The 144,179-nt window shown below is 36.9% G+C and overlaps 5 protein-coding genes and 2 pseudogenes across 16 annotated transcripts in view; 2 read left to right on the top strand and 5 right to left on the bottom strand.

Moving 5' to 3' along the window:
- Positions 1-28,910: 28,910 nt before the first annotated feature.
- Positions 28,911-35,105, bottom strand: LOC127971290 (cytochrome P450 4V2-like; annotated as a pseudogene).
- Positions 35,106-38,620: 3,515 nt separating this feature from the next.
- LOC127971289 (uncharacterized) lies at positions 38,621-55,256 on the bottom strand (annotated as a pseudogene).
- On the top strand, positions 52,769-98,698 carry sorbs2b (sorbin and SH3 domain containing 2b). Of its 2 annotated transcripts, XM_052574823.1 has the most exons (31): positions 52,769-53,128; positions 55,438-55,566; positions 67,449-67,502; positions 70,168-70,263; positions 71,358-71,384; positions 71,529-71,656; positions 72,111-72,386; positions 73,234-73,560; positions 74,577-74,718; positions 76,439-76,587; positions 77,548-77,614; positions 78,272-78,343; positions 79,441-79,633; positions 79,765-79,879; positions 80,673-80,756; positions 81,292-81,348; positions 83,085-83,134; positions 83,643-83,803; positions 84,165-85,703; positions 89,271-89,356; positions 89,507-89,553; positions 89,707-89,821; positions 89,919-90,047; positions 90,388-90,579; positions 92,345-93,187; positions 94,207-94,407; positions 95,346-95,459; positions 96,060-96,125; positions 96,460-96,509; positions 96,670-96,776; positions 97,062-98,698. In XM_052574823.1, the coding sequence occupies exons 2-31, from the start codon at positions 55,560-55,562 to the stop codon at positions 97,121-97,123; spliced, it is 5,556 nt and encodes a 1,851-aa protein (XP_052430783.1). In that variant the 5' UTR covers positions 52,769-53,128; positions 55,438-55,559; the 3' UTR covers positions 97,124-98,698. The 2 variants fall into 2 exon arrangements, with proteins under 2 accessions (XP_052430783.1, XP_052430784.1); XM_052574824.1 differs by lacking the exons at positions 52,769-53,128; positions 84,165-85,703 and having other exon boundaries at positions 55,330-55,566.
- Positions 98,699-100,949: 2,251 nt separating this feature from the next.
- On the top strand, positions 100,950-112,580 carry pdlim3b (PDZ and LIM domain 3b). 3 transcript variants are annotated; one of them, XM_052575145.1, is made up of 9 exons: positions 101,393-101,541; positions 101,759-101,922; positions 106,693-106,844; positions 107,264-107,348; positions 109,115-109,182; positions 109,439-109,621; positions 110,528-110,655; positions 110,955-111,066; positions 111,217-112,580. In XM_052575145.1, exons 2-9 carry the CDS (start codon positions 101,830-101,832, stop codon positions 111,404-111,406), a joined length of 1,011 nt encoding a protein of 336 aa, XP_052431105.1. In that variant the 5' UTR covers positions 101,393-101,541; positions 101,759-101,829; the 3' UTR covers positions 111,407-112,580. The 3 variants fall into 3 exon arrangements, with proteins under 3 accessions (XP_052431107.1, XP_052431105.1, XP_052431106.1); XM_052575146.1 differs by lacking the exon at positions 101,393-101,541 and adding an exon at positions 101,575-101,597; XM_052575147.1 differs by lacking the exons at positions 101,393-101,541; positions 109,115-109,182; positions 109,439-109,621 and adding exons at positions 100,950-100,971; positions 108,576-108,763.
- cb14h4orf47 (chromosome B14 C4orf47 homolog) lies at positions 112,404-116,274 on the bottom strand. 2 transcript variants are annotated; one of them, XM_052575148.1, is made up of 8 exons: positions 116,146-116,274; positions 115,873-115,972; positions 115,064-115,283; positions 113,499-113,636; positions 113,339-113,414; positions 113,003-113,182; positions 112,714-112,886; positions 112,404-112,555 (listed from the first exon to the last, which is right to left on the bottom strand). In XM_052575148.1, the coding sequence occupies exons 2-8, from the start codon at positions 115,967-115,969 to the stop codon at positions 112,504-112,506; spliced, it is 936 nt and encodes a 311-aa protein (XP_052431108.1). In that variant the 5' UTR covers positions 115,970-115,972; positions 116,146-116,274; the 3' UTR covers positions 112,404-112,503. The 2 variants fall into 2 exon arrangements, with proteins under 2 accessions (XP_052431108.1, XP_052431110.1); XM_052575150.1 differs by lacking the exon at positions 116,146-116,274 and having other exon boundaries at positions 115,873-116,008.
- A 2,384-nt stretch (positions 116,275-118,658) lies between these two features.
- On the bottom strand, positions 118,659-120,257 carry tstd1 (thiosulfate sulfurtransferase like domain containing 1). Its single transcript, XM_052575144.1, has 4 exons — positions 120,151-120,257; positions 119,314-119,436; positions 118,925-119,087; positions 118,659-118,845 (listed from the first exon to the last, which is right to left on the bottom strand). Exons 1-4 carry the CDS (start codon positions 120,161-120,163, stop codon positions 118,791-118,793), a joined length of 354 nt encoding a protein of 117 aa, XP_052431104.1. The 5' UTR covers positions 120,164-120,257; the 3' UTR covers positions 118,659-118,790.
- A 10,533-nt stretch (positions 120,258-130,790) lies between these two features.
- tenm2a (teneurin transmembrane protein 2a) overlaps positions 130,791-144,179 on the bottom strand; it is a 404,535-nt gene continuing 391,146 nt past the window's right edge. For all 8 annotated transcript variants that reach the window (XM_052574348.1, XM_052574345.1, XM_052574349.1 and 5 more), the window contains 12 exons: positions 143,591-143,734; positions 142,934-143,183; positions 142,436-142,456; positions 142,116-142,345; positions 140,154-140,308; positions 139,013-139,902; positions 137,796-137,971; positions 136,623-136,858; positions 136,229-136,525; positions 133,875-135,492; positions 133,155-133,285; positions 130,791-133,022 (listed from right to left, as the gene is read on the bottom strand). In XM_052574348.1, the coding sequence (XP_052430308.1) occupies positions 132,285-133,022; positions 133,155-133,285; positions 133,875-135,492; positions 136,229-136,525; positions 136,623-136,858; positions 137,796-137,971; positions 139,013-139,902; positions 140,154-140,308; positions 142,116-142,345; positions 142,436-142,456; positions 142,934-143,183; positions 143,591-143,734 (4,886 nt within the window). In that variant the 3' untranslated portion in view covers positions 130,791-132,284. The remainder of the gene's footprint in view (positions 133,023-133,154; positions 133,286-133,874; positions 135,493-136,228; positions 136,526-136,622; positions 136,859-137,795; positions 137,972-139,012; positions 139,903-140,153; positions 140,309-142,115; positions 142,346-142,435; positions 142,457-142,933; positions 143,184-143,590; positions 143,735-144,179) is intronic.

Genomic DNA, 144,179 nt, shown 5'->3' with positions numbered 1-144,179 from the left:
AATTGACAGTCAAAGATTAACTGTGAACAATTAAGTGTGAACAATTCTTTCCTCAACGTGGACACTACACCATACTACTTTTGTGAATTAAGTTTGACACATTAAGTTGAACATGAATTAACATGCCAGTAAGTATTTAAATATATGATGATTTTAAAAAAAATCGGTATATGTGGTGGACATTAAATATTGCTAAGTTTTATGACATTTCTAAGTCATTAAATGTCAAATTTTAGTATAATTATTGTAATTCATATAATGTATTATTATTATTATCATTATTGTTATTATGCTTGTTAATGGCTATAATTAAAATTATTATGAAGTGAAAGATCATGACAACATCTAATTGTGCAAAGTTGGTGTTGGAGTTATTAGAAAGTACAGTATAATCTATACATAAAAACACCACTATTCTCTCAAAACGGTTGACGTGAATAAGAAGCTTTTGATATACTGAGAAGCTGAGAACCGAGTTGCACCAGTCAAACCATAAAGCTCTGCATATCACCGGCCAATACATGAGGGTGGCACAAAAGATCCCTTTAATCTAAAAGAACCACATGAAAGCATGTCTGGAGTTTGTCCTTGACGTGCCCCTGAGACCAGCCATGTTTCAAAAAGTGAACACAGAAGAAGTCTTATAAGTACCTGACAGTTCACTGTACAGGATAATGGAAAAACAGGAATAATTCATAAACATTCTGCTCATTCTCTTCATGGATGTACATTTTGCCACTAGCTCCTGCCAGTACTCAAAGACACATTACTAGAGCTGTTTCTGTTAACTGCAATATTTCCTTTCAGTGTGCACGTTTACTTTGCGTACACAGTACTATTCAAAAGTTTAGGGATGGTAAGATTATTTCTTCTTCATTGAAAAAGAAATTAATGCTTTATTCAGCAAGGATGCATTCAATTGATCAAAATGTGAAAATATTTCTATTTCAAATATTCATCAAAGATTCTTAAAAAAAAAGATTTTTTTTTTTTAATCAAATAAATGCAGCCTTGGTAAACATAAAAAAAAGAATACAAAATAAAACAAACGTGAAACTTACTAACCCCACACTTTTCAATTGCAGTGTATAATCTCATGTCTTTAACATTCATGCTGTGTTTCAATTACTGAAATTTTTTACAATTATTTTATTTTATTTTAAAGCAATTCATTAATTTATATCAAAGCAATTAATTAACACACACCAACTTGGGAATGTGCTTCTTTGCGTTACAATAAAGGGAACTTATTTAACCTGAAGAGATGTTTCATTGTGATTTCTCGATCTGAAGTTTGAATTTATTGACCATAACAGGCACATTATTTTTCTAGCATTTAGTCTTCTGTAAATGTCTTGCAGTCTGTAATATAATGCCTATCTCTGTTGAACAGAACTGATGACCGCAATAAGAGATCAAAGTAGGTATTTTGGGCATTGCAAAATTCAAACCAAAAGCAATTATTTCTGTCCACTTTACTTGCTTGGCATAAATGTGTCTAATCAAATGCAGTCACACACTTCACAATTACCAAGGGTCAATGCCTATCGTTAATGTCCCTGGGTGCATTTTTTTTTTTTTTGGTTCTATAACCAGTCAGCGGCATGCACATCAGAAGGGTCTAATAAGCATTTACTTCTCTCATCTTCTCTCAGTTTGGAAAGTACTTCTAGCACTAACAGGATTAGAGGAAAAATTTCATTGCCAAGCGAAAGCCTTGAGGTGCCTAACGCTGTTTGCCTGTGATCGCCAATATGCCCTCAGGGAATTATTAATACTACAGCTGGGTTGACGTCCACTACATCAATAATATTAATAAAGGAATAAATCCTGAATGTATCTAAGATAGAGATCAATCATAGTTTTTGAGGAGGGGAAGTGAGCATGGAAAACATCATGTTCAGGACATGAGGCATTCATATTTTCTCATCGTCTCTGGTTCAGCTGATTTCTCCCAGCTGCAGTTTAAGAGTAATTCTGTAATGCCATGGTATTGATTTGACACAACCGGGTGACTTTTGAATGATCATGGAGTTTTGTAACAAATTTGCAACTTTAAAATAAATTAATAAATAAATAAATAAAAAATAACAATACAGCTTTTCCAAGAAAGCGGTTCTGGCTACAATTCTACATGAAATATGAGGCTTAATGAATTATTAGTAAGTATTAAAAATGCCTATTGGCAACACTTTTAGTAAATTGCTCTATTAAACTTTATTAAGGTAGATAAAATCCAGGCCAGCTGTTATCTTTCTTTCTCTGGAGATTACAGTTTATTGACTTTAATTTGTGTGCAATTGACTGTGACAGAACCAGAAAATGAAAATCTATCAAAAATTCCTAAAAGCTTCAGCAATAAACGTGTAAGGAATATGAAGTACTTGCTCCATACATAAAGAATTTAATTCATAGAGATGTAATATGTTATGTCGGCAAATCTTTACTTCATTTACCATTATTAATATTGAATGAATTGGGACTGAACCAGATTTAACGGTTAATATGTTAATATTGTGCTCATTGAAAACTAATTAGTTTATGGAAAAACACATATTTATTTCAATTAAATACGACATAAAATATAAATACCGCACATTGAGTTGTGAAAATATTTAGCATTTTTTTGTTATAGCAGTTTATTTACTCAGCCAGCCATCCACATTCTCTCTTCTATAATATAAGCTCAAGTTTCTTTTCTTTTCTTTTTTACTATCCTTGTTTGTTTTTCTCGTTTCCGTTTTGCATTGCCGTTGTGGTCTGGAAGATTTCCTGCTTCTCATACTTTCAGTAGATCATCCCCATTCCCTCAGACAGTAGTAAAATGCTCTCAGGATCCAACCTATTATCCCTTAATGCACCTAAAATCATTTCCCTCCCTCAGGCCTCGTCCTCCACCACAGCTCTAATTCCATGCTGACTTTGGCAGATGCAGCACCTCGCAGTAATGAGTGGAGGAAACCAAGCCAAATAAGACACACTCTCAATAAATTTGGCTGAGGATTAAAGGATATTTATGTTCTATGGTTGTTCCACCCACTGTGAGATAAAGAGTGGGCTGAACTGAGGAAACAACAACATAGTAACTGACTTTATGTTAAAGGATAGCTTGTCATGTTATGTTGTAAAATCATTAATTACAACAAATACCAATATAAATCAGATTTATTTTTAAAAAACCTGCATTTAGCTTAATTGTACAGAAAATATACGGCAACCAAGAAATAAGAATTTCAGTAAAATCGATTTTATATGGTTTGCAACTTTTCAGCTTAGGCCTTTTAAAAAACTATTTGAATGACTCTGTCTCCACAATATTTGATTTGATTTTTTATATAAAGTAGATATAACTTTTTAAATGATTCTCACCAGTAAAAGATGATCGTAACTACCATCATGCAATTGTAATTATCCTTTTACAGGTCTCCAGGGTCCATAACCGAATCAGTGGGTTGAACTGGTAAGTTTTTTCCCACTCTGCTCTAGAGACCGAATCTCTATAAAAGTACCACTCTTTTATTCTAAGCTTTGAGACAGAATAAATCAACTAAATTCTACTGCGTACAATCCTGAAGCATATAAATGCAACCTATATTTTCAGTTAAAAGTCATTTTGTCTTTTACTCTAGATTTATACTGTCTGAATGTCGTAAGTACCCTGAATATATTTGCATTATTGAATTGAGAGAGATGTTTAGCTGGATATAAACCAAGTTTTGCATTTCTTATACTGTATATCTACACTAAAGATGCACATGCCTTTAACTAATTTAAATAAATCAATATTGTGTATTTCCATAGTTCATGAATATGTCAATCTAATTTGCCACCTCTAATAGAATGTACTTATTTCAGGATGAAGTGACCTAGTTTCTACCTGTATAATATACTTTGACAATGAACTTCTAAAAATGACTTCACCCTCGCCCGGACAACCTGGCCCTTGATCCTGAGTTACAGTATGTTGAAAAAATCATTTGCTGATAGTGTGTTGGGGTTCACAGTGATAACTCTTCTTCCCTGTGGAATAACTGATTTATTCACTGGATATGAACCAAAAAAGACTTTAAGTTGCTTAACAATCTGTCAACCTCTGCAAAAGCATTTGTCATGAGTTCTGCTGTTAAACCCTCAGATGAGATTAACGGAAAGGGGTGTTGGATATCTGATGCAGTAAGATTTCATTTCACGCTTTGAGGAAATGATTTTCATAGGTTCACTTAATGAAAGGATTTAAGCACAAGATACCTGTTTTTCATTGTTAGGTTGCAACATTTGACTCCAGCTCTGTGGCCAGGATCGAGACGAACCCACATGATCCCAACGTTCCCAATGGCTTTACGAAATATGGACTAATGGGCTGAGGTAATATGTGAGAAAGGTGCAAAGTGATGTGCACTTACTCTAATCTAGCCTGTCCTTCAGGCAACACAAGTAATATAGCTAATATATTACATCTGAGTCAGGGGTTATGTACTGTATCTGTAGATACGAGGTTCTATAACTGATGAATAAATGACTTCATAGACACAACTGTGAGCCAAAGATTTTAAATGCATCAAAAATGGCTATAGACCCAGGGCTCTGTCAGAAGTAGAGCCAATTTTCAGGAAATACATTTATTACAGGTTAGAAAATCCACACAATTTGCACTACATTGTGTCGTATGAGCACTTCAAGTGAACTTAATCTTTCAAAAGTGATTTTTGTTATAGGCTATGTAATGGAAAATGCTATCAAACTAATTATTTCACAATATATTATAAAAAAAGAATGTATTAATTGATGTTTTGTATATATATAACACAGAAATTCAAATTATGTGTTTTATATATTTATATATAAATGATCAATTGTACATCATGTCATTTTGTCATGTCATGTCATATTTTTCTTTTACAGCTGCACACCAAATTGGAACATATAAATATTGATTTGAGTTGAAATACAAGATTAGCTTTTTTTTTTTTTTTTTTTTGAGGTAACTTAAGTTAAACTAAAATAAAAAAAAAAGTAAGGGACCCACTTTATATTAAGTGGCCTAAACTACTATGTACTTACATTTTAATTAATAATTTAGTACAATGTACTTATTGTGTACATACATGTTTTTACATTGTACTTATATTTAAAAAAACTACATGTAATTACATCTGTATTTAATTTCTGTAATTACATTTATAATTACACTGTTGACCAATACTTTACACCTTAACCCACCCTTAAACTTACCCATACCTCCAACCGTCTCCCTAACCTTACCCCTATCCCACCTCAATAGCAGCAAAAGTGTTTTACAATACAATATGAACACAATAAGTACATTGTACTTATTTCTTTATGTAAGTACATAGTAGTTAAGGCCACCTAATATAAAGTGCGACCAAAGTAAATATTCATGCTTGACTTAAAATGTGTAGGTTGAAACAACACATTATTACTTATTCTAATTTAAGTTGTAATAACTAATCGCAACAATTCATTTTTTACAGTGAGGTGGATACAACATTGCCATGGATGACAGTAAAATTAGGAAAAATCAGAAGGCTAGATGGCATGACTGACCACTCAAAATAAAATATTCCAAAGAGCACAATAGTCTCTTTTTTTTCATTTGGTTAGCTAATATGGTGACTGACGTTAACAGAGATGACATGGCAGCTGCATCTCATCCGATAGTATACATGCTGCGTTGAGCTCACTATGCCTCCGGGTAAGGTTATGTACTCTACATGACATTTACTTGGAGAAAAAAAAAAAAAAACATACACATAATCTATCTCAATGACAAAATGAAGAGGGCAGAAGATGAATTTCTGTGTTAACCTATAGGTCACCCTACCTGGGATCAACCATGTAACCTTTATGTCACCACCTAAAGGCTTTGTCTTCCATCTAGGTTGCAATAGATACTATATGAGTTAAATTGCAATAACTAAAAGGGTTAGACCAGCAATAAACAGTTAACTCAAGAGAAAGTAAAAAAAAAAAAAAACTAGGGCCTAAACAGGTAGTACAAATTTGCAAAGTACACAGCTCTCAAGGGTGCATGACTTCTGGTTTAATAGCCTGTTCCAGCCTCGCCTTTTAGCAACTTGCTCTTTTTCATTTGGATTTATGGATCACCAGCAATCTCAGGCTGGACTTTAAGCTCCACATTGGACTCCCGAGAGTGCATATACACTTTTAAGTTCTTAAAATTAAGCAATTTTTCCACAAAATGAAGAGGTGAGCTTGTGTACTTCTTGACAAGGCTGTCTGAATTACTTGCAGCAGGCACTTTTGGGCGATCAAAGGTGTGTTTAGAACTGAGAAAATACTGTCACCATTTAGGAGCTTCAGTAAAGCACAAAAATCCACAATTATAAATTCAAACGGGTGAAAAACATTTCTAATATTTGACATAAGCATCTCTGAATGTTTAGATTCCAGCTCTGAATATGTCACCAGCTCTCTTTGCAAGTGAACTTTTTAAATACGAGGATTAATGATTTGTTTGGCTGATTTATTTTCCAGACTGTTAGAAGCAGTTGCTAGACAGGATTCTAGACAGTGTTCCGGGATTATGCAACACAGCAGCTCAGTCAAGTGCTCATAAGACAAACTCTTTACAGTAGTGTCGTGCAAAGAGGAGGAAAGAGGGAAAAAGAGCAGCTGTACACGTGTATATCACTCAATTAGCATGTGCGCTGTGACCTCCTGTACATTCACCCAGGGGACCAGTCACAGAATTCCACTGTATATATATCTTTCTCTCTTGGTCCCTTTCCCTTCCCCCCTTCTCTCTCTCTCTCCTGAGATTTCAAATTTTATCTCTAGATACATCGTTAGAGAGTGCAAACATCTCTATGTGCATAGCCATCTTTGATACAGTTGGAGGATGAGGATCCAAATTAATTTTGCTGCCATTTTATCAGCTCAGTAGATTTATCTGCTATCTCTCTTTAACAAAGAGGACAAGATTTGAGTTAAAACCTAATTAAAATCTGTAGATATTTGTCATTGTGTATTAACTGAGTGCAGGGGGAACAAATCTCAAGAAGATTGGTATAACAGCCAAATAAATACATACATAAACCAAAGTACTATACTAGAGCAAAATTAAATATACAAAATATCATAAAATAATTTAGCTATTTAAACCACAAATGAGCTGTACACATTATACACAATTTCTTGCTTTGAGATACCAAGGGTAATTTATAGTACGATTCATAATTGTGTTGAATATAATTATTTGGTTACTAAATTAGCACAGAAAGGTTTGTAGGAAAGAACATGGATAACCTAAACAAAAACTTTAAAGGGGACATATGATGTTGCCAAAAAGAACATTATTTTGTGTATTTGGTGTAATGCAATGTGTTTATGTGGTTTAAGGTAAAAAACAAAACAAACAAACATTATTTTCCACATACTGTTCTACTTTCATCCTTTGTATTTCATATTTTGTGCAATATATAAGTACATGTTCTCAGGTATTTGCCACTGATCACAAAGTCATGTTGGGTGTTTTCCTGTTATATGAAGCGTACTGTTTAACTTACTGTGTCCAATTCTTAATCTAGTCAAAAATTTTATGTGTATAGATTCTTCGATTTACCTCAAACTATTGCTATTGGTTGAGCTGAAAAGAGATTGACGGATCTGAGAGGACCGCTCTAAATGTTTTGATGGTGTCTTGGAGGAAAGCTCAATGTTTTCACTTTTGGGGGAGATACATCCATGAATGACATTCTTATAATATTCAGTGAACAATAAACTGTAAAGAGAATTAATTGTTTTTTTCTTTAAAATATTTAAAACTGTTAAATGCAGGTTAAATGCAGATACATTTTTTATCTTTCATATATAATTGTTTATTGCATGTATTTCTTATGTGTATATAGATATATGTTGATGATAAACTGTGAAGCCAGAGAAACACCACCTGGATAATAAAGTAAATTGAAGTAAAAGCACATAGTTACAGTCGGATAGCTAATGTCTCTTGACTCTGTCCATTAATATTTATGCACCATTAGCCTACATAAAAAAGGTTTAGTCCCTCTTCATAGTCAAATCTTTATAATACATAATGCTTTTTACAAGATTGTTTCACAATAAAAGAAAAAGGAAAGAAACAGCTAATTTCAAATTCATCAACTGAAAAAAAAAATTCTGCTATAAAGCAACTCTACAAAAGAAAATGTTATTATTCAGCTCCTTTTCAATGTTTTTTTTTTCAGTTTATTTCATCAGTTAAGTTCATTTCAGCTACAAACAGCTCTACAGAAGACAATCATGTCATTATTCAGCTTACGTTAGTTAAAAAAGTGATTCAATTAATTTCATTAACATCTCATCTGTTGTGTTCTTTCAGTAACAAGTTCTCATCTGATAGTGTCAGTGCAGTTAAATAATTATACTGAATACTGACAGTCTTTTAACCCCAAAACATACAAGTCAAGGAGTGAAAACTCCATCAGGTGACAGAAGTGCTCAAAAAAGCAGTAGGTGCATGAGAAATCCTTAGGCATGCACATCAGAGAACAGACTTCTAAAAATCTCCAGGATTTGCGGGGTGATGTGGAAACAGTCTTCTGGACCTCTGCTGGCTTTCTGCAGGGCTCTGGCTGATTGTGTTTAGAGGAGCTTTGTAATGTTGAGTGACTTTCGGCAGACACGTCTCCCCAGGCCCACTGACTGATTCTAGCTTCGGATATATCCTGGCATCAGCAGTTGGCTCACACTGACAGTAAACCCCATCAGCCCAGTCTTTCCCTCCCATGTGTTGTACATTCCTTTTAAAGTTGTTTGGAACAGCCGGTTCTAAAAGATTATGTCCCTGAACAGATTGGAAGATTTCAGCTTTAATTGTGAATGATACAGAGGGTTGGAAGTTGGGACGTATGGTTCCATTATTCAGATTTGACTGGCTGAACGCCATTTCAAGGGTTGGTATAGTCCAGCAATACTGGTACTTTTTAGTTTGTATCACTCTGCTTCTGTGTTCACTGATTCTAGACAAACTGTCCGTCGACGTGTTAGTCATAGTATAATTCTGCAATACCAGAGACTGCAATTTCAGGACTGTATTTTAAGGACTAATTCAAGCCTGAAACAAACAGGTGCCACCTTTCTTTTAGGCTACGTTTACACAACAACGGTGTAGTCAAAAACGTTTTCCCTTGCATTTTTTAAATGTTTCACGTATATATGACAACATTTTCAATGACGTTCCGATCATTCCTACCTACCCCTGGAGAGAACAGTAGCTGTAAAATGCGGTAACTGGATCAGAAGCATCTCAAAAGTAGATCAGCGCAATCATTGTACATGATTACAGTCTTGAAATCCCAAGGTTAAAGCTAAAATGTCAGCCTGATGCAGTTCTGCAACACAGTGCATTATATAAATCATAGTTTACAAGCATAACCGAACAATTATGAAAATAAACAAGCAAACAGGAAAAAGGAAGTTACAGTAATAAGAAGGATTAAACATCTCTGCTGCTGGTACTGCCAATGAATCGCATCCCTCTTCTACAGAGAAAACTGGAACTCATTAGAGCATTATTAGGATGAATAGCTCTTTATGGTTCTTACCTTCTGTCGGGGAATCGATGGTATAAAAAAAATTGGGTTTCACACAAAATAGGGCTATTTTTGGCTTGGAGAACTCAGTTATGATTCTTGTATTCAGTGCGATGTTTGTGATATGTGACTTGATTGATGCAAAGCACAATATTATTCAAAATGAAGCACATTTTTTATCATCTGAAAGCCTTGCCATGGGGGCTCTCAGAGTGAGTAATTAAAAACTCATATTTAGAGTTTGTTTTCACCCCAGTAGGTTGGATCCACTTAATATGAAGACAGTGTCTTTTATAGCCTTCTCACGAATCTGGATGGATGTCTGTGCTGCAGGCAGAATCTTTGGCTGAAATAAAATATGTCATGCTATGCAAAATGACTAGCATTTCAATTAAACGAGATACACTGTTAAAATCAACACAATCTGTTACCAATTTTACCTGAATATGACAAAAGTAGGAATCACAACAGAAGTGCTTTAATATATGTGTCTAATCTCCCCTGAAATGTGTTAGAATCACCGTGTCTGGCCTTTACAGAAAATGAATTTTAATTGAACTGAATCACACTCTGTAATTGTGCAGGTCTTTATAGAGATGAAAATCATCAGGGTGCTCTGGGCTTGACAATTGCCACTTTATCTGTCTGTAAAGCCATCACATCGATGCTTTAGAAGAGATAATGCTACATTAAGTATTCATTCTCAGTAAGACAAGAGAAAAGCATATCCTACTATAGCTTTAATCGTGACCCGTTTACTATATTGCCTGCAGGGGTAGATGTGTGCATTGTGTGTCATGGTATGCTTTGTGCCAGATATCGGCTTTTTGGCTTGTTATTATGATTAACCATTCCTCAACCCATTTTAGACTTGATCACAGATCAGATTTTCAGCCTGAATCTTACTGACATCCTACAATGAGGTCATTTGAACAATGTAAATAAATAATTACATGCACCTATAAATAAATTAATAAACACAGTTCATGATAGTTCATCGCATAAACAGTAATTTATGCATTTAAGTGTTAAAATATCTTTAAATTTTTTTCACTCGCTTATCATTTAAACACTTTCACACTCAGAAATAGACTCTAGACTTCAGTGTCACATGATCCTTCTGCAATCATTATAATATTTTTGTGGAATCATATATATATATATATATATATTTATACATATATAACCTTTACTATCACTTTTAATCAACTTTAAATATGCATCCGTTATGAATAACTATTAATTTCTTAAATACAAAATAAAAAACACACGCACACACATTATTAAAATATTTTTATATAGATTTTACACTTTTATATACATTTTAAATGACTCAGTTGTGTGATAATTCATCCTACTTCTGGGATTTACTCTGATTAAACAGGTGTCTATGCAAAAAAAAAAAAAAAAAAAAAAAAAGAACAAAATGCTTTGCCTGGCTTAATACATCTGTCTTTTATGCTCCCAGGATATTGTTATAATTATTATAAAATGCCATGTGTGCATCTGCTTCATTTAGATGAACACACCAATTCACTAAAATGACTCAGACTTCCCATTATTCCCAAACACTGCCTATGACAACAACAGATGTTTGAACAAATAAAGCTCATTATTATGAAGAGTATTTTTCTGACCTGGTTCATTCATCAATCAGTGTTAAAGATATTTTTTAAATAACTGAATCTAATCTCCGTATATAATGTTACACATCATTGAGTATATAAGGTTACACACATCAATGAGTCGAATCAATCTCTAATGACCCAGTCTCTAGTTCACATGACAAACACCATAGTTTCCTCCTCAACTCTCCCCACGGTACACCCCTGATCTCCTGTGCTCCATAAACCCTTTGACCCATCCAAAATCCAATTTAAACACATTCCCTTCACTCACAGTTGTGCTGACTCAATTGGTAACCAGTAACCCTGCCCCCACGCAGCTCACTTCTTATTGCTGAGGTCCTCCACGTCTGTAAATCCAGCCTCTGCTCGGCAGGGTATTATCTCTGTGCTTCAGTCTGTCCTCAGCGCCTCAGAGCGGATTCCTTCATGCTAACCTTGCCCTAAGGAAGCCCGTCCACTTTCATTTCTTACAATGTACACAAACTCTAGTTTATTCCTTGCAGTCTTCCTGAAAAGGCAGTTTTAAAAGTTTGCGAAAGTAATCTATGCCATCTGTAAAGTCTGCATTTACTGTAATTTACTGTATATTACTAGCTACTGGGGCCAGTTCTGCGATTATCTGTGTCTGCATTAAACTACTCTCTAGTATTTAAACATGAACTGTATTACTAAACTGTTTACAGTAATGCAGTGCTGCTTATAGGTTCTCAGCATAAGGTCTAGCTAGATATGATCTAGATTTTCATACACCAAATGTGACCCTGGATAGGTTAACCCAGCCAAAGTTTTTTGAGTGTGTTTTCTACATAAAATCATCCTTCATAAGGTAAAGAACATTCTGTGAAAGTGTGACCTTGATGTCTTTAATATTGAAAGAGTAAGGCCATGTCAGAAATTGAAATCATAGTGAAATTTGTGGTTGAAATAAAACTTTGCTGCTTGTTATCTCACTACAAATAAATGAAATATATATTCTATTATTTAAAAGTTTGGGGATTTCTCAAATGTTTTTGAAAGAAGTCTCTAAGTTGGTATTTCTATTAATATTATTATTATTATTATTTGAAAGAAGTTTCAAAGTCATAATCATTACAATTTAAAACAATTTGTTTATCTTCTATTTTAATATTTTACTTTAAATGTAAATCATTTCTTATGGCTAAGCCTTTTTTTTTTTTTTTTTTTTTTTTTTTTTAGCAACATTTACTCCAAGATTCAGTAATCAAATCAGCAAGTTACAATTTCTCAAGAAACTAATTTTTTCATTACCAATGTTGTAAAAAGTTGTGCCACTTAACATTTTTGAGAAAATATCATTCTTTAATGAATAGAAAAAAAAAACGCATTTTGCAACACTATAATCCTATTTAATATCTTCTTTAATCAATTCTCTTAAAAAAATCTTAAAAATTTCATGAATGATGAATGCTGTGTATATATATTGTAAACTGAAAAAAAGAAGTAACAACAACAATAATATTTATCATCAATATGATAACTCAAATATAACTTACAAAATGTGTGACCATTCAATGTCACCAAAAAATTAGAATTCTGTCATTATTTTCCCTTGTTGGGGAACTATTCCTTTAATAATCATCCCTCAAAATGATCTTGATAACTTGATATCCAGACATGAGCAGCAGCTATAGTCTCAGACAGAAATGAATCAATACCTGGTCAAGAGCAAGCCTCAGGGGTTCAACTCTATAATATTGAGTTATGGCAACAGCACAAGTGCTAGTTATCTAGTTGTCAGCTCACAGCCCAGATGAATGTGCATCTTTATGATGCATCTTTCCCCTTCTAAAGAAAACAAAGAGCGCCAAATGACACAGAAATAAATGCTGGCAGATTAAAGCATTCTGTCTGATCCCCTCAAGAAGGAGGTTTCTCATTTCACATCAAAGATGCTTTAGGTCTTGTTTCATTTGTTTTCCCCACAATTCTTTAAGAAAATTTTCAAAGTTAAAGAGCAGGGCTGTGTAGGCTGAGAAGTGGGTGGCTTCTATTCTAAAGAGCAGGTCTCTATTCAGTCTTGCAGTTTCCTCGCTGATGTTGCCTGGCAGTGTGCGACTGCCCCATTTGTCCTGTTCTTGGTTGTTAACAAACACAGACTGAGTCAATCTGATCCAGAAGCTATGAAGAGATATAAAAAAAGCTTCTGGTAACTTTCACCATGAACCGTCTGAGTGGTGCTGTTCACCTCAACAGAGCGACCCTAATGGAAAAAACACACTCTTTCCTGTCATTGCTCTTTCTCTCTTGCTACACATTGTAATTTTTACCTAGCTTGGGGAAAATGTCTCTTCTATTGCATATCATCATAAGCACATATCACACGGCAGTTGCTGTGTCTGTCACCTCAGAGAACGGTTATTTACAGTAAGTGATAATAATAAGGATGAAAATGATCATCATGCATTCAGGAAACACTCAAGTTTGTGCATGACAGATGTAGTGTGTATCTGACAGTAAACATAGTCTTGCTTGTTTACTTGTAACCCTTGAATCCTGTCTTTATTGGGAATGATAATTAGATGCTATTTCAAATTCTTATTCTGTCAATGCATAAAATGTGTTCTATATTGTAATTAGGGCTGGGACTTTAACGCGTTAATTGAGATTAATTAATTACACAAAAAATAACGTGTTAACTAAGATTAATTAATTACAGAAAAATAAATTCCCGCATTTTTAATAACGAATTTTTGCGCCGTGGAACGTTTCTCACTGGATGAGTTTCGGCGGATCGATTATACTGGAGCACCAACTAGCGTTCGCATATCACTGCAGCACACATCGAGCCTCAAGTATCACCTCAACGCAAAACATATAGCAGCTAGTGTGGACTTTACACTTTATGTTGAACTATGTATTATTTTGTTGGTGCAACAGTTTATGTTGAACTCTTTATTGTTTTGGCCAAGGTTATTGAGAGTTGGACTTAGTATGTTATGGCCTCTGAAGCAACAGAGAGATGTTTTCTAATAGTCAGGGTTTCCAATGTTCTGAATGTAATTGACAATATTGTGTTTTACTTAAAAAAACACTTTACAGAAGGTTCCAACACCTATAAGCTTCCTGAATTTCTGAAATGTACTATTTCTAAATTGTTTCTAAATATGCTATTGCTACACTTAATGGCAAAAATTGCACTGGTCTGCTAGACTTGGTTGAACAAAAATAAACAATATTTTGTTGCTTAAGCTTATGTATTCAGTCATTATTCAATGGTATACTATACATCCATGTGAAAAAAAAAATACTGTTCTCAGGTCAAATATTTATATGCGATTAAAATGTGATTAATTTCGATTAATTAATTACAAAGCCTCTAATTAATTAGATTATTTTTTCAATCGAGTCCCGGCCCTAATTGTAATATATTTTTGAGCACAAATAGTAGTAAGCTATTTTTAGGTCTTGGAAGAGTGGTAATCATTTTAGGCAGTGATTTATATCATATGAAACATGATAGTAGAAAAATAAAGAAATTACATGGTGATGTTTTTTGTATTTTTTATGCGTTTTGGCTTAAAATCAATACACCTTTATCACACTGCAAAAATGTTCGGTATTTTAACCGAAAAATAGCTGTAATATACACTGAAAAAAGTTTTTCAAGCAGGTCTTCATCCAATTAAAAAGCCAGTAAGATGAAAATTCTAAGCTTCCTATCACTGTTTATAAGTCCTGTACAATAGGTTTAAATCCATCCAAGGTTAAAAAAACATTGTCATTTTGTCAAAATATCATTTTAAAATTACCTCAATTCTCAGAGATCCCCAAACGGTTCATGCAAAGCTGTTCAAAAGATTCAGTTTCCTTAAACCCCACCTTTCGATAGCATACTGTGTTCTGATTGGTCAACTAACATAGTCAGGTTTGATTGGTTGTTCCGCACACAACTTCATGGTAAACAATGCGTTAGCATCTTTTTGGGGTGAATTATGTCTTATTCCTCTCATCGCGAAGCAAACAGTAAAATAAAAAACTTGAACAGTCTTGCTGCTTTTTCTTCTGTGTGGGTGTATTCAAGCCACACGCTTCAGTTTGAATCTGAATACTGCGTTCAACGCGGGGGCGTGGTCACATTAGATATAATGAAGGGAGACGTGAAAAACGGACATCGCATTGTTTTCATATGGATTACTTTATCACAGAATATCTGTTAGCAGCACTTATTTAGTTTTAAAGAAGACATGTAAAGCTTTCTATAGATATCTCTCTCTTGTCTCTTCGTTGAGTATTCACGGAGTTACACTTCATTTTAATGACGTGTTTGTAAATGAAGATCAGCGCAGAGAAAGCTGCAGCTGCAGACAGCACACATACTGATAAGACGCTCGGGAGAAAACAAACACATAACTTCATAATCATACTTCGCATTGTGATTCGGAGATGCTCGTTGTTCTAAATAAAATTGGTAATGAACCATCTTTTATGGCCAAACACTTTGAAAATCCCGCCTTGTACTCACCGAGATTAGAAAAGCAGTCATCAGTGAAATGTTGTGAACACAACCAACAAAATGGATTTGTTGTACTGTTCTGGTTTTGTGGTAAAAATGAATTTTAGCCATTGGTTCTTCTGATCTTCATTCTTTGGCAGTGATAATAAAACAAACTTGCCTTTACAATAAAAAACACACTGTCTCCTCGACATGATGCTATCACACCAACCAGAGCGTCTGTGTGGGGGGGTGGGGCAGGTCAGAGTTTTGTTTCTCCAAAGACGGTAGGCGGAGATTATTATGCAAAGTGCTCCTAGTGACGTACATAGAGATGGGCAAAAGATTTGAAATCTATAATGACTCTTTCAGCGATTCAGAGTCAACTCCTTACTTTAGAAGCCAATAACTTTATAAATCGTGTACTTTTTGGTTTAATTACTTTGCACATTGTTTACACTGACGGACAGCTACATCATACACTGTAATACAGGTAATTTTTGATTTCCCATCTGTGTGGCTCTTTAATCATTTGTCTTATCATTTGTTTTAAGTTCAAGTAATATTTTTTTTGTTCAAAACATTGATAAATATAAATATATTCATTAAGAGCTCAACTAAGACATATTTGTTTAGATAAAATGTAAAATACCAAGGTTAGATTAACACTTTATTAATTTATATCATGACCACGCCTCCTCACATTTGTGTTACGAGTCAGTTAACGATGCCAGTTAACTCTTTCTTTTCATTGAGAGACTGTTTGTAATCAGCGAAATTTGTTGTTTGTTTAAACGACGGGATATTTCTATTCCGTTAGCCAACGGTAAGGCGGGCATAGACTGTGCAATTTCTGTGCGATTTCAGCAAGGTACCAACTCACATTGTACGAGTAGATCGCATGCGATGTAAATCCAAAGTTCACGATTTTTATGTGCTCACTGTACGGTCCGATTGTTGAGTTGCAATTTGACTGCTCACACTATTTGTGGGGAATCAAGCAAATGAACACGTAGGATCCCACAGAACGTCAGTTCTGTGTGCTGAAACGTCCAAAAAATTTTTACAAAATGCGTAGGCATATCTAGACGCGCAGGTGGCTTGAAAGACATGGCCAATATGGTTTATCCATTTTGTAACGTGAACTGGATGTAAGCAGGCATTATCTTCCCTCTTTTATTTTTATTTTTCTTTGCCATAACTCCATAAGTTCTCTCTCCATCACTTCAGTCCACACTACACACCTTGTCACCATGGTTTCATTTATGGTTTCGTGCACGCACAAGTGAGGCAAACGTGGAAAATCAGTTTGTAGCGCTGATTCCAAAGTGCGATACCTCACGAGAGGTGACCAAAATTTCTGACATGTCAGAAATCCATCCGACCAACCAATTGGCGGTCGGGAGAGGTTAATAGCCTCTCGTTTCCCCTTGTACACTGCACAAACACTGCACTATAAACGACGCACGAAAATGCTGAACATCGGCCCAACCCGAAAAAGAGTCACATGAATCAGAATTCGGCTAAAAATCGGATGAAAATCACACAGTGTATGCCCGGCCTTAGCCTTCTCAAGCACCTGCAGCTAAAGTGCCATTGTCATGTCTCAAGATATACACCAGTAAAGTTCTTAAGTCATTTTTATAGGCATATTTAAGCTAAGCCCTGTCTGTGAAACCCTGTTTCTATGTTCAAACATTATGTCATGTGGTCATTATGTCCGTGCCTCACCAGCGGCAAGTCCTGAACTACGGGAAGCAGATGGCTGCCTTTTTTTTTCCCGGAAGAGAGATGAACGAGAGCGAAGCTTTTTTCCTTGAAAAAACGCTCACAGTGCCTGAAGATTGCCTCCTCAAAGACATCGCGTGGGTGCTCTTCACCCAAACAAATGATTCAAAGATTGCGTGTTTTATCGGGTGTCAAATAATGCTGACGCACACATTGTCTAAAAAAAAATTCTTAATTTTTGTAGTTAAACAAATTTGAAAAATAAAACCACTGATATTAGATTTAACTTCGAAATTACACTGAAAAACGTTTCATTCCACTAATAAAAAAATAAAAAATAAATAGGGTAATGATTCACATCTATATTTTTTACTTGAGCCAGTGAAAAATAAATAACTTGCCCTAAACAATATTCTTAAATGATCATTTTTGTATTGATTAACTCTATATATAATTAACAAACAAACAAACAAAAAACATTATATTTAATGGACGATATGAATAATTGTACAGCAATACACTTTTAAAGTATTTTAAAGTATTTACCTACACTGTAAAAAAAAATTGAATCTGCAAATTGTATCTTAAAGATCTATCTCTACCTGATTTAACCTATAAAATTGTTTTGCTGGTATAAATGAATGTATTTAGTTTGATTCAGTGATGCTAAATAACTTTTACTTTAATGTAAAAAAGTAAATACACATCACCTTATAATTTGCTTGAAATAATGAAATGATTCGAGAAGTGTCTGTATGTTGCCTCACATCTGATGATATATATTTTTAAATGATAATGTTTGTTTATGTTAGCGATTAATGTATGTGCATTATAGGTGTTTTTATGTTGTTAATGTTCCTTACATTATTATTGTCATGTGTGTTAACTTACCATGCTGTAATGTACCATTACTTTTACCATAATTTCTGCTACATTGACTTTTGACCATTACCAGTTAATGAAATGTATGTTATATGTAATATATTCCTGGAATATTGTCACCATATTTTTACTTTTATTTTCTGAATTTCTGGAAACAACTGACCTTTACAGTGCAGATGACGCTGTGCCTATATGTTAACACATATGACCTTCCAAATGTCATGCACAGTCATACACATTCCACATAATACAAATCAGCTTCGACATCAAGAGAATGCACATATTGTATTTTCAAAAAATTAAGAGATCGTACAACACACCTTTATAGATCTGACATTTAAAGGGGTCATATGATGCGATTTCAAGTTTTCCTTTCTCTTTGGAGTGTTACAAGCTGATTGTGCATAGATAAGATCCCTGAAGTTGCAAAGACTAAAGTCTCAAAACCAAAGAAATATTCTTTATCAAAGTTAAGACTCTGCCATGCCCCCTTAAAACACGGCCCCACATGTCTACGTCACGATGTGGAAATATTTGCATAATGCTGCCCAGATGTTCATGCAAAGAAAGGAGGCGTGGTTTCAGTAACCGCAGTTAGTGTTGAGGCAGTCATGTCAGGGAGATGCTGTGTGTATCTAGGCGAAAGCTAAAGCTAAAGTACCAAAAGTAGATGCATTTAGCAATCTTTAAGATTACTTACAACAGAAGAGAAAAGCATTTTATGGACTAACATTTCGTGAACCTAGGAGAGGAGGTCATTCTGACTTTGCGACAACAATCTGGCGCTTCTGAATCAGCTACTGTAAGTATGTTTTGTTATTAGTTTAAGTATTTGCTATTGACTTTTCAAATGTGGAGTTTTGCTTGTTGTGTGTGTGAGAGAAAGAGAGAGAGAGAGAGAGAGAGAGAAAGAGAGAGAGAGGGTCACACAGTGGAGTCTGGTGTCTTAACCGTCCATGGTTTGTGAACTGCAAACACATACGAGCTTCATCACTGTGTCTATCACGTGACTCTATTCCACTTTCGGGCTTGAACTGATAGTAAAACTAAAGACATTATTGTCTTTACTTTTATATCGAAAGATGGAGCTAGCAATTAAGGGGCGTTACATTTCCGACGAGTGCTTGCGTTGTTCAGCCGATCACTGGGTCAGTTGGCCAATCAGAGCAGACTGCGCTTGTCGGAAGGAGGGACTTCGTAAAAAACAACGCGTTTGAGAAAGGCAGGGCATAGAGGACCCAAAGTAATGTACAGTATTTTAAAAATAATGTATTTTTTTAACATTAAAGCATGTCAACAGATTCTATTACACCAAAATACACAAAATAATGATCTTTAAAAAGCATTATATGACCCCTTTAAGATTTATGTTACTAAAAATGATTCAGCATTCAAAGGAGAAATATACTACTTGATTTCTTTCTTGTATATTAAATATCTTTGATCACCATATTTGCCACTAGCAAATGCAGATAGCATGAATTCAACCTAAAGGCATCAGGCTCCCCTCATGGCAAGTCAAAAAATCAATGACGCAAAATTCATATTGCATAAAAATGCATTTGAAGGGCATTTTTCTTCTTCGTGATAACATAATAAGCACAGAATATGACCATGAATTAATTGATGTATGGTGCATCCAGATATTCTGACACAGATTCATCAGTGTTATGTGAGAAAATGACTTTCAATCTATGCCAGATGGCAATTTTACACTCTGTTAGTGCAAAAGGGGATGTCTTTGCCAGATAGATAGATTGATTAGATTAGATACTTTGTCCCAAGTTTTACAGGAATGTTAGGCCTATGTTTTTAAAATATCTTACCAACAATTCATTCAGTCATGTGAAAAATGTAAATCAGGACGCTACTAACAATAACAGAACTTCCTCCACTCTTGTGGCATATTAAGTGTTCCATTTGTTAAGGGAATGAGGTCTGTATTAGCCTCCTGCTCCGTGTTGAAGAGGTGAGGCACTGTTGTTCAATATAGCACATAGTTATCTCACTCCAACTCATTAGAGCTCTTTTTTTTTTTAACTGTGTCAGGATGAGGGCAAAGCCAACTTTAGACTGCAACTTACAGTGTGTATTCAGTTGAATTTTTTTTTTTTAATCTTCTTTGACAGCTCTTCACAACATGCCCTTGATGAAAAACCAATGGGTAAGTTGAAACATCGATAAGGAACTGGGTATCTTCCAAAGCCTGGAGCTGTTGAAGAAATTGGGGGAATTTAAATATTCAGCTCACGGAAACCAGGCTCCAGAAAATCAATTTCCCTTCGCTTTCATGTTGAAGATCTGTGCAGATCCACCACACTGAAGTCCAAATTAAGGTTGAAATGGAGAGCATCCATGTTGCTCCAGGGGAATCTTAGTCCAGGTCGCTCTGAAAGCGCGACCTAAAGTCACACTCTAATTAGCTAGGGTTTGGATTACTGGCTCGATTCAGTGTCTGCGAGGGATATTCCAGCGTTCCATGAAAACTCCAAAAAGCCCATGGTTACAACTATAGAGACCTATTAATTGACTGAAGATATTTATGTGGCATTTATGATTGTGGTTTTTCAGGCTTTACAAAGCAACAAAGCAGCGATCTCACTTCAGTCTCTCTTTGCATTTAGCCCTTATTTATCAAAAGTCTTACTATAAAAATACAACAAAACATTTTCTTACGACCTTACGTGAATTATTGAGACAAAAATGCATTATGAAGAAGAAAAGCACCTGCTATTAGTAGCATTGGTGCTAACGTTAGCATCAAGCTACATCTAACAATATATGAAATTATTAGTACACTTTTACTCAAAACTCACTTTAAACCCCGATCGAGTGTTTATAATAACTTCCTTTAGCGATCAGGGGTGGAATTTGGTCATTTACTGTTGTAAAAATATGTTTTTTGTAGCCTTTTTCATCGCTGCACAAGTTAGCATTTCTGATGTACATTTTCGATTTTTTTTATAAAAACGCCCCAGATCTCAAGAAATTCTCATACCAAGCTTTACTATCGTAATCGCGGGTTTATTATTCGGATATTTTGTGTGTACAGAGGTGTTTCAGTGTTGTTTTGGCCAGATAACTACCAGGAAGTGTGCAGGAAGCATGTGACACGATGGGGCGGTGTCCAGATATGACACTCTCAGATTGACATTTGGGAAGGCCCAATCGGAGTCTGAGACACACAGCACGAGCTGCCGGCACAGCAAACACATACACAGATCGCTGGGAGAGGCTGTTTATCACCAGATCGCGGAAATCCGTGGAAAATGAATAGAAATGACGATTCTGTCTAAAGAAATATGAAGTAAACATCAGTAAATATATCCATATATCTCCGCAGATATGCGTCTTTGGTCTAAAAATCCTTATTGACGCTGTTCAGTGAGTCTATGTGAACACAAATAAACCGCTGCTGACGTGACTGAATACGAGTGAGTTGTGAATTTCTATTCAAAATGTGGCATAATACGGATTTATCATTTTGCACTCCTGACATAAATCACTAAATATCTGTCACTGCAACAATGTTTTATCAAAATATTGGTCAAATATCGAAGCTAGAGTCTTTAAACTTTCAATTGATGCACAGTTTGTCCAGATGAAGTAAGACAGTGATGTTTAATGTGCTGTGAAAGTGAAACAATAATAAACTGGGGCCGTCGGCAATGTTTGCACGTAAAGGGGTTAACAAAGGCATTAAAGTGCACTATCCAAACTTAAATTGCTGTAATTTATGAACACTTTGGAATATAAACCTAAGTTTAGTCTCTTTTAAAAGAAGTACCAGATAAAAAAAGTGGAATTTGTTCAAAACATTGAAGTATCAAAAAGTTAAAGAAGTTTAAATGTACCGTAAATAATATGCGCTATATTAATTTTATTATATTTTATTTCTTATAAATATTTTACATAACAGGTTTTACTCTAAATTTGGTGTAAAATTAAAGTTTTGTGTCTAATTAAGTTATGTTCCAAATTTGAAGTTGATATGAAAAAAAAAATTTAGGTTCCTGTGAGATTTTATTTATGGCATCATACCACACACAGCCACTGGGAGCCATCAAAACTATTTTGAAATTTGTTTAATTAATTTTTCTCTAGATTTCTCAGTCAATTTTACTTCCAAAATAACCACCAAATATGTAATCCTGAGACTCAGACCTTTCCAATGATATGTTTGTTGCCAAGATTATAAAAAGTTTTGGTTCTAGAAGACCGTAATGCATTATGTTTTATGACACTTGACCCTGCCCACTAAGGGGGAGGTGACCGCCATTAGATTTTAAAGTACCATTTCCATGGTAACGCATTGTCCAATTTCAAAAGGTTTTTACAGGATGAATCTTGGGCTTCTAAGCTTTCAAATGATATATTATTTATGATGATTACTAAAAGATTTTATAGAGAAAAAGACAACAACAAAAAAGAGTGCCAACTTGACAGTTATGGGGTTAAAATAATATAAACAGTGCTCCATGCAGTGGTGCCTTTGTCATATACTATTTTTTTTATATTTAAATGATGCATGTGCTTTGTGTTTGAAGTCAACTGTCTGATTTCGCATTGCCTCTCTTTTTTAGACTTGCATTAAAGCAGAGGTAGGCAACACCGGTCCTGGAGTGCCGATGTCCTGCAGAGTTTAGGTCCAACCTGAAAAAAACCCTAACCTGTCTGTAGCCTAGTAATCCTGAAGATTAGCTTGTTCAGGTGTGTTTGATTAAGGTTAGAGCTAAACTCTGCAGGACAACAGCACTAAAAGTATTGATAGGCTATCTTTTTTGAAAGTTTTGAAAAGAAATGGTTTCTGTAGAATTCACTTTATCATTTTACTTGTATATTATCTTAAATCTTCCATCAAGCAAACATATTCCATTACAAAATACAAAACATTCATAACACGATTCACATTGTAATGATAAAATGAGATTGATTGACCAATCAAAATCAAGAGACCTGTGTAATAATAAACTCTCATTAGTTACCATAACCAGTATCCTGTATCCTAGACAATGATGCAATAATTAACATAAAACATATAAAAAAATAAATCACCTGACTCCATATAAAATCTCCCACACTTCTGCCTTTATGTCGTATTACAAATGAAAGAAGGCTGTTTTTTTTTTTAATCCGCAAGAGTTAAACCACTATTTATATTTTAATTGCAGGATACCAATCAAGTTTAGCTAATTATTGACATCAGAACATATTTGTTTTCAAAGTATTTCAGAAAAACAAAGACAGCTTTCATAAGTTCTACAACAATTCAGTGGTTGAAAATAAGTAACCCTTTGCCCTCTGTAAATGGATTCTGAAAGCAATTATGTCCGCTTTTATTCCCGTTTGCCTTATCCAGGCCTAGGGTCAGAAAAAAAGTTCAAAGAAGCAATAACAGGTATGTGTTTATATACTGTGCATCACGTTTAAAATGGAGCTATCACTATAAAACATATAAATTGTCCATTATTGAAAATACTTACGCCATCTCTTCCCCGGTCTTTTACTCCTGTGACTTTAAAGACTTTCTTCATCATTCAGCGCAACTGAAGGTGTTTCCAGAAGAAGGGATTTAACACTCTCCTTTATGTTTTGGATAGCATTGATCTCTGCAAGGCAGATGTAGGTAGAGACATTTGATGAGACGCTTCCTTTGAAGAATGGAACACTTAAGACTGTGTTATCTGCTGTAATCTCCCTGTGCTATAATGACTCTGCCTTCCAGCTGAAGCAAACACAGGCACATGGTCACCTTTCTGCTGCACAGTTAGTACAGGTGGACACTACCATATGTTTAGAAGTAGAATGGGCTCCAAAAGTCTGAGACCTTGCTGAAAAGCTGTGATTTTTTTCATTAAACCTTGAAATGGAAAACAGATTTAGGACTCTGGGAGATTCGAAACAAAGAAATGTTATGACGTAAAATGGGATATTTAAGATTCAGCTCTATTTCTAGATCTCTAATTGCATAATTCCATTTGTGACTATGATAATGTGATTCTTTGTACAGACAGTCAGATGTTCTTGATCCATAAAAGCGCAATATGGTCTTTGGATGATCTGAAATCATGCTGGAGAATATGATCATCAGGTTTAAGTTCATGCAGCGCGACTGCTGCTGTCACTTATGCAATAGAGGGACAAACCAAGGACCTCATTTATAAAACATGCACACAGATTTGATCTTAGAATGGGTGTACATTAAAACCAGGGTTCAATATTTATAAAAGTGGTCTTTGTGGAAAACTGCTTAATGCCATGTCAGGGTCAAAGCAGATATGCACACTTTTTTAAGTGATATAGTGACATGACATGTATGTATGATGACCCATACTCAGAAATCATGCTCTGCATTCAACCCATCCAAAGTGCACACACATAGCAGTGAACACACACACACACCATGAACACACACCTGGAGCAGTGGGCAGCCATTTATGCTGCAGTGCCCGGGGAGCAGTTGGGGGTTCGGTGCCTTGCTCAAGGATACTTCAGTCATGGTATTGCCGGCCTGAGACTCAAACCCACAACCTTTGGGTTAGGAGTCAAACTCTCTAACCACTAGGCCACGACTTCCGGCAGAGAGTTGAAGTTCTACAAGTATTGGGAAATCTAAGCAGTTAAAAGAGTTGGAAGTTAGATGGAGTTTACAAGGCTGCAATCTGAAACTGCTCAGTTGAACAACATTTTGAATTTATCAATTTCAAAACTGAAAGAAAGGCATACATACATCTGAAGAGTTTGGTTCCAATACGCAATAAATCCATTCATCGATCCATCTTCTTAAGCTTATCTGGGGCCGGGTCGCGGGGGCAGCAGTGACGCCCAGACTTCCTTCTCCCTAGACAATTCCTACAGCTCTTCCAGGGGGATACCGAGGCGTTCCCAGGCCAGCCGAGAGAGATAGTCCCTCCAGCATGTACTCTATCTTCCATGGGGCCTCCTCCTGGTGGGACGTGCCCGGAACACCTCCCCAGGAAGATATTCAGGAGGCATCCGGAACAGATGCCCGAGCCACAATAAATCAATTTTTATGAATTTGAGAAAAAAATGAGTTTTCTTTACCAAGAAAGTGGCTAGATGAAAAAAAAAAAAAAAAGTTTCAAACTTACACATACTGTAACATCTTTAGTTTATAATAACAATAACAATTCCAGAAAATCCAGGTTTTGATTTTCAAAGATTTATTATAAAATTGTATTTTCTTTTTCCTAAAATGCAATAAATTCATGATACGTTTTTTTTTTTCTTTCAAAATGCAAGAAATCCATTGAATCAATATGAAAGTTATTTACAACATAGCAAGCTGATCCACATATGACAGCCTCTGAACTTGATTAATACTAATCTTACAGGTACTGGACTAAAAATACATTCGTCATTGCTACCAAAATGAATTCAATGGGTCATCTAAATGCAATTTCATCATAAACAACATCACATTAGACCACAGAAATTCTAAAATGGCATTTCCCTTACATTCAACTTACATTCATTTAGTTGACTAGTGCTATGTGCTGTATTAACAAAAACAGAAATGGCATTAATAAAAACACTAACACTGACAAGCTACACAATATCGCATTTATAATCGAATGCGATTCATCCAATGAATGTGATATAGCGCAGCTTGTCACTGATCTATGGCTCTGTGTATTAAATGCATCTAAAAGAATTCCATCTGAAAGCATGTGATGGAGATTTACTGGTACTATTAATCACAGAACCGGCTTTACTGACGAGATGCGCCCCTGTTTGTTGATCACAAAGTACAAAGTAGACGAGGAAACTAGGACGCCGAGTATATTCACAGCACCGCAATTAAAGTCTGGAGTGTGTGGAATGGTGCGCTGAGATTAGTTGAGTGGATATATCGCAATCTGCAAAAAGGTAGACTGTCATTTGTCACGGTTTGGAAAAAAAGGGAGAAAGCATGACCAAATAACTCGACGAATAATGCATTTTGCATAAAATTATAAATGTACTTTTTAATACTCTCCAGATACAATACTGATTTGGGCAAAAACTCAATTAAAAAAAAAGGTGTTTATCGCATTTTGGAACCAAACTCTTCATTTTTTCTGTGCATAAGATCGTTCTCTGACTCACATGAACGCACATTCGAGAAATGGTCATAAGATCAAATGTAGGATGGTTTCAGATTTCATTTTAGTTAAACTATCTCTCATTATATAATCATTTCTGATTATATAATTGGAAATGAAGAAAAAACTATCTCCTCTCTCGATCTCTATGTATGTTTTTAAAAATGCTTTTTTATTCAGGTACTGTATGGTTAGAGTGGTGGTGGGTTCAAAACGAAGAGCTTTGGATTCTAAACCGCTGTCAACCTGTAAATGATTTCCTGCTTTCTGAGGGAGGTGTGACACAGATCCAATAACGCAGATGGAATGTAAACTTCTTTTAAATCTCTCATCGCTAAAGTGTGCATGCACATTTTCTCCTACAGAATAAGCCTTTAAGCTCCAATCTGTTGCATTTTTTGCCAATAGTTCATTAAGGATTGACACATTACAATACAATTTACCCCTTTGTTATTCATTATTTGTTATCTGCCATCAATGTCTTTACTAGTAGACACAATGTTTATTTAAAAACCGATATAGTATAAAACCGTACAATTGCAATCACTTTGAGCAGCTAGTAAATTTACATAATTATTTCTGCTCATCTCAGTGACAGGGGAAACATGCATTTAACATCAGTTTTTAACTGAGGTTTGTGTTGTAGTCTGCATTAAATGGGAATTTTTTGATTTGGGGATTGGGGAACTGATTTTCCCATCAGTCTGACAGAGCACTGCTCAGAGCAACACTGCCTCTCTGTGGAGGAGCCCTGCTCCTTATTACCCATCAACCCCAAATGACTCCAAATGAGCCGAGAGAACAGGCTCAAAGTGCATCAGTGGCCTCTGCTCAGAACAAGAGCAGAATTCAAGTGATTGGTTTTAGAATCTGAACCGCATCCAAAGAAAAGCTGTTAAGAAATGCTTATGGATACTGTATTTAGTACTGGACATCACAGACTGACGACTTACGATTAATATAATTACTGTAGCAAAATCTCCCTGAGGGCAATTTGAATGATTTGGTTGTTGCTCATGCTCCAGATAAACAAACAAATTATAATCACTGCCCCAATTAATATTAAAGGTATGGTATGTTGTATTTCATGTTACCATTTCTGCACTAAATTGATCTTTTTAATGAAAAACACTTTGAGCTTCTTTTTAAAGTGTTCTGTTGACAAGGACAAAATACACACAGAGACTTTCCCTTTTAATTAAAGAAAACATTTCTGCTAAATGAAAGCCTCCAGACATTCCACTGACATGAATGTCAGTTTGATTAAAAATGTTACTTATATTCAACCGGTGTATTTGAATAAGGTGCTGATGGTATCCGGTATGTCTGGATGTGCAGACATGGTTTAGTCTTTTGCCAAAGATTTGTTTTCATCCAGTGATTCGAGCTGACTAATAATGGTGTCTTGAGAGCTTTAATACCAGTTGCTTTATTTGCTTTTTTATTTGCTTTGCCATTTTTGCAATGAATCTGTGAATTTAAGACTACCAAATATTGCAACTCTGGTTGCAACTAAAAGTACTTGTTTAATCTTTTCTAATCATCTAAAATACAGTATTCTTCAAAAGTTTGTAGTCATAATGCTTTGCAAAGAAGTCCCTTATGCTCACAAAAATTGCATTTATTTGATCAAAATAACACTTTTCTTATTTTCACATATTTCACATTAGTAATTTATTCCTATGGTGCAAAGCTGAATTTTCAGCATCATTACTCCAGTCGTCAGTGTCACATGATCCTTCAGAAATTATTCTAATATCCAGATTTTCTGCTCAAGAAACATTATTCAATATTATCAATATTATGAACAGTTGTGCTTTCTTGTGTTATCTGTATGATAAATCTTTAGTAACTCTCTCTTTTTTTTTCTTTTTTTTTTTGCTGAATAAAAGTATAATTTTATTGTTTTAAAAATCTTACTAACCCAAAACTTTTAAATGTGTTTTCAATACATAGGTAGATAAGTGCAAAAGTAGTTTTGCCTCAATTCAGCTGATTTACAGCCTTATTTCTAATATATTGACAGGTATATAAGTCATTCTGTGGTTAAATATATTTATTTAATGACCACTAGATAGCATGATTTATAGAAGTTGCACATGCTGTGCAAGTTTACTATACTACGCTGTCTTCTCTCATGATGAAATAATTTAAACTAAAAACAAAATATTACAGTATGTACATTAATAAGGCAAGTAGCTAGGTATGGTAGTCAATAAACTGATGACCCTATCTTGGCTTATTTTGTGCTATTGAGCGGCTGGCTGTACGCTATTTCTAACTAATAACTAGCTCCACATGGAATCAGAACTCTGCAGAAAGTTCTGAACACCTGTCATTCACAAACTTCTGCCTCGCCTTGGGTGTTTGTTTAATAATATTTTGACTAATTTAATGACGTCTTTTGCTGCTGATACAAATCTGGTACTCTCAGCTGTCCTTTTTAAATTTTTCTACGAAAAATTCCAATTAAATCAGCACAGAAATGCAAAAAACAGCACAACAACTCTCTAGCACGTCAATGATTTGAGATCTAAAGCTACCTTAAGTTGTAATGGTGGTGAGAGTTATTTTGTAGTTTGATCCAAATGCCCTTCTCGGGACGCAGAATGAGTTCCCCCAGAGTCTGCAGTTCCTCACGGCTCTGACACGCCTCTACGTAGCAAGATCGTAGCAAGAACTACCTTCTCCTCCATCATGGCGAAGCGCTGGCCTGGAGCCACAGATGCACAGACAAAGAGAAAATGTGAAAGACAGAATAAAGTCTCTGAAAGGCAACAAGACTAAGAGATGGGGGAAGTTCATGAAGTATATTTCCACAAATGCTCTTATTTGGAGCTTTTGTTCCTGGAGGGCAGTTAGAGATGAGTCCAGTGCTGAAATAATAAATCTCCAAAGCTATGTGGCTCTCGTTCAGTTTCATTAGAAGCTTCTTCTATTGTGAGGCCAGCGACCTGAACCTCGCTTTAAAACAATCTGTTTTTGTTTTTTTCCAAATGGAGGATAACTACACTGCATCTATCTTTTAACTACCCATGCTAAATAAGCAAATTGACTCTTGGGTAAAGTATAATAGGAAGAGAAACTACACATTAAACGTTCTCTCGTTTTTAAAAGTTTAACTTCTTCTTAACTTGGACATGGAATTTTTTGAATGTGAGCTCAACGTTCAAACACATCCATCTAGTGTGTTTAGATAGAAAACAATGTAGAACAGTAGAATGGAAGAACACATTCTGTGTGTCCAATCCTGCTCCTGAAGCACCAACATCCTACACATTTTAGCTAAACTCTGCATGATGGTGGACCTCCAGAAACAGATTTGAACACCCCTGACAAGTTCAGATGATGTTATTCGACTAGGGTTGGGAATATAATATATATATATATATGTTATCATTCTGTTCTTTTTCTTACCGATGCAGTTTCTTGGCCCTGCAGAGAAAGGGATGTATGCATATGGATGCCTCCCATTGCTGTTCTCTGGCAAATTCCTCAGGTTCTGGAAACTAGCGCGGGTCCCGGTGAAGAGCATATGGTATGATAACAGCATTCACTCCTTTTGGGACCTTGAACCCATCTGCAACCAAGCAACAAAACAAGAGCAGACCTTCAATTATGTTATACATGTCACATTTTTTAACAATTGATCAGGACTGCACCACTACCTTTGGCTTAGCACACACCAAGAGACAGAATAAAGCTTTAATAAATAATTAATAAACGGATACATTTATTGTGTTTTGCAACACTTTCCATTCTAAAAAGTAGCTATTTTCCATCCAGCTGCTTTGCTTTGCATTAAAGAATCTTAGCTCAACACTCCGGTTGCTTCATATTTGACAATGGGAGATGGAAATAGAAGCGTTGACATCTGCTGTTATGCTGAGGTGCAAATAACGAGAGTGGCATAAAAAAAGTGCAGATCTTTGATCTGGCAGTGTTTGGCAAGGTGACAAACTGCTGCCACCTACTGATGTGACAGGTCTCGCAGATGCTGCGTGCAAACAGAGGCACGGAAGGGAAGATCCGCAGACTCTCCTTGACGACACACTCCAGGTAGCGCAGCTTTTTCAGGTCCTCCACCCCCATGTGGCGGTCTGACGAACCTGCCAATCAGAACACAGGAGACGCAGCTGAACTCTACAGTAAATGAAGTTGTTAGAAAACTTTTAAAAGCATCTAGATGTTTTCTCAACCACTCAAAGGATCTAAACAGAGCAACTTGTTTTATTAAGAACACATGGAAGGCATTACGTACAATAACACATGTGAGAAAGAGCTTTTTACCAAACACTTCCTGTAGTTCTGCTTGCACTGCCTTCTTGACCTCAGGATGGGAGCCAATCAGATGTAAAGCCCAGTTCATCGAAGCTGCTGTTGTATCATGACCCTGTCGAAGATGATGTTTTTTCGAACAATGTTCTGTCTTCAGAGACTTTCCTTTTATAGTTTTATTTGTACCTCAAACATGAAGGTGTCCACTTCCTCCTGAATGTCCTCATGACTCAAATTCTGTCGATCCTCATGAGTAGTTTTTAACAGCATATCTAGGAAGACCTGTCTTTTCCGAGGCCCCTGGTCAGAATCACTGTCAGGTTCAGAGTTTGTGAACTTTGCTCTTTCCTTGATGACCTTCATGAAAACACCGACAATTCTGTAATAATAATCTGACACTCATCTGTCTTTTTTATGGGCTATATAAATCACTTAATTTTCCTGAAGCAACCTTATCTTAACACTGCATTGTGTTAGTGTTAAATAATAGTTTCCTTTTTTTTTTTTATTGACATAAAGCTGAAATAAACCTGGCAAATAAAATAAATCTAAGTAAATAAGTAAAAGTAAACTGAAATAAAAACTAAAGCTATATAGCTTATAGCTAAAAAGCAAAACAGTTATTTAAATATAAATATTTAAAACAAATAAAGCACACAATGCAAGTACTTAAACAAATAAAAAATATCAAAATAAAAACTCATTTAAAATATTAATTAGTTATACAATAGTGAAGGGTTAATTCGGGATAATTGGGATATGTCATCTCAATAACACAAAGTTTCCCAATTGACCTGAATTCACCCTATCAATACTGAAGAGGATCACTCACACCTGCAGTGAAGGAATGGAGAATCTTCAGTCTTCTGGAATGTTCTTTGCCTTCCTCTAACTTGTTGTAGATCCAGTCTGGCCACTGTAGGTTCTTAGAGAGAACAACATGTATTCCCTATATTCTAACACTGAATTACACGACTTACTTATAGACACTTTGGACATACTCAGAGTCAGAATTCCTTTGAGCATAGATCTTCTTTTCCCATTGCAGTTTCTGTTGTAGATAAACATATCACATGTGTTATTAATAGTTATTAACTAAATAATAAGCATAAGGCCTTTTACATCAGCATGCATAAACAGTATGCAAACAGCAAAACCTCAAATTGTGCTTTCCCACTCTGAATGGAAAGATTGAATAATGTACCGCATATGATATCCAAAGCACATAATGTTATGTAGCTGAAGCAGTTGAATGGCTCTCCGTCCATGTGCTTCTGCATCTTTTGTATCAAAATATCGGTTTGTTCATTCATCACCTCCAGGAAGTCGGAAAGGTGGAGAAGTGGAAGTCAGCATTGTACGCCGGTTACGCCACTTCTCCCCTGTGCTGTGGGAAGAAAAGTTGGGAAGAGTCAAGTCTGTGACCTCAACATAACTTTAATAGTGTAAAGTGAACATGGAGATCATTTTATATTCAATTTCTGTGATTCTGGACTCTGCTGCGTTTGGACAGATGGCCAGTGACACTGTGTCCAGCGTGGCTGATTATAAACTACTGTGCTTTTGATAGACTTTGTTTGCAATGCTTGATGCAAGCTGCTTTTGAATATGAGATATGAGATCTGCCAGTTTGGCAGGTGGTCCTCTACCGTATGTGAACCAAAGTTTAGTTTGACTTTACATGTTTTGAGCGTTGAAGGACATGACTGCAGCTTTTTAGATTTTAGATATAAGACAGCAGAACTCCTAATACTCTTAAAACATTAATGTAGGATACATTAAAGTAAACAGAAAGGATTACATTTCAGTAACAGGCACCTCAATATTCTCCTGCATGATACAAGATCAGAAAGGGGACTGGACCCACCCACACCTTTGATAGAGGAAGGTGTCTGTTTTCAGTTGTGCCCTCAATAATCTGGTTGAAAAAATCTTCAACAGAAACACACGTTATTATTTTGCAGTGTTAATTGATCAGTGTTAATTAATGCTAGTTAAAAAGAACACAGTCTCCTACCGCCTGCATTGGCTTTAAACTGCACTGCATTGCCAATGATTGGATAAGCGCCTGGCATTCCTGGAATTGGTCTCATTTCGTTCCATTTTCCTATATAATTTTTAAGTGGATGATATGTAGCAGATGCCAACAGAAGTAAATGAACGGCTGTGAATATAATACCCAAGATGAATAATCCAAAAAGGACACCCATTTTGTTTGGATGAAGTTGGCCACAGTTAATGCACTGAAAGAAGAAAAACACCGTAAGCTGATCGAACAGATGGAGTTATGATACATAACTGAGACGCATGCAGGTTATCTGTGGGTAAAGTGCCTCTCGCTAAAACATTAACAGACAGCAGTGGTAATGCATCAAGAGATAATGATCTGGCATATTATGTGTTGTGGTTTACTGGCACAAATTCAGCGGTCTTTCTCCCATGGAAGAGCTCTGCCAAGTATTTGTTAAAGACAGAATAGCCAATGGATTGTATTCTACTCATCTCTTACTACATCAAAGTATGATATTAGTGCAAAAGTATTATTAATATTATTGGTGAAAGTGAGCATAGATGAGAAAAAACCTTGCAAAGACATTCCTGGAACAAACGTCTAATATTCTCCGATGATCACTGATATATCACTGTATCTTTGCCAATTATATTGCTAATGACACCACCAAGTAGATAAAGTCTTAATACAATTTTGCTAAAGCAAACTGTTTGGAAGAATTGATACCACTGAAAAATATAAATAATTAGGCTATGAATCGTCTTTTAATCAACCTGTTGGCCGCAGACCTCTGTTTAAGCAGTTAAAACAAATTAATATTACACTTTACATGAAATATGCATTAACTTACAATAACAAAAGAAGATTGTCATTAATTTTTCATAATTTTAAAAAAGGTCTATTGTATTCATAATCATATGGCTCATTAAGCTCTTTTGTTTAATCACAAAATTAACTCCCATGCTATATGGCATGACAGGTTGAAATATCTTCCTCAACAGGAACTGAAACTTGCCTCAGCTGTTTCCGATGATTCTGGCCACCTGAAAGCAGATGCTATTGATGATTTACTAAGACTTGATGAAATATTTTCATTATGTGCATCTCTTTTTTACCAGGACCATAATTGAACATGTTAATTTATCTCCAGTGTCCCAAAAGCGAAATAAATAAAATCATTCTCACAAAGAACTCAAATATTCCTTTTAATTAAAGCCCCTTTGTCATTGCTTATTTTTCTGGATCATTCATTTGTTGATTCTATGCAGTCTATGGAGTACAGACTGCAAAGTTAATTGGTACAGGCTTTAAGGTTGTACATTAAGTGAACAAACAAAAGGCAATATATTTAAACTAAGTGACCCTAACTAATAAACTTTTAGTTTCTGGATTAAATTAAAGATAAATAGCAGTAGTGCATTGACTACTAGAGCCGATCAGGGGCATGTTCCCTCGATCCCCATCAGCACAGGGTAGACACCTCCTGCTGGGTGTGACACACTCCATGCCGAAGCCTCTCACACCCATCAGTGTGTTCTCACCTAAGAGATATACAGAAAAAAACATTTTCTTTTTTTTAGGAAGTAAAACTGTAGTAGGCAAATCGATGGTACTGTATGTCTGTGTTGTTTCTCCTGTCACTGGCCATATCAGGCACCTACTTAGTAAAAGTATCCCACCTTTGACAAGTCCTCTACTTGTCCTCATGTTACAGGCAAAAAATGAAAGACTTTTTCATTGGGGTGTCAGAACAAAAACTTGGCATTAGTTACATCTAACAATAGACTCCTCTGTATTTACCACCTATTTCAAGCACTGTTACCACAGTAGGAAAGTATCTATATCACTTCTTTGTTAGGGGTGGTGTATTTGGATTTGTTCTTCATTTAACTGCTGGTTACCTATAGCTATAAATGCATAACATCTGATTTCACAATGACCACTCCTGACTGTACATGTACGTTGTCAAGACCTCTATTTAATGTATGTGTTATCATCTGCAATGTATGCTGTTTTCCTCTACAAAACTGTACTGTAATCATACTTACAGGGCAGATGTACTCTGAATGTGGGAGTAGTATTGGGCAGAGACAGATGGCGTTTCTCAATGTCAAGGATACTTCCTTGGCAGGACTGGTCCTTCCAAGTCACTTCCTTCAGAGGCTAGGCAAGGCTCCTAGATAGCATTTGAAGAACACGTAAATGGACCTGGGGTGCGTTTCCCAAAAGCATAGTTGCTAACCTATGGGAAATTGGGAAATTGTAAATTGTATTGCAACCAACAAAGTTGCTAACTTAGTTAGCAACTATGGTTTTGGGAAACGCTCCCCAGTCTAGCAAGTGCATGTCATTGCGACATACGTCAGTGAAAAGGTAAGCTTTTTTTTAAATAATTTGCTTCTCACCGACTACACGATCTACACTAAGACGTATGAACGCCTCCATTTGTTCCTTGGTCTTTGTTAAAAAAGAAGAGAAAGCTATGAATAACACTGTGAATGGTATAATGGTATAATTTTAACGTTAAATTACTTTGGACTGAACTTAACTAGTTGTTTATAAAAGAAATGCCAGTGACGGCAACCAAGCTAACGATTGTTAAATGACAGGTCAAAATTGAATTTGGTTGAATTTTTGGAACAAGATAGCAAAGCTGCGCATATAGGATTGTGGGTGATTTGAGAGCGTGAAGAGCGCGAAGGCTACACATATGCATCCTTTCCTGTATATGGGGTATTTTTCGAATGAAGGACTCAGTCCTTGTTTGAAATTCGGAGAATCCTCGACATTGGAACAATCCTTCGATGGATGTCGATGACGTAGCATCCTCGAAATTCTGGCTTCCGAGGATCTTTCCTTGACATTGAGAAACGCCTACAGACTCCAGCATCAGGCTGGGCTCTCTCAGAGGTGGGAGGTTGTTAACTGCACGTATAACACTGGTAGCGCCGCCTCTTAGGATCCTTCCTCTGAGCTAAGAAATACAGAGTAATATTACAGCTTTGATTGTTAAACTAAACTAAATCAGTACAGACTGAATAGCCAACCATCTTTACACGGACCTTAAAAAAAAATTCCCTTAATATTCAAATGTACATGGGTATTATTTTTCTTTAATTTCTGCATTTTCTGTAAAAGGGCAAAGGGCAACCATGTTTACTGTTTTCAGTGTCAAGTCAACCAGACCATAGAGACAGTATGCCCCTTTCACCCATTTCGAAAAATACTGCTTTCTCTCTTTAGAGATCAAAGTCCGCACAAAGGACATATATTCTGTCTTTAAACTGTCTCAAACTAGATGAAGTCATCTGTGCAGACAGGATGTTACATAAACATTTGATGTCTAATTAACGTCATGTATTGAATGTGAAGGCAACTTGTTTTCAGGTTTTGAAAAGTCATAGGATGTTTGGTCAACTCTAATGTGTTTGCTGTCACTAGAGGTGTGAAGGACAGGGTTGACATAGACTATATCACGTATAGCTAGTATAAGGCAGTGACAAATGTTAAATGCAACAGATTATGTTTGTGAAATATGTATGTTTCATGTGTATACACTACCATTCAAATATCTGGGGTCAATAATATTTAAAAATTACAAATAAAATGTTTCTATTTGAGTATTTTTTTTTTTATTCATTTTCCCCCTGCGATGGTAAGGCTGAATCATACTATTCAGTCTTTAGTGTCACATCCTTCAGAAATCACTGCTGATTCACAACTCAGTAACATTTCTTCTTCTTATCATTATTATCAATTTTTAATACAGTTATGCATTACATGATACATTATTTCAGGATTCTTCAATATTTATTTGAAAAAGACATAAAAGTCTTACATTTTTATAGAAATGCACTGCATCCTTGCAGAATAAGAATCTTACTTTCTTTCAAAAAGAAGAAAAAACACATCTTACCGACCCTAGACTTGGTGAATGGTAATGTACTGCATGTATGTGAGGAAAAAAATAAATCAAGGTGGCGAGGGAGTAGCATGAATCTCTTCAGATAGGCAGATCAATAGTCTGCAGGCCACAGTAACACTGGTGTGGCTTGTTACCTGCACAAGTAGGTGCATAGTATTCTTGCTCTTGAGACTCAAGAGTGTATCTGAGGAAGCCTGTGGCTCTGAACGACACTCACTGGTGGCGAGGGCAGGCTTTCATTCACAGAGGATCTGCACGAAAACAAACCCAAGAGCACATACTTACTCTAATTAGCAGTCTGCATGTTTACCCATGCCTGACACCCCTGCAGGAGCTCAAGGCTACATCTGTGATATTTCCAAGTGATGACAAGTTTAAAAGTGTTACAATTAATAAGGTGCAATGCAGCTTGAGGGACCAATTTAACAAGGGCTTTTAAAAGAAGTCTGCATTTCAAAAGGAGGCCTCGGCCTGTTATAACGGGACCCCAGTAGACCCTGCATTGAATAATCTGCAGCCACATATTCTGAAAGAATTGCATCATGCATAAAGGAGTTGCTGCAACAGAGCTTCTCCGTGTAAAACTTGTGAGGATATAAAATGGTACACACAGAGGTATAGCTCACCCAAAAAACTTCCTCAGAGGAACACATAAAAATTGATTATGCTTCACGCAGTAACAAAGAATGGGGACTGGAGCTTTCAAGCTTAAAAAAGAGTGCTACAAAAGTATTTTAAAAAGTATCATAAAAGTGGCCCATATGTTTTGGCTAATTATACACAACCTCCCATCCATGGAGCTGTTAACCACTGATCAGTCAGTCGGAGAGTTGAAATTAAGAATTGGTATGACTTATCAACAGATCATTCAGACCAGTTGAACTGATTGAAAATATCTGAATCAAAAGAACAATTTGTTCACAATTTGTTAAACTGAAAAAAGCTGCTCTATAGCTGAATCAAATATATTTAGTAAACAATGAAATCTGCAACATTAACACTGTTATTGAACTGTTATACCACTGTACCCCAGTAAAATATTACTGATCAGTCCTTGTGTGTCAGTGGGATTGACGTAAAGTTTGTCTGAGAATCATTTTACTGACAATCATTTTCTCTGATAATATTTGAGCAATATAACATAATATTTATGTGTTTTCTATCCGGTGTTTAGAATCAGAAATAGTGATATCTAATTCATGAATGAATCACTATTTTGATCTAATTGGTCAAATGGGTTTGCGTATCTGAAATGTTTTTTGATTCATTTTGACAGTCGACCTGTGCATTGAATCATTTGCAGCGGTTTCTCACACCGGAATAGTAAAGGGATATTTTATAAGACAAAATGAGTGCTGACTGGGGTGGATATTTACCTACAATCCATTGCACTTGCAAATGTCTACCATTTGTCAACAACAAAGCAGCTCTTTACTACACGCACAGCTTGTGAATGACTCTGTACTGCAAATAAAGAGGATTTAGATGCATTAATATCCAAAACAGTATTAAAAAAGAAGATAAAAATAAAGGCAAGTCCCTTTTCAGAACTATTGAACTTTGCAACATTAACACACTTACTGACCTTAACTGAGCTGAATAATGACATTATTATCTTTTCAGAGCTGCTTTACAGTCAGAATTTCATTTGTTTTATAATTTAAGGACTTTAAAACATTAATTCTTGTATTTTTTTTTTAGAGCGCATGGGTGTTCACACACATCAACATGTTTGCTCCATCATCTGCGTCACACCTTAAGAGAAGCCAAGAAAGATCAAGTTGTAGGTCTTCATTTGTTTTCATCTTGATTTATCTGCAGTTAATATATTCCTTAATTCTGCTCCTTATTAAATTTGCTTAGAAAAATAGAAACAGCATTTTTTGTAGGATTATTAACTTTCCAAAATCCAAAAGACTTACAATCCTCTGTCTCTAAATCCCGGATTGTCATAACACCATTTAAATTAATCTTGTAGGCACTTGAGTCCTGACAGAAGAAATGACACATTCATAATATGAAGACAAAGTAATAATCAAGACATGTTTTGACAAGTTATCCCCTGTACATTACTGAAGATGAACAGAAGATTATGTCCTTTAACAGGGATTTGGGATGAAGGCTCTTGACTGGAGCTCTCTAATGTTCTCCTCTGCATTGCTCCATCTGATGCCAAGAGAACATTAGGGATTTAGGGAAATCTCTAACAGTGCACTTAAGTGCTGGCAGATTAACAACTGAAATTCATTTTATTACTCCAAAATGCCACAGAGTAGCACAGACTTGGGGACAAATACAGCTCATGCTGATGCCTCAAGGATCCTTTCATTGTTTCATTTTTATCATTAATAGTTTTTTAAAACATATTTATGTATTGTTTACAAGCTCATTTCTGAAGACTGGAGTAAATATGGGGTGATGGGGTCTTTAAGTATGGAAAAGCTGTGTTCTTCACCCACCCAGGATCAAGCGATCAGACATGTACTGTTGGCTAATTCTGCTGGTTTAGATGTTCAGTAATTCAGACACACCCGGGAGCTGTTTCTCCCAGTACTTGTGTAAGAGCTTCTCCAGAAGACCCCCCACCTCCCTCCATGTGTCATCAAACAGCTCATCTGCAACTGCGTCACGGATGCATGCATGAGGGGATACGGGTGGGGACTCCAGTCCTGGGGGCCACGGATGAAGACTTCCTATGATCCACCTCCTCCTCTTCCCTAGTCAAAAGAATTACGCAAGTTACAACAAAACATTCCCTTCTGACAGAATGCCTTAAAGCCTTAGTCCATTTACGGTGAATAAAACTGCAGAAAACAGGATGTACTGTAATGAGGCAGCATAGTATTCAGATGTATGCAGAATTCAGATGGCCAGTTACTGAATATCTATTGAAATGCAAATAAATTTGTTTTAATGGAAATCAAAAGTCAAGTAGAGGGCTGCTGCATTTCACAAGTGAGTTTGAGTCAAAGATCTAGTTATTTGGATATGTTTACTCACACATTATTATTATTATTATCTCCAAATTAAAATATCATCATATTCAATATCATGCATTTAATTTTATATGAGTATGTTGTCATATGTGTTTTTAATGTTATGGAAAAAAACATATATTTTTTTACAAAATATATTGAATGACAATATACAGATGCAAGCTTGAATAATCATTCAATAATAATAATAATAATACTTCAATATTTTTGCATGTTATCTTTTACACTTTTTCTCTTTAATGAATTGTTTTGTTTCTCAATTATTGGTTTGCTGATTAAAATAAGCTGTTTAATAGCAGGTTACACTGTGAAAACTAACAATTACTGATACATACTGTCATAAAAGTGCGTTAAATGAACAGTTTCTATTTTTATTTTTTTATTTTTATTTTTTTTAAAGTTTATTTAGAAGCTAAGAATTTAAGGTATGTGTATTTTCAAAAAATAAAAATTATCTGGAGTAAAAAGTGACAAATTGCCCCAGTATTCCCTACAATTATGTTTTTATTATGAAGGAAAAGCAAAAGCTATGCTTTTCCTTCATAATATTAGAGGGGAATGAATTCATATTTATTTAGTATATTGAGTATATAAATCTTAGAAGAAAAAACTCCTCAATGCTGCCCTCTGCTTGATACACCTCCTCTTCTTCAGTGAGGGCAAGTGAATGCTCATAAAGAGGAGAGCTGGAGCTGCAGACAGACGGCTCACACCAGAGGCCTGGGGCCAGACTGTGGCCTGCTACATACAGCCTGCAGGCAGAGGGAGAGAGAGAGAGAGAAAGAAATGAGAGAGGAAGCAAAATCTCACCACAGCCAGGCCAGACTGATAAATGCATCGCCTGTGGACGTTCAGTGCAGTGTCTTCATAACATATTGCATATTTTTAATCAGGTGAGAGGCCTCCTCCTTGAGGGTTGGTTTTATGTGTTATATCAAATATATAATGTATGACAGGCTTCCATGCATATTTCAAAACAATAGATAAGGGCAGTCAAGCAAAAACAAAGAGCTAAGCCCAGCAGCCAATCAATAGCATGAGTCCATTAATCAAGAGATAAAGGACCCCAGACATTTATTGTAAGATAAGACTGACCTTAAAAAGTTCAGGAGTAACACCAAAAATAAACATAATACTGTGATAAATTGTACATAATGATGAGAAATTGTAGAAGAACATTAGTCTAAACTGAACTTGCACCTCTTCCTAAAATCTACATATATACATAAAATGGTAATATATTAAACTAATAATTAATAATAATTTCATTAGTAATTATAGTAATATAATATAAACTATATTTTTTTTATAACACACTTTATGTAAAGGTCCAATTACGACATTTGCCTCAGTAAACTCCTAATTTTCTGCTTATGTATTATATTATATTATATTATATTATATTATATTATATTATATTATATTATATTATATTATATTATATTATATTATATTATATTATAGTTCAAAAGTTTGAGGACGTTAAGACCTTTGAAATAATTCTCTTATGCTCATGAAGGCTGCATTTGCTTGCTTATTGGACGCTTACAAAACCTTTTCTTCATCAATATTATCAATGCTGAAACTGTAATAAATTTTTTCAGGATTCTTTGATGAATAGAAAGTTTAAAAGAATTGCATTTATTTGAAATCGTTTGTAAGATTATACATGTCTTTACTGTCACTTTTAATCAATTTCATGAGTTCTTGCTGAATAAAACTATTGGCTTCTTTAAAAATCTTACTGACGGCAAACTTTTTAAATGTAGTGCATCTTCTTATTTTCTTTAAACTAATTTATAGATTTTATGACACCTGACTTTAAGCATTTCATACAAAGGAAGTGTAAAACACACTGCCAGTAATCAATTAGGGTTTCTTGAAAATAAATATCTGAGATTTCTGTTCTTCGCTGACAAGTTTTACAGTCTTTTTCCAGACCAAACCACTTGATGCACAAAGCAAATAATCAAGTTTAAATGATACACAGAACAATGCCCTGATGTCTCTTATTGATCTAATGTTAGTTATAAGGTGAATAATAATTATAATAAATTGTAATGTTGTATGCTATTTAGAAATTCAAATATTACTCTCCTTCAGTATATATATATATATTAACATCAATTGCAGGTCACTTCAATATGTTTGTTATAAATCATATAAATAATGTGTAAATAGTTATTACAATACATAAAGTTGTGTGACATGCATGTTAATAATATAGTTATTTAATTTCCCTTTCAGCTTTCTTTGGAATATGGACAATTCTTAATTCTTATGAACTTAAATGTAAAAATTCCTGAATTGAATGGAAGCTGATCCTAAAATTCAGACCAGTTTTGATGGAAAGGCTACAAAACATCTGGAAGAAGAACAGAGACATTACATCATATCTCCAGCAGCAGATGGAGCTGAGCTCTGTGGAGAGAGCGGGGCCAGTGCCTGGGCTGCTGGAGCGGGACGGGAGGTGATTCACGGGGGTAGTGCCACTGGCATAGGACTGACCACATGACGAGACACTACTAATGAAACAAATTAGGCATTTCATATTACTCTGAGGACTGTTATCTACTTTTAAAGGTCACTTATATTTAAGTATTTTAAAATAAGGTCTAAGTACTAAGTAATGATTGTGTTACCTGAGAGCACTTTTTGGGACCCTGGTGACACTTTTGGTGAACAGGTCAGGCACTGAGCTAATGCTCTTGTCAGGTTCACTGAGCAGCTTTTTCCTAATGCATAATACAAGGGAATAAAAAAGAAAAAGAAAAAAAAAAACTAAATTTATGCTGTGCATAGAACACAAGCTGCAGCGATGCATTCAGAGACACTGATGAAACAAAAAGCAGAATAAGCATTACGTGGTTAACCTGTTCAATTCCATTTAAACCTATTTTAAAATACATTCTGCTAATTATTTTATAATTATTAAGCATGCAGTTTTCTAACCTTGTATTATTTTATAGGCTACATATAACGTGTATAAAATGTATTTGTCCCACAGCAGGACCATTTAAAATGTACTAATCAAGGCTACTGTAATCACTTTGTTATGAAAAACATATCCATCTCCAGGTATCAGGGGGTCACATGATGCTGTCGCCTCCAAGCTTTCACTCTTTGTCTCAAACTACCTCTAATCCATCTAACGATTTTGTCATGAATAATTTAGAAAGTAAAGTACAACATTTATTTCAATGACAAAAAGAAGCTTTATCTGTAAAAGTTCACATAGTGAAACTTAGAAATTATTAATTTATTAATTCAAATTATTTTGTTTGTTTTATAATTTGAAGATTTATTGGGTCTTTTAAGATTCATTAGCTCTCAGCATCAGTATTTAATAGGATCTATGTGAGTAAAATACAGTACGTGCTTGTTATAACCCACAAAAAATAACCTTACCAAATTTGGTAAAAATAATAATTACATGTAATTATTAAAGATAAAACTTGCTTAATTAGTACCAGTGATCTTGCTGATGTAACAAAAGACATTATCAAACTTCCAATAATGCATAATGTTATGATGAGTTGTGATGTTACTTCAAAAACTCCTTCAAAAATGCCCATAAATTGATAAATAACTTACCCAATTACAATGAATCCAGCATGTCTGCCATGGCACCCTTCCCTGTAGCTGTCTGGGTAGTGAGAGAACCAAATATGGGGCCCACCCAAAGCCCAATGCACAGTGCATGGGTAAAATATTCCTCTATGGCATGTATGGCACCCAGCCCTACAACTTAAAAGACAGTGGCACAGCACAGGTCTGTCTGCCTGAAAGTCCCCACCATAATGTACTTGTTTTATTTTTTTATGTTTTAGAATTTTATTTGATGTTTATAATATTCTGTAAAACTCAAACACAAGTTGTCACTTGTTGCACATCAGGCCTATGCAGTATGGGATATGTAGCCTTATATACTAAGGATACTGACATCCCAAACTAAACGAAAGAAAGAAAGAAAGAAAGAAAGAAAGAAAGAAAGAAAGAAAGAAAGAAAGAAAGAAAGAAAGAAAGAAAGAAAGAAAGAAAGAAAGAAAGAAAGAAAGTGTTTGCTATGGAGAAAAAAAGCATTTCATGTTTTAATTGATTAGTGATCCTACACCATACATTACATAAAAACAGCAAATTTATTCTTAACACAACAATGCTCAGCTTGACTCACTGAACAATTTCTAAGGCCTTGTATATTTCCATTCCACATATATTCAGAAGACACAGTGCCTGGAAGGCAGTAATCTTCTTTTTAAACCTGCATCAAAGGAAAGCTACACTTTTGCCTTCAACAATTTTCAAAGATCAGCTGTAGTGAAGGACTTCAGTAGGAATTCTGGTGTTGATACTTTATGGTCGTGCCAAAGGAAAGATTATACTCTGATTCTAAGACATTAGTCTTGTATTAATTAGTTATCAAGTACTGAGCACAAATCAATTAAATATTTTTACAGTTTACAGTTTTGACTCTTAGGTTATATTTAACCTATTGTAAACAGCACTAAATAGCCTAACAGTGTAGCCCCATTATTCCTCAAGTGCATGTGTAGTTTCTTAAATAAACATAAATTACCAAGACATTTACATTTAAATAACAAGGACATCCTAAACATTCAAATAATCAACAGATTATTGTTCTAAAACTCCGTTTCTAAAAGTCCGGCATGAAGCGAAAGATAAATATTTACTGTATTTACACATAGACATTTAAAAAAAAAGAACTTTTCAAAAAAGAACGTTAAAAAAAAAAAAGTCTGTGCCCACTATCAACAGTTTTTCGTTCTAGAGCTTTCGGTTAGAATGCTCGTTCTGAACAATACATAAACAACGAAACTGTAGCCTAATTACTGTCAAAACCAATTAAAGATACAAGACACTTAAGCTCTGCTTAAGAAAGAGTATGTGAAGGCTACTAATCATCCTATAAGTGATTTTTAATATATCGATCAAAGAATCATAATACTAATCATAACGGATGCAAAATAAACTGAAATATAGCAAGAATTCTATCAGATGGAACATTTTGCATGTAGAACACTAGAGGGAGCCACAGAACAGCAAATGCCAGTGTTACGTTTAGGTTTGCTTTTAGCACTACTCAAATCACAAAAACGTTTTTAATTTTAACATGCTTTCAATATATGGAACCAATTAACGACTTCAGTTGCAAAAAGGCTCATTAATCAGTTAAATCAAGGAATTAGGCATATGGCCTGTTTTAAAGTGGTGGTTATTTAGGTTATATGCCGTAGCTAGTACCTTTCGGGATTTGTTTCATTGGTTTGGCTTCTGTGTAGATGGGTTTGAGAAAAGGGGACACGTCTCGGATGAAAACGTAGGCTATGTACTGTACTGTACAAAAATCACATCTGCCAGTATATTATGAAAGAGCGATAATCCATACTTTAGTTATCAAAAACTTGAGTTCCATGAGGGACAAAAACACTAAATATTAACACAAATTAAGGAGCATCCAGTAAATAAAACTATTATGATTTTTGTTTGTTTCTCCTTATGGAGATTCACAGTTTGAAATCACTGATCCTCAGATTCAATTCCTTTGAGGGCCAACACTGAGCCCATGTGCTTATGGTGCTTCAGTGGCTAGTTTATTTATGAAAAGTGCGTATAAATAGTGCAAGAGGATACTGTGTGGTCAGGGTCATGAGGTCGGGGGCTGAGGAGGTGGAGAGATGAATAGCTGGCGTCGTCTTGGGAGGGCCGGCGATGAGAGGTACTGAAAGGTCATGTTGAAAGTGATACACCCATAACTCAAGCCTCCCGGTCACCCTCCATTCACGCTGTCCCTTCTCTTAACGTGCCGCCGAGCCAGCTTTACGTCTTTGTTAAGACTTTTCAGTAGCCAGAAGAGGAATGTCTAGAGTCCACTCAGACCTGACAGATTCACTTTCCATCCTTAAATGTTTTGGTACTGATGACATAAATAGCTATGTTTGCTACATAGTTTTAGATGGATTAAATGAACTTAACCATGCTTCAGAGTTGATTAAGATGTATTGTAGCCTATGTTAATAAACGTTATATAGAAATATATATTTTCCATATTATATATAGACTACAGTTTGGAATCAGTAAGATTATTATTATTTATTTATTTATTTATTTTTTGTAAAGAAATGTATTATTTTATTCAGCAATCATACTTTAAATAGATTTTTTTTTAAAGTGAGAGGAGATTTTTACATTGTAAAATTTTTTCAAATGTAATAATTCAAATAAATGCCTTTAAATTAAATACTGAAATAAGTATTGTGGTTTAAAAAAAATAAATAAATACATTTTAAAAATAAATGGCATATAAGAATAATCTTTTAAATATCATGTGACACTGAAGACTGTAGTAATGATGCTGAATATTCAGGTTTTCAATCGTAGGAATAAATTACATTTTGAAATATACAGTATATATATATATATATATATATATATATATATATATATATATATATATATACTATTTTATATATATATGTATATATAAAACAGATATTATTATTTATATTATTTAAATGTATTAGTATTTCACAACATTGCAGTTTTTCTTATTTTGATCAATTAAATGCGTATAAGAGACTTGTGTCAGAATTATAAAAATATATATATATATGTAATTAAGTAGTGGAGTTTTAGCAAAATAGGAGAAAATATGACTGTATTTTTTTGCTTTTTGTTACTATAAAATTAACTGAATAATCATAATATTATTTGAACAAGAAATTGACATATACAGTAAACATTACACAGTAAATTGGCATTGTAAATACTTTGATATAGTTAATTTACTGTATATGTTCAACAACAACAAAAGCCTGCACATAACACTTTTCCCATGTTCTGCCAGCATAATTATGCTATCATAATTGGTCTATAATTCTGATTAGAATCCTTTTGAGAACCATTTATTCAGCTGTTGTATTTCTATTTCCTTCTTCCTCTTTCCACCCTTTTCTCTCATTCTATCTTCTATGGTAAATAGTCTTTTCCCTCAGTTAAACAAACAAGCTACAAAACACTGACAGGTATTTGAAACAAAAATACACTGCATCAGAAATAACCTTTCAGGATAATAGAGCAGGTATTTCTGTAAAAGTGTCTGAAGCAAAGGCTGTGTAAAATGGATTACTGCCACCCAGAGCCTGTGAGCAGCTCACCAGCAGCACTAATAACCTGGCTGTCCACATATATTCAGTCATTCCCATCTGCTTTGATTTAATGCCTATTACCCAGCCTCCTCCATAGCCTCTGAGCTCTGATTGGTCCAATTACGTGCTAAGCCCAGGCAGCTTATAGTATTTGTAAAACGTGAGACACAAAGACAGCTGTTCATTTGCTGAAACCACTGTGTGCACGTGTGTTTGCTTGGAGGATGTAACCCCCTACGGTACGTACCTTTCAGAGCAGGTTCGTCATTACAGAGGGTCTCCATCCTGTGGACGGTTAAACACAAAAAGGGCAGTCTGGCACCTGAGAGGAAAGAAAAGATCACAAGCAGGAGATTTTAACTGGACAGCGGGCACAACAGAGAAGGACCTTGGAGTCTGGACTGAAACAAGAACTGACTGACATACGTGTTTTGGATAACAGCTGGGGATGATATGATCTGTCATGTGGAGCACGCAGAGGCCGATGAGCTTATCAATGAGCATGTGCTTCTGTCTTTGACAGAACCAAGAAACACATCCAATACCACTGCCAAGTAGAGCCAAAATGCCTTCATTTAAAGGTAATGTGTCTCATTGCTATATGCAATATTCTTATTGAATACTGAATAGTAAAAATATGCTGGAATTAATGTTATTGTAATATTTTGAAAACACTGAATCTATATGCAAACATGTATGTAGATGAGTTTCTTTACTGACAAAAGTTGCCTCTAGTTAATAAGACTCTTTATTATAGAAATGCTCAGAGTTCCATGTTTTCCATGTTTCCTCTAAACTTCAAGCTCTTTAAACAGCTTATGAGGCTTGTTTCCTACTGGAAAGACTTGCAATGACGTGGAACACTGATGTTTAATCCATGTTGACAGCAAACTCCTTAATACAGTACAAGGATTTCGTTACATAACATTGTGTCCACTATTGAAGATTTTTATTTGTCACATGCACGATTATATAGAGCATATATAACCAGCAGTTGTGTGTCTTGGCATCATTTTTCAGTCTAAAATGTATGCTTTTTGATACAGAATTTGAATCTTTGTAACCAATGAAATGATATCTAAAACTAAACACAGGGTTATAAGATGAGCTCTTGTGATATATTAAACTGACTTTTTTTTCATTCTTCTTAAATTTAAGATTATAAAAAATAGTTAATATTTGCTTTAAAATGTAAATGTATTTTATGTTTGTTCTGACAGTCCTATAAAAGAAGTTTTAAGCACTATTTAGTTACACAGTAAGTTTCTCTGGTAATTAAGATACATCTTTGTGTTAAATGTCTAGGATGTCACAAAGAGTGTATTTCTAGGCCCCTGACACTGCAGCTGAGCCGGCTTTTAGCCCCTAAGACCGGGCCACACGTCAGGTGCCAGGACCCTGCTGCTAACAAAGTCAGCTGGAGGTTACTGTCATAGTTCAGCATAATGTCACGCTATCTCTATCACTGAATCTATAGTTGTGATCAGAAATACTGCATATTTATTATATTCAGCCATGGGCAATCACAGGGCAAAACATTGTGTGTTTTCATTTTAATATAAAAATTTTGTGATTTTGTCGTTTGATTTGTCATTTTATTTTTTTCCCAATTTTCATTTTATTTAAGGTCGTATAAATTATATAAATGTATATATAGTTTTTTTTTTTTTTTTTTCTTTCTTTTTTTTTTGGTTTATTTTATTACATCGGTATACTAATTATTTTTGTTAGCCTATCTCTACACAGCATTTCTCTCATAACAAGTGCTGGCTGAGCACAGACCTGTTAGTACACAGGTTTTATTTGGTTCACAACATGACATAACTGATCAGACTGAGGAGAAATCCAATAACCTGATTAATCAGACCCGCTGTGCTGATTTACCCTTACATAACACCCACCCCAAGACAGCGGGGTCAAAATGTCTTCACCCTGAAAAAATATTTACAAAGAAAAAAATATTAACATATCAAAAGGGAGGTTATGATGTCAAAGAATAAGGAATATTTCACATTCTGAGTCACAAATGTGATATTGATCATGTGTATCTTTGCGCATACAGAAGTTTTTGCTTCTACTGGAGCCCAAGGTGCTCTTTGGATCATTATCATGATTTCATGATCATAAAGTACACAACAAACTTGCCAGAAAAACAAAAAAACACTAGAAACTTTGAAATTCAATTCATTTTCAATCCAACTTTTCACTTAAATTGTAATACAATAATAATAAAAAAAGGTAAATTAGGAGGGGAAACCGCGTAAGCATTTTTACTGGAAGTCTCCGACTTTGACAGCACTGAAAAATACAGTAAATCACCAAAAAACACATTCATATTAATCATGTCATAAGTAGTAGATGCTTACATTTATTTCATTTTGCTGCTCCTGTGTTCTATCCTCTTACTTTTTCCTTCTGACATTAAATGGGACTGACCTTTTGGAAACAAACCTACTTTCGAGATGATTTTTTTAATCAGTTAATTCTCTTTATCCCTTTTTTCTCCTTGAGTAAGACTTTTGTTGATAGTGCTCACTTACAGCATGTGTATTGTTTCACGTTCATCTGGAATTCAGCAATTGTTGACAGGAATACTCCTAAAAACCATCCTATAAGTGATAACCATCCCAAACCTTTTTGGTAAAACTGTACTACAAAGACAGCTACAGTTCAGTGGTATGTGCAGCAGCAACGTGTCAGTGAAACCCAAGAAGCGCTCAGTATTCGGTTACAGGAGATTTCACTGGGTTTAGTTTCCTGTGAACTCCAGGCCTTGGTGGGGTTTGTCTGTATTGTGTATAGGTGTGTAGGCAGGTATGACCTGCTTTTCCCAGCCTGTGGCTCCAGACTAGTCCTTCACCTCTCTGAGTCATTGTGTAGGGCCAGATTCTAATTACAGCCCGAGTGGGTGTGTGAGCACAGCAACAAAGGAAGATCAACATGGAAGCCTCTGTAAGGTGGACAGAGGATGCTCTGTCCGCAGGTAAAACTATCCTTTTGGGGCTCCCGTAGCAATCACAGAACTCTGTTGACGGAGGAAGAGGGTAATTTCTTACACTCTGAAGAGGGACACTTTATTCACTATAGCGTCTCAAGAACAATGGAAGGAGCTCCGCTAAATATGTCAGTTGATAAGCCGGTGTCAGGTGCTTGTAAACTATGTTTTTAGCGTCTTTAGCGCTGGGGTCACGTTGGTGAGAGTTATCCTCATGAGGAAGATTCACAAAAGAATTACAAGATCGATTAGAAATTCCTAAAGCATCCTCTGGTAAGTTTCGCGGTCTTGCTGCCACAAAGTCTTGTGATTCCACACCTACGGGCTACTGTATTGAGTCATTTATGTCAGTCGGATGGCACTGCTGTCATTAAAATGAATTTTTTATTTTTTTAAAATCACCTACTGACAAGATTTACAATGCAAGGCACATAATAGCATTTTTATAGGCGTGAGGTTATTAAATTCAGCTCAGGCCTACAAATTAGGTCATAAAAACAGAATTTCCCCAGGGTCAACTTAGTCCTTCAGTAAGAGAGGACTTCAAAGCGAGATAAAAACGAACAGTCAGCAGGCTATTAACGTGAAATACACCCCTAAAGGGTGATCAGGACTCTGATGCAAAGCTTGTTATCAAACTGAAGTAAACTTGGTGTAATAAACACTTGGTCTTGGCGGGTTAGTCAGCAAATAAATTAGAAAAATTTAATATTACATTGATTAAAAATATTCTTATTATGTGCAAAGAGACTGCTGGGTGATAAAAGACATGAAATAAACAAAACGGTTATTTTATTTTATTTTGTATGTCTACTACATATAAACTACCAGTAGGGGGCAATATCAGTTCCCAAAAAATCCCAGTTGTATGTTTCTAGCCTTAGGGGGTAGAGAAAATAGATTGGATGTCCATGTATCTCTGCTCTCAGTTCCTCTCTCCAACAGCTATTAGTGGATCACATTAAAAAGGCTAATTTTGTCATAAAGTAGTGCTGTGTGCATCGAAGATTCAGTTGCGCAGCTACATTTTTTGGTTATATTGTTGCTGTGTATTGTATGGTACAATGCTCAAACACTGTGTTGGGATAATATAATATAATATAATATAATATAATATAATATAATATAATATAATATAATATAATATAATATAATATAATATAATTATTATACAGCATATCTCTCCAACAGCTGCTTATAAACCCTAAAAAGAGATCACATATTTCCATGTGAAAAAGATTAACTTAAGTGGAATCTAGCAATCCTCCAATAGCTGAATAAAGCCATTGAGTCAGTTCCTGCGCTTTGAAATGACTGTGATATTGTACAAACTGTGTATTGAGAGAGAAGGCAAAACTTCAGGATGGATTGGTTAGCAAGCAGTACAATAAAATAAATCAGTGTGTTTGATCATATACCGCTCTATTAATATATGCTGAAGGTAAAACCACTCATCCTTTTGTATAGTCAACATTGTGCTATCTGAAATGAAGCAGTACTGATTATCCTCCTCTCACGGTTTCTATCAGACCCTGTCTGGTCTCTTGAAGGTGACAAAGTGCAAATCGTAGTGGTAGTTGACAGTTTGCCGGTTAAATTTAGATGTGTGAGCGAATGTCTGACAGGCTCAAGCAACCCTAGCAGGGACAAGGAAACTCCCAAAATGGTACTCGATGAAATATGTGGCATGTCTGCAGGGTGGCCTCCTTAATACGATCAGAGTAACAGAAGGCAATGGAGGTATCAGATTCATTCCTATTGATGCTTTGGTTCATCCACACCTGTTTGACCTGTTTTACAAACACATGAACAATACTAAAGAAGTGATTAAGACCACTTCAGAACTGGAACTAAAGGCACAGTCCACCCCAAAATGAAACTTATATTTAATCTCCCTCATGTTATTCTAAACCTGTATAACAGAAGATATTTTGAAAAAAGGCATATGTAATCCCCACATTGTAATTAGACTATATATTTAAAATGCTGATAATCAGATTAGAGTTACTTCTTGTGGACATGATTATATATTATTCACACCAAGTAAATTATTCAAAATGTATTATTATTAGTATTATTCAGTTTGTGAAATCCTGCTGTAATGTACTGCTTAATGCATTTAATGATATTGATAACATAAAAAATGGAATACATCTTCTTTCTCTGTTTTTTTTTAATCAGTATGGTACACAGTGATCACATTCAAATCTATATAACTCAAAAGTAAATTAAAATTAATCAAAAAGTACCCAGACTACTATTACCACTTACTACAGTTTTTTTCATATACTGTAATTTATAATCAGTATTGGATTACAATTTGTAACCAATATACCTTTTCTTTCTTTCTTTCTTTCTTTCTTTCTTTCTTTCTTTCTTTCTTTCTTTCTTTCTTTCTTTCTTTCTTTCTTTCTTTCTTTCTTTCCCCCAACTCAATGAGAGCCAATGGGGTCCAGTGTTGTTTTGGACTCCATTGATGTTCATTGTATGGATAAAAACATTCTTCTAAAAATCATCTTTCATTATCTCCAGAACGAAAGACAGTATTATTAAAGGGAAATAAATGTACATGATTTTACTTAAATGCAATTCAAACTAAAACTAAAGTTCCCAATGTCTATTAATTTTAACAATGCATGAGCATGGTTTGGTTACTCTTTTATATGGTAGCACATCTTCTTAAGAGAAGCGATTTGGCAAGACACTTGCAACAGCAAAATGTCCCAGACAAATCCATAGATGTGCACTATAAGTGGAAGATAAGTGATGGTTTCGTTTGCTTTGCTAGAAATAATGGTCATTTTCTCTCACAATAGTCAAAAAACACTATCATCAACAGAAATGTAATACTATTACGAGCGGTATTGTCACTTTAATGAATGGTCCATTGTCGGTTCCACAATGAGCTTCCTCTAAACATCATCACACAGAGTGGATACCTCCAGGAAAACATTCCTCAGTAAATATCCACCACAAGGGAGGGGTACTGCGCTATTCATTACCATCCCATGATGAAGCATGCTCTCTGTTGGCTGTTACTATGACTACCAGGATCTTCTCCAAACCAATGAGAGCCCTTCACTTCTTTCGACCCAAAACAAGTGCACTGAGAAGGGGGTCGGCATGTTTCATCACTGATCCGCGTCTTCAATCTCTAGAGTCAAGAAAGCGCGTCTGAAATCTGAATGTTGTGTCCGGGCAGCCATAGTGCTTGTTGAGAGGCACAATAATAATCATCGACTGCTTGCCGAGAAGCCGCGCGAGGGAACTGGCGCGAGAATGGATTCATGTTTTTGATGCAAACACACGTGTGTGTTTTCACTTAACGGGATAATAATTTATGAGGGAATAGAAACCGCTTTTGTTCAGTCTGCTGAATATAGGAGGTAAGGACTGAAAGAACAATGTGCATTTATTTAATTTTACCCTTGCGCTATTAAATTGCTTTAGGTTGGCTATTGCATAAAAGAGTTCGCGCTGTAAAATGTGATTTTTAATTAAACAGAATACACTATAAATTCGGATTATTTATTTAACATTATGCGCTATAAAATGATGTCATATTGAAAAATGCACTGTACGGTTGGATTTAGCATTACACAATATAGCTACACTATAAAATGTTTTGTATTTAACAGTGTGCACTAAAATGCATAGGCTATATATTACTGCACGTGAGTTGCATTCGGTGATGTTTGACATGCTGTTGGATTCTCTCACACCTATGAAACTGTCTAGCCTGTGATGTTCAGTATCATGTGAGAGCAGATACATTAGAGATCCAGCAGACTGTGTGGAAGTATCATAGACAGAACTACGTCAGCAGCACAAAAGCATGTTCAGGTGCCTGATGTAAATGAAGTATTTAATGATTACAGGACCCAGGGCCTTGCGCGTACCTCCACTGGAGCTTTAAATGATCCCTCGGTCAATGGTTGCTGTGCAGTTGTCATTAATGTGTCACAGACTCTGATGTGCTTCAGCAATCGCAAGGTCAAAGAGGTCATTACAGATGTGCACCACGTCATAGATGAGGCTAGCTACATAATAATTGAATATGGGGAAATTATATCATTGTGCCATTTTTATTTCATATAATGACACAATTCTTATTGGTAATATCTGGAATTCAAAAGTACTACCATTCTCATCTTTATCTTTTTATATTTGGAAGACGCCTATTTTAATTTATTTATGGCTATAAAAAGTTGGTTTAAGATCTAGTTGGTCTACTGCTATTGTGAGTGTCAAAGGTCATGCTAAAGGCCCTTGTAAAAAATAAGTACATTTTAGCGTCATTTTGAAAAGAGTAAATTAGTAACTACTTATTTAGTTGGACACTTAATGTATTATTATAGTTTTTATATTAAATTAGGCCTAGTTGAACTTAGTGAACTAATGTCAAATATCATTATGTCAAAAAGTTATTTTAAATTGGCCTTTAGATACATATTTATATATAATTTCAAAAATACTGTCTACTGAGATGTGGTGAAAGTGAACAGATGAATGTACTGATAAGCATTTATAGTAAAACATCTATATTTACCTAAGGATGTTAATGACATTAAATCAAACATTTCCAGGATATTAAGCATATTACTTTCATTTCTTAAGCTCCAGTGATGGATTCTGATGTTCTATGTTCAACATGTTGTTTTGTTCTTTCCTGCAGATCAAATATATTTGCAATTTGACCTTTGTGCTTTCTAATTCTTTTCCTTCAAAAAAAAAGAAAGAATACGTTTTCTTCCAAAACAAGCATGATGTGTAGGGAAGTCCAGACCATATCAATACATTGTTTCTCACTCTTAACCTTTAACTATAGAACATACTTCACTTTTGGGAAACTGTTTGTTAAGTCCTGGATCATGACCTGATACCTTCCTTTCAGCTACACTTTAAAGGCTCTGCTTGATGTAAGAGCGAAGTCTTCTCAGGCACGAGCATATGAGCGATGTTAGCTTTACTGGGTGGTTTTCTTTGGCTCAGGTTTGTGCTGACACCTTCAGTCTCTGCACATTCTCTGGGCTCCTGGGTGACGGTATCTCTCACGGCAGGAGGTGTCAGACCTTCTGTGCTGCTCTCACTCTCGCGCTGTTAGATATAAAAGCCAGTCTCAGCACGAAAACTCTTTGCAGGGGAAATCGAGTGTGAAATCTGTCCTGATGTGGGCTATAATGTTTAAGAACGCAACAGTGAGAAAAAAACTTGGAATTCTTTTGGCCCTGATGTCTTCTTGAGGGTTCATTTGTTTCACATTATATTGCGTGGCAAGTTAATTTGTCTTCATAGAGAAACTTCCTTCACTCTAAACATCAGTTAAGGCACCCTGATAAACACGAAGCGTCAGAGACAGAAATAGAGCCAGCATCATGGAGCTTGGATCACTAAAATGTATCTTAAGTGAACTTAAAATGGTATTAATGAAAAAAAAAAGGTGAACGAAGACGTTACCTGACAGTCATCTTGTGTTGTATGTATTAACGCATATGATTTGGTATGCCCTGGCATATTCGAGATGTTTCGAGATGTTCTTAAGCACAGATCTGTATATGTTGTCACTTTTCCCCAGAGGCGTGGAGTAACTTTCCAGCCTGCAGACATGCATGTCTCCATCTGAAAATAGCCCGAACTACAGCACTTGCTCTGAGAGGGGGCTTGCCTCTCACTTTCTTACATCTTTTGCCTCCAGAAACCAGCTGCAGTCTGGGACTTTAACCCTGAAACGCAGCAGATCCTCTGGGCTAAAGTGAGACGCGTGGACGTGGAGCCTGCTGCCTGTCAGCTCGGACCCGACGCCTGCTTTCAGTCCTAATGCCTGGTAAGGATTTGTCTTTCATTTTGTTTGGGATTGTGTATATATTTGAGCAAATATATGTATTATTTTTAGTAAGGTGTGGTATAGGGAAAAAGTATTTCCCCATAAATATCACATAAACATATACTTTCAACAATAAAATAAGCCTGTTAATATAATAAAAAGGCTGTAAAGTGCAGTGTAGAAGAGAAATACAGTATTTAGCATTAAGCACATATTAAAGAAATTATTTATTCGTCATATCACTTGAAAAGAAGGGAATCAATTATTAGATTTTCTAATGCAGTACTAATGATCGTATTGATATTATTATTATTATTATTATTATTAATAGGGACAGTCTAAAAATGGAAGCTAAATCTCTTGTTTAAATGATTGCTCTTTTCTACCAATAAGCAATAAATTCACATCAAACAACAAATTAAAAAGACAAAGATTGTTAAATGAAAATATAAGTATATAAAAAAAAAAACTGTCAAAGCGGATAATAAGGTTGCAAGTAACTGCTGCTCAATGGAGAGGTTAGATACTCTGGGACCAAATGATAAATGATAAATGATTAAATTTGTATTTACGATGAATTACAGAAACATATTTGTTCTTAACAAGAACTTGAATAACAGGGTTGTGATAAATACTGTCAACATAAAAAAAAAATGTAAATGTAAAATAAGGTAAATTAAATTAGATTATGTACTTGCATAAAGCTGTAGAAAGGTTCAAAATACAATTACTGGTACTTCTTGAGTGTCACAATGCTAAATAATATATTTTTTGTATTCATAGTAATATATTTATAGCATATAGTATATATTTATAGTAATAAAACAGGGTTGAGTGCAAAATGTGTCACAGTTAAATAATATTTTGGTATTTAGGATTAATTAATAATATTTATTTTACTACGATAGATTAAATATAAATTCAGTAGATTGCAAAAATCATGATGTTGTATGATTTACTTGTTAGATACTTTGGAGTTCAGACAAGCCAGCAAGCTACTTGTAATGCTAGATTCATTTTATGTTGGATAATAGTTTATATAACATATGAAATACAAAAAAAACACTTAACATCTTCATCATTTTTAAAAAACTAACAGTATTTGTGCCAAAATGCCATAGGTAGCAGCAATGTTTAATGTAGTTAACCCCCCAAAAAAGTTTGTCAAAGTTTTAGCTTAAAATACTATAGAAAATATCTAAGTGAAAAGGATTTTTAAAATGCATGCATACCTCTGTCAGTTAGATCTTAATTTCAGAATGTGTGATTTATATGCACTGTCCCAAAACAGAATAGCCAGCCTTTACTGATTCAGTCCAGACAGATGTATTGCATACACGCTTTGGAATAAGACCGCCTTGTCATACTTAAAAAGAGCCTTTGTTACGATATGACATCTTTCTGACAACATTTATTAATATCAGCAAAATTGCATTTTTCACTCTCCAATGTAATGCATCCGTTGATTAACTGTCCATCATAAAGCCACAATCCTTTCAACGTGACCTTATGTTCTTTTTCTCAGATTAGTTAATAAAACTGCACATGCATGGTACTTCTGTGATACTTCTGCTAGGGAATGTTTAAGACAGAACTGAAGCGGCTTTGAGAGGTCAAATGTGATATACAGCATAACGCACACTGGGAGCAATATCAGCACAGGAGCATGAAAAGCTGTCATGAAGATGTCTTACAGGACGCCGCCTGGCAGACTCCTGTTTTTGTTATGGGGGAGGGCTCTTTCGTGACTGTGGTATTTTTAACTTTGTATAATAAAGGAGTGCCCAGTCCCAGTTTCCTGAAACTGAACCCTTGTTAAACCACTGTAGGACTGGACAATATAGTAAAAAGATTATATTAAGTTCATATGAATGATTATCACTTTAAACTTTTCACACAATTCAATGTATATTTCTCAGGATTTTTGAATTTTCTCTGATTTTCTGTTCTTTTCAATTAAAGCAGTCAAACAAAAGCCACTGTAGCCTGTTCAATTCAAAAGTAAAGTAAAATCTACATAAAAAAACAATCAAGTCTGGTTTTACTCACTATTCTTCACAAAATGTACACAGCAGAATTACATAAACAAATGATATTTAATCATTTGCATTCATGCACCAATATAACATCCTACATAAAGGTATAGAACCAAATTTTTTTTATGAATTTAAAAAGTGAATCAATTAAGTTTTGATTCGATTCACTTACATTCAACTCGACTCAACATTCAGATGACTAAGTGACGTTTTCAATCATTTCACTTGAACTGGTTCATGGTAAATACAATTCTGTCATCATGTACTCACGCTCAAGTCGTTCCAAACGTGGATCTATGTCTTCTGTGGATTACAAAAGAAGACATTTTGAAGAACTTCTATTGTATGGAGAACTTATTTTATGTTCTAAAGAAAGAGAAAGTCAAAACAGTTGTGGAATGAAATGAAGGTGAGCAAATAACATATATTTTTTTGTATTTTTTTATTCATTCTGAGTGAAAAATTCCTTGATGTTTTACTCAGAGTCTTAACAGACTCTCCAGCAAGTTGCATGTCATTAAAAATAAAAGCCTATATGACTTATTAAAAGTGCACTGAAATTATCCCATTCACTTTATATTGTCAGCGAATCATATTCAGATATTGCTCAACCCTAGTATACTCTGTACAGTAACACAATGAAGACTTGTTGAATAAATAACCTGTTAAATAGTATGAATCTATAATCCCTTTAAATCTGCTCAGAAATGTTTGTGAGCCAATTAATTGTATGCTAAAGCATTTAGGCCTGTTTGAAGAGTTTTAAAATACTACTGTGGATTTTCTAGGTTAATGCAAAAGTCCCAAGGCCTATTGAGCTTCTCTTTGATATCAGGTGGCTGTTTAAATCAGATGGAACAACTACACAGGACGTCAACCGATTGGCTGGCGTACACATGGCGATATCTTGTCAGAGGACTAGTAGACTTAGCAGTCTGTCACTTTGGGTGCCCTCCAGAGGTTAAACACCTAATTAGCAGATGGATCTTCCAGCCCAAGGGAGTGCTTCTGTCAAAGGAATGGGTCCAACTGGTTTTGTAAATGTCAGCCCATTTAGATATTTGTCAGATTGCGTCTAAGAGAAGGTGCTGGCATGCTGAGTGCTGGCTGCTTATCTTGGCTCTCAGGTCGGGTCCCTGTTTCGCTGGCCGTTGTGTGTATACATTATGAGACCCTCTAAAAGCCTACCAAAGCACAGAGCTTCTTACTAAAAGATGAATATAAAAAGACAGGTTTCGCAATTGTTTTGAAATGATTTCATCCGGATATTTCTTTCTGTAGACATCGGCTAATGTGCTCTTTGTCAGACTAAACATTCAGAAGACATGCTGAAGATGCCAAACATTGCAACACTACCAAAAAAGGAAAGTTGCCGGTGTTTAGGATGTTCTCTTGTTGGCTGGATCTGATAAAGCAGATATGGGAACAAAGAAATGCCAACCTATATCTCAGATTATTATTCATTGTTTACGCTGTAGAGATTAGTGTCTATATAATATCTTCAGCACATTGTTGGTGGTCTTTGGGGCCACGAGTAATGAGTTCATGGATTCTGTTTAAATGGAAAACATTGCATTTCTGTCTGGTATATATCACACAGGGCTCATAAAGTAATGCAGATAAATTAATATAAAGCTGTTGACACAAAACACTAAACAATATTCCTAAAAGCTATTTTACTCACTGTGAAGGATCTCATGTACCTTCTATGTTGCTGGACATAAAATGAGCTGTATACATGTATTTAGATTAAGTGTGTATTAAGCTCAAGCATTTGCAGTGTATTATTTAAATAGAACATCACAATGCTCACAGTTTCAATAGTATAGCCATAGGATGTTAACAATGTAAACATGATTCCAGCATGAAAAAATCACTAGCCTTTGTGCAAAAATAAAAAATAAAAAAAATAAAACAGTAATGCAATTCAGTAAACCCCAAAAATCTCAAATGACTGTAAAAATTATTATTTTTTAACAGCTTTACAGCTCAAATAAAACAAGTTTTAACAGAAGGTCACATTTCTGCTTTTACAATTGCTAATACAATTAACTAACCCTAATTGTTGTTGTTGTTGTTGTTTTTATGCAAAGAAAATTAGTGACAGTTTATTTCTAATCAGCATTATACTACAAATGTTGTTGATGACTTGCAGTGAACCCAAAATCCTTTAAGTTGACTATTTATAGATTCTCTTAAAAATCTGAGGTTGTTTTTTTCTAAGCTTTATCTTCAAGACATGCTTTGAATTCCATAAAAGAGCAAAATCGGAAAAACAGCTAGCTAAATATGAATCTTCCTGGAAACCCTTAAACTCTGAAGATTGTTTTGTCGAGGGAAGCTGTGGCTCTTGATCTCCAGCTGTTTAAATGTTAAGTGTGTGACTGAGACGTTTCTGACCAATGTGTTGGCCACACGAGCCCTCGGGGGCACCTGCTGATTCCACCAGCTGGATCACAGCAGAGACTCTCAAGTTTTGGCAAATGGCCCAATATCCTCCTCTCATCAACTTTCTAACTAAGGACAATATCTAACCTTTCATTCTCACATGGATGCCAGTAAATCCTTTATTGGCACAACCAGGCTAAATCACAAGGGTCTCTTTAACTCAATCCCTTCTCTTGTGGGAAGATCATGTGCTGTGCACTTTGCAGTCATTTAACCCCAGTGGGGAACATGTAGACTCACAGTCCCCAACCAGGAATGGCCCGTGCCATATTTGGATTGTGAAACTCTCAAAGTTGCATGAACCAAACGTTCTAGCAGCATAAGGCTTGAAAATAGCAGTTGTTCGAGTATGCTGCGCACTACTCTGATCCATTACTCAAAACTAAATTTGGAGCAGTTATCAACATGATTTTGATGTTCTGATCATTTGTGTGTTCATTCCATTAAGTTCAACGCAGCTATCTTTATTATATATACTGTAGGAGACAAAATAAAGTTGTTTTACTTTTTAGCCCATTTTTCTAAATTAAGTTTATGATTCCTGAAGAATAATGTGACATCGAAAACTAAAGTAATGATGCTTTGAAAATCCAGCATTGTCATCCTGTTATTTTAAATTGTATTCATATTTTACAGTATTACTGTTTTTTTACTGTATTTTTAATCAGCTAAATGCAGCGGCCTTGTTGAGCATATACTTCTCAGAAAAACATTTTCAAAAATATCACTGACCCTAAACTTACTGTACATTTCATACACAGTAGTTGATATTTCAAAAGTTTTAACAGTTACAGTGTGTTTATCCCCTCTGGTCACTCTTAAATATTAAGTTCAAGTACAACACACAACCATTTTTTATTAGGAGCTATATATAGCAATGAAATTATACTCCTAAAGCACATGGGAGCAATTTAAGCAATTATTTGAGGCTTTAGAAACTATGTGTTGGTCTCGTTACATCAAGCAGAAAGCACAGCAGCAAACATGCACAGTTCCCAACTTAATGTAATTGTGATTCAAAAGTTGCCATTTAGGAGAACATAGAGCTTGTTGTGTCCTGCCTCAGATGCTCATATAAATAGCCTGTTTGGAAATCCCTGATGAAAACCAAGAGATTCTTCCTATTTTGGAGAAGGCAAGCAGCATATGCAGCATATTAGTGTCTTATTTTGGAGATTCGAGAAGGCCCATTACTCGGATGTTGTTTTTACCCATCAGGATAGACAGGAGCTGTAATGTAACTATTAAATTGTTCTTCAGAGGACATCTATTTCAAGACATCCATAATAGAATCTCCAACAGGTAGGATAAGCATCACCAAAATCCAAAGCTTTCAAAGGGAATGCAATTACTGTTATCTCATTATTCACATAAAAGCATCCAGAACAAAAACGTTCTGTGGTAGAATGTTCCATTCAGAGTAGTATTTCTGCATTGTTTTCCTGGCGTTTTCTGATTAGGGTTTTAAATTTAAACTTAAACTAACATCTCTAAAAGAATTACAAAAACCTTTTATGTTATTATATATCTACAAAGCCAATCGCTTTAATTTAACAATTTTTTTTTGCAAAGTCTGTCTAAACCGTATGCTTGCAGCATAAGCCTAACTGTGTGGCTTGTGTTTATTTCCATAGATATATCTGTAAATCTAAATAATCTTTGTATGAAAAGAAGGAGTGAATAAAGCTGCTTTGAAGACAGCAAATTACAGCCTCGAAAAGCTTCGAGTACCCTTCCGGCCTTTGGAGAATTCATCACAAATAAATTAGACTAATAAATGTTGAGACTGAATCCATTAATGCTTTCAGTTCTGTCTTAGCACTTGTCTACTGGTTTAATTGGCAGCGTAACGGTTTTTTATTTTTCTCCGTCCCTGGCACTCGAGCACTACTTATGGAGATGACATGTTTCATCTCTGACTTCTGGAAAAGGCTTTTAGGCTGAGGTGAAAATGGCCTGTGTCCAGTCTTTACACAGAAGTCTGACAAATCTGACTATAAATAAGCCGTCAAAACAAGAACAACATGATCCCCATAGCACCATGCGTGTACAAACAGTACGAGCTTGTGTTTAAAAACAGCATGAAATCAAAACTGACCCAATTTAATAAACGCCTGATGAATCATGAATTAAAATTCATCAGCCCATGCACATTATTCTAAAGAAAATAGTTTGTTTTCAAAAGTTGAAAACACAGTTGACCCAAAAATTACCAAAAAGAACCACATCATTTAGTAAATATTCTTTTTGGATAAAGAAAAAATACTATACCAGTAAATTGTGATTCACCTTAATAAAGACAGCCAAGCGCATCCAAAAAAGGCATGCTTTTCAAGTGCTCTTATAAGTTTTGGTGAAAAAATGCTTTATATTTCAACAATTTCAACAGCCAAATTATACCAGCTGCCATTAATCTCATGTTGGCCATGCAGCACTTAACACTCCTATAAAATCATGGCGGCATAGCCTTTGATGTACTGTGCACCATTTTATACTTTACTTCTTACATTTCTGTGCATGTAAAAGATACATTTCTGTCACCTACTGGATTGGAGCGTGAAGTGAAAAAAAGGCACAAGGTAGCACAATGGCTACCGGCACATTTTACTGTTAAAATTATCAGGTGATTTTTTTCACAGTTACAATTAAGGCGCATTTTTCGCCAAAACTTTTAAAACTTTTAACAGTTTTAAAATTATGTTGCAATGAACTGCAATTGCATTGAATTCATCTCCCTGTAAAATTTGTTAAATGATCACATTTTCATAAGTCATAAGAGCATTACACAAAACATAAGATTAGTGGTCGACCGATATAGATTTTTTTGACAGCCGATGCCGATATCTTGGAAAGCAGGGGGGCCGATAACGGCTATAAAGCCTATATGTGTGTGTGTGTATGTATATATATATATATATATATATATATATATATATATATATATATATATATATGTGTGTGTGTGTGTGTGTGTATATATATATATGTATATATATATACACACACATATATATATATATATATATATATATATATATATATATATATATATATATATATATATATAAATGTGTCAAATAGACATACATATTTTTAAGATGACAAAGTATTTTTCACAAATAAATCAATATTTAAAAGATATAATTAAAAAGGAAGTGACCATTATAACCAACAGGGCAATCAGTATTCTGGGAAGTTTGTTTGCATTCGGAATCATATTTTTCAAATAAAGCCAAGAAAACACCCATTTTACATATACAGCGCACAGTGAAAATGACATAAATATGACAGTGGGCAAATGCACGTAGAGCAGCATAATTAGAAATCATGTTTAAAGTTTAAAGCATTCATTTAACACGGGCCGACTGCAACACAGAAAACACGTGATCATGCTGGATACACATACACATACATACTTCACAGGATCTTCACAGCTGGATTCAACTAAGTTTTCAAGGTTTGTGAAATTAAATATTCATTAGTCATTCAAAGACTTGTTTAAATGAAATAAATGCGTATTTGCTTAATGCTGATGGCAAACGAGAAATATTATAATGTTTGCCTTTCTATTACTAATAATATAAAAGCAGTCGTTATAATACTTTTTGTATACATTAATTCCTTTGTTTAACCATTCTATCTGATTATTAAACAGACTTCTATTCATATTAGACAGAACTGTTAACAACAACAGTAAACAAGAGAGAGAGTGAGCACTGTGTGCCTTTCTCAGCGCCGTCAAAATAAAAGGCCCACCTCAAAGACATCAGACAAGCAGAAAAGCTTATCGACCGATGCCGATATTTGAAAAATGTCAAATATTGGCCGATATATCGGCCTTGGCCACTACATAAAACTAAGTAATTTGCGATTTAATTTTAATTTCTGTAATGAAATTTGTACAACTTATTTTCTGTTGATGATAAAGATGGCTCTAAAGACAATAAGATGCTGTGCTGTGAAAGTTTAGGAAAACCAGTCTATGCATTGCCATCCTTTTGATGCCAAATTTGGGAAAGAGTGAATGAACTTTATTTTTAATGAAGTTCTAGACCACGTCACTAGCCAGTCATAGTAGTGGGTGTTTACTTCCGAGTCTATAATCCACCAAGCATATAAAACAGAACAGAATATAGCTTATTACTTCTAAATTATGATATATAAAATTCTTGATAACATTATAAGTGGACCAAAAAAAAAACAAAGGCAGTTCATGACCCCTTTATATTAAGATTCAGCATTAACTGGTGTTTAGGAGCCTTCATGTTTACTGCTTGTCCTCTTGGAGGGTTTCCATGGCGGAGCTATTTATTTGACGACCGCACTGAAATATTGATGGCTATGGAAATGAGTGTGGCCTGTTGGCTTGGCTGTCCCTGGCATTTCCCCGCATAGAATGATTCCTAATGTTCCAATAGATAAATAAATGACTAGTGTGAGCCCTGCTCATGAATATAAATGTGGAGCTGTGTCCATTTCTTAGGCGAGTGTCCAGCTCTCTTCTCCTCCAGCTGTTCTGTCGCCACAAGTCTGCACCCTTGAAATCCAATATCATAATCTTTTCCTCATTTACTGCTGACAGGTCATTACAAGCTTTGATTTACCCAAGTCCAGTGGTGTCACAGGCAAAAGTGTCCGCTTTAACCAGATTTATTGGCTGTGGTGTCCGAAGATTTATTTTGAGGATGACCTCTGAGTCATTTTTAATGGAACACAGCAGGGGGTAATACTGTTTGGCTCAATGTTTTATGAAGGGCTGAAGGTGAACATTTATTTACCTTTAATCACACTACACTGATGCATGATACTTTGCTGCAGGTTACTTTGTTGTTTCATAATTGTTTATTTTTAAAGTTACAAGCTCATTTTAAGAGCAAATTTACCCCAAAATGTTGTTTCAAACATGTATTTTTTATTTATAATTTTTTTACGATATTACAGTATACATGTCTTCCCGTGGACGTTAGAATGTTGACACTGAAAATAATTTACTGGTGATCAGGGGCTGTTAAGCTTCAGAAATGGCAATAAAATCACTATAAAAGTGGCAAAGTAAAATGATAGCTTGTTAAGTAGTTATCAGTGTTGTTATTGTTAAATAAAACGAAAACTATTAAAATAATTAATGTGATAAAGCTGCAATAGAAATAAAATCTTAGATAAAAAACTTATAATAATAATAAAAAAAAACTAATAATAAACTAACTAAAAATGAGAACTGTCACCTTAGCAACTTGCAGAAATAAAATGTTTAAGTTGAATTAACAAAATTACATTAGTAAATTAAAATTGAAATAGAATAAATTAAAGCTAAATAGAAATATTTACAAAAATAAAATAAAACTGAAAAAAGCACAAAATTAATAAAACTAATAACTAAAATTAAAAATTAAAATATTAATTTCAAAATATTCATAAATAGTATGTATATTAGTATTGAACAATTACTATAATAACAAATTAGAGTTGATAAATCCTGCCTTAGCAACAAACTTGAACAGCCGAAATTACTAACAGAAATAAAGAATAAATTAAAGCTAAATATGAATATGTATTAAAAACAATTCTAAACCACATAACAATATATATATCTGGAAAGTATGATAATTTACTGTACATGTACTCAATACTTGGTAGGGGCTCCTTTTGCTTTAATTACTGCCTCAATTGGCAGATGCCAAATCCTGCTGGAAAATTAAATCAGCATCTTCAAAAAGTTGGTCAGCAGAAGGAAGCATGCAATGCTCCAAAATTTCTTGGTAAACGAGTGCAGTGACGTCCTTGACACTCAGTCCATTCCTTGTGAAGTTCACTCAAATTATTAAATTGATTTTGATTAACAATCCTCAGAAGGCTGCAGTTTTCTCAGTTGGTTGTGCATCTTTTGCTTCCACACTTTTTCCTTCCACTCAACTTTGTGTTAACATGCTTGGATACAGCACTCTGTGAACAGCCAGCTTCATTGGAAATGAATGTTTGTGGCTTACCCTCCTTGTGAAGGCTCTCAATGATTGTCTTCTGGACAACTGTCAGATCAGCAGTCTTCCACATGATTGTGTAGCCTAGTGAACCAAACTGAGAGACCATTTTGAAGGCTCAGGAAACCTTTGCATGTGTTTTGAGTTGATTAGCTGATTGGCATGTCACCATATTCTAATTTGTTGATATGTGAGCCAAAAACATCACAATTAAAAGATCCAGACTTGAACTATTTTAGTCTGTGTGTGCATTGAATTTATTTAATACACAAGTTTCACAATTTGAGTTGAATTAGTGAAATAAATGAACTTTTCCATGACGTTCTAATTTATTGAGATGCTGTATATTGCTGTATATTTATTGAGACCTGTACATTGTAATGCATCTATATGCATCAAGTCAGTTTTGACAACGATGCCAAATGTCATTGATTCTCATGTGACATGCAACTGATCGCAACATCAAATTTTTAATATGAGCATATTTTATGATGCTTTGCCATCATTTTTGGTCAGCCTTCACATTCATTACATGAAAATGAAAAACATGAATTCCTAACTTGAAAAAAATAATGATTTGGAAAGGCTTATAAGTAAATGATGACAGAAATGTCATTTATCCCTTTAAAATGTAAACAAAGGTTTAGAATAGCAAATTTGAATGCCTCTCTCTTGTCATGACCTATGAACACACAGCATACCTCTATCATGATGGTCTCAGGTGAACGACTGGTGGTCTACATGTGTGACAACTGCTGTGGCACTCTGAAAGCAAAACATGTGTCTTGCACATGAGCACTTGTTCACGGTGTCTCCTATCTGACATATTTGCAGCGCTTTGCCTCTGCCCATAAGTTAAGTAATGTTATAATGTGATTAAGTGACAGTGTTCCTATCATAGACCATCTATGATATATTCAGCTTGTGCTAAAATAAGTCAGATATTTTCAGAGTAGAGTCACATGGACTGTTAATCCATCACTGAAAAATTAGTAATCTAGGTCAAACCAAACAGGGGTTTAATTAGTTACAATAGCCCCCCTATGAGTGTGTGACTGCTGCTCATTGCTGGCAACCAACTCAAAGACATGCTAAGCTCTGACACACCAAAAGTAGTCATGTGTAAGAACTGAGAATGCGTGCGGATATATGTGTATGTATGGTGTGTATTTTGATACCGTGCTGCGTGTTTCTGAGCTGAAATGCCAGGCTTGTATCACCTTTCACTCTTGGGCCTCATATCCCAAGTGGGATGTTAACCAGCCACATTAGACACTTGCTAGCATGCTGCCGTGCCGAGGAGAGACGGGACGCCTGTGCTATGCTATACCTGCACTCATACATGCTGTACGAATGGATAAATCAGTGCTTTGCTTTACAAGGAGTATGGGTCGCTGATTCTTAATGATATGTCTTTCAGGACTGTGTGACATCAAGACACCACAAGAAGGAGAGATCTTCAACATGAACACAGGTGAGTTTAAGTTTCAGTTTACACGGCTTAAATGATTTAAAGCAAATTAAAGAAATTTAAAACATGTGTCATGTTTTTGGACATGGTAGCATGATAATAAGAGTGTAAACAAGTACAGTTGTAGTATGTTGTTCTTTGAAGTACCATGGAGTAACACACAAATGCCAGTGATAGGAATAGAGTAATCATTACCTACCGTAATATACACTACCGTTCAAAGGTTTGAGTTTTTTAAGTCTCTTACGTTGACCAAGGCTGCATTTATTTAACAGTAAAACAGTAATATTTTCTTCAGGGTCACATGATTCAGAAATGATTCTAATATGCTGATTTGCTGCTCAAGAAACATTTCTCATTATTATCAGCGATAAAACAGATGTGCTGCTTAATATTTTTGTGCAAACCAAACAGTAGTATGCTGTTTTTCAGAATGATTTGATAAATAGAAAATTCAAAAGAATTGCATTAATTTGAAATGGAATTCTTTTGTAACATTATAAATAGCTCTTATTGTCCCTTTTTAATGGCAGTGTTTATCCAAACATCATGGTATTTCCACCTGACATCATCAGATCTTAATGATACTGTTGCACTAATAGCACATTCATTTTTGTACGGAAATAACTAGATCCTCAGGCATTCCAGATATGTTTCCTTGCAGCTGTGCACATCTGAGGCTGTTTCCACATAGACAGGTAAAATGTACTGTATATGCAGGAGCCAGACTTAAAAAAAAATAAAATAAATTTATATATATATATATATATATATATATATATATATATATATATATATATATATAGAGCTAAAAGCTAGAGATTTCTTGAATCACAGCTAAATAAATAGGCAGCATTTCAGCTGGAATCCATCCATACGTCTATTGATTTTTAATATGGATCTGAAGTTCTGAGAAATTTTGATACATTCCTGTGATAATGACTTCATTACAGACATTTCAAGAACATTGCAACACATACAGAAGCCCACATAGTGCCATTAATTCCGAGTAAAAAGTGTTTCTGCAGTTTTGAGAAAACACTAGAAAAAAATAACAGCAATGTGTGGCTTTAGATAACTCTGTTATTCATTATACATTTATGTAATGTAGAATCTTGAATCTAATTAAATATAATTTAATGGATTAATATACTTGGTGACCGAATGGTCCACAGACGTATATTTGAGAGCAAACAAAAGGGAATTCTCTGCCTATCAGCCACAGCAGCATTTACAAACAAGTAACAAAGTAAACAGTTTAACTAATCAAGTATTGTGAGGTAGAAAGGAGTAAACATGTGCCTTTCCCTTTACGCTGGCCTGACAGGACTTGTTTTTGTAGGGCAGAGCATGTGATTTTGTATTCGTCTCAGACTCAGAGATACTGAGAAAAGCTGTGCAGGGGGTGTTCTTATTTCTTGGCTGGCTTTCTCAGAGAACTCTGTCTTTTCAGAGTCTGACAAAGATTCTGGCATGCAAACTCCCTTTTTGACATCCAGAGGTATAGCAGTCGAGGAAAAGGAAAGCCATCAGACTACATCTGGCAGTGCCAACATGCCACCCTGTCAATCCACAAAATATTCTCGTAGTGCCCTCACTTTTAGGTTCTGCTTTCAGTTGTGGCAACTTTGGATGCCACGAATTCTTAGAAACCACTTCCAGCTAATACACAATAAGATTTCTGCCACATGTTTGATGTGTTGATATTTCTTTTCTGCATATAATTATTCTGTTATTCTGATAAGCTGTACTCTGCTATAAGCACACTTGTGGTCATAAGATTTGTTAATGTTTTTGAACAAAAAAAAAAACTCTTATGCTCACCAAGGCTGCCTTTATGTTATCAAAAATATAGGAAAAACAGTAATATTGCGAGAAATTATTTTACACAACTGTTTTCTATTTGAATATACTTCAACATTTTATTCCTGTGATGCGCAGCTGAATTTCCAGCATCATTACTCCAGTCTTCAATGTCACATGATCCTTCAGAAATTATTCTCATATGCTGATTTGGAGAAACATTTCTCACAATGTTGAAAATACTTGTGCAGCTTAATATTTATGTGGAAACATGATACATTTACATGATAGGTTAATCATTAGATCAAAATATTTTTTTTAAATTGGAAGTATTATTTTTTATTATTTTAAAAAACGAAAAGAAACTTACATGACCTCACATTTTTTTAAATGAAAGGTAAAATATCAGTGAATTTTACATTTTAAATTTTTAAAAGTCACAGAAATGTTATGTACATTTCTATAGTCTGTACTGTGTACATTTTCGTGCATGCTTAGTTTTAAACCATTTCATCTGCTGGCAGTTGCAGTTTGTTAGTGCAGCCTCCAGTAATTACTAACTACTGGAAAACTCAAATGGAAAGACAGGCTTGGAAAAATCATGAAATTCATAGGTCAAAAGGTGTGGGAACCCTCTACAGTGACTAAAAAAGCAGTTTAAAAAGTTACATTCACCCATCACGCAAAAAAAAAAAAAAAAAAAAAAAATCCATCCTGGCATGCTGTGAAATAATTGTGTAATGTATATTGTTGTATTGCTGAGACGTTTCACATTGCTCTGCTTGCTGAGTCACAGTTATCTTGCCGTGCAGCAGTACTGATGCTTGTGCATTTGTGTTTGCATGTGCTACTGCGCTTTTCACAGACAGTGGAGGACATGTCCGCAAAAGTGCCACGCTTTCACTCACTCTAACCCCCATGAAGAGAATACAGAGCACACCAAACCTATACACGCTCACAGGTATCAAGAATCAGATCACACTAAAACTACAATAATGCATGAAACATTTGACAACTAGTGGCTTGAAAACCAACAGATGGTTCATATTCGTATTAGCCTGTTAATCGAGCAGTGGAGTATATCCTCTGACGACATTGCTGCTGGTGTTAAATGTGATGGTGTCTTTCCTCAGCCTGCACCGCGAGCAGGAATTCCTCTTCACTGCACTCAGCGTCACTCATTCCACATCTGTGTTTTGTCTCTCTGCATCTCATGTCCTACCACAGCCTTCCTCCTCACTGTCTTTCTCTCTCTCTCCTACTCTTGCTCGCCATCTCATTCTTGTGCTCGCAGCTCCTTAAGGAATGTTTGAGAGCGGGAGCTCTCCTTTCCTTTGCTTAAAGGGAAAAAGCAGCTCACAAGTGGTGAGATTGTTGCCATAGTTGTGGACTTCCATGGCAACAATTGTATAGCTGAGGCTTTTCCCCCGTCTCTCTCGGCACAGTTTCCTCTGGGAGTGACCCTTTTTGTTTGAGCAGTCTCATGGACTTTGACCTCACACACACATATTCTCCATTGTTGAATTAGTGTGCGGGCGATTGAGGTGCTGCAGGAGCGAGCTAACCGAACAAACACCACTCGTTCAGGACAGAGTTAGTCCACTGTTCATTTAGCACTGTTTAATGAGCAAAGGTTATTACATCAATGAAATCGAAAGGATTGTTTTTTTTTTTTTTTTTTTTTTTTATCAAGTGTTTATTCAAGACAAAAGTATGTAAACAGAATTTCTGAATTTGGTTTTTGCCAGATTTTCTCTGTAAAATGTTTAGGGGAAACTCCATTATACATGCACTATATATAACTTTCTCACTTTACCTATCAGTGTTTCTTCCTGCTGTCATATATGTTTCTGTCTTTCATTCACCTGTTGTTTTAAAATCTGAAGCAGTGGTTTGGAATACATTAAGGATGCAATTTATGCACACACAGTCCACTAAAAACATGAATCACTAATGAGTGAATATATTATACCTAATTTGCATTTGGTACTGTGTGAAAGTAGATCCTTTGCTAGTGTTTAACAGAGTTTTCTTATCTTATTTTAACCCATGCAGACTCTGAATCACAATCTAAAGATTCAGGTAAGCAGGTTTTATGTATAAAATAAACACATATACTTTGATTTCTCTTCATTGATCAGTAGTGGCATTCTGTGGTCATATTGCTTTGTTGTTTATATATGAATATGAAGCACTCTTTCAAGTGTTTTGTTTGTCTGTTGTCAGATTTGCGGAGGCCCGGCAGCAGCACCAGTGATGTTCTGAGAAACGGTGACGTGTGTTCTTCTTCTCTGGCAGCTAAAGGTTACAGAAGTGTCCGGCCCAACTTTCAGGATAAAAAGTCTCCCACACCAGTACGTTCTGCTGTGTTTACTTTACTCATGTGTTTTTCTCATACCTACTGTTTGTTGCTGGAGGTTTTCCTTCCTCAGGAAATGTCTGGGGAAGCCCATTCGACAGGTTTTATTCATGACATTTTTAACTGTACCAGTCACACCCATTTCTAGTGTTTAAAAACTGAGCCCAAAGCAAAGCTCTCAACTGTGATTGAAGGACTCTCTGTACTGGTCATCATAACAAATACAAAACACTTCTGTTTCCTATTATACTATTGTGTTTTTAAAAAGCATTAGAGGCACTATACTTTACATACTTTAGAACTGTGCATGCATGTTACATTAGTTATTGGGAGAAATAAAAACACAAGATAAACAAAGTTTACCAATAAATATTTGGACCCAAACAATTTAGTCCCTAACAGTATCTGACCTGTGCTCTAATATCCCAATGCCCACTCTCCTCAATCAGGGACAAGAACATAGTGTCCACTCCCACAGACTGCTGTCCACAGTGGACCAAACCTCATGTTCTTCACAAGCAGAGCAGCCCTTCTTACACCCTTCATCTAGGGAGCTGGAGAGACAAGTAGCTTCCCTCTCCATCCGCATTAACCCTAGGCCTGAGATATCAGCACGGCACACCCAGACACTGTCTCTGAGACCCCCTACCCCTCCTAAAAGGATGGACCTCCCGGATAGCCGCTCGCACCTTTGCCCTCCACTGCCATCTGCAGCCCCACTAGTGGTATATGTCACGGATTTCATAACCACATATGCATTAGTGTAATAACAGCCTCCCTTACACCATGCTGTGCCTTAGCAAACATAACTAATCCTGTTTTTGCTTTGATTTTCATTTTGCTGATTAACATTCAGGCTCATGTCATTGTAAAATTAGATAATCCTTTTTTTATGGACCCGAATCACTTTCCAGACACCATTTATTCAGCTAACTGTACAGTATTTGGCTAAAATAAACACTACCATCCAAGAAGTTTGGAGTCAGCATTTTTTCCCCACCTTCTTTTCTGCATTCTGCATTAATTCGATTTAAAGTAAAGACCATAAAGACATTTAAAATGTAACAAAAGATTTGTTTCAAATAAATGCAATTTTTTCATTCTTTATAGTAATCCAAAATTTCTGAAAAAACAAACAAACTCTAAAGCAAAATAGAATGATTTCTTGAGGATCACGTGAGACTGAAGACTGGAGTAATGATGCTGAAAATCCAGCTTTGTGTCTCTGGAATAAATTACATGTTAAAATATATTAAAAGAGTAAACACTTACAAAATTACTTAAATCTTACTGACTTCAAATGTTTGAATGGTAGTGTAAGGTAGTATGTACAATATATTATTTTTACATATACATATTTTCTAGTGCATTATGACCTTTATGCAGTTCTGAATGATCTGTTTTATGATTATGCTCAAATGCAACACTGGAATAGGATTTTGATCTCATAACTGTAACTCCTCCATCCTCTCTAACGCACAGCCGTCTGCAGCCTCACATCTCTACGTCTCTCACAGCCGCTGTGCTCTACTGCTGAATCTCACCTGTGCTACTCTCCTCTCTGTCATTCAGCCTGAGGCGCCAGTCCTCCTCAAACAAACACTGACCTCACAGTCACCACCTAACCGGTTCAGACTCTCCCTCGACTTCATCAGAGCTGACCTTCGCCCCGAGACCCCTTCTCCAGGCCCTCCCTCTCCCGGCTCGGAGCCTCCGCTGGGGCAGAGCCGCTGTTCTTCCTGCACCCAGAGCGAAGCGTCCACAGCGGTGCTGGAGGAGTTGAGGGTGTGTGGACTAGGCCCAGAGGGTGGCTCTCGTACCCCTTCTCCAACCCTCAGCCCGATGAGTGCGGTCACAGTCAACATGGGGTTACTCTCCCCTCCAGCTAGCACCGCTCATGTAACTATTCACCGGCAGTTCCACAGTCTTGTCACGTCTGTTACTTACTGCTTCTTTCTTTGTCAGTTTTCATAAGGATTCCGACGGTACCTCTGTTTCTAAAGGGGCCATATTCAACTTTTTTGTGTATCATTTCAAAAGTTTGGGGTCAGGCAGACTTTTCTGAAAAAAATCAGTACTCTTATTCAGCAACGCTGCAAGGAAACCGATCAAAATTGACAGTAAAGAAAAAATATTTATATTTCAAAAATGCTTTTCTTTTAATTATCAAAGAATTCTGAAAATAAATTACAGTTTTTTCATGATATGTCCCCTTTAATTGCACAGTCCAATTTTCTTTTCCTTTTATTATCTCTTCTTTTCTTCTCTTTTATCAGTTTCACAACTTATTGTTTATTGTTTCTAATTTGGTTTCATTGTTCTTCATTTCTAGAGGCTGGATACAGACACCAATATCACTTGTCCATTGTTCACATTTAACAGTTTCACTACTTCTTCTCTGTGTAACATCTGGGATTATACCAATACTAACATATTTTATAAATTCACATCAAATCAGGGGTCTTCACTAACACCTTTTTCCATACAAAGCATCTGAAATATTATGCTGAAAGTCTGAGTCTCTGTCACAAACTTATTGTGGAGAACACGAACACAGTTTTGTTGAGACTTCTTGTATTGCTCCTGTGGTATCTCTTTCGGTATAGTAACACTTAATACTAATACTTGTTTGTCCTGGAAATAAATAAATTTAAATACTGAAAGCCATTTTACTAAAATACACTGTTGTTTTTATCTTCCCAGTGGGTGGGCACTGTATTTTGTATGTTTATTTTACTAGCTTTTCTTTTTTCTTTTTCTTTTTTTCATTGTTTGTTGTTCTGTTCTTTATCCTCTGTCAACTTTCATTAAGGCTAACAAATGTCATCTGTGACACAAGAGTCCAATCTCAATGTAATTTATTATGCCTAAAGATGTTTGTTCAGTTAACAGGATCTTTGTGTTGTGTTACACAGGGCCAGATGACTATGAACGGGGGTCTGAGTGTGCCAGCAAGTCCTCGTAGTCACTTCCAAAGACCCTTCTCTCCGTCAACATACCCCCCTCCTCCTTCACTGAGCCCTAGTATTACAGCCATGCAGCAGGCTAGAAGCACTGGTGAGTACTGAAGCTAATCTATCACTTCCACATGCTCTTGAGTGAATGACGTTCATCGTCAATATTGATTTCTTCAGTGGAAAGAACAAGGAAACAGAATTAGGTAATTGCATCTCAGTTTGTACTGTGTCTATTTAACTACAGGCTACAGGCTGTAAAAAGTTTGTATTTACATAATATATATATATGTGTGTGTGTGTGTGTGTGTGTGTGTGTGTGTGTGTGTGTGTACTATGTATATAATGTATACATATGTGTGTGTGTGTGTACTATGTATATATGTATATAATGTATATGTACACATACACACATGCAAACACACACACACACACACACACACACACACACACACACACACACACACACACACACATATATATATATATATATATATATATATATATATATACAATTAAATATATAATAATAAATATATATATATATATAATAAATTTAATAATATAATTATTAAATATTTTTATGTGTATTTATATATACACATAATAAATACACACAGTACACACACACATATATTATGTAAACATAAGCTTTTATTTTGGATGCAATTAATTGCAATTAATCATTTGACAGCAAATACAGTACACACATATATTATGTAAACCCAAACTTTCATATATAAAAAACTACAAACTTCTCTCAAATAGTGAAAAATAAGTAATAGATCTGGAAAAAAAAGTTATTTTTCCAAATATTTTTTTCTTCTTTAAATAACCCTAATACTGATTAATAGAATCCCCCAAATTTCCCCTGCTGCTCATTGCAAATCTTTTTAGTAAATCAAAAATGAATCATGGTGTTCTGATTCATGAACAGCGGACTTCATAAGCCAGTCCAAATATATATATTTGTAATAAATTTTTTTAGTAAACCAGTGTTGCCTGAAGCATTTATTTATTTTTAATAAAAGTTAAATAATACTCAATTCTTAGTTTTAATCAGTCTGAAACACAGAATTAGCAGAGAAAACATTTATCTTACATGTTAACAAAATTAACATCTTAACTGAAATATAGCAAATCAAAATCTAATAGAGTTTGTAAATCAGAATCAAATGAGGGAGTCTGCATTGATACTCATAGCCATAATAAGTGTGAACATGGCTTTTTAAATCTACCTGTCCTGGAAATATCTGTACAGCGAAGTGTATGTCTTAAGCGTGGCAGTTCTCCCTGGTCACTGGAGTGATGTGCCAGACTCTAATGAAGTACTAATGCATAAGTAAACGTAGTGAATTTTAACCGCCCCTGTGACACTAAGCGTATCTGGACTGGTCCGTTCTGAGTGTGCACCCGCGATCTCTCTAATCCCAAGTGGCAAATGCCTGGGATTAAGCTCAAATCTGAGCACCGGAGTGGTTGAGGTGAGGGAGGAGCTGAGACACTGGGATTAGAGCGTCTGTGTGCGCAAGGCTGGCCTTTGTCTCCCAACCAGAGCCCATTCTGCTGTTTTTCACCAAATTGCTTCAGTCTGAATGCCTGTGCATACCAGAGAACTCAGGAGTGGAGAGCTGCTTTCTGTGTTTATCATTTTATGTCGGAATACTGGAATCAACATATTTATGGATTATTTCTATTACAGTCTGCACTGCATCCCTGACCTGGCTGTATTTCTCAGTTACTGACATGGGAATGTTGGTTAGTTCTATGGGAATTACTAAAAACACACACCCCCTAACCTGACCCTGTCTTCCTCCCATCAGCCTCTGAGTCTAGCAATCCTATCTACGCCAACGTGGATCCTCCCGCACAAGCGCCACAGACTGACAGGAAAGAAACAACAGGGAAAGCTCCGCTCTATACTGGCATCGGTCCCGTGGATGAGTCTGGGATTCCCGTTGCCATACGGACGGTGAGTGAATGCTCTTCCAGGATGTTAATCTTTTGTTTCCATATTTACACTGTGCAGCTCAGAATAAATAAAAGTCCTTTGGTATTATTGTCTACATTTTTGCAAATTATTATGCAATTTATAGTTTCTTTAACTGTGTGCATTTATGGTGGAATTTTTATAAACGTTAAAGGGATAGTTCGCCCAAAAATGAAAATTCTGTCATCATTTACTCACCCTCAAGTTGTTCCAAACCTGTATGAGTTACAGATTTTTCATTTTTGGAAAATTTCTATTAAATCTACAGTATAACCTATAAAAATGCATTTGAAAAGTACAAATATAAATGATGAATGCATGGCAGAAAGTTTACAAAACAGTTTTTTATGTGTTATTTTTCTAATGAAAAGGACTTTAAAATCTGTTAGTTTTATTATAAATAAACCTCTGGCACATAAAAGAAACACCCACATGTTTCTTGAGAACTTCATACTGTAACAACTACAGGCTTATCAACAACATAAAAATGCAATAAAAAGCATTCATTTTGAGAAAGCTCCCTGGCTCTTTATTGGCTCTGGAGACATTGTCGGAAGTGCATACCTATAATTGTTAATTCCAGAATTAATCTTCAGTCGGTCTCTGGTCACATGGGACGAGCTGTTTTGATTTGTGCGCTAAATTGCATTTTCCCACACAGAGTTTTATTTAGCCCTAGGGAAACAGGGGCAGCTGTGCTCAGCATCATTGATGGGCCAGCAGACAGACAGTGATGTGTTTGTCTCTGCTTAACGTGGAGAGGCCAGTTGCATCAGCATTTCTATAGGAGCCTTTTGCATCCAGAGTTTTGGACTCAAAGTCATGGAGCACATTCGGGTTGCTATTTGTTTTCTAAACTTTGCTTCTGGACCTTGGAATCTTAATCTGTAAGAGCTGGGAAAGCCTGTAATCTAAAAATGCTTGCTTTATGTGTTGTTTTAGACTGTCGACAGGCCAAAAGACTGGTACAAAAGCATGTTCAAACAGATTCATGTGGTGCCTAAACCAGGTAAGACCTGATTTTTTATATCTACCACCATTACATTAAAAATGTATGCTGATATTAAGAAATCATAAGCCCTAAGAAGAAGAAAAAAGCCTATTATGTGGTTATTGGAAGGAATTTTCTAGTTAAACACTCGCATACCAACTCATTTTGAGTTTAGTTTCTTCTATTTAGATTTTAAAGCTATTTTTACAGCCCTTATGCAACACAGAAATGGACAGAAAACATTTTTAAAAACTATTATAGTTTGTGTTAGTTTGTAGTTTATTATTTTACACAAACATATAATTACAGGTTGGTTTTATGAATGCCAGGAATACACAGAATCTCCCTGTATTTACTGTGTGATAATAGACCTTTAATGGACTTTTTTGCAGAGAAGTACGACCTAAAGAGAAGTGACAATAAAAGAGCTTTACTCAGCAGGTTGTGGATTACAGTGCGTTCATTACTGTCAGGGGTTTTGCCTGAGAGATTACAGGGGTCACAGGATCAAACCCTTCCTTTCGCATCTTATTATGTCTTTTTACTTGTCTTACTCCCACATCCTGCTTACAAATGAGTTTGTTTACATTATTAGGTTTAAAGCACTCTGTATGCAGTTCCTGTTTGTGATATATATAATCCATACTAATCATGTTTGCTTATTTGTTTTCACAGATAACGAGTGGTCTGGGTCCCGTACTGCCACAGATCCTGTCACAAGTACTGGTACAGCTATTTCTAAACAAGGTCTCTCTTTGACTCAATATTACTTTATTTATACTATTGGTTTATACTAGTATAAACCAATAGGAATATTAATAATTCGCTTTTTTGGGGGGACACTTTATTTTAGTATCCTTGTTACACATTACAGATCTGCTGGCCAAGTTTAGAGTAATGTTTTATAAGTCTCTTATTCTAACAAAGGTTGCATTTATTTGATAAAGTATCATTTCAAGTTTTTAAGCATTTTTATATTAAAGGTATACACTTGCAAATAAATACAGCCTTGGTAATAGAAAACTTAAAATATTGTCTAATATTGTAAGCTATTTTTACAATTTAAAATAACAATTTTAATAAAATTTGATATATATTTTTAAATGTTATTTATTCCTGTAATGTAAAAGCTGAATTTTTAGCATCATTACTCCAGCCTTCAGTGTCATATTACCCTTCAGAAATCATTCTAATATGTGACCCTGGAGCACAAAATCAGTCATAAGTGGCACGGGTATATTTGTAGCAAAAGCCAACAATACATTGAATGGGCCAGAATTATTGCTTTTTTTTTTTTTTGGACAAAAACCATTAGGATATTAAGTAAAGATCATGTTCCATGAAGATATTCTGTGAATGTCCTAGCATAAATATATTATTTATATTACCATTATGAGCATTGAGAATAGCTGGATGGCTGAAACGTCTGCTCTTGCTCAAATAAATGACAGTCTCTTCTACCATAAATATATCAAAACTTAATTTTGATTAGTAATATGCATTGCTAAGAACTTCATTTGCACAACTTTAAAGGCGATTTTCTCAATATTTAGATTTTTTTTTCATATTTTCAAAAGTTTTATCTCAGCCAAATACATCAGTGGATAGCTTATTTATTCAGCTTTCAGGTTATGTATAAATCTCAATTTTTTAAAAAATGGACCCGTAGTACTGGTTTTGTGGTCCACGGTCACATATGTCCCAAAAAAAGTGTAAACACTGTAAAATGTACTGTATTCATTTGGAGGAAATATTTAGTATTGTTTAATATTATTTATGCATTTATTTATTCCATTTAGTATTATATATTTGTTACAGTATATCATGTGTTTCATTTGTTTCAGATAAGCATGCGGCACCTAATGCTGTTCAGGCCCATCCTGCACCTAAAACCAGCACCTACCGGCCCATCACCAAGAGTGTCTCTGATAACGGCGGATACGGTTTCAGGGTGCCTGCCTCCTCTTCTGTCCCTACCCCTCTGCCCACATCAGCATCCACACAGCAGAGATCCAGTGAAAGGGAGCACACTGACATGTGAGAATCACCCATCCATGCTTATAATATGACAGCAATACTTCTCAGGCAAACTTAATTTAAAGGATTTTCGGATGTGAAAACAGTCCCAATTTTCAGGCACTGTTTGTTTTTCTTTGCATGTCTCTCAGGAATGAGTGGGGGCCTCCTGACAGAAAGGTGGACACACGGAAATACAGAGCAGAGCCGAGAAGCATCTTTGACTACGAGCCGGGAAAGTCGTCTATTATAGAGCAAGAGAGAGCGGTAAGTATTCAGTGACTTTTAAAGTTAAAAAATCGCAATGAACGAAATTAAACGAGCGTAGTTTTTAAAGTAACTTAATCATTTATGGTTTGTTTAAAGCTGGTTACACAACATGCATTAAATTTATGAGGCATTTTTACAATTTGTGTTTAGTATTTGGAGGCACAAACATATTGATCTTAGATTTAATGCCCCATGGCTTTATGGGTATAGCCAGATCGACTATCAGTCGGCGAGTCCTAGTGTCAGCAGCGCTGCAGAATGTTGATAGGCTAAACTGAGTTGTTCTTGCATATTAATAGAATTGTATTTACAATATATGTGGCAACCGTTGAAGATACACAGTGTGCTTTCTGTATTTGTCAAAAGAACCTCCACAAACATTTGCCCTAATTTGGCTGAAGTGCTTCAGTAAGCCTGAGCAGAGTCACTAAGTAGAGCAGATAAATTGCGGATACATTAGAGCGTAATGTGGTCAAGGTCACTAATAAGGTTAGAGAAACCAATTTGCTCCTGCTAGAGCAGTTTGTCCTTGTACAGTGGGTGTTTGTTATGTGCCGCTGCCCTCTGCTGGATAGGAGTGGAAAATTACAACCAGCCTTTGTGCTGTTCCTATTTTCAACAAAGTAATACTAGTTTTGTGCTCTGCTGAACTTCACAAATCAACAATGTTCCCTTATTTCTTGCCATTCCTCATTTTACATCTGTATCTGACTGTCACATTCGCATGATTACCTCGTTTCATCCCTTCCTTTCATCTTCTTCCCACACTTGCTTTCGTTACCAACACCAGACAAGTAATTTAAAGCCAGAGGACATAGATTTAGAGAATGAGCCGTGGTATAAGTTCTTTGCTGAACTGGAGTTTGGGCGGCCGGTAAGTGTGGCTTCGGTTTGGTGCTGATGGCATGCCGTGATTTGTGATTGGTGTGGGGGTGGAAAGTCAGATACGTGCTGCACATGCTGTCGGCCTGTGGTGGACATGTCTGGAGTGACTGATTGGAATGAGTGGACAATTCTGGACACTGTAACACATGCGCTGGAGTGTGATAAATAACTAATATCAGGTTCTGTGTAAATGAGCCTTGCTTCCTCCAACTAGAATCTGTGTCTTTGCATTTCTGGCTTTGATTTGCACACTTTTGACTACTGTTGTGGATTAATTTGAGCATAATTGCATGACTTTACAAATTAGATTTTCACTCTTTGTGCAAGGTGTGTGTAGTTCAGTACTCTTTGGCTTGGCATGCTTTATGTTGTGTTTATGTAAAAGGAACTGTACTGCAGAGTGTTGTGTTTTTGTTGCATATGTGCAACTTAAGTTTGTGATCGTCACATAGTCATGTTACTTTATTTTCTCCCTTGTTATGTCACCATTTCTCTGCCATTTTCTGTCCCACCTCTGGGTGAAGCCTCCAAAAAAACATCTTGATTACAATCCAGAGAGCTCTCCTCGATTCCGAGTGGAGGTAAAGAATGAATGAATGAGTGACTGATTAAATGATTAAAGCTTCACTGACCAACTAGGAGAACAAAAGAGAGAAATTAACCAAAATAAGCTAGTGCCTGCCTTCTCAACCCATCCTCATTTAACATCACTTAGCTTCAATTCTGACACAAAGTCCATTGTTTTGAGTAGAGCAATGCACTCTTGAAATATGCCACAAATTGGACTACCGAACTGAGAAAATTAGTTTATGCAAAGAAGTATTACTTAGAAATAGTCTGTTAAATATGTTAAGAAGTATTAATTTACATTTAGTGCAGCCTCCTGCTTCTTCTTTTTACAGAGGTGTTTTCCTTTACCACAGCTTTAAACACTCTTATACATTTAAATAATGTAAATCTGGCTTAAGTATTATGTTTCTTTGCAAATATGTATAATAAATACATTTTAGCAAACACCTAATGCCATTTAAAAATTTTGATTGAATAGATACTTGCATGCACATTAGGATAACATGGTAAATTTGTGTTAAGAACTAATGATGATCCTATTTGATTATTAAAATTAAAGTGTAAATGCAACAAAGTTACAAAGGTAATTGCATGTGGGACATGTCTTAAATATGCATGTACATCTGCATTTGCTTCTCTTATCATAATAACATTTCTTTCTAGCATTACACCATTTATTTCTCGTCAGACAGGAGCACTTCCTCCTGGCTGTCATCTGCCGATTCTGTCCATGTGTTTGTAGTAGGTGAAGGATCTATGGACATGCCATCTACAGTATCACATTACATCTCCTCTTTCACTCAGACTTTTTTTCTGTCATTGTAAATATAGTTTGCTGGCTGTCAAAGGGAATAATTAATTTAGAATAAATGAATAGTGTCACTTTCCTGCACGCACTAAGTTGTTTTCACACCCTATTCAGAATTATGCAAATCAAGGGACATTGAATGCATATGTTTTGTCTATAATGATCTATGTTTATAATATTTACACAGAAAGGAGGCAAGATTGAAAGAGTGCATAATTCAGTGCATTTTGCCCATCAAGACATATGCACAGGCATATACCACATGCTAGTGGTGCAGCTTTTTTGTGAATTTTTCCTAAAACAGTTTTTTTTTTTTTGACCATTTGCACCCTGTGAATTTCTGCTTACCACCGTAAAGGAGAGAACGTAACTTAAGGAACTCGAGGCCAGTGTAGTAACAGTTATGGTTTGAGGAATGCTGTAAATCCAAACAAAGAATTGCTAAAAATTGTCACAGAGGCTTTGCAGCCCAATTTTGAGCCTGCTAGTGTCGTATCTGTCACTCAGAGCAGTATTTATGTTGACTGGATGTAAAAGTGCCACACTGAGGAGATATTCCCAGTACTGCATGCTTGGGCTACTTTTAAAGAGGGTTAAAAAAATGCGGGGGGCGTCTGCTGTTGGTCTGAAGAGCTGTTCCAGATAACACTGCTCAGAGCTTCAGCAAACAGGAAGATGATTATCTACTCCAGCCATGCTTACAAGGAATTCCCTGCTTTGTTCGACATAGAAACTCTCGTAAGTGATCTAATGCATCTAGCTGTCCTGGGAATGGCTGGGTTTTCAAGGGACAGCTGGCACACGGCACTTTGCCAGACACGGGAGTTTCACTGTTTTAACCATTGTTGGATTTGTGAAGGAGAGTGCTGGGTATCAAGGAAGTAAGTTTGGATAATAAGTAAAGAATTCACCCTGCTTTTTCTCCTTCATCTGTTGCAGACCTCCCTTTGTCAGCCATCCATAGAGAGGAGCCTTGAAAGGCTCTCAAGGTAGGTTAACTTTTAATGCATTGAAATGATTTGAAGTCAAACAAATATATAGTTTATTGAATATATTTTGTAAAACTATCTTTTTTTTTTGCAATTAATTTTAAACAACTATTCCCAAGGTCAAGGATGCATAGTGCAGGTCATGACAGAAAGTGTCTGACTACTTTTTGTCTTATTTTTAATATTCTTTTGTATCAATCACTAAACTATTTTAAAATATATTATAATAATATACAGTATAATACAATCAAATCTAACAGATTTCTTCCTGTGAAACATTTTGTAAACATGCAAAAAATGCCACTTGGTTTGATTTTTGTTTTCCAATATATCTTGAGGTCACTTTATAGGTAAAAAAAAAAACATACAAAACAAAAGCCCCATGCGATTGTTTCCAAATCGATATTAGGAATGCATTTCATTCTAAACTTGTTCCCCCTTTTTTAACATTGTTTATTACATTTTTGAGTGTATTGTATACACATTTTCCACCACATTGATTCTGCAGCTCTGCCAGTGATAACAAGAGACGTAAATCTGAACCTGCAGCCACTCAGCCCAGGGCTCAGAGCAGTGTGGGCACAGCACAAACATCTGACAGACCACTAGAGCTACCCAGGAGGAATCCCCTCACCAGCCCCAGCTCCCCCGCCACCACTAGGACTAAAGGTAGACATCAGACAAGCAGTCAGACTTGTGCACATTATTATAAGAATAAGCAACAGGGGAAGGTTCACACACACTTTTCATTTTGCTCCTCGCAGCGCAAGCAGAATTTTAAATGACTATCCCTTTGCATGAATAAAGTTCAATGAATTATTTAGTGTTTACAATCTTCCCTCAGTGTAGTGTAGCATATCAATTGTTTCTTTATTCATCGAGGCCTTGTTGATCAAGATGTCTGATTTCTTTCCAGTTTTCCTCCAGGTCGTAGCATAAACATCCTTACTTTTCTCTCCTGTGGGTCAATTACCTTTTAATGTCTTCTCATGTCTCTTTTTTACCATGCTGCTTGTGGTGGATATCTAAGGTGGGGATGTGAGCAATATGCATGCAGCACATTTAAATTGTCAAAGTCCAAACCATGCTACCTCACTATCCACATATCAAAAGAAAGGGCAAAATGAGGACAGTTTCATAGCTGTCCCAGCAGTCTCAGAAGGCTTCTCCAGCCTCCCCGAAGGCTGGAAAACAGCCCAAGAGAACCCAAAAGACTGGATGATCTCAGAGGAGACCACGTCTAAGCTCAAATCCTGGAGTTGTGATGACCTTCTCTCTGAGGGGAGGGGAAAAGATGTGCAGACCTGCTCGGAAATCACCGGCTTTTTGTTACACAACGGGGAACTAGAGGCATCACAATGCATTGGCGCCCAAGAGTCTGAGGATCCTAGGGAGAGGACAAGGCACCGCTCAGCACACGATGCACCAGGCTTCCTCAAACTCTACAAAAAGATGCATCACATCAACCGACAAGAGCTGATTAACTCTACGGTGATATGCTCCGTCAAAGCCAGGATCCATAAGTATGAGAGCGAACAGCGGAAGGACAGACACGGTGGCAACAAGGACTGTAACGAAGAGGTGCCTCGGGACATGGTGCACAATAGGATTTCTGAATTCGAAAGTCTAATCCAGAAGTCCAAATCCATGCCAAATCTTGGGGACGAGTGCCTGATCAAGAGTTCTTGTAGGAGGGCCAGCAGTCCCAAGCGTAGCCTCTCTATTGAGTCATTACTGGATGAAGGATCACCGACCAGAAATCCTCCTGAAGGACGGCCTCAATACCCCAAGATAAACACCCATGTGCCAATCCACATTCAAGTCACCAATGACCAATTACAGAACTCTGCCATGCAACACGACTACTCAGACAGCGAACATGATGCTGTAGTGTCCGACCTTAGTGACTTCATCCAGATTGAGGGATCATCCTTCTGTAGCGAGAGGGAGTTTGACGTGTGTTCAGTTGCCTCCTCAGAGAGCTTCTGGGGATCCGGGCACCAACATCATTATCACAGGCAGCTTGTGAGCTCCTGTAAGGGCCGCTGCCCAGCTTCCTACACGCGTTTCACCACTATGATCAAGCACGAGAGGGCCAAGCAGGACCGGAGGCAACATTTGCGAGTTGAAGAGTCAGAGTTCGGCCTCAGCAAACTCGCCTTCCTGGTCAGTCCAGTGCCTTTCCGCCGGAGGAACCTGTCACCTTTAAGTTGTTCCCGAGTGCCAAACTCTAAGAGCGGTATGTATGAGGCTCTAGATTCGGCCCTGAAAGACATCTACGACCACATCCACACTGAAAAGTACAGGGGTAACCTGCCGGACAACAGCATTCTTCATAGGTTGCTGGTGGAGTTGCTTCCCGACATTCCTGAAAGGAATTCATCTCTACACGCACTGGAGAGAAACAGCCCAATAATTCAGCCTCGCTCTTACCACCCACAGCCTGATGGCATGCCCAGCCAGGACACTCACCAATCCGAGTACTCACGCATGTCCCATAGTGCCTCTCATAACCATATAGACAGCAACAACAACCAGAGGAAACACAACTTTGAATACTGCTATCAAGGTGGACTCTATTCATCCATCTCTGGTTTCCCAAATCCCATTCTGTCCCCCGTGTTTGAGCTCTGCTCCTCCACCATTGCTATGTTCAATTTGTGTTTGTGAATGTGCTTGCTTAGAGCAAGGGTGTTCAAAACTGCTCCTGGAAGGCCAACATCCTTTAGTGCGGTAGTCCTCAACTTCAGTTTTGGGTACCCACTCCTCTGTACATTTTGTATTTCTGTCTTATCTGACATACAATTTCAATCTGCCGCCTTCACCTGCTATCAGAAACGTTCTACTTCACACTTCTGAAGTTGTAATTAGAGTTTGTCGTGTTCAAGTGCTTTTTTGTCAGACAGAACATAAATCTTGTCTGTTTTTTGGGGAAATTTTGTTAAAGCCAAAAGGTATACTTTAGAACAGTGGTTCCCAACCTTTTTCAACTCGTTTTTCAACACATATGTTTGCGCGGCCCACTTCAAAAAACTTAACTGACCCCGCTATTGTTGGGTTAATAACTTAGTACTCAGAAGCTAGATTTTAAACTATATTTATTGAATAAACTAGGGCTGTGCGATATGAAAAAAAAAAAAAAAAAACTATCGTGATTTTTTTGATCAATTTTGCAATTGTGCTTTTACAGTCATAAATGCATTCAGGATTAATTTGAAACATATTTCCAAAAGAAAACCAATCAGAGCTTTATCAAAAAGTTGTAACATCTCTAGAACAGACATAAGTCAAAATTATCGGTAACACTTTAGTATAGGGTCCAATTCACACTGATAACTAGCTGCTTATTACCATGTCTATTATTTACATATTGGCTGTTTATTAGTGCTTATAAAGTACATATAATGCATGACATCCATAATCCTACCCAATTCCCTAAACTTAACAACTGCCTTATAAACTATAAGTAAGCATCAAATAAGGAGTTAATTGAGGCAAAAGTTATAGTTAATGGTTAGTTAATAGTGTGAATTGGACCCTAAAATAAAGTGTGACAAAATTATACTATAGTGAAGATGTAAAAAAATTTATAGACTTGTGGCAAATAAATAAATTTAAAAAAAAATCCTGTATACAGGGACTTTTTTTTCTTTTTTGCCATGCATTGTTCATAGAGCTCATTAATTGTAGCGGTGCCTCAGATGTTTGCAGTGTGTATACAGTATGTGTATGCGGTCAGCAGTGAGAGCGCATAAATATAACGCGAAAGCACATTAAAATAATGCACGAGTGCGAATCTCCCTGTTCGCAGCAGATTTCCTTGGCTCTGTCACAAAACCGGTCGTGCTTGCTCAGATACACGCTGCTTTGCGAGGAGAGAGTGTGCACACTTAAAACGTGTCTCCTCTCACTTAAACTGCATCCTGTTCACTAACAAATTCACTCTATGCTCATTCAAAATTCAATCATGTGTTAGACATGAATTATTTTTGCACGTTTTTATTTCTAGCCTTTTACCGCAGTGAGAACGCTCTGATCCGTCAACATTGGCTCAGAAAAAAAGGCGCATCACAGACAGTGTGTGAACCTGGAGTTAGGCATATGCGCACGCTCAAATCTTGATTTTACGACGTTTTCTTTTAATCGCACAGCCCTAGAATGGACTGGAAATGAACAGAAAATAATTGGCGGCCCACCTGCAATACCGCCGCGGTTGAAAACCACTGCTTTAGAAGATATTTGGTCAATATCCAACATTTAAATAAAAAATATATATAGTATAAACATTCACAGTGCTATCTAAATATTCAGCTGCCGCGATTAATCGCATCCCAATTTATTTTTATTTTTTTTGATTTACAGAATATATGTGTGTGTACTATGGATATTTATTATGTATACATTAATACACATGCATACACCTATGTATTTAGAAAAACATTAAATATATTTACATGTATGTATTTATATTAATATAATTTATATTATGTATTATATATATATTTTTCTTAAATATATACATGCATGTGTGTGTATTTATATATACATAATAAATATGTACAGTACACACACATATATTATATAAACTAATACTTTTATTTTGGATGTGATTAATCATGATTAATCGTTTGACAGTACTAGTAAATATACTTGATTGTAATAGCAATGTAGCAATGTAGATTTTGTGAGAAAAACAAATACAACTTTACAGTAGTAATGCCACTTTATGTTTCTCTCCTCTGCCATATTTAAAGTGTATGGCTCCATTCGGGTATTAAAATTATCTCAGAGTTTCCCAGTTTTAAATACGACTAAATACGACCACTCATGTCCAATTTCTGACTGGGAAACTTGTTTACGATAATTCTGATAGCATGTGAAAGCTTCATGGAGCTCCCTATTAACGAGCTGATGATCTGAAGCAGGTGCATTAAATAAGTAAGACATACAAAATGTGCAGACCACTGGATCCCCAGGAGTGGCTCAGAGAACCACTGCTTCAGAGTTTGGCTCCAACTTGCTTGCAAGTTTCGAGTAAGCCTGAAGATGTTGGTTAACTGCTTCAAGTGTGTTTCATTGGGTTTGGAGCTAAACTTTGCAGGACAGTAGCCCTCCAGGAGCAGGACTGGACACCCCTGGTTTAGAGGAAGGAATTGTTCTGTTGCAAGGAACGTCAGAGAGCATGACTCATACCCACATCCTCTGCCTAGTTTTATTTTTGATTTTGCCCCTATGTCTTTCATTTTCTCATATCACACTGTATTTTGTTTGCATCTCTTTGATCAAACATTTATTTAAAGTTATTTTCCTACTCCATTAATAATACATTGCTGTATTTGGCACACGCTCGAAGGTATACATTTTATTAGGTTCATACAGTCTCTGGGAATCAGAACACTAGAGCAGCACTAGTTCATGTGTGGGCTTGCCACAAAAGAAATATAACTTTGTGAAGTTTCACTCTATATAAATAGCATTGGACAGATGACTTGAGCAGCTGAAGCATGCAATCTAAAAACAGATTTGAGATTTTATTGGCTTGAGAAGAAACATACTATCTTATTAGTGTTAACAAAGTTCACTCTGTCAAACCAGACATAAATGATGAGATCAGCCTCAGTACCTTAAGTTTCAGTCCATTGTTTTGGCATAAGGTCATTGTTTTATGATGCTTTTTTTTTTAATCATTAAGAAATGCGACACTGTTTACATTTGCATAGTACACAGTGTTTATAAATGAAGACTGTTCAGAGCAAAGGGGGCTTGCCCACAGTTGGCACAGATGCCAGCTAACCATCTGCGGTTCTAGTATAAATACACATGATCTATACTGGGGATATGAGTCTAGACTCTAAAGGATGGTTGTAACAACTTCTGAGATGATTCATGGTAGCTTACTTCATTATTATGGACAAACAGAATATCTATATTATATTATTTACATTATTTACTTTTCATTGGTCAATAAAATATATATTTGTATTTACTTTTGCATGTTTTCTTTTTCTTTTGCCTGCATTTCTCTCATCAAGCCCCAAATCATTGTTTCCTTTGCTATTGCTTGTTCCCATGCATGTAATAGTGTTGGGTCTTTGTAAACCTCGTCTTTGAATCGTTTTATCTCTGTTCTTTCTAGATCAGGACACTTCCAGAGAATACTCTTACCCTGATGTGGGCCGCCGCACACCACAGAGCAGGAGACAAACCCCTGATGTCAAAGAGGCAGGGAATATGCATCACTCTGTAATGTGTTCCTGCTAAATTTTAGTAGTATCATAAATATATTATCAAAGAGTTGATCAAACTGAAATTAAACCCACCTCATGACAACATGTAATAAGGTTTGCTTCCTTTTCTTCATTCACTTGACAGAAACTGCCAGCCAGAGCAATATATGACTTCAAAGCACAGACAGCAAAGTAAGAACAACGTGCAAAAAAAGTCACAAGTTACTGCTTTTACTGCATTTGATGTGCTACAATCAGTACATTTTCATGTTTTATTTATGTCTTTCCTTTGCATAATTCCTTTGCATGAGGAATAGTGTTAACTTGATTTTTATCTCCTTCCAGAGAGCTGACTTTTAAGAAAGGAGAGACGGTATACATCACTCGTCAGATAGATAATAACTGGTATGAAGGAGAACACCGTGGACACGTGGGCATCTTCCCCATCTCATATGTGGAGGTGTGCACTTTAATGATGATATATAGAACATCATTATGATTATAAACTATCTCTATCTGAAGACTGAAGTATCCTCTTTTAACATCTCTCTTCACAGAAAATCCCGCCTTCAGAGAGACTTCAGCCAGCTAGACCTCCTCCACCAGCCCAAAGCAAAGAAATTGGGGAAGCAATTGCCCGCTACAACTTTAATGCTGATACTAATGTGGAACTTTCATTAAGAAAAGTAAACATTTTCTTAGTACTCATAAATATCTTTTAGTTTCAGCAAGTGCTCATTAATCCACTTCTTAATGTTTCCTACCACTTTAAGAGCATGTCTTTTGCTAAATAATTCTCACTTTTTTCCAAATGCGCTAATGTTCTAATGAACTCTTAAGAAGAAATAAAACAAGACAGAAAACACACACACACACACACACACAAAAAAACATGAAACTTTTGCTTCAACCAGCCTCAGCTTCTCCTTATAGTTGTACATTAAACATCAAAAACATTATAATTGGTTATGACTTTGAAATTTTGCCTTCGATCCATCAAATATATCTTGTTTTGGTGTCTTCCAGGGCGAGCGTGTTGTTCTGTTGCGGCAGGTGGATAAGAACTGGTTTGAGGGCAAAATCCCAGGTACAAACAAACAAGGGATTTTCCCTGTGTCGTATGTGGATGTTGTTAAGAAGGCTTCAGTACAAAGTACCGGTCAACCTCCTGGGCCCAGTATACCCACCAGCTACTCCAGTGACAGACTAAACAGTAGGGTACGTTTTCATCTGCAATTCCACTTAAAATGTACCTAAAATGCCTAAAAAATATAGCATGTTACAGCTCCATGAGGTTTAAATTCAGAATTTCAGGTAACTTACATCCACAAAATGATCCAGTTAAGTGACTTCTGGATTAAATACTGATTTACACTTTAAATACATTTAAATAAAGTGGCGTCACCGGCAGTAAAGCCTCTCATTCATCTTATGTTACTCATATTGCCATAGGTCATGTACAGTACTATGAGTGCCAACAAGGTGGCAAGTATAAAATTAATCCTTTCTCAGATGGCAGCTGTCCCGGTGCCAAAATAGATCACCTCTGTCATCTTTAGATTACCTTTGGCTTGTTGTGTATGATAAGGCTGAATTCAGATTAAATGCCCTTGAGTTGTAATTCCATCTAAAGAACAAAGAAGTATAGGCTTATTCCTTTGCTCACACGAGAGCAGGATTATATCAGATTAATCACACGTCCTGCCAGTATCCAGTATAGGCTAATTAAAATGTGGACATGACCTGCTGCGCTATACATGTGCTGCTCGGCTCCTGCTGTTACTGAAAGAACAGTTTCTGTGAAGGTGAACTACTGTGACTGGACTGGACTAGTGTCTTTTCTTATCATAGCAAACATTGTCGCAAACACATTTTAACTTTGTACTGCAGTACATACACTGTATTCGGACACTTAAGCTACTCTTAAAAAGATAGATATTTAGCATTAGATAACAAAATATCAAACCAGTGTCATTCATTTAAAAAAATTGTACAAGCACACTTTTAAACAATTTTTCTTTTAAGCTTTTAAATGCTAAATTAACAGATATACACTAGAGCTAGTGATATTTTTTTAGTTTGGTAATGTTTTAGAAAGAACATTTCTTTTTATCTTCAGTGTTGAAAACAGTTGTGCTTCTTAATATTTATTTATTCATTTATTTTTTATTTTTTTCGGAAACCATGATGCATCTTTCTAATATGATCTTTTGAAACAATGTGAAAGTCAGTCAATTAAATATGCACTGACCACAAACTTGAACTGCAGTTTACTATTAAAACTACATTGTATTTGGACACTTGGTTGTCAAACATTGGTGGAAGATAAGAAAAGGAAGTTCTTGAAAAGCACCCTGGGTAAATGTGGAAGGCTTGTATTGTGAGGACAGGATACTCTTATTGCTGGTTCACAGATGACCTCTTAGTGACCTTGTTGTTGTTTCCACCTCACAAATCAATACCGACAGCAAGTGCGCTCTAAAAATGATTAATTATGGTATATCCTTCCTTGTAGCTCATGCCTTTTGTCTTAGGCCTGTTTCCCCACATACAGAGTGTGAGCCTGCAACAAGCTTTCACACTGACAGCATTTCTGTAGCAGAGCAATGACTCTATACAGAAAATTAAGCGATTTCTAGGATGCTATATACTAGAGAATTTCCCTTGATGATGGCCATAGATTATGTGAAATCCAATTTAGATGATGGGTGGGATTCTATTTACATCCAAATTGTAATTAATCTACACATGACAGATTAATCCAAACCCCACTCTGTAGCTATAAACTTCTTAAATCATCAGGAATTAGTCCGATTTACTAAATATTAAAGTGCTGTTTTTGTAACATAGTTTTCTAGATGGCATTTTTTCTCTTTCATCTGTCCTCCTTTCACTTGTATTATCTTTTCTATCAGTTCTCTTATTTTCCAGCGTGTATCATCACTACCACTTTCTGTTTCTCCCTCTCCTTCTTTCTCTTAAGCCATCACCTGCACGTACCCTCTTCAACTCTTCATCCCCATCTGTCCGTCCACTCTCCTCATCCTCTCCCAGTCCACAGAGAGCTGCACACCTTCAGGCCATCACCAGCGAGTGGTTGGCCCTTACTCTGGGTCTGTCTCCTTCAGGAACCCCTGCCCCCACACCTCCTCCCTTCCCTTCCAATTTCCAGCCATACTTTGGTGTATTGGATTCTGCCATCTCGCCTTCTCCTGCCTCCTCCATGCTGGGCCGCTCTCCAGCCCTCACTCCCTACACCTCCACTCATGCACTCAAAGAGGGTCACTTTATTCCCATCACCTCCCCAAAGTCCTATATGTCCCCCGATCCCAGCCCATCACCTCAACCTTACCCCACCTCCGCCTCCTTCACTCCTTCACCCACCTCACCCATATTTGACTCAAGCCCCAGATCTAGCAGTGTCATAGAGATCATCTCCAGCCAAAAAGCAGATTTAGCCGCGAAAGAACCACAGTTGTTCTCAGATTGCGAAGACCTCCACAAACCAGTCGAGACAGACCCCCCTAAATTGCGTAGCCCTGTTGACTTGGTTGTTTTAGAGGCATATGAATCCCCATTGGACAATCTTCCACCTAAAGACCCCGAGGATGATCTGTGTGAGGAGTTAGTGTCAATCATTAAGGCCAGCCAATCAAAGGGCAGGTTCAAAGAAGAGGAGGGATTTAATCGGCAGGAACCAGATGTAATAGAAAAGCTTCCCAGACTGTATATAGAGGAGGAAACAAATGAAGACAACAGCTTCATAAATGAACCCCTGCCATCAAATACATTTACTCCAGTCCAAACCGAGGGGTCAGATACTGAGGTAGTGCTCGCTGTGTGGTTATACCGCCCAAAATAGATTTCCTTACAGAAGTGTGTAATGTTTTAGATGACTACTAAACACTAAATTTACTAATTTAAAATACTTTTTTGTTGTTGTTTTTTCTCCATTGGTTATTATCTTGCCTGTGATGCATTGAAATTAAAACATTTATCAAAACACTTAACCTGAAATCACTTTTATTTTTAGACGAAAAGCAAAATTGAAAGTAAAGTGTAAAAATTAATAATAATAATAAAATCAATCAAATGTATTTAACAATCAACATTCAGAAATCTGAGTTGTTTATAAACATTTAAATTGCATATTAGGATTGTTGAAATATTAATATTTATATGGTGGCTTTTTTTAAGTCACAGATTTATTCAAACATACATTAAATAATAAAGACAACAGGTTAAGAAAAATGTAATTAATATATAATATGGTGTATGTATTTAGGACTCTGGAGTTATTTTTCTGTCTGGACATTGAACGACATTAAATAACATTTTTGCAAGCTGTTTTGTTTATGTCTTTCCATTCAGACCCTAAAGTAATGAAGCACAAAGCTTACTGCAATTATTGGATGGTAGACGCACTACAAATAATGTTTAGAGAAGTTTTGTTTACTCATCAACAAAAAGAAAACGGCATAGACTAAAAGATGTTGTTTCATTAAAATGAAGATACTTTAGATTTAAAATGAATTAATTTTAATATTGTAATTTCATTCATTTTTATATTATAAAAGTTAATATAATAAATCCAACAATATCATCCACCTCAGCTAGAAATACATTGTATGTTTTGGCTGAAACAGTTTTAGAGGGCTGATGCCACATTTTGACTGTGAATATTTTAGTTCCCAAGACTTCAGTGCATCACTGATTTTTGCAATTCTGTTTGGTGTCATTAACGGCACAAAACATTACACACTTCACCTTTAAATCCTGAAGCATCTGTAGAGGATGATGAATGTATGTCAGTGGCATGTATAACTGTTTTCCTCTCCACACCAGCAGGGGGAAGTTTCCCAGAATGCCTCTCCACGTCTCTCTCCCCTGTCCTCACAGATGTCATTGCCGTTCACACTGCCCTCATCGGCTAAATACTCTCCCCCTTCCCCTCGCTCCACCCCCCCTCTGCCCGGGGTTTCACAGTCGCCCCCTCCCTCTGCTAAACTGTTCCCTCGACAGGACCTCCGCTCCCCAAAGGTCAAGGTAAAGACAAGGTGCTTGTTAGAGATTGTACTAGCGCTCATCATCCTCCACTCTTCCCCCTAGTCTCACCACTCCATAATACAGACACTAACATTCCCTATTAAAGTGATCTATATAACTTGAACTACATTGTTTCTGCAATATGCATTTACATGAGAGATTTATTGCACCGCAGTGTGCGTGCTTCTTAAATGAAACACCGAACAATGTAGTTCCTATATCTGACATACAGCAAATTATTATAGTTATATGGGAAGCTAGAGTCATTATTTATTAATAAGTTGTCGACATATTTAAATCACCCAACCCTTCCTTTAAATTAGCTATTAGTTCTGTTCACTGGCATTGGGACAAACAAGCAAAGAGCGCTCATAACAGATGCCTGGGTAACAGAATAATCAATGAGACATTTAGACCAAAGGGAATTCTGTCCATGAGTAAATTGTATGAAGAATATTCACTCATGTTAACCCATTTTTCTATAAATATATTATGCTACAGTTCAAAAATCAGGTTTGGTAAGATTTGTATGTTTTCCAATGCTATATTTGTTTTATCAGAAACAGTAAGAACAGTAATAGTGTTTAATATTATTCATATATTCATATAAGCTGAATTTTCAGCATCATTACTCCAGTGTTCAGTGTCACATGATCCTTCAGAAATCATTTTGATTTGCTGCACAAGAAACAATGTCAAAAACTGTTTTACATATTGATACATTTCTTTCAAGATTCTTTGGTGAATAGAAAGTAAAAAAAAAAAAACATTAACTGTCACTTTTGATCAATTTAATGCATCCTTGCTGAATAAAAGTATTAATTTATTTAAATAAATAGTAATAAACTGACCCCAAACTTTTGAACGGTAGTGTATATTTTTGAAATATGACTGCACATAACATTCATGTGATCTTCCCCTGGCTCTGGTTCTTTCAGTCTGTGTTAAGGCGTGATGTTGGGGTTGTTGGTAAGCCCCCTCGTAGCCCTGTGATGTCTAGGAGGTCCTGCGGCTCGCCTGTTAGAGGTCAAAACTTTTCACCATCTCATAGGGTAGGGAGTATGTGCACCTTGTGTGGCAATGGCAAATTTGACTCAAGGGAAATTACATTTTCTCTCTTTTCAAAGTATCCCTGCACAACCCATAATGTCATTCACTGTATTTGACCTGGGCATTAATTCACTGTTTTGAGTGCAGTTCTTTCCATTTTTGCTGCTACAGCTGGATATAATGATATTAGGAATGATACAATATATACTGGCATATATTTGTGTCAGCGTATGGCCACATGATGCTTCCGTACGCAGTATCATTCCATCAGTACAATGTGGAGGAATGCTGAGTCAGTGAATACGGGATACTCTTAACACCATGGCCTTGTCTGTCTGTGTGGATTAGTGTATTTTGTGCTCGAGAAAATAACATTTAATTCCTAACATTGCTGTGTAGAGGGATAACATTTATTTTGTCTGCATGCTGGAAGTGTGTGTGGAAGTGGTTTTCCTGCATGATCATGACTTCCTAGACTTGCAGTCTTTTTTGGTTCTTGTGGCTCAAAGCAGGCTTGTACATGCAGTATTGGTTTAAACCATGTGTTTGGAGTGTCTGGATTACTCATGGGACTGTCCCAATGATCTTTCCTGTGTACACAGCTTAAACAAGGTGTACTCCCCAGGGCCAGGCAAGCGGCCTATTCCCCACATTTCCTTCCAAACAAGGGGAGTACAGTCCTCGTTTTCAGGATTTAAGGCATTTCTCGACTGTCTCTAAGTCCACAAATCAAACATATTTTAGAAAATATGTTGGTTGATGGCTTAGAAAACCAGAACTTGAGCTCTGGTAGTCCTGGATCTCACACGTATTAAAAAAAAATCTGTATTTAATGGTTTATGTATTTAAATGATTCAGATACACGGCTGATCCAGGTCTGGCCTCAGGCTTTGCATCAATGGTTCTTCAGGAGCACAGTTGAACTCTCAGTATCAGATGGACATACAGCAAAATGAGAGATGGAAACATTTAAATGGCCTTTCCTGTTTTCTCTCTTTTCAGTCCCAAAGACAGGCATATGTTCATGACCCGCTTCAAGGTGCAGGGGAACCGTGAGTATTTCAAGCCCTTTTCTGTATCCGTAAATTGAAAATAGATGATTGTTTTATGCTAACATTATTCCGTTGTGGGATTTTGGTCAGTATTACAAGCCCCGATGCTGAAATATAACCTAATGTGGAAAACACACTTAAAAAGCCTTTCCTCTCGCAGATTTCAAGCACTGTATAACTACATGCCACGAAATGAAGATGAGCTGGAACTAAAGGAGGGAGATGTAGTTGACGTCATGGAGAAGTGTGATGATGGATGGTTTGTGGGTAAGACTGTAAACTCCATTTTCATCAGTGTTTTAGTGATGTTCATTTATTTGCCACTAGCTGGCGCTATTGTCCAACCAGAAAATACTGTCAACTCTGTCATGGTTCAAAAAGAACTTGGATGTTTGGAGAGAAAATAAAATATAAGGTGGATTGTCATTATAATGTATAGTTTACTAATTATAATCATATATATCAATACACACACTTGTCTTTACATTTTTTATCATCTAGATAGATGCATACAATATTTATGCTGGCCTCATTCCATATTTCGGATTTTAGGAACGTCCAGGAGAACCAAGTTTTTTGGAACCTTTCCTGGGAACTACGTGAAGCGGCTATAAATTGACTTTTTCAGTACACATCTGCTGTGGAGAGATGGACAATGTCACTTACAGCTACCTGCTGGAATCAGCACGACGTGTTCCAGTCATCAATCTGTTGGAGCGACAGAAAGTGATGAAGCTGATGCGAAGCCAATGGCCTTTCGAAGGGTTACTGCACCATTTATGTCATTTGGTTCAAATATGTTGCTAATTACATTCTGAAAGCATCCCATTAATTAGGAATTTCAGTTAAAGCTTTAAAACATTTGGTTGCCTGCATTTTTCCTCATAGTTGAAAATAATCAGTTCGCTTGCCTTCTCGTTGAGCTGATGGATTTCAACATAATGAGTAATCAAGTGCCCTATTTATTTGTAATTTATTAAGAGGCACGGATGAAATACAGTAGGTGAGGAATGATCTACTGATGGTGCCCCTTGTACACTGGACCTGATGTCTGATCTGATCTAGATTGTATAGACTGAACAGTATTGCGGTGTCATGTTTGTGTCAGGCAGTGGATATTACAGAAGACCATTCCTGCCAACATGTATCTTTTCAGTATGTTATTAACTTTCTGGTTCAGAAGAATGACCTCCGGTCTTCTAGGGCTTCTACGTTCTTCCTCCAGACATTCCTTTGAGCATTTGAAGGATTTTACAGATAAGAGAAAAATATTTTTTATATTTCTCCATCTAAAGAGACAACGTTTTTTGAGAATGCAAAAAGCATTTTGGCAAAATGGGCATGTTAGCCGTAGTAAAATGACTCATTAATGTCTCTACTGCCTGTAATATTTCTGTTTGGTGACCTTGCACATCACTTTTGGTTTACACACTATTTATGGCCAATAAGAGGAGCACATGATGTCATAATTACTAAACTGCAATTGGCAGCCATGTATTTTGTATATGCCACCTTCCAATTGGTTCAATTTGAGTGAGGAAATGTACGTAAAAAAATCTATTTTTGTTTATTTGATCATTCAGCAAACCTTTTTCATTATGATATACTTAATATATTGTTAATTGTTCACTTTCTGTGTCTATGATCTGTTCAGCGCAGTGATTGCACTCTCATATACAAATGTTCAATTTAAAATATGCAGCGTTTCAATCTTCCAGCGAGACTGTATGACTAACAGTTTTATTCCAGTCAGTAAAGCAAGAAATGTAAATGTGTCAGTCAATAGAAACATGAACCAATAATATATGTCACTTAGGCAATATTATACCTCATGGAATTATGCAGTCTCTGTGTCTGTCAATGTGCTTAATGTACCAGTAAAATCCTGTGCATGTTGTTTCAAAAAGAATTGCTCATCAGTGCAAACGTATTATTGTACCAGTATGAGCGTTCATCTGGCTCTGTGAACCATCAAGGCTACCAGAGAACTGTGGCAGACTGTCTTCCGTTCTTAAGCAGAAGTGAAGTAAACTGTGCTGTTCCTTGTGCATAATTTGACCACATGTAATTCATGTAATGACATGGCTATTTGTAATATTTAATAATGCACGATTAAGGAACAAATGTTTATAAAGTACAAAACACTGTGATATGTTTAGTAAATTAAATCTGCCACTGACTGAACATTACGTTTGGTGCTAGAGTGTAATGGACTCTGATTGGATAGAAAAAAAATTGCTCTATTATCATTGGTTTAAAACATGACATGCAGAGTCCTCAACCCGCAAACACTGATAAATAAACAAAAAGTGTCTGCTTCGCAAAAACAATCATTGATTTTTGAAGCCTTCGTCTTTTTTCTATGTGGAGTAGTGAAAAAAAAAAATTCATCAGTTTTCATCAGACTATGTTATCAATGGGATTCACAGTCTCCGTAAGTGCATGGGACAAGCGTGCCAACCTGGACTTCGGCCTTCTGCTAGCAATCTAGTCCCTGCAGACCGTCCGGTCTATAAACAGCTACATCGTGTCCTGGAGTTGTCCCTCCTGCTGCCATGGAGACACAGTAAACAGAGGGTCAGTGGAGAGCCGGACTGACTTTTTGCCTCAGAGAAAGAACCAGAGCCATCCAGCCTCCTCACAGGAGGCAGGGGTTTCTGTCTAGACTCTGTGCTTTTCCCGACATTTGTTTTTAATGGAGCAAATTCTCACATGCTCTTTTAAGCACTTGATAAATATATCTGGGAACAGGGCGCAAACCCAAGTTACTGTAACATCCAATGTCAATCTACTCAATTAAAGGCACAGTTTCACCCAAAAATCATCATGTACTCACTCTCATGTTGTTCCAAAGCCCTTGAATTTTGGAACAACATGAGGGCGAATAAAGGAGAGAATTTTCATTTTTGGACAACCCGTCCCTTTCATTACTAGAGGGGGTGCATGATGTGACAGCCTGGGTTAGAGAAGGATTTCCTGGTGTTAGGGTTTCCTTGGTTTGATGCAGCTCAGGCCATGACAAACAGCTCGTCCCTGGGACACCAAACAAGGAGCTGTTCAAGCCTACAAGTGCTCTCAAGCTAGATTTGGCCATCATATAAAGAGCACAGTCTTCCAGTGCCATGTAGTGCAGTATACTATGCTCCTTTCTGTGTAAGTAATGAAACTTTACCTTGGAAACAAGTATCACATGCACAGATGACTGTATTTCATACAGTATTTCATACAGGGTGAATTGCCCTAAAGTGGGACACTGCCTAATGTGGGACACTTAATTTTTCGTGTTTGGAGCTGATAAACCAGTTTAACTCTGGGTTACCAAAGCTGGGGACACGTCCTGTTTTTTTTTTTTTTTTTTATGGTATTAGTTGTGGATTTAATGTTTTGGTTACACATCGCAATATGTCTGAAATCTGAAATGCAAAAAATGTCCCACATTAGGGCAATTCACCCCATATAGCTAATAAACAGGATGACAGACAGAACCATCACTACACCCTTCTTACTCTGTACAAATGACATCTGTGAAACTGTTAGTAATTTGACGATTTATATACATTTATCCAAAACTGTATCAAAAGGAGAGTTTTAAAATGTCCCATGTGTAGCCTACTGGGGAAAAGCTAGAAATGCTCTTGATGGCAGCACTGAAATAAAGAATGGTATACAAAGTATTCTTTAACATCAAGCTGTAAATAAAACAACTAAAGATTTTAGAAGTATATAAAAAACAAGTAAATCCTGAACACTAGGCTATATCAGCCTTTTAACCAAAAAAAAAAAAAAAAAAAAAAAAAAAAATCAGTTACATTCCGTTTGTTAGTAGTATTAATTCTGAGTAGTTTACTAAATTCCTATCTAATATAGCGGTATATTTTGGTTACAACAAAAAAGTATTTGTACTCTAATCACAAAATGTGTATACTGAACTATCTGCATTGAACAGTGTGCACAGTATTTAAGCAAAACAAAAAGCTTTAAAAGTTACAAAGCAAAATTTTACAGGACGTTTATCGTTCTCTCTGTGTGTGCGTGTGTGTGTTTTATAAAGTTCTAAAAATATATATGTCCGTCTATCACATGTTTGAGAACAATAAGGATAGCAGCGGAAAGGACACAGGGCAGGATCTCGAGATGTTTACATTTGACACGACGACATCTTAAAAATGTGGCGCGCATTTGTCAGACGCCGAAATCGTACGGGGTTGTGTAATAGGCTACATTATGTTTCCATGATAACGTGGAAAAACGACTGAAAAGAAGCACAGTGGAACGCAAGAAGGCGTTTAGTGTGAACCGTTTCGAACAGACGTTTGTTTTGTCAGATGTCATTAGATAGTTAATGTGATGAACTGCACCTGTGCTATTTTGTTAGGACACCTGTGTGAACTTTGTACATGCGCTAACAATATCCCTTGAGGTCACTGCAAAAGTCATTGGAAAAATGGCTCAGAAAAGCTACGTAAGTTCAGAGAATGTTTGATGTTTTAAACCAACTAATGCAATGATATTCATAAATTTTAAGCATGATTTGTGTGTCTGAAACTGTTTTTGGAGCCACTTCATGACATCAAGACACTAGGCTAGACAACTTTTGTGTGTGTGTGTGTGTGTGTGCTGGTAAAGTAAGAGAATTATCACTTGAAATTAAATCCAAGCAGTTTTCATTGTTCCCTTATGTGGTTGTGTTATTGAATATGTTTACATTCCCAAGAGAAGATGTTTAAAAGAGCAACGCAATATGACATATCGTTTTGTTATTGTGCTCTATAAATAGTTTGTAATCTGCTCATCAGCAGTAAAGGCTCTGACTTAACGCTCAGCCTTAATTTCATGATGAAGTATCCTATATTTACTCCTCTCAGTCAGGCACAGGTGTCTTCCCGCGGTAAGGACAGAAAAGTCTAGATGGCAGACTGGGTGATGACACAGCGAAGAGAGTCACTGGTGGATGATTTTAGCTATCAAACCGCTAAGACTTCTTGGAAAAGAAGATTAATCGTAAAGGGTGCAAGGTTTGGATCTGAAAGAGGTGGGGAGAGAGTTTGAACCCTCAGTTTCTGAATCTACCCTGTGACCTCACGAGAGGTGTGGCATTCTGGCATCATCTTTCCTTCATTCACTCACTCTCCTAACCCCACTTGCATGCTTAAAAGGGACGCAGAGACGAGCACTGGCTTCCAATCGTGGCTGAGTGAGCCATTCGTCCAGGATAGGAGAGACAGCTGATTATTCTTTTCTTACTGTAGATCTCTCGCCAAAAAAGAGGAGACTTTACTGAGGAAGCAAGTTCAACTTTGAGGAACAAAACGAGACCGATATGCCACAGAACGTGGTGCTGGACGGGCCAGCCCCTTGGGGATTTCGGCTGTCAGGAGGCAAAGATTTTAACCAGCCGCTGACCATAAGTCGGGTAAGCGAAAGCCTTTGGCTAAAGTCTGCTGCTTCACACATTCCACTCAGAGATAATGATGCTTTTGATGTGCTGGGTAACACTGCCGTGGGCATGAGAAACCAGTGGGTGGATCCAAAAAAAAAAAAAAAAAAACGCATTCCCAGGACCTCACTTTAGACTTACAGTCAGAAAGATTTCAGAGAAATATTTTTAGAGCCACAACTTCTGTGGTTGTAATGTAATCATTTCCCAATAGAGACTTTCTATGTTAGTTATAATGACCCAGTTTTTATCTTCTTGTCATTCTGATTTACTCTAGTAGTGCATTTTAGAAAATTAATACTTTTATTCAAGCAAGGATGTATTATAGTTATCAAGTGAACATTTAAGAATAAAAAAAAGAGATATTTTTGAGTATCAAATCAGCATACAGGAATTTCTCCTCATCTGGCAGTGAAGTCTGGATTAATGATGCTGAAAATCCTGATTTACCATCACAGGAATACACTACTTTTTAAAATATACTGAAATAGAAATCAGTTTTCAAATTGTATCAAATTATATTTCAGAATATTACAGCTTTTATTGTATATTCGATCAAGCAAATGTAGCCTTGGTAAGCATAAGATACTTCTTTCAAAACGTCAAGGATATTACTGCATTACAGCTGTACCTAAAAGTGTATATTACATGAAGTGTCAGGCATTTTCTCTTCCAGTAACTAACATGTTAACAAAAAGTCACACACACACACACACACTGAGGTTAGTCTGATGCCTGGCTCCAGAGGGGATCTCTACACCTGTTGTCTGAATGAATCGCAAAGCTCTTAGTCCAAAAGTATTTTAAACAGCCGATGAAGTCTGAACATTTGTGGTAACACAAGAGGTCAAAGGTTAACTGGGCGCTCCGTGACATGTGTGATATGAATTGGACCATCTCTAATTTAAGCAGTTATTCCAGCACAATCTCAGACCTCATATCCACTCAGGTTGTTCATAAATGTATAAAACGGTCTAATCCTTCCTTCTAGATCACCTGAAGGTGATGAAAGTGCCCCATTTCATAGATAAAGTTATTCAGAACTGAATAAAAAGGCAGATTGGCATGCTAGATTTATGCTCAGCAACTGCACCGTTTGTGTTTTGGTGAAGGCTAAGGCCCAAAGGCTCCACCTGACTAAAACTATTTCACTTATATGGAAAGACACTACAAACTGCCTGTCCAACTTCTTCTGTGTCTCTATAAGAACACTGTTGGGAGATTGACTGTAGGAAATTCTATGTATTGCACCTACAGAACAGCTACATAATGACTCCTGTATCTCATCAGGTTTGTGTCCGAACAGCTTTTCACAGGAAGCGCTGCATTCTGCTGCGTGGAATGTAGCGGAATGATTAGTAGCTCAGACTCATCAACAGCAGCTCTTTGATCGTGACATTCAAGTACGTTCTTCATGAAAAGGCAGTTCTGACATTTGCCATAAATTGTGGAAAATAAAAACGTAGCGGAGAACGGACAGGTCGTCGTAAAAATGAAACTTCCCATACACCCTGATTGGAACCAGAACAGGGGGAGAAAAAAAATATGGTGCTACCATAGTAAAGTGATTTATACCATGGTATTCCAATGTATTTCAAAGGATATCATGGTATTGCCAATAGACATGTCTGAAAAGTATATATTTGTTGGTGCAGCACAGGATTTGGTCACAATAGGGAAACAAACTTCCAGGTGGACTAGACGTGAAGGCTCAGCTGAGCAGAATGATGTCATTTTAAAAAAATAAACCAACCAGGTTTATTTAACATTCCTAGCTAATGACTTCCCTGCGGTATCCAAGTTAAATCCATTGGATTTGATTTCAAACAAAAACAATAAAACCCACTCAAACATAATTTAAATGGATTAGAATGACCATGTTTCTTATTTTGGTGTTTGCCATAGCCAGATCCTGAAAGCTAAATATATTGCATCTTTAAGCAGAGAAATACTGATGACTAATACAGAATGCGTGCGGTTTCTTTGTAAAACCACTGTCTGTAATCATACACATATTGATGCCAGCAAGGTGGCTCTTTTCTCATACTATGAGCCCTGATGTTCTTATTCCAGTAACATTAGCCTCCATTGATGTGGGCATGCCAGCACAGATGGGGCACAGCACAGACCGTCTAAATTATACTGTTGAATTAAAAATGTAAATGACTGTTATATTTCTAAATCCAGTCATTGAGCAGAAAGCTTTACCAAATCATTTATTACAGGGATGGTCGATTTAGCCTGGTTTAGTGCTTTTTGCTTAAAGGAATGATAGGGATAGTTAATGGTTGAGCATTTAGCCACTTCTCCCAAAAATGAGAATTCTGTCGTCATTTCCTCACCCTTATGTCGGTTTTCGTGTAGGTGCACTCACCCTACATGCCTAACAATTCACATTTACTCACCCTTGTGTTGTTCCAAATCTGTCTGATTTTTCTTTCTTGTGTTTAACAAAAAAGAAGATACTTTGAAAATAAAGGTTAAAAAAGCAAAGAGTTCTTTCTCTTCTTAGGAGTGTGTATTAAAAGCCTGTGAGGTCTAATGTTGTTTTGGACCCCATTGACTTTCACTGTATGGAGAAAACCATTAAAACTTTCTTCAGAATATACATTTTCCCCTTCCGCAGAAGAAAGGAAACCATACATGTTTGGAATGACACAAGGGTGAATGAATCTTAACCTAGGTTAAACATCCTTTAATTTATTCTGTCTGATGTTGCTCCAAACATAATGTCTAATGTTCAGCGTGCCCTTACATGTTTCTCTTTTGGGTTTGTGTGTCACCTTGGGGATTTTTCTGCATAGGTACTACAAAGCTTACAAAAACCAAATTGTTATATTCATGTGTCTGTTTATACTAGTCACTCTCAGTTCATAGCTCCCTTTGTTTCCATCTATTAAACAGAGCGCCTTTGTTGTTGAGCCAAACACATCTCTCATTTCCTTAAGTAGTGTCAAGGGAAAAATCTCATTTATATACTGTCCATTCTGAGACATTTGGATGCTTCTTTCTTTGCAGTAACCCTTGATTTCTGCAGACATCCTCATAATGCATGTCTACAGGGCAAATCAATAGTTTTTGTTTGTTGACTTAAATATGGACTAGGAATAAGATGTATATTGTGATATAATTTCCCTAGATGATATGGGAGGACAAAGGTAATTGTTTTGTCATGTACACAAAGCAAAAAGAAAAGCTACAGGAAATGAGATATTACAGCATGACTGTTATTTGACAGGAAACAGAGCTGCTAGCTTCATCAGTCAATAAATTATGCGTTAGGAATAAAACATCACCAATCTTAATGACATCAAACACTGACGATGGAAAACTAAAACCCTCTGGTCTTAAATAGCTGTTGAGACGTGACCTGGTATAAATCTTCTCTTCTCTAGAGGCAGACTTAACTAAGAAGGTCAGCGATGTTGGGATATACAGTATCAGAGCAGCTGAGTCAGGAGACCGGTAGAACGAGGCCTGCACACAGGATGAGGTGATGAGATAAATGACCAGGGGGATGAGGAGAATTCCTAAGAAAATGAGCATGGCACTGATGAGAGGAATAAGGGATGATGTCAGACTCCATTAATGAAAGAGAGGTTGATGGGGAGGGAAACACCGGCCGGCAGGGTGGATGCCACAGCAGTCAGATCATCAACCGCCAATAGGCCTGACTCTGCTCCCCTGGAGGGTGATACCCGGCCTTGACTGACACATCCATGGCTGGCTATTTTTAGTTCACTTCTAAACCACAGTGGGTCAACAGATTGTTTCTACCCCTGTCACTTTCCGTTTATGTCTAAACTACTCTATAGTTTGCTGCAAACTTGTAGTGACTTTTAATGAAGGCTTCTAAGAAACCAATTCTTTTCATTCAAAACTTTGTTAGAAGTTAAGCATATTTAGCACTTATATCCAAAGAGACTTGGATCACACTTTGAACAACTTTTAACGTGAGTGCTGAAAAAAAACAAAAAAAAAAACATGGAAAAGCAGCACGGTAAAATTCAAAGTAAAGGAGTACAGCGAGTAATTTGGAGGAGTAATTTCAAGTAAAATGGTTTCTGTTTGAACAGTCTGTAAGTGTCATTAGATGGTACAAGAAAGGTTTTCTTTGTATTTATGTTGGGTTCTTATGGTTTTGAACATTTTTATGCGTTAAGGTTAGGGTTTCTTTTTTTTAAGAAAAGCTTCAAGACTCTAAAACATCATGTAGTAAAACCATGATTTAAAAAAAGAAAGACATATATTTACAGCTTAAATACATCTGAATGTACAAAAAGTATTTTATTTATTTTAAGTATTTTTATTATTCATATACTATTATAATAGTAAATTGTTTAAATTAGCTTTTATTTTATATTCCCAGTTGTAATTTTTATTTTAGAATTAGTAATTATGCGCTTTTGTCATTTCTATTTACTTTAAACAAATCTTTATTCAGTTAGTATTAGTAATTTTAGTACTTCAGCTTAAACTTTTTTTTCAGTAAGTTGCCGTTTAGATTTTTTTCATTTATTTTTATTTTATATATATATATATATATATATATATATATATATATATATATATATATTAGTATTTTACCTTTATTTCAAATACCATATACAGAGGGGGGAAAAATGATTTTTATTACCGAAATGACAAACATCATTCGAGTCATTGTGTGCACATGCCTTTGTTATGCATTTATAAAGAAATTAATAGATGTGACAAAAAAGCATCAAGTCTGGTTCTTGTTTTCAGGTGACACCAGGCAGCAAGGCATCTCGGGTCAACTTGTGTCCAGGAGACATCATCCTGGCTATCCAGGGAGCGTCCACTGATGGTATGACTCACGCTGAAGCTCAGAACAAGATCAAAGACTCCACCAATCAGCTTTTCCTCAAGATAGAGAGGTACCATGAGCTTTTCTCATTAAAGGATAGTGTTACAAACAGCCTTAAGCATCTTTCAACAACTTAATATCAGGTTCTCTCACCTCCTTTTAAAGTTGCAGCCAGAGGGAGGACCGGAAGATGGAGCTCCAAAAGAATTTGTCTTTACCGCTTGCTATGAAAGTGTCTATCAATACCCACAGAGCCTTATTTATGACTATGATGAATGTGTCTTTTCTCTGTGATTAATTTTCACCCATAAACCATCTGGCGTGTACATGCCAGTCTGTTGAAGTTGCTTCACTATCCAGAAGCGGTCATGGCCCTGGTGCACAGTAATGACCCATTCCCCCACCCCCCCAGTGCTCTTTGATCTTTTTTTATGATTTCATAGGAGGCGAGGACCTTGTGTCTAACTGTGTGCATTAAATGTGTTGCAGGCCAGAAACAAAGATGTGGTCACCTCAGGTTATAGAAGAGGGGAAAGTGAACCCATTCAAAATCAATTTGGAGGCAGAGAAGCAAGTAAGTGTGTAATGGAAAAGAAAAACAAATGCACCATTCTTTATTAAAAAAATTGTATCTGCTTATAAAATGCAGCAAGATATTTTTATTTTTTTAAGAAACACTAGAGTGCATGAGGCATGTTAAAGGGATAAATATACAAATATACACCCATAAATAGAAATCCTCTCATCATTTACTCATCCTCATGGAACACAAACAGATATTTTTAGAAAAACACATCTCTTAAAAAAACTCCTAAATCTCCTAAAAATCCATTTCTAACAAAATGATAGGTGTGTATGAGAAAAATACGAATGTGAAGCTCTTACATCATTCTAATATAATTTAATACAGCCATACATCAATAATAGAATATTCATACTAATATTGATGTAAGCGCATTGTGAAACTGGTGTGAGAAGTGACTGTCCTTCTGTATCACTTTCTTGTAGGTTTCACAATGCATTTACATCACACATCACAACAAGATGATTCCTGTGCCATGCATGAACTCATCAACCTGTGCATGATAGTCGGCTGGAAGCAATGGTTTATATCTTACAAAGTTTAAAATATTGGTATTTTTCTCACCTTCCATATTGCTTCATAAAATATTAATTCATTGTATGGATTACCATTGTGTTCATTTTGAGTGCTTTTTAAAGCGTCATCCCAACTGCCAGAATTATATAGTATTGACTGATGGATTATTTTTCTAACAAAAAAAATTGAGTTTGTGTTTCACAGAAGAAAATAAGTCATATACACCATGTGAGGGTGAATAAATGATGATTTGCATTTTTGTGTATCCTTTCATAAACTGTGCTAAGCTGTTATTTTTTGTTTGCTTTGTCTTGTACAAGAAAGGTTTACCTAGAAATGGAAGTTTCCTAAATCCTCTGCAGTGAATGGGTGCCATCAGAATTAGAGTTCAAACGGCTGATAAAAAATAAAAATAGATAGCCCCCCCGGAACCAATATTATGAAAAAATAACTTGTATTTAAGTTGGAAGCAATGGTTTATTGTTAAAAATGTTAATTGACTGGAGTCATGTGGATTATTGTGTTGTTGTTATTAGCTGTTTGAACTCCCATTCTGACGGCACCCATTCACTGCAAAGGATCCATTGTTGAGCAAAATTTAAATGAGTGTATTAGGGATATAAAGGACATATCAGAATGTGGTGTTTGTGTGGGGCTTTGAGTATGTAGTATGTAGTGTGTCCATCTGTCCTACACATGCAGGAGTATAAACCTATTGGCACAGGTCATAACAGAAGAGCACAGCCCTTTGTGGCTGCCGCCAGTTTGGATGACAAAACACAGGTGGTGAGCTCCACCTACAACACTCCCATAGGCCTCTACTCTTCAGATAACATCCAGGACGCCCTGCAAGGACAGATCCGGGGTCTGGTGCATGAAAAACCTGAGGGGTGAGTGCCAACATGGATCACCCCAACCCTATGGACTAAGTCGCTTCTCTCTGCTTGCTGTAGACCGGCTGCCCACTCACCACTAACACACTCTGATCCTCCAGAAGTCCACACAAGTCTTCCTGCAGCCCAAATATAAGCATTTGGATAGAGTATTAAGATGCAAAGAAGTTAATTGGGTTCTGTTAGAGATAAGATAGGGCAACACCTTATCTAATACTTTCATACTAGTATATTATAGCAGAACAAATGTTCACATGTGGGCCTGCAGAGTTGGATCTTGGAGGACTTCTGTTCCTTTATCTTTCACCTCTAACTGTCTATTCACATCTTCGCTCTTATGTCTTCCAGGACATTGATTACTTCGAACACAAGTTTAATGTCAGACCAAAGCCCTTCATATCGGCAAGCCAAAAGAGGTCATTAGACAAAAGCACCCTGCATGTAGTCAAATATGGTCATTTGATAACAGCAGAATTTGTACGTTTTTACAGCTACGAAGCTGCAGCATAGTGTGTATATATATACTGAACCTCTATGTACATCTCTAACTATACCTCTTCCATTCTTTTCTGTCGTTTGTCCTTTTCTGTGTCCTCTGTGTGGCCCTATTGATTTGATCGCTTCCTGGTTTGGTCCACCTGGTTATTATACACTGACCTTACACAACTCCAGTGATACTACATCCCAGATGCTGAAGGGGAATGTAGCTCAGATGCCTGGCACCCCGCCGGCTGTGTCCAAGGCAGCTCTTTCTGCACAGTATAACTCCCCCATTGCATTATACTCAGCAGACAATGTCTCAAATACAGTGCAGCAGGCTCAGATGTCCACTGTAGTCAGGCAGGCATCACCCAGGTAACCAGAGCTTTGTTTACGCCACCTTAGCTCTGCTAGCTTGTGCTACTACAGTAAGCATAGCTGAATAATGACCGGATAGATTGAAGACACAGGGTTCCTACAGAAAACTTCAGAATATGCTGGGGGAAAAAAGGAAAATACTGCAAATGTGCACTCTAAAAATAAAGGTTCTTTAATGGCATCTGTGGTTTCAGATCCAGACCTTTAACATCCATGGAAACTTTCCATGGGAAAAGGGTTCTTTGGATTTTGAAAATGTTTCTCACACTAAGAATTTTTATTTTATTTTACTAACTGTTCACTGAAAGGCTCACTGGGAACCCCAAATGGTTCTTGTAAGGTATCACAGTGTACCTCTTTTTGGAACCTTTCTTTTAAAGATTGAAGGCCTAAAAAAACATTGAAATTACAGTAATTAAATATTAGTAATGGAAATTTTTACATAAGGATTATTGGTTCTGGTCAATATGCAAAGAAACTAAAATAAACATGACAAAAAGTTTATGGTGCAAAGCATAAATGCTATGTTTAATGTAAACAAGGGTAATCAATTTAATGTTAAATTAAATAAATGCAACAAACATTGGTTTATATGAGACTAGTTTCAAAACTTATGACCATGTAAAGCCAGAAAACACAAACTAAATAGAAATTCCTTGATATAGAACAGTAGCTCCACTGCTAAATTATGATTTAGACAGCTTTACAATTCAAACAACATTAACTGTTTTAATTATTTTTCAACTGAATCCAGGACATTCTTTTATACCAATGAAAGTTCTAAACAGTTTAGTTAGAGAGCATCTAATATTCATAATGTGTCCTCCTGAGCACTGCCAAACCTTTATATAACACAAAATTATTGACAAACATTGTGGGCTTCTGCCTTTATTTTTTTTTCAGCCCTAAACCCCTGACGTCCCTTGAAGACTCTCATGTGTACCGTATGCTCCAGGACAACCAAGAGCAGCCACATGAACCACGTCAGTCTGGATCATTTAAGGCCCTGCAAGACTATGTGGAGAGTGATGGTGAGCTGCCTTTATCTGCTATTTGAAGCAATTCTGACTTCACAAGATAGAAACTACAGCTTGCTAAACTGATAAAGATGTCAAAGTTTAAATGTCAGCAGATAATCCGGTGAATTACAGCTGCACTTGTAGAGTAATAGTCTTGTGGGCTCAATTTGACTTGAGATGCCTTCACTATTCTCAACAATCCTGCTAATGACATCAGTCCGAGCCCGCTGTTCTCTTAATAATCTGGATTCAGTATGAGGAAGAATTTCACATTGCCGAAGTGTTTCTGAGACTCTTTATTCCTCTGACAGGCACAAGGCCCATGGTGACTAGAAGTGTAAAAGCCCCAGTGACAAAACCCCAAGCCGCCACATCCTCACTCCAGAAGCTGCCTCTCTGTGATAAATGTGGCACTGGCATTGTGTGAGTACGGCATTCAGCGCAAGACCATACACATGGTGTCTTCTTTGAGAATATAGTACCAATTTTCATGAAAATGATCCTACATTGAATAGTATTCATGCATTTTAACAAATTGATTAAATCAAAGTTTTTCTACAATTTGGCTCACAGTGGACCGGTGGTGAAAGCTCGGGACAAGTACCGCCATCCAGCCTGTTTTGTGTGCTCAGACTGCGGCTTGAACTTGAAGCAGAAGGGCTACTTTTTTGTGGAGGGACAGATGTACTGTGAAGCCCATGCTCGAATGCGAATGACCCCACCTGAGGGACATGATCTACTTACTGTATATCCTACTGCTTAGAGGGATGGACAGTCGAAATTAGACGACTGGTATTGTTTGCAATTATTCCTTCTTGATGTTCTGCTATTCATTTCTTAGTCAGATCATTATTTTAGTGATCAGATCATTTCTACATTACTGTTTACACCTGGTATTAACATGGCATTGCTTCACTGTGTTTCGGGAAGCATTCAGGATGGACTGAATTTAAAAGCAGTTTGTGTTCAAGTTTTTCTGACTACCTTTGCATTGTTCACTGATACAATTCCTAAACATGTAAGACCCCACAAAGCATTTTGAGCACTGACAACTTGTGATCTGATCACAGTTAATGCTAGGTGTAAATGGGATCTATACTCTCAAAACTAAATTTCTTAAGGCCTTAATCTAGTTCTTTTTGAAAAGCTGTTAATTAACTCTCCCATTTCTCACATATTAGGCTTCTGTGTAGAGCAAATACTGAAATTAAACAAACTAATGCCTTTACGTTTCAGTTATTCTCAAAATATGAAAGTAGGATAAATTAGCTTTTAATACAGGCTTAAATATCTCATCATCTAGATACAAAGTATTTGGTAATCTGTTTCCCAGTACATATTTTTATTGTGTGTGTATATATATATATATATACACACAATCCACAGAAAAGTCATAATTTGCTCAGCTATCCCTTTAAGGCCATGCACCTTTTATAACAGAAGACGAAAGGTTTATTATATCACTACATTGTAAATTATAACACATTTGAAATTATTTGACTAAACCATATTCATAAAATGAATGACATTAATGCTGCAAAAACTTGTGAAATTTAAGAGCTTGCTGAATTGGCCACTACCTTGCCGGTTAAATACATAGTGTTTTTAATATTTAATAACTTGTGATTTTAGACAAAAGTGCCTCAGTGTACTACTGACAAAATGCTACACAGTGATTAAACATGACTTGTACAATTAAACATCTCTAGCTCTTTTAGTTAACTTGAGCATAACATGAGGTCTTTTGAGTTTATCTTTATCAGTTAAGAGAATGATGTAAATACAATTCAAAGTTGTAGCTTTTTAATCTAGAGACCAATATAGGACATTCATTAAATACCCTGAAGACATCACACGTTCTTAATATGCCATCACAGAGGGGATTTGGTTGTAGTTTGTGGAGTTCACAGCTCTGTAAAATAAAGTCATTCACATTACCGTGAGTCTGAAGTGTCTTATTCTGTGGAACGTAGTCAGCAACTGATATTAGTGATTATTATGATAAGCATTAAGCATTTTGTGTGTGATAGATATGAGTGTCTTGGTGCTAGTTCCTGGAGCTCAGCTTACTTAGTGACATTGAGGCTGATGATGCTCTTGACAGGTGTGCTCTTTGGGCCAGGGGAGGGATGAAATATTTGTACTTCCTTATTCTTCATTGCTGATTTGGTCTTTTTGGTACCATAGGGTTCTGCAGAGTAGGTAGGGTAGGACTGAAACGTTCCTGCTTTCATACCTCCAGTCTGCAAAAAATAAATACACCACATAAATAATCAGCCACAAAATGTTCCAAGATGGCAACTATTCTCATATGCATTTCATGAACATTTTTACACTGGTTTTGATCTCCTTTACGTACCTTTTTACTGGGCGAACTTGGTTTGAAGGGCACCGTAATGGGTTTTTTCTCCTCTGTCTTCTTTGGAGGTGGTAGGGGTGTGTCAAATTTGTAAGGATTGCTGTCAAAGCATTCAGCTGGATGAAGGTTCAAACGAAACGCTCCCCCTTTTAGCATGGATTTGTGTGCCGTGATCTCACGCTGGTAAACAAATTATCTCTCTCGTTAGAGAAAGAGAACACAGTCATCTGCTTGCATAGAATTATACTGTCAGGTACTCAGAGGACGCCTTATCTTAATTAAAACAAGGACCCGGGAGTCTGATTAAAATTCTCATTTAGGTAGACCTAAAAATACCTTTAGCATTTCCTTGGCTCTGTCATAGGGGTCTGAGGAATGGGACACCATCTTGGAGAGGGTGACGTCAGGGAAGCTATTAGAGCGCAAGGACAAATCAATACATCTGACAGCAAAACCACAGAAACTGGCACATCAGAGGATAAAGTAATTTGCTTACCCGTAACCACTTCCCTTCTTGGGCGGATTGGTGTAGAAGTTTTTTCCAGGTGATTTGTTTAGTTTCCTTGGATTCTGTAGGGCACTCATTGCTTGAACGGGGCCTCCAAATGTCCCATAATAGCTGCCCACTCCACATCTACAAATCCGAGAAAACCATTGAGCAACTGTAAGAACAGTTTCGGGAATAACTGGAAAAACTAAGCTGCATGGCAGTTTTTTTTTTTTCTGGTATGAATAGGGAAAAGAAGAAGAATAAACAACAACAACAAAAAAACAGACGTCTACCTAGTTCTGTGACTAGCAGCCTTAATGGCTCACTCAGGCTATTATTCCTCTCAGATGCACATGAAAAACAGTCTGTTTGCATTTGCCGCTTTGAAACAACATGGTTAAATCCTTTTCTTCTAAAAATTAAGGACTTTATCTTGTTTTCAGGTGAACAAACATCATTAAAAAGCCCAAACCATGTTTCTTTCTCTACAAAAACCTGTTTCTGGAGGGTTTTTTTATGTCTTCAGATTTTAATAGACCATGCCAACCAATGCCTACCTCTCACACTAATGAAATATCACTGAACCAAATACATCTCAGGCGCAACTTTGTTCTCCTTGGTGTAAAGACTGAATATAGCTCTCTGGATAAAATCTGCACCAGTACACCAGTCAATAAACCTATTAAAAATTAAAGGGATAGTTCACCCCAAAATTAAAATTCTATCATTCAAACCTGTATGATTTTTTTTCTCTCCTTTTGTTGAAAATAAAGATATTTTCAGAAATATCTCCATGCAATAGGAGTCAACATTCCTCAAAATGTTTTCCTTTTGCTCCGTAGAAGATAGTGATACAGGTTTAACACTAATGTGCCGAGAACAGTTGTAAAACATGCCCTGAAATAACTTAGCATTTGATACATTGGGATATATTGCTTTTGAATCTCTCTCTGGCCGGTGAGGTTTGCTGTTACGAGTTCCTTTTAAAAAAAAATTGTTATGTCCATAATGTTAATTTCAGGCGGTTAGTCAGTGAGCTCGCTACGACGGCGGTGAAATAAAAAGCCCACCAGCCCCTAATGACAACGATGAAGAAGATGATTCATATTCTTCTTCGTTAGTTTTTATCAGCAGTTGGCAAACAAGCGAAGTGATGCGTGATGCTTTACCGTCCGCCACAACGCACAGTAATAGAGCTTTTGTTTCTTTTTTTTGCCGCTCCAGTCTGAGAGACTGAGAGGAAATGAAACAAAGTTGAAGTTATTTTAAAAAAGCTAAAAGATTCGGGGCTTTTGACAAAACATCCGGGCTTAAGCCCCATTAGCCACCCCCCCGCTCCGCCCCTGGTGAATGATAGAAGTTTTTCATTTTGGGGTGCACTATCACTTTAAGAATTTGGCCATTGACACAACATTAACAATAACAACATTATTACTAAGAGGACTACTACTATTTTAGTCTTGTCTTTAAACAATTATTTATCACATTAAAAAAGAAGAAAAAAAAAAGAAAATACATACATAAATAAATAAATACAAATTTGCAGTCTGCCACAGAAAATAGGGACTCACGTTTTTTTCTCTCCGTTACTGGGAAGAAAGGCTTTGCCTATGTTCTTTTTGGTCTGTTGTATCCTGTACTGTCTTTCTATTTTGACAGGGTCTGTGAGCGCCTCTCTCTCAAAGATCCTCTTAAACTGCGCGTCGAAGTATCCCGCCGGGAGCGCGCTCTTTGATTTAGCTCCTCCTGGCAGCATCTGTTTGTTCTTGTATGCGGCGTCATTGAATGGGCCTTTTTAGTGACAAACAAAGTGCATGAGACAGATTTCAAATATTTAGCAAAATTATTAACTTTTTTATTTTCTATATTATGCAGGAGGCGGGGCTAGTTGTCACATTAACACATGTAGCCTAAGCCTATGTTGTTGGCTACTAATGTTTATCCAGTTACACAAATGCTTATCGTCTCTAGGACAATAGTCTAGACAGGACAAGTTATTAAAGCCAAGACTTTTAGTGCATTTAAACTGACTTCAGGAATATTCGCTGGTGTAAAAATGTGACAAGTAGCAACAAGCCTCCACAATGAATAACAACCTTTTAAAAACTGGCGAAGTGAACCTGTTACAGCCGTTACAATAACTGAGGCTAAAACTTACTTTGTGGCGCCAAATTCATTAATTAAATAAATAAATAAACCCATACTGAATTACTGATTGAGAACTTCAGCTATTTTCATTCAATACCTTGTTTATGATTTTTCTATAATTAAACTTTGACGTTACCGAGGACTAAGTTTTGACCCACTCCATCAAACAAACTCAGCAGTGCACCAGCTACTGTAATTCATACTATTAAAGTTTAATGTTGGTTACACTTACGGTATATAAAAGGTGTGTATTTGTCCCCTATTGAGATGTATCCCATCTCTTTAAAGATGCCAATCCGCTCCATGTCAGATTTCCCTTCTGGAGGCATTTTCTAAAGTGTTATATACAGAACTTTAGGACAACAAACAGACAGAGAGATGTGAATGTGGATATGAATGGACCTATGCAGATCACCAAGCGATAGTTCCTTAAAGAAACTCAATAGGCTATACACAGCCTATGCATTACGTATTATTGCACTAATAAATACAGGTCGATACATACCTGGAATTATGTAATATCCTGTGTTAAACTGGCAGTAGCCTAATGGAAATAACTCCACTGCTGTGGTGTTCGTGTAGGTTGTGTACGTTGTCATGGAGTCCAGCAGGTCAGTTACTCAGTAAAATGGACTGTCAGAGTCGTTCATGAGGGTAACACATTTCACAACACAAACATTTAACAAATGACATTAAAAACCAATCGTTTTGGATAAATACTATCGTATTTATTTTTCCACCAGCATATCAAAACCAGTGACGCAAACAAGGAGGAATTATGGGTATTGCAGTAAAATGAAAACTCCACACAACAGTTATTGACACGTTTTGAATCCTATTTATGGAAACCAAACAACTTTATATGAATAAATGTACCTTAAATTATCACAATTTGCATTTCTATGAACATATAAAAACGTTATAGGCTACTGCACAAAACCATTTAGACTGCAACTGCAGTTTATCAGTCAAGGAAACTCCATCGTTTTCAAGTCATCCATAGTGATGACAACAACCTGCAACAAAAGCGAAGCATTTAAGGCAAAACCTAAAATCTGGTAAACAATAAAGCTGTTAAGTGCATTAATGTATGTAAACATTTCCATATTTTTATGTATTTTTTATTTTATGTTATTGTTTTCATTGCAATTTTGTATTTCTTTTTCTTTGTGTTCAGCCCCTGTCTACTGTAAAATGTTTAATTTGAGTGATTCAATAAAGGGTCAAACATAATGTAATTACACCACTGATTGTACATTTATAAGAACTAACACGAACTTAAATGTATAGCTCACGTTTTCGTGACAGGGGTCTTCATAGTCACAGATGTCTTTTGGAAAGGCTGCTCGGACCATCTCTTTGAGCTCAGCTGGGTACACATACGTGCATTTGTCACGCGTGCTGCAGCCGATCCTGTTCCGCTGTCAACATTTGCGTTGAGATCACCCAAAATAAAGTAAAAAAATATATATAATAAAATACAAAGTGATGCTTACTAACTGACGCTGGATTAAACGATAAGCTTTTCTTCGTTTGATCCGGTCTGTCGTCTTCAGCCTGGAGGCCGCGTGGAGCAACGGCCCCACCCATAGGGGCACACTGGACACGAAGACCTAATGTTAGTCATCCTTACTACGAAAAATTTTAATGTTACGGTACTGTAAATATAATATCTAAATCAGACATCCACTCGAGCAAGACGTTGAATTCACGAAAAGTCGACTTCACATACACGTGTTATGGGATTCAAACACTGATTTAACTATTTATTTAGAAACATCGCAGTATATTACCCGAATGACTGACAGAGATCAATGTAAGTGTCCATTAATTACCACCATATCAACATTTCGCTTTTCGCAGGTGTTGTTGCTGCCTTAGGGTGAAGCCGATGCGCACGTGCAATTAAAAGAAAAGAGGAAACCCATCGGAAACAATGTAACTGATTGGTTATTGGTTCTGAAGGAGCGGCAACCTCCCGCTCTCTCTCGTGAAGCCAACAGGAAGTGACTAAAACTGTAATTCATCGACTAACTGCAAAAGGGGACTCAGTCCCATAGACCCCTCATGTTAAAATGCCCAACTTTACAGCAGAAACAATAAAAAATAATTTATATATATATATATGTTTACAGCCTGGTTATAAAAAATATTTTGGTCTATAGAATTTGCCCTTCGTGATAACTGAGGGGTGTGCCTTTTTTTTTTATAACTCATCCATTTAAATTATATTAAACCTTAAAGTTCTGCATAATTAAGGGCGTGGCCACTTGAGTGACAGGTGGATTGCAGCTGTTGACCACTGATCTATAATCGGTGATGCGTTGAACACACTGTTCTGATGACGCAAGAGTTGCAACTATGGCAGCTGAGAAGGCCATTATTTGTGTTCTTTGTGAAGAATTTTCGGAGCCATCTATTTAGCCTCACGTTCTGACTTTATTTGTAGTTCATACGGTTTTAATACCCTGTATTTTCTTTCTCATTTTTAGGAAAAGCACTTAATTACCATTGTTTATTTCCATACCAAATGTCATACACTTGCAATGAAGCTAAACATATAAACAACTACATCATTAAGTTGATATCCTATATTTTTACGATAAAACTTAACAACAAACATGTCTTATCATATCCTCAGTTGTTGCGTATACCGAGCTGCAACGAACACATTTGTACATTATTTTCCTTGAAGCCATTGTGCGAGTTCACTTTAATACCGCGTGCTTTATATACATGTTGCTGCTGATTGGACTGCAGTTCTGACACCCCCACAAAACAAGAGAAAACGCATCCCAAACCCCGTTGCACACCGGTGCATGCCGTTTCCAGGAAACATGACGTTCAACAAGGAAACCGTAGCAATACGTTGCGCACCGTTTTGATCTTGAACGTGCCCCCAGGAGTCTACGGGTGACGTCACGGACACTACGTCCATGTTTTTATAGAGTCTATGGTTCTGAACGAAGAGGACCGTTTCATACCATTTTACATACATTTAAAGAGACAAGGACAACATTTATGTGTTTAATAATCAGACTTTATTAAAATACATGCACAAATATTATGATTATCATTAAGAGGTATAAGTGATAAAAGGTCCCTAAATTAAGATGGAATCTTCAGATTTTCAGGAGCTCTTGAGGATTGTCACTTGCCTCCTTTTTCTGACCATTCCTTGTAGCTGCCAGCATAATTACGGGCACTGAAGAGAGAGAAGGAATTATTGTTACAGCTTTAGCAAAACTGTGATTGTTTAGCATTCATGATGCTAAGTTTCTTACTTCTTGAAGCCCAGGCCTCTGGCTTTCTCTGTGGCAACAGCGCCACGTCTTCCCACCTGACAGTGGAAAACCAGTTCAGAGCTGTCCAGAGACGGCTTAACTACGCCAAACTTAGACAGAAATTCAGATGCGTCCAATGACATGTCACTTTCTACATTTTCCACTAAAAAACAAAAACAAAAAAAAACAACATCAAGTTCTCTTTTATTAGGCCAACACATGGCCAATACAAATGTAAACAGGGAAAATAAATTGCCACCCAAACAATATGTCTACCTGTTTTCATTATTACCATTTTCAACACCCTGTTTCACTGGAAAAACTGATTTTGTTTTGACTTTGTTTTTCATTTTAGGCACGATACAATGCAATCAGTCCATCTGTCTTACCTGGGATATGAATGGAGCCAGGAATACGCCCTCTATCTACCTCCTCTTTACTGCGGACATCCACAACAAGCCCTGAACCCTTCGCCAAGAGAGCTTTGAGATCAGCATAGGAAATCTCCTTATCTATTGCAGAGAGGAATGTGTACAATCAAGCAGTTACGCCTACATTCCTGTCACGAAATAAACGCTCAGTAATCAACGAACATAAAACAATACTAGGCTATACAAGAATTCAAGTTTGTTAAGATATCATTTATACCTTACACGTTGAATATTTGATTATTTAAAAAAAGAAAGAAAAAAATTCTATGTAAATTATATGTAAATTGTTTGGTTACTAGTTCTGTTTTATGATTTACATTTTTTTTTTATGTATGCATGTCCCATATCTGTTTATATGCAAATAATGATTACATCAAAAGTGAAAATGTTGCATTCCATACACATATAGCATTTCAATTACTGCAAGTCATCCTTACGTCACAAGATTCTAAGCTCTTTAAAGCGAATGAATGAAGTAATGAAAATAACGACCAGGACAGCAGACATGCGTTATTAGAAAATGCATTAAATGGAATTATGGATACTAGCAAGTGTACAAAACGTTCAGCTTGTTACACTGTAAGTAAAAAAAAATGTAGAGATAATGGTAGTTTTATCACATGTGCACCTGGGCACTGTCACCCTGACTACGACAGACAACGAAAACAACAGCTGCTCAAAGCCAACATCCGTTTCCAGTACTCAGAAACAGTGAACAGAATCTGCAGTTTCACACGTCGCTTTATTTAACTCTCTTAAAGTATGTTTCTTATTTTTAGCCGACCACAAACTTACCGCTGCTTGCCATGTAGACGTTAAGACAGTTCACCGGGTGGTTGCACCTTTACTTCCTCGTTATTCAAGTTTTTAAAAGCCATCTCATATTGGCTCTACTGTAAGCGTAGGCGTGGTCTTGTAAAAGGCACCGCCTTAAACTTCCCAATAAAGACCTGTAGCTTCAAAATAAGACTGCTTACATTGCAAGTTGAATATTAATATGAATAGTAATATTAATAAATTGTTGTTATTATTATGAACAACAGAAAGTGTGCTTGTAACTGTCATTGTTATTATTATTATTATTAACTCATGGTTATAATCATCACTTCTTCATCAATTCTCGATTAAAGCAATTTACCTAGATACAGATTTTACCAAAACACATTTTACAGACTATCAGATTATTTGTACTGCTGCAAACAATAATAAAGTCATATGAAATAAAGTCCTCGACACGTTGAACCAGATGAGTTGGGCTTTTTGCTCCACGACTGCTTATTTACAGCACAGCAGACAAATGTGAACCAAACAAGGTATTGCAAGTACATGGCCATGTTCTTACACTCTGAATTTAACTGACACAATGATCGGAAATGTTTGCTTTTCTGCAGATCAAGAAAAAAATAACTATAAAATTAGAGCTCTCTTTCAGAGAGAGATAATACCAATGCCTTACATAATACCTAATTGGAATAGCATTGTGGAGAATATACCTCGGGAGAAAGTATGGACCTCATAGATATATGCATTTTGAGTCAGATCGCTACTTTAGAGGGGGTTCGCGAATCATTTGAGTCACATCGCTACTTCAGAGCAGGTTCGCGAATCATTTGAGTCAGATCGCTACTTCAGAGCGGGTTTACGAAACATTTGAGTCAGATCGCTACTTCAGAGGGGGTTCGCGAATCATTTGAGTCAGATAGCTACTTCAGAGCGGGTTTACGAATCATTTGAATCATTTGAGTCAGATCGCTACTTCAGAGCGGGTTTACGAAACATTTGAATCATTTGAGTCAGATCGGGACTTCAGAGCGGGTTCGCGAATCATTTGAGTCATTTGCGTCATTTGAGTCAAATCGCGACTTTAGAGCGGGTTTGCAAATCATTTGAGTCAGATCGCTACTTCAGAGGGGGTTCGCGAATCATTTGAGTCAGATCGCCACTTCAGAGCGGGTTCGCGAATCATTTGAGTCAGATCGCTACTTCAGAGCGGGTTTACGAATCATTTGAGTCAGATCGCTACTTCAGAGCGGATTTACGAAACATTTGAATCATTTGAGTCAGATCGCTACTTCAGAGGGGGTTCGAGAATCATTTGAGTCAGATCGTTACTTCAGAGCGGGTTTACGAATCATTTGAGTCAGATCGCTACTTCAGAGCGGGTTTACGAATCATTTGAATAATTTGAGTCAGATCGCTACTTCAGAGCGGCTTTACGAATCATTTGAAACATTTGAGTCAGATCGCGACTTCAGAGCGGGTTCGCGAATCATTTGAGTCAGATTGCAACTTCAGAGCGGGTTCTCGAATCATTTGAGTCAGATTGCAACTTCAGAGCGGGTTCTCGAATCATTTGCGTCATTTGAGTTAGATCGCGACTTCAAAGTGGGTTCGCGAATCATTTGAGTCAGATCGGGACTTAAGAGCGGGTTCGCGAATCATTTGAGTCGGATTGCGACATGTAACCTGCAGATAAATAAATTCCCGTGTGTCTATTTTTGCATTGCTTTATCACAGATGATCATGTTAGATGCTCACCTGGGAAGTCGTGGCCTAATGGTTACAGGGTTGGACTCCCAATCGAAGGGTTGTGAGTTCTAGTCTCGGCTCACCTGGGAAGTCGTGGCCTAATGGTTAGAGGGTTGGACTCCCAATATGTTTGTATTCTTATAATAGTTTCAAAGTGTTTTATGAAACCTATAAGTGCAAATGTCGGTATTTAAATAATATAATTTTAATGAATTAATGAAAATGAATAAATAAATAAAAAATAGTATTGTTTAAAGCCATGGTTCTCAAAGTGTCAGGCCCCCTCTACACTGTTAATTATTTGACTTTAAATTTACAATAAATTGCAGGTTAATAATTGCATGACTTTCACAGTAAGTTACTGTAACATTTTTACAGTAAATTATTGTGAAATGACAGCTGTATACTGTGACTTCACAGTAATTCTGACATCGCATTACTGTAATTTAACAGTAAGCAGCTGTAGAATTCATGTATTTAACTGTGAAATTAGTGTCTATTATTGTAATTTAGCAGCAAGCAGATGTAGAATTAATGTATTTAACTGTGAAATTAGTCTATCTATTGCTGTAATTTAGCAGTAAGCAGCTGTAGAATTACTGTACATAACTGTGAATGTCTATCTATTACTGTGATCTAGCATAAATGATGGACCAAACAAAACTGATAAAAACAGTGACATAACTTTTATTTTTTAGAAGTAAAATACAATTTAATTACATGAATAAAACACTGGGCAACAGGGATTGACACTGGGTAACAGGAATGTGTGTCAAAAGAGAAAGAAAGAGACAGAGAAGAGAGAGTGAGGGAGAGAGATGTAAGAAAAGACAAAAAGGTGGGAATAGAGAGGGTCGCAGGTGTCTCTCTCCTTCCCTCGCAGCTGGCACCTGCATAGTGTGGGTTCTATCCACTATATACAAAAGATAAGAAAGACAAAAAGTTTAAGTTACTCTGTGGTGGACTGACTCCCTGTAAGTATGGTGCTCGCATTGTAACACTAATCCTAAAATGTCTACAATTTAAGTAATTTCAACTATTAAAAAAAATGTGAATAGTACTCTCAATTAATATTAAATCAACAAACCAGGACTCTAATCACTCCTGTTACTTTTACCCAGTCCTATTATTTTTCACGTGAGTAACAGGACTGAAAGTAACATGATTGAGGTTAAAAGGTAAGTTCACCCAAAAATGAAAATTCTGTCAGTAATTACAGAGCACAAATTAAGATATTTTTGATGAAATCTGAGAGCTGGATCACTCCATCGGCTTCTAAGGGTTTGAAACTTGCTGGCCCAGAAAAATGTATTAAAGACATCTTTAATATAGTCCAAGTGACTCCAGTAGCTCAATCTTAAGTTTAATATACCTTATTAAATACTTTGTGCGTAAAAAAAAAAAAAAAAAAAAAAAACTTTATTCCACAATTCATTTCCTTCTCTGTGGGCCTCGAGTTTTTTCATGTAGTAAAACAGCGTAGCGCTTCTGTGTTATACGTCACACGTAGGCTCACTATTGGCCGACGCTGGTCATGTGTGTGATGCATGTGACGTATAACACAGAAGCGCTACGCTGTTATACTACATGAATTCACCCGAGGCCCAGAGAGAAGGAAATGAATAGTGGAATAAAGTCATTATTTTTGGGGGGGTTTTGCGCACAAAAAGTATTCTCGTTGCTTGGTAAACTTAAGATTGAGCCACTGTAGTCACTTGGACTATATTAATGATTTTTTAATACATTTTCTGGGCCAGCAAGTTTCAATCCCTTAGAAGCCTATGGAGGAGTGAGACAGCTCTCAGATTTAATCAAAAATATTTTAATTTGTGTTCCGAAGATGAGAGAAGGTCTTACGGGGTTGGAACAACATGAGGGTGAGTAATTACTGACAGAATTTTCATTTTTGGGTGAACTAACCCTTTAAGCAAAAATTGCATGCTAAATTGCATAGTAATTCAACACAGTAGCAAGTAATGTAAATTTACACTTAAAACTATTGTAAAGTACTGTAAATTTGATGTTTTTTAGACGTCAAGGCATGTTAAAATCAAATAAACGTAAAAACAATTAATTTTACACATTTATTTTGCAGTCTGTCTAAACTCTACATTGAATCAGGAGACACTATAGAACACATTAAAGGGATAGTTCACCCCAAAAATCTTTGGAACACAAATTAAGATATTTTAAGAAATCCGAGAGCTTTCTGTATCCTCCATGGACAGCAATTATTTTACTTTCAAGGCCCGGAAAGATTGTTAAAATAGTCCATATGTATACAGTGGTTAAACCTTAATGTTATGAAGCGACGAGAATACTTTAACTGCGCAAAAACAAAACAAAACAAAATAGAATACCGACTTTATTCAACATTTTTCCTTTCTGTGCCAGTATCCGATGCTGTTTACGTGATGTGTTCTCGATCATGCATGTGATTGCATTGGGCACAAAAAGTATTCTCGTCGCATCATAACATTGAGGTTGAACCACTGTAGTCACATGGACTATTTTAACGATGGTTTTACTACCTTTCTCGGACTTGAAAATGGTTATAACATAGTAGTCTATAGGTGGGATCAGAAAGCTCTCATATTGCTTAAAATTTTCTTAATTTGTGTAGAACAAAATTCTTGTGTTTGGAACATCGTGAGGGGATGTAATTAATGACAGATTTTTCAATTTTGGGTGAACTAACCCTTTAATAGCTTCAGTAAACTTCTTACTGCATAACTACATCTAGCTTAAAGGAACACGCCGACTTTTTGGGACTTTAGCTTATTCACCATATCCCCCAGAGTTAGATAAGTCCATACATACCCTTCTCATCTCCTTGAGTGCCTCTGTTTGACGCACCCACCGCTAGCCTAGCTTAGCACAAAGACTGGAGGTAAACAGCTCCAGCTAGCATACTGCTCTCAATAAGTGACAAAATAACGCCAACATTTTCCTATTTACATGTTGTGATTTGTATAGTCACAGTGTGTACAAATAACAAGGTCATATGAGACACAACCATCTTCTAACTGTATACATACTGGGAACTATATTCTCAGAAGGCGAAGCACTGCTACTTCTTTGGAGTGATTTACTCCAATTCTGAGCAAACTCTCTGCTCCTCACCACAGGGCTTCTCAGGTGCTGTGAGAAAATCACTCCCCAAGTAGCAGTGCTTCGCCTTCTGAGAATATAGTTCCCAGTATGTATACGGTTAGAAGATGGTTAGAGTCAGTGTGACTATACAAATCACAACATGTAAATAGGAAAATGTTGGTGTTATTTTGTCACTTATTGGGAGCAGTATGCTAGCTGGAGCTGTTTACCTCCAGTCTTTGTGCTAAGCTAGGCTAGCAGTGGGTGCCTCAGACAGACTTACGGCAAGCACGGAGATAAGAAGGGTATGTATAGACTTATCTAACTCTGGGGGATACGGGGAATAAGATAAAGTCACAAAAAGTCAGCATGTTCCTTTAACACAGATACTGTGTTTCATTAGTCCGTTCTTAAATTGGAACACAGCTTACATTAGATTGACATGGGGAAGTCGTGGCCTAATGGTTAGAGGATTGGACTCCCAATCGAAGGGTTGTGGGTTCTAGTCTCGGGCCGGATGGAATTGTGGGTGGGGGGAGTGCATGTATAGTTCTCTCTCCACCTTCAATACCACGACTTAGGTGCCCTTAAGCAAGGCATCGAACCCCAACTGCTCCCCGAGCGCTGCAGCATAAATGGCTGCCCACTGCTCCGGGTGTGTGCTCACAGTGTGTGTGTGTTCACTGCTCTGTGTGTGTGCATTTCGGATGGGTTAAATGCAGAGCACAAATTCTGAGTATGGGTCACCATACTTGGCTGAATGTCACTTCACTTTTCACTTTCACTTTCACATCCATTCGAAGTCAATGAGCTTCCTGATAAGAGTGCAGACTTGCTGGTTCATGTGACCTCTCTGCCTCTTAGATTTTGTGCCCGTCTCTGGGTTGATGCCCAAGAAGCACCTACAAACAAAAAGACAGAAGAAACCTGTTAGTTTAATTTGTGTGATGAAAAAGGTGTCAGTTCCCAGTCACCACCTTCAGTGGGTCACTGCTTTTGCAGTACAGAGTCAAACTAAAGTTAGCTCAGTTTAAACAAAGGTGTAATTCAGGTGTAAGTACTGTAATTCAGAAAAAAAATGCATGGAACTGAACTGAAAAACATTTCCATCACAAACACAGTCAAGAATAGACCTTCACCAAAGTAGAGGTGTGTGATTTACCTAGGCAAAGCATTCGCACACAACAATTTACATAATTTACATGTTCCGTTTGCAGAGGATGGAGTAAGAGCCTGTTGCCTGTCCATCTCCCTATGGCTGTTTCTACTTGTACTCTTCCTCCTAGAATTATTACCTGTTCACAGATGATGTGATAAACATTTCATTTCTTATATCTTTTTCACAATAAAGCACCCAGTTTTCTAGTTGTTTCTGACTTTTTTTAAGCTTTGTCTCTGGTCTAATCTGGTCTGGTCTCCAGCACAGACACACAAATTAAGGCCCCGTCCACACTACTGCGTTTTCGTTTAGAAACGAAGAATTAAAACGAATATCTCCGTCCAAACCAGCGTTTTAGCTGCGTATAATGCTGTGTTCACACCAAACGCGAATAGAGCGTCTGGCGCGAATGATTTCAATGTTAAGTCAATGCAAAGGCGCGTTTACGCGCGTCTGGAGGTCTCGCGGCGCGAATGGGGCGTTAAGCGCGGCGCGGAAGACGCGAATTGACCCGCGAATAGAGCGTTAAGCGCGAATGGTGCTTTTTGTGCATTTAGCGTTTGACGCGAATTCGCGTCTGCAGCCCGAGTTGAAAAATTTGAACTTTGGCGTCAATTCGCGCCGCGTTAACCAATCAGGAGCCTGCTAGGAGTCACTCATTCAACAGTATGTTCCTGCAGCCTCCGGTTGTGCAGGAATACCCTTCTCCACTCATTCAACAAGGAGGAACGACAGATGTTGTCAGTGAGCAGTCAACCGGAGCTATATGACAAAAGTTCATATTTCTATAGAGACAGGAATAAAAATGACCTATATATATATATATATATATATATATATATATATATATATATATATATATATAAAACATATTAATAGATAAATTGAATATAGGGCAAAGATAAGAAACGTTTCATTTTACCCCAAACGAATTATATTTTATCTTGAACCACTAAAGACACATCAGAGCCAGCGGCAAATGTCAGAAGATCTAGCCGAGGTAAGGCTACTCTCGGCGGATACATGATGACGGAGCTCCCGCTGATCGCATGGAGCTCATCTCCGAGATCGGCGAAACACATTTTTTAAATAGACGCTGTCATTATAAATAAACCGCATATTTGAGTTTAAAACAACTACATTCTCGCTTGAAATACTTTTAAAACTACATTTCATGACACAATAACAGTAATATTTTGAAAATTATCCGAATAAAAATGGCGGTTGAAAATGCTGCGTGAACTCAGCTGGATGAAGCCCCCCATTCATTTTTCTGTTGACGAGAAAGACAACGGTTGCTCCGTTTCACACACACAGCAGGGAAGAAAATTATAAAGTTACTAATTTGAGATGAATTTAATCCACCTTTGCCCAAATCCACAAACACCATAATTTATCTAGTTGATAATAACTGTCATAATACCCACATTAAGGCCACATCTTACCTTATAACTTTATTTATCGTCGGTCAATGTAGAAAATGCTGTGGTAAAAGAGAGAACGCCGTTAGAGTAACTTAACTAAGATAAGCTTTAAGTAAAGCTAAAGTTAATTGTTCGACGGTGTATCTAATCAGACATCTCACAGTTAACTTAATACGGTATAATTAACACTACAACCAACGTCTTTTCATTCAAATTTGCGCGCTTAAACGTCGATGTGAGTCTGCTCCAACTAAGTTACAAAAACATGACAACAGAACCTACAACTAACGCTAATTTGGTTCATACTTTTAAATTACATGCACTATCATATAAAAAACATCAAATTGATAAAGTTTGACATTTAAACACTTACCGCTGTCTGAATCCACCGAATGAGACCACGTGACATACTAGATCAGAGAGCTCTGATGACGCTCTGATGACGCTGCCGCAGTTGCCACTCAAAAAAGAGGCATTCACAGTAGTTTCTTGTAAAAGCCCCGCGCCTGCATTATTTTCACAGTAAAAGTCTAAATACTGTATTATATTGTGAATTATCACAGTTAAAGCCTGTGAAGTGGTAATAATGTAATTAACTGTGAAATATTACAGTTATATCTTGTGAAATCCTGGAAAAATTTTAGTTTTAACGCAGGTGAATCACTAAATTAAACTAATTAATGTTAATACATTTTAACTTAATCTTTGAGTAAGTTTTTTTTTTTGCACATTTAAGTATGTTACAGTTAAAGTACAGTACAGTTTTGTAACTTTTGTTACATAATTACATTTAAAATTACATTTTAATTTAAACTTTTTTTTTTCATTTACCTGTGTATGTAAGCACAGTTGTAGTGTCAATGTTCAAACTGTATTTACCATGGTAAAGTGTCTGACAACAATTAATATTCTTATTAGAATAAAACTGCCTCATTTTTTAACTGTAGAGCTGTAGCTGAATAGTTTGGCTTACTACGCTGCTGAAATGTAATGTTAGTCATTATGGTGGAACTTAATATTTAATAACAAATATTTTCTGAAGTGGTACTTGCCTTGGTATAAAAAGTTTGAGAACCAATGGTTTAAAGAAATGGTATAATATGAAATCCTGCTTTTTAAGAACTTTTCAGTAAACTCTTTCTTCTTTCCCTTTGTAGTGTCATCAAGGATCCAGCTTGTTCTTGAAACATTGGTAAGACATTGTTCATCTGCTACATTGCACTGTCACTTCTGGTAGAGATGCTTTGACCTTTTGTGATAGGTTTTGATTGTACTTAGTTTTATAAAAATTTACTGAATTAGATTTTACTTATTTTACTACACTGTATTGCTAGTGTTCTGATTAAAACAGTGTAACTGGGGCCTCTGAAAACACTGCTTGTGAATAATTTGTTAATATTGTACATTTTCGTCTGAATACATTAAATAAGTGTTTAATGAATAGTGTTGTCCACTTTGTTTCCAACCTCACTGTTACTGAACTGTAAAGTGAAAATATTGTGTGCATTCAGTTTTCAGTTAAATATATTTCACAATATCAGAGTTATTGTGAAAAATTGTGAACATACCTAAACTCACTGTTTAAATCTTATGTGCCCTCCAGAAGTTTGCACTCTGCAAGTGAAGTGAACGACGCCTTGTGTTGCCATCCCAAAGAAGTTCAAAATCACTCTCAAGGACCTTTTCCTCGACTTTGCCCAGCTGATGGAATGACCTCCCAATCTCTTTACTCATTTTCAAGAAACATCTTAAGACTCATCTTTTTCACCAGAACTTAACCAACTAATGCTAGCACTTTTCCTTCTTTTCTTGTCTTTCATATAAAAAAAGTCTATACTAGACTAACTGAGACTTGTCATGGCACTTGTATACTGTTGTTGTTCGCTTGTACACCTGACTGCTTCTGTTGTTCTCATTTGTAAGTCGCTTTGGATAAAATGGTCTGTTAAATGTTTATACAGGACGATACAGAAAGTGCACAAGTGGGAGAGAGTGGAGGGGATGGCATCAGAAAGGACCTTGTGCTGGGACCCTATCAAGGATCAACCGAAGTACAACCACACTATATGCACGAGGCTGCTGGTTCTAACATTTTAGACTGCCCTGCGGTAGAAATCTCATTCTGCATTCCCCACAGTAAAGATGACACAGTCCGGGGGGGTTCCCGTTAGAAATCAACTGGTTGAAGGTTCCCTTCTCGAACTGTGCAACACATTTTCACGGCACAAATGTACACAACTCTTGTAATGAGAGACATTACTAAAACATGTTTTTGACAGAAACTGTAGTTTTCCACCCAAATAAAAGATCCACTGGTTTCAGTCATAAAGGTACAAGGGTTTGTCTTGTAAGTGCTGCCATAAATATGCATTTATGTGCCAAGTTATTTTACAAAAACCTTTAAATATTATTGTATTTGGATTGTTCTACTACATGTTTTTAGCAATACCTCTATGCATACTCTGCATAATAAAGTGTGGGATTATTTTCATCTGTTTTATACAGTATGTTTCCAAAATTAAACTGCTGTTTGACAATTTTGAGCATGTGGTAGTTTATTGAAGTTGATTGTAAAGCCATTGCTGCCAGTCATTAGATTTTTAGCCTTGCATGTACCGTGTTGATCTAAATGCCAACTAGGATCTAGGTGTATTTATACACGGTGCAAGGTACGACGGGGAAACAACGTCGTGTTATCAACGTTGATTAACTTTTCAAAATCAACACCTCATTCAGCTTTTATCCTAGGTCTGCAGCACGACCCTAATTCACCTGTAATGCAGGTAAGCCGGTGAAACAGCATCGCGATTTCAAAGGTGAATCCACGTCGTGATTTCAACGTTGATCCAATTTGCAAAATCGAAAGGTAATTCAACGTTGATTCAACCATGGTACCTGACGTTGTTTCAACGTTGAATCAACATTGAAATGCCGGCTGGGTTAGTATCTTTAAGAATTAACTTTTAAAGGTGCTACTGTGTATAAAAATACATTTATTATTATTATTATTATAGTATTACCATTGTGCATATCAAAAAAGCCATAGTAATGCTGCATTAACTTGCTACATTTAGTTAACATTACCATCAAAGTTTTACTGCAGTATAGTTTAACCCGGTCAATTTTGGTAAAAGAACAGCACACTCTCTACCCCATGATGTGGAGAAATGACGTAATACAACAACAATACAGATGTGAAGACCTTTACAAATACATGAGACTAGCCGAACTCACATGAATTAAACTATTTATTGGTAAGGTCTCAGAAGAGTCTCACTTGAGTAAGAATCATCCCTCAATACTGATTTGGTACATCATGACATCCATAATGAGTCTCTTCACAGTGGAAAGAATCCATTTCTATAGTCTGGGTTCTAGTACAGCAACTTTTCTGCATAAAAACAAAACTAAACAAACAGAACATCAAACGGGGTATCAATATTATTCACCTGTGATATCTGAGTGTCACAAAATTCTAGTGTTTAATACCAGCTGTTGATTTGCACATAACAAGCCACCTTCTGTTAGAAATATAAAAGTTGATATTATGAACAATATTCTACTGTGCTGCATAAAGGTAAATCTATACACTGTACATACAGATATATTTTTGAAAAACAAGCTTCACAGTTTTAAACTTTATTTAAAGTATAAACCATTTTAAAACACTTTACATTAATTATTTCTGTTTATGACTAGAATTTGTTTTGAAGAAAAAAAAAATAATACAAAAATTATTACATATTGTACAAAGGAAAATTAACTCGACCGTCAATGTTTATCTATGTAGCTAAAAGCCGCGACTCCTTTATGATTGTCATAGAGTACTATGAATGAAAAATAAATAAATAAAACAAACTAACTAAAAATAAATAGTTTCTGACACTAGTAACCTTTCAATCTGAAGTCTGTGAGTGTTTTTTTCTCTGATATCTCTATACAGAAGTGCCCTGGTGAAGGTCTCGTTACTCTAATGCGACTGGGACGTACAAAACTATCGCATCTAAAGCACACTCAGAACTTCACTGTTATCAGATACAGATATGCAAGTACTGTACTTTTCTATCAGTGATGAAACGAACTATGCCGGACTTGGATGTTCTCATCACTTTTACTCCGCTGGAATTGTCTTGAAGGAACAGTCTGTAGATGATGGGACTTGCTGCAGAGGCAATTGACAGTTTAGCTGTGAAGTATGTGAGGCCTGAGACTCTTCAGTTCTGACGTGGAGACTGGGCCTCTCCAATGGCGCATGAGACTCGCAGCACCTCTCCGATCCAGATCACACGATCACAAGCGTACCATCTGGCACCAACATCCTCTCGGTAACCCAAAAAATATGGGTAAAAATATCAATTCTTTTTTAAAAAGGGGATTTTTCGTATTTCAGCAACAGTAACTCTGTTTTGTTTCTCAGTGCTTTTTGACGTCCATTGTTGGAAAACAAAGACGAGGTCTTTCAAATTGTTTATTTTTTACTTTTTTTTTGCCAGAGGCAGTATTAACAAAGTTTTTGAATGTTCTTCTTTTAAAAGTCCCTGCAGCGTTCGGTGAGTTTCCCCCTTAGTTCAATTATTCTCCGTGGGTTCAGGAGATAACGGAAAAAAAGCGAGGAAAAAAGAGAAAGACAGAGCAAGAGAGAGAAAAAGATTGAGAGAAGAACTGAAAACGGTAAAGGTATAAGCGGAGGGAAAGCCAAATGGGATAACAAATTATTTGGACTGTTACCTCTTCCCCATCTCATTCTGTCTCAAGAACTGGATGTTGAAACTGCTGTCCGCTAGTTCGGGATACTGTTCCACGGGTAAAATGTAGTACCCATCGTACCCCTGCACTTTCCCTGTTGAGAGGAGCTGCTGTCTCTCTCCTTCAGTCCACAAGCGGCTTCCCTCTTTATTATCCCGCGCCCGCTGCTGCTCTCGCAGCCAGGCTCCTGATAGCGCCCGCTGCCGCGCCAACTCCAACAGCCGAGCTCTCTCCTCGTCCAGGGCGTCCGATGCCAATCCATAGCGCACGCTCAGAGAAAGCGCTGGAACCCGGAACTCAACGGTGACCCCTCTTCGCGATCGTCCGCTTACCGTCACATTGATCCCACTTTCCAGTGCCTTTCGTCCATTGGTGAGTCCCAAAGCTAGAAGGTCACTGTCAGCTGAGCCGATCTTCATGAAGAAATGACAGTCACGGCCATCCTGCGTGTAGTGCGTTCCGTCTAAGTAGATGGCGCTATTGAGCACCAGGGCCACCTTCCTGCTGTCATCGCTGGCCATGCTGGAGACCCCTGTGACCACACGGCCTTCTTTCACCGCCAACATCACCCCTCGTCCGATGATGGGGGTACTCGTGCCAAACCAGTGGCCTGGTTTCTCATGTTTGGTCTTGCGCTCTTTGTCAAGAAGCCGTCCCTCCAGAGCCATGAATGCTTGGTTGTGCCTTTCAGCTTCCTGCTGAACTCCGGTTATCAGCTGCAAGAAGACAATTAAAGGCCTTAGTAAATGCAAGCTAGATCACCTAGTTCAAGATTCACTGATTTGCTGCCATTGGAAAACAAAAGTAATTCCCTTAGGATTTACTTTGTTATTAATGTGGTGACTCACCTGGCCGTTTTCACTTTCTTGACTGGCGAGGAGCTCATATGGTGGATCCACAAAATAGTGTGTGTGTCTGGGAAAGCCTGGGATAATGTTGCTAAGCTGGAAGCCAAACATCACGAGCCAACTCTTCACATCTGCGATGAAAAATACATAGAAAAGGAGTTTAAGCTTAAGCTTTTGGGGTTTACAACATAGGTAATAAATAGGCACATCTGATTGAAATAATAATAACAAAACAAAATAAAAAACATAAAATGAAGTACATCATATGGCAAAAACTTATATGAAAAATAAGTAGATATATATTTTGCTTATATATATGATATTTGAAACAAATCTTTAATCTAACTTCAGAAATGTCCTTAATGTCTTTTTTGATCAATTTAATGTGTCTTTGCTAAATAAAAGTAATAATTTCTTAAAAAACAAACAAACAAAAAAACTTAACTGACCATGTACTGCAGAATGGTAGTGTATATACATAAAATATTATATATTTAATATATCATATTTCTCCTATTCATATAAATGTAAGAGTGAACCATCTGTACCATATGCGGTTTCTGAATATTGTTGATTTAAATATGACTGAACATTTGCCAAAAAATAAAAAATAAAAAATCACATTATTTATAAACCAATACTAGCATTTAATTAACATGTGAAATTGACCTAATGAACTAATTTGCTAAACTGCAACAGCACCCAATTACAAGTTCCCACCTGTGACATAATTCTTGACATCCAGCATATCACTGAGAGGGTTGTTATTCTTGAACATGTATAGGTTAAAGGGTGCCAGATCTTTTCCAATCTTCTGCCACATGGTGTAATCAGGCGACGTCCATCTGGCTGCTAGAACATCATAGTCTCTCTGGGTGAAATGCACCAGCTTGGTAAGCGAGTCGTAAAGCCCACCGTGGAAGCCGATGACAAGCTGAAACTCAGGGTTGGAGTCGTGGTACACCTCCCCATAAGCGGTGTATTGCACCTGTTTGATCATCTGCCCATTGCTACTAAAGACAGCCAGTGGCGTACCAGTGTTGTCAGAGGCGATGTAGTACTCCTCCCCACTGCTAACCTCCATGGCAAACAGATGGCCCTGCAGGTCATAGTACAAAGAGCTGATTTCCGAGCTGGAGTGGTTGAACACATGCGTGACCCGAGTTGGGTTGTTCAGGTCAGCATAAAAGAACTGGAGGTGCTGACCCAGACTGTTCTTAGTAGACACTCTCCGTCCGAGTCCATCGTAACGGTACTGGACGCTCCATCCTCCAGCTGCACGGCTATAGGCGCGCACCAGCTGGCCTTTAGAGTTGTAGTCAAACACATCGCCGCCCCTTTGGCTGAGGTAACCGTCCTCATCCAGACGGTACTGGACGTCACCCAGTCGTGTGATGCGGTCTCGTAGGTCATAGCGGAGCGGCATGAGCCTGGCGCTGTTACCCGGGTTGAGCAGGTGTAGGTTGCCGTTTAAGTCGTAGCTGTAGCGCCAAGTGGACCAATCGTTCACCTTGACGCCACTGAGTTGTCCGTCATTGTCGTACTCGTAGCGGTACTGGGTGGTGTTGGCATAGGGGCCAATCTTTAACTCTCGCTTGATTACTCTGCCCATGTTGTCGTACTGCACGGTCATCCAGTACATGAGAGAGCGGAATATCTCATACTGAACTTCTTTGATTCGGCCGTGCGCATCAAAATGCTTGCTGAGGGTCATGACGGCAGTGGTGATTATCTGATTGATGTCGTAGTAGATGACGCCAAACTTTCCAAAGTGCTCCACTTTTCCGGAGATCTCGTCATAGCGGTATAGATCAACAGGAAGTGGCGTCTCGCTGATTACTGGCTTCATGCTTGCGATTCTGAAACTATTGTCATGGTAGGTGTAGTCGAAGCGTGCATTCACCATACCTTCTTCCGAGAAGCGATAGATCTGCTTGTCAATCAGGGGACCCATTTTACGATAGCGAATCGTGCACGAAAAGCCACCGCTTTGCAAGTTGACCATTTTTAGTACGCCGGCTGTCTCGTCGTAGCCAAAGGTGATGGCTGTGCTGTCATACAAGATCTCGGAGAGCTTGGCCAGCTTGCCGTATTTGTAGAGCACACGACGGCCAGTACCTAGGAAGTAGGTGGCCTGGGGGCGCCCGTCCTCGCTGAAATCGTAGATGATGGACGCGTTGCTCTCTGGCGGGTTGTAGGTGTTGCGGATGTAGCCGATGGAGACATGAGTGAACATGGTGTGACGGGCGACGCTGGGCATGGTGACAGCCGTGATGTGGTTAGACGCATCAAATTCAAAGATGTATTGTCTCTGACTCTGCAGGAGCAGCACCATGGACTGTGGAGAAAAATATTTTCAGAACATTATTATCACATTGAAATTAATGAGCAACAACATCTTTTAACAAGCTGTCATAATTCAAAATGAAATCATGCATCAGAGTTTCTGCACTAAATGTTGTTTTTTTTTGGAGTAGATTTGTGTATGTATATAAGTTGTAATATTTTTCTTGGCAATCTTATTTTTTATAATTTTCTTAAAAAATACTTAAAAATATATATAATTCTATATTTCTTTATTTTGCTTTTTAAGTTTTTAATCAAATTATTTATTTTGTTTTGATTTTTTTGCCTTAGGTTCAATGAGCATAAATTATTGTTTTTAATGAAGTTTTAGTTAACAATAACGACCTGGACTATAATGAAACAACATTTTGTTTTATTAACAATTATTAATATAATTATCATAATCATGAATTATTCATAATTATAAACAATTTAACTATTATTGCCCCCTCCCCCAGTTCTAAGCTTAAATCTCACTCTTTTGAGTTAAATATACGCTTAAAAAAATAAAAATATAAATGTCCAATTAAAAGGAAAAGTTAAAAAATATATATAAATCCTAATTCATGGTATATTATCTGACAAAATATTTTATTTTACTTAAAATTTCAGTATATTTCAACATTTTAAAGCAAAGCAAACAAAAACAACAATTCTAAATTTATTTTAAAATTTCTATATTTCTTAATACATCTTTACCCAACTCTCACTTTAATCAATGATCTCACCTTGTCCAGGTAACTGTAGCTCCAGACCTTTCCATCCACAAAAGAGCGTGAAAGGATTCGGCCCTGTGGGTCAAACTCTGTTCTCTCACTCATACTTCCTCGGTGTAGCCCCACTAGATGGCCTGTGCTGGAGTACGACACATTCACTACTGCAAGGCTGCTGCTCGGCTGCCATATCGCAGGCCTGCCCTGGGCATCATACGTGATCCTAAGGGTGAACTTCCTGTGGTCGTCATAGATCTTCTCAGTCCGTGTGTTCCTATCAAAATCTATTGACAGGAGGTTGCGCCCATGTGCCTGCAAATTGCACAAATATTTGACATGAAAACCTCATGATCAATGTAAAAACAATATATTACAATATTTAAATGAAAATCTTAGAGTGAGTGCCCACCCGAAGTTTCCTGCCAAACACAGTGACCTTGCCCTTGGACAGTTCTTTGCGCAGCCTCCACTCGATAGAGTTCAGACCGTTATCAGTGGGAAGGGAGATGTTCCTGCGGCCGATGGTGGGACTCACTGATCCTGCCAGGATATGGGGCTCGGTGTGGTAACTGATTCCCATCCCATTGGCGTACATTACTCTCAGAGTGCCATTGTTACACAGTTGGTAGCTGTTCCGTACTTGATCTGCAGGGGGCAACAGAGTGACATCAAATTACCATTAAATTAAGAACAAAAAAAATATTTCGTAACAAATTTTAAACATGACAAGAGTACAAAACGACAACTACAAAAAAAGGCTTGATTTATTCTGAACTTATGAAAGGGCTGCAGGGCATTCATCAGCTCAAGAACAGTCTGGCTGTCTTTCTTAAGATCATAAAAGATATAACAAATGATGTGAAGCCTCAAATCCCTTTGTTTCAGAATGCCACAAACATTTATTATGCTTCAGAACATCCACTATAAATAAATTACCAACCATGAAACTAATTTATGAGCACAAGGTACGTTCGTAATTTGAGATAATATAGTTATAATTTATATGGAAGCTTTTAGAGGCGTTTAGTCAATTTATTATTCACCCCATGAGCGCGTCAAGGTTAGATTCGAAAGTGTGATCTGAGGAACGTTCTCCTTGGACTAAATCCTCAGTAGTTCAATCAGAAGGTTCCTCCCTCATCCTGTGTTACGTCTAGTTGTATTGAAGTTTGACTTTATGGTTTAGTCTGCCATGGGAAGGAAGTAAAACATTGTTGCTCTCTCGCTCTGTCTTTCTGTCCTTTCATCTTAACAGATGAAATAAGCTTTGGGACGGTGGGGTTTGTGGTCGAGGGCAGATGGAAGCATGTGAATATTTTCTTGGGATAAGGTAATGAATTTGTTTTGAATCATATGCATCACAGTAAAATACAACTGGAGCACTAGGCATGGGAGTGAAAACGATTGCTGTTTTCTGCACTGAATCATACAGTTCTTTGGCTTCCATAGTAAGTTTGCATGCAATGATATATAAAACAATAAAGTTCAAAATGAAACGAAATACGAAACCAACCAGAGAATCTTTTACAAGATGATTTCTTAAACCCAATACAAATTCAAAACGACTCGTGAGAAGACATACCTTGCACAACAGTATAAGACGCTTCTACCGATGAAAGATTCGTGATAACGGTGATGTCATCATCTCTGTTGGAGCTCTCAATGTCAATGTTGATGGATTTTTCGATCTCCCTATGCAGACTTGTAACCATCCCCGTGGGGTACGTCACATTGGTTAGCCGTCCTTCACTGTCATACCTGAAAATACACTAAATGTTAGCACAATACATTTTCAAATTCATATTTGTAAAGCACTGGAAGCAATCATAACTATACCCAATCTTTGACCATCTCAAAAAACAAACGGTGTCATCTAGACAATCACCCCATAGAGCTTCAGTTCTATCCCTGCCTGTTTCTCTCTTTCTCTCCCTCTCTCTGTAACATTACATTAGGGAGCAGATCTGGATCCTGCCACAGATCTGTCACAGTCTGGTTGATGTCTGTGCCAGTGCACTGGAGTGTGGGGAATTCTGCATTCTCAGGAGCAAGCTTGTGCTCTCCTGTTCCTGGAGATTTACTTTCCTGCAGAGTGTTCCATCTCTAATCAAACACACCTGAAAAAGTTAATCAAGAGCGTCATGTTCCCTTGGAAATTACAGGCAGGTGTGTAGCAGGGTTGCAACAGAACTCTGCAGGAAAGAGAGGAATTTATCCAGCACTCTCTTCAAAGTCAAATAATGGATATTCCTACTGGATATCTCTAGCTTTCAACCAAAGTGTTCTGTGACACACTATCATTCAAAAGTTTGGAGTTAGTAATATTTCTGAAAAATTATTTTAAGCTCACTAAGGCTGGAATACAGTAATAATACAGTAATAAATATTGTTACAATTCCACATAACTGTTCCCCATTTTAACATATTTGAAAATGTAATGTATTCCTGTTATGGCAAAGCTCAAGAAATTTACATTTTATTAATGATAAAAACAGTTAACAAACAAAACTGGCCCCAACTTTTGAATGGAAGCGGATTATTATCACCAAATAGGATAAGTCAATGTTTCACACCTGCCTCTGTAAACATTTGCTAAACAGGTTTAATCAACTAATGTAAAAATCTTGAGTCACTGACGCATTTTATTTGCTTGAAAGTTAAAGTTTATCAGTAACTTTGCATATCTCTTTGGGCTGATCGGAATGTGAAGACAATGCTAAATAAAATTTATGTTGACTGTTTCATGCATATACAAAGATGTCTGCATGCTACATAAACAACAGACACATCGCAACTTACTCATAAAAGGTTGTCCAGCCAGTCTCATCAGCTTTGGTAGCCAACAAACCAGTGTTTCCATTGTATCCCATCAGAACGATCTCCTGGTTGAGAGCAGAGATGGAGCGCAGGCTTCCTGCAGGATCCAGTCCCAGCGTAACCACCTGATTCTCGGGCAGCAGGACGAGCCTGAGCAGTCCCGCTCCACCCTGCCCTGCCCCGTCCCTCCGCACTTTCACTGTATTATTGCAGTTATCCACCACTGTGGCCACCTCTCCATCAGGGCCATAGCTGAAGTTGTAGAGAGGCAGACCTGTCACAAGACTGATGGTCTGTAGGTGAAGACCCTCCTCATTAAACACATACAGCTCTTGTTCCTGAGGGGATGCGACCTCATATTGACCCAGTGCTGAAGGCCCTGGTCGGTTAGTGCGCACAGCCCGGATCCGAATGTTATTGAGGTCTGCAATGTAGAGCGTGCCATCTGGTGAGACAGCCAGAGACATGGGGGAGTTTAGGTTGGCGTCTGTAGCATATCCGTCGTCTCCTGCAAAGCAGTTACAGTTGACGTCGTTCTTGCAGTCGCACTCTGACGCAGCGCCAGCCAGCAGTGACATCTCTCCGTTGGTGCTAACTTGCCTCACGCGGTTGATCTTCTTCTCGTCCGTCTCGGCGATGTAGAGCACACCCGTATGGGAGATGGCGATAGCCGTGGCACTCTCCAGGGCTGAGTGGATGGCCAATTTGCTAAGGGAATAGTCAATGCCAGGCACTTGGCAGTGCATGGGACGCCCCGCGATGATACTAACTTGGTGGTTTTCAGTGATGCGTAGAATAACGTTGTTCTCTAGCACATACAGAGAGTTATCCATGGGGTTTACCGCCAAGTCGGTGGGCCACTCCAAGCGTACCTGGAGATAAAAAGGATTTAAAGTTTTTAAATTAAGCTTTCAGATTAACCATGTATCATCTTCTGGGCTTCTGATCAAGTTTTTGCAAGCCTGCTAGACATGATTAATGTTTGCATATCTGCACTTTCAGCTCAGAAGGTCTGTTTTGAAGCGTCAGGATTTAAAGAATTAGATTTTATGATCAAATGAACCTTCCGAGTTCCTGTTTCTGCCTGTGAATAATTTATAATGTGGGCTTTCGGCGTGCTGACCTGACTGACATCCATGCTGGAATCGCAGCTCATTGGGCGCACAGCAGTGAGGTCATTGCCGCCCAGGAGAGTAGAGATGATGCCGTTTTGATCCACCTTCCTAATCATGGTGGCATCCACAAAGTACATCAGCCCGTTTTTATCTACAGCAATACCTGAAAAGAGACACAAACAGGTCAAGAGTCAAGCAGGAAGTTCAGGGGTGATGCATTGCAGACTCACAAACCCTTTGCCTGCCAGACTCGTTTATTTTTGTATTCTGCTGTTCTTAGTGATCAAAGCAAGTGAATCTTTGATCTGGTTTCAACCTGTTCTAAGTTTATCTTCAGGCTCTGCTCAATTCGTCTTTCCCTCCCAAGCCTCTGTCCTATATAAGCTAGCAAATAATACACGTCCATCAACGTCACTCCTGTGTCAACCCATCAATTCCCCTTATCAGACACCAGAGGCAGAGCAGACGAGAATATCTCGAGGTGCCGACAAGAAGATGCTCATAGAATGGACCTGTGTAGGTGTATGATGCAGAGGGGTTTGAACAAAAAGACGGGGAGACAAATAGCATGAGGGGAGAGACTGAGTGCACTTGACTGAGCCTTTTCACTGTGAAGTCATTTGGGAATCGGTAATGAGGCCTGTGTAGTGTGTCACCTCTCTACTCTCTCTCTCTCTCAAGAAGCTCAAATTCAACGTCAAATACAGAAAATGTGACAATGTGACATCCTTGACAGTTTGGTGTCAGACTGGCTATCTTTTTTCCTGGATTTCACTTTTAAAACCCGCTCCAAGTTATCATTGTACCTTTATCTTTTCCTTTTTCATTGCTATATTTGTTTTGATTGGATATACTGAGCTCCAATTCCAGTTACTAAATTCAATTTGAACGTTGAACTTTGAATTTGTGACCTATTCTGTGCATGCAGAATCCATAAAAGCAGATTCAATAAGTTCAGATATTTTTTGAACTGTTATTTTATTTAATATTTACATGGTCATTAACGCAAGACATTATGAACTGGTATAAATAAGGTAAAAAATAACTTGTTTATATATAACTATCTAAAGAGAATCTCCAGAGGAAAATTTTATTGATCAGTTGTTGCTTTCTCACAAGTTCTGAGATATTACTTCACTTAATGAGGGAAAATAGACACAAATGAGTCCAATGAAATACAGTAATAGAATGTACAGCAATTAAAATAGATATGGATAGCATTTGATGAGAAATATAGATCTTTGTACAGTTTGAGACATTGTTGAGATTGCATCTTAAGACTTCTGCTATCATTTAGTCTGTCCACAATCAGCTGCAAATTCTCTTTCAAACCTCAAATTCTCTTTTCATTAAATGCTAAATGCAATCTTTAACTTGGATGTACATCACAATATGGAATGAAAGATGTGTCATACAGTACTTCCATTTCATCGTGACTTTATTCAGGACTCTTCCTGCTAATCTCACTGAGAATGTCTGAAACAATCACCCAAAATATTTAATAGAACCCACTGTGATTTTTCCCTCTGTGTGATCTACCTAAAAACCAGCGCTGTATAATACAGAAATACGCTCGCTTACAGCTCTGAACTGTAACATGAGAGTTAAAAGAGCCACCACAATTAAGTAACATTATCTTTGAGAGACAGACAGAGAGAGAGAGAATACCAAGAGACTCCGATAATCGAAGCCGGAGACTCACACTCCCCATAGCACATTCAGAAATTAATTAATAGCTTAAGGTTGGATGTTCTCTGGGATTGTGGAAGCAGCTGAGGGATAAGGCTCTTTTTATCCATGTTCGGAGTCACTGCTACAAAGGAAGCAGATGTAAAGACAGCCTGCAGAAACATTTCTTCACCTCAGACAGAGACATTAGTGTGATTTCATCTGATGCGAAGGGGATAAGCCATGCAATAAGCAATAAGATCTAGCTTCTGTTTTGGTTTTCTTCAATGCTTCAACCTCACCTTTGGGGCTCATGAGAGTGGCTTCTACAGCTTTGCCCCCGTCCCCGCATCTCTCATCAAAGGGCAGGCACTGTTCTCCCGTGCCCGCCACCACTTCGGCATTGTCGGCCAGCAGTCTTCCCCCTGTGAGCGATCGCACCTTGTAGATTCGCCGAGAATTTGTGTCAGAGATGAACAGAGCCCCAGAGACAGGGTCCACAGCCAGGAAGTACTTATGAGTCGGGTTGTTACTACGAAAAACAAGGTCATTATAGAGTCAGTGCTGCAATTAGGCATAATGCGTTGCTTTATCTCTATATTCATATTATGTGAAGGCACACCTGTGTCGAAAATCCTTATTTCTGTAAACGAAGAAAAGAAAAAGAATCACAATTATGATTCCAATATATCATGACAGAATATATATTGTGTATATTACTTAAGAGTAAATAGATAAAAAAACAAAACAATTAAATCTAGATAAAAGTAAAATTCTCCCCAAGGACGATAACTATATTAGCGTCTACAATAACGCTTATTAAAAGTGTGTGCCGCAGTTTTGTCGTCTGCCACTTTAAATGCTCACGCCTTTTAAAAGCAGGATGAAGTCTAATTGGCTGCTAATGTTTTTATCATTAGCTGGAAAAAATGAAAGTGATTCCAATGATATTGTTCCCCTTGAGCTGTTATTGTTATTAGTTGTGGACTGCTTTTCTTTTCAGTTTAGAATGATTTAAAAAACTTTGTTTTAAATTATAGTTAACTATAGCACTATAGTCATCATTCTTGGTTTGAACGGGCCTGAAAACAAAAGTCTCCTCTGCTCCTTTTTCTAATACCTGAGCTCCAGTATGCGTGTGGTATTGAGGTTGGGATAAACTCTGCGAACAAAATTTAAGTCTCCGACGTAGAGGCTGCCATCAATGCCTGCTGCCAGGGCTACAGGTGCCAACAGCTTATTTCCATCAGCCAGGCCATTACAGCTCGGGCATGAGATGCTTCGTCGGCGCCCATTACCCATGATGCTCGTGATGATGGGTGGCTGCTGGGACACAAAGACGTTCTCACCGCTGCCCTTATGAAGGATTCCTGGTGTCAGATGAATAAAGAAACAATAACCATTTAAATGGAAAAAGAAAGTGCTATTTCCAAAAGACCATTTTTAGTAAAAGCTGTTTACCTGAGCCATTTCTGAACATTACAACCACATTTTCAGAGCATTACATTAAATTATTGATCAAAATGACAGGCTCTTTCACTGAAAGCAGCCAGGCATCACAACACATCCGACTTCCTGTGTGTCACCTCAAATCTCAGTCTCAGCGGGTCTGAGACTGGTCCAGAAAAGTTAATTTATTTATATATTGTTCTCCTTTGGGTATGTCTTATTTCATTATGGCATCAACTGCTGCCACTAATGCCCCATCTAAATAAATTAATAAATAAATACAAAACAAATGCATTTTGCCCCCCGTGCAAGAACATGAGGCTCATACCACTGCGCAGGTTGAGTATATGGTGTTTGTCCAGAGACCAGCCGCCCAGATTGGAAGGTTCCAGCTCATAGCCTTGAAGCATAGCAGTCCGCTTCTCCCACAGCACCAGACTAGGACATGATTCATATTCATACCCCACAGAGACTTGGGGACGAAGACAGAGAGAGGGAAAAAAAAAGAGAGTACACAAAATGTATCAAAACAGCATTTAATTAACTACATGACAGGCCAATATTAGAGATGATTAATTTACATACAATGCAAGCAGATTGGATGGGGAGTCTAGCTGGGAAACAGTGAGGGAGAATATAAATATTTATTTGAAAACCACATGCTAAATTAAAAGCCAGAACATTTAGAGATACGATAAAAATTCAGCAATTAGAGACACATATACGAGGTAAGCTATAAATGACCCTGCAACAATCATCACAACATTTCTCTTTGCAGACTGCTGGGCAGAAGTAGGACATATCAGGTTCTGGGCAAGCCTTCACAAATCACCACAGCTTGGGTGCTTTCACAAACACAAAGCACCTCGGTAAGGTGTGAACATGATTTGTTCAGACACCCTGTGGCTGGACATGAC

Source organism: Carassius gibelio, chromosome B14, assembly GCF_023724105.1.
Source record: "Carassius gibelio isolate Cgi1373 ecotype wild population from Czech Republic chromosome B14, carGib1.2-hapl.c, whole genome shotgun sequence".
Taxonomy (NCBI): Eukaryota; Metazoa; Chordata; class Actinopteri; order Cypriniformes; family Cyprinidae; genus Carassius; species Carassius gibelio.
This window is presented reverse-complemented; position numbering and strand designations above follow the sequence as displayed.

Coding starts and splice junctions, on each gene's coding strand:
- sorbs2b (XM_052574823.1), top strand. Junction 81,349..83,084: donor CTCCTCGATTCCGAGTGGAG/GTAAAGAATGAA, acceptor CATCTGTTGCAG/ACCTCCCTTTGTCAGCCATC. Junction 83,135..83,642: donor AGCCTTGAAAGGCTCTCAAG/GTAGGTTAACTT, acceptor TTGATTCTGCAG/CTCTGCCAGTGATAACAAGA.
- pdlim3b (XM_052575145.1), top strand. CDS start 101,830: ATGCCACAGAACGTGGTGCTGGACGGGCCAGCCCCTTGGGGATTTCGG. Junction 109,622..110,527: donor GTCAGGCAGGCATCACCCAG/GTAACCAGAGCT, acceptor TTTTTTTTTCAG/CCCTAAACCCCTGACGTCCC. Junction 111,067..111,216: donor AAATGTGGCACTGGCATTGT/GTGAGTACGGCA, acceptor TTTGGCTCACAG/TGGACCGGTGGTGAAAGCTC.
- cb14h4orf47 (XM_052575148.1), bottom strand. CDS start 115,969: ATGCCTCCAGAAGGGAAATCTGACATGGAGCGGATTGGCATCTTTAAA. Junction 113,183..113,338: donor GAGCCAAGGAAATGCTAAAG/GTATTTTTAGGT, acceptor TTTGTTTACCAG/CGTGAGATCACGGCACACAA. Junction 112,887..113,002: donor CAAGTTCGCCCAGTAAAAAG/GTACGTAAAGGA, acceptor TATTTTTTGCAG/ACTGGAGGTATGAAAGCAGG.
- tstd1 (XM_052575144.1), bottom strand. Junction 119,088..119,313: donor TGGCTCCATTCATATCCCAG/GTAAGACAGATG, acceptor TTTGTTTTTTAG/TGGAAAATGTAGAAAGTGAC. Junction 118,846..118,924: donor AGAGGCCTGGGCTTCAAGAA/GTAAGAAACTTA, acceptor CTCTCTCTTCAG/TGCCCGTAATTATGCTGGCA.